The sequence below is a fragment of the Pan paniscus genome, chromosome 16 (assembly GCF_029289425.2).
Source record: "Pan paniscus chromosome 16, NHGRI_mPanPan1-v2.0_pri, whole genome shotgun sequence".
NCBI classification, from domain to species: Eukaryota; Metazoa; Chordata; class Mammalia; order Primates; family Hominidae; genus Pan; species Pan paniscus.
This window is the reverse complement of record NC_073265.2, coordinates 29811838-29919755: the sequence shown is the minus strand read 5'-3', so window position 1 is coordinate 29919755 and position 107918 is coordinate 29811838. Positions and strand designations below refer to the sequence as shown.

General features: G+C 42.2%; 2 protein-coding genes and 2 non-coding genes across 4 annotated transcripts; 2 read left to right on the top strand and 2 right to left on the bottom strand.

Annotated features, from left to right (window-relative positions):
• Window positions 1–10110: 10110 nt before the first annotated feature.
• On the bottom strand, window positions 10111–80525 carry KNL1 (kinetochore scaffold 1). The gene is made up of 26 exons (XM_034938545.3): window positions 80079–80525; window positions 71519–71570; window positions 69335–69374; window positions 68032–68091; window positions 65576–65637; window positions 64183–64235; window positions 62972–63005; window positions 59099–59136; window positions 55489–55541; window positions 48868–53865; window positions 46298–46436; window positions 45826–45893; window positions 45133–45231; window positions 33451–33566; window positions 29404–29494; window positions 28719–28835; window positions 27415–27502; window positions 24094–24171; window positions 23884–23923; window positions 22901–23002; window positions 22368–22468; window positions 19484–19552; window positions 17318–17427; window positions 16995–17113; window positions 14984–15106; window positions 10111–12364 (listed from the first exon to the last, which is right to left on the bottom strand). Exons 2-26 carry the CDS (start codon window positions 71551–71553, stop codon window positions 12250–12252), a joined length of 6948 nt encoding a protein of 2315 aa, XP_034794436.2. The 5' UTR covers window positions 71554–71570; window positions 80079–80525; the 3' UTR covers window positions 10111–12249.
• Window positions 67172–67272, top strand: LOC112437363 (small nucleolar RNA U13). The gene has a single exon (XR_003025984.1). It is a non-coding gene; the product is annotated as a small nucleolar RNA U13 (small nucleolar RNA).
• A 39-nt stretch (window positions 80526–80564) lies between the features above and the next one.
• On the top strand, window positions 80565–80646 carry TRNAS-GCU (transfer RNA serine (anticodon GCU)). The gene has a single exon. It is a non-coding gene; the product is annotated as a tRNA-Ser (tRNA).
• Window positions 80647–99956: 19310 nt separating this feature from the next.
• RPUSD2 (RNA pseudouridine synthase domain containing 2) lies at window positions 99957–104994 on the bottom strand. Its single transcript, XM_003826583.5, has 3 exons — window positions 104349–104994; window positions 102383–102679; window positions 99957–100890 (listed from the first exon to the last, which is right to left on the bottom strand). The coding sequence occupies exons 1-3, from the start codon at window positions 104952–104954 to the stop codon at window positions 100156–100158; spliced, it is 1638 nt and encodes a 545-aa protein (XP_003826631.3). The 5' UTR covers window positions 104955–104994; the 3' UTR covers window positions 99957–100155.
• Window positions 104995–107918: the final 2924 nt, after the last annotated feature.

Genomic DNA, 107918 nt, shown 5'->3' with positions numbered 1-107918 from the left:
GTCTTAAAATATTCAAAAAATTGAAATAATATCAAGCATCTTCTCTGACCACATTGGAATAAAACTAGAACTCAATAACAACAGGAATTTTGGAAAATATACACACACATTGAAATTAAACAATATGCTCCTGACAGTGGGTCAATGCAAAAATTAAGAAGGAAATTGAAAAATTTATTGAAAAGAATGATAATGGAAACACAACATACCAAAACCTATGGGATACAGTAAAAGCAGTACTAAGAGGGAAATGTATAGCTATAAGCGCCTACATCAAAAAATAACAAAAACTTCAAGTAAATAACCTGATGATACATCTTAAAGAACTGGAAAAGTAATGTCCAGGCACGGTGGCCTGTAATCATAGCACTTTGGGAGGCCAAGGCAGGTGGATCACCTGAGGTCAAGGGTCAAGACCAGCCTGGCTAACATCGTGAAACCCCATGTCTACTAAAAATACAAAAATTAGCTGGGCATGGTAGCATATGCCTGTAATCCCAGCTACTTGGGAGGCTGAGGCAGGAGAATCCCTTGAACCCGGGAGGCAGAGGTTGCAGTGAGCCGAGATTGTGCCACTGCACTCCAGCCTGGGCAAAAGAGCAAGACTCTGTCTCAAAAAAAAAAAAAAAAAAAAAAAAGGCACCGGAAAAGTAAGAGCAAACTGAACCCACAATTAGGAAAAGAAAATAAATAATAAGTATCAGAGCAGATATAAATGAATTTGAAATGAAAACAATACAAAAATCAACAAAACAAAAAGTTGTTTTTTTTTTTTTGAAAAGATAAAACTGACAAACCTTTAGCCAGACTAAGAAAAAAAGAGAGAAGGCCGGGCACAGTGGCTCATGTCTGTAATCCTAGCACTTTGGGAAGCCAAGGTGGGCGGATCACGAGGTCAGGAGATTGAGACCATCCTGGCTAACACGGTGAAACCCCGTTTCTACTAAAAATACAAAAAAAAATTAGCCAGGCGTGGTGGGGGGCACCTGTAGTCCCAGCTACTCAGGAGGCTGAGGCAGGAGAATGGCGTGAACCCGGGAGACACAGTTTGCAGTGAGCCGAAATCTCACCACTGCACTCCAGCCTGGGCGACAGAGCGAGACCCCATCTAAAAAAAAAAAAAAGAAAAAGAAAAAAGAAAAAAAGAGAGAAGAACCAGGTAAGTAAAATCAGAGATGAAAAAGGAGACATTACAACTGATACAGAAGAAATTCAAAGGATTGTTAGTGGCTTCTATGAACAACTATATGCCAATACATTGGAAAATCTGGAAGAAACAAATACATTCCTAGACACATACCACTTATCAAGATTGAACCATGAAGAAACTCAAAACCTGAACAAACCAATCACAAGTAATGAGATCAAAGCCATAATAAAAATTCTCCCAGCAAAGAAATGCCTGGGGCCCAATGGCTTCACTGCTGAGTTTTACCAAACATTTAAATAAGAATTAATACTAATCTTACTCAAACTATTCCAAAAAATAAAGCACGAGGGAATACTTCCAAACTCATCCTACTGCCAGGCACAGTGGCTCACGCCTATAATCCCAGCACTTTGGGAGGCTGAGGCAGGTGGATCACCTGAGGTCAAGAGTTCAAGACCAGCCTGGCCAACATGGGGAAACCCCATCTCTACTAAAAATACAAAAATTAGCCAGGTGTGGTGACACATGCCTGTAATCTCAGCTACTCAAGTCATCTACCCACCTCAGCTCCCCAAAGTGCTGGGATTACAAGTGTGAACCACTGTGCCCGGCCTAACACCTGGTGTTTTGATAACACCTTTTCTCTAAGATCTAGAACAAGGCAAGCATGCCCACTTTCAGCACTGTTATTCAACATAGTACTGGAAGTCCTAGCTATAGCAATCAGAAAAAAGAAAGAAATAAAGGGAACCCAAAATTGAAAAGGAAGAAGTCAAATTATTCTGTTTGCAGATGATAGGCTTTTATATTTAGAAAAACCTAAAGACTCCACCAAAAAACTCAAATTCAGTAAAGATAAACAAATTCAGTAAAGTTGCAGGATACAAAATCAACATACAAAAAGCATCAGCATTTCTTTCTCTTTTTTTGAGATGGAATCTCGCTCTGTCACCCAGGCTGGAGGGCAGTGGCGCGATCTCGGCTCACTGCAACCACCGCCTCCTGGGTTCAAGTGATTCTCCAGCCTCAGCCTCCTGAGTAGCTGGGATAACAGGCATGTGCCACCACACCCAAATAATTTTTGTATTTATTTATTTATTTTTGAGATGGAGTCTTGCTCTGTCGCCCGGGCTGGAGTGCAGTCGTGCAATCTCAGCTCACTGCAACCTCTGCCTCCTGGGTTCAAGTGATTCTGCTGCCTCAGCCTCCTGAGTAGCTGGGACTACAGGCGTGTGCCACCATGCCTGGCTAATTCTTTTGTGTTTTTAATAGAGACAGGGTTTCACCATGTTGGTCAGGCTAGTCTCAAACTCCTGACCTCATGATCCGCCCACCTTGGCCTCCCAAAGTTCTGGGATTACAGGCATGAGCCATTGTGCCCAGCCAAGCAGCAACATTTCCATATGCCAACAATGAGCATCTGAAAAATAAATCAAGAAAGTAATCCCATTTACAATAGCTACAAATAAAATAAAATACCTAGGAATAAACTTAACCAAAGAAGTGAAAAATCTCTGCAATGAAAACTATAAAACACTGACATGGCCGGGCGTGGTGGCTCATGCCTGTAATCCCAGCACTTTGGGAGGCCGAGGCAGGTGGATCATGAGGTCAGGAGATCGAGACCATCCTGGCCAACATGGTGAAACCCCGTCTCTACTAAAAACACAAAAATCAGCTGGATGTGGTGGTGTGCACCTGTAGTCCCAGCTACTCAGGAGGCTGAGGCAGAAGAATGGCGTGAACCCGGGAGGCGGAGCTTGCAGTGAATGGAGATCATGCCACTGCACTCCAGCCTGGGTGATGGAGTGAGATTCCGTCTCAAAAAAAAAAAAAAAAAAAAAAAAAAAAAAAAAAAAAAAAAAAAAAAACTGATACAAGAAATTTAAAAGGACACATAAAAAGGAAAGCTATTCCATGTTCATGGATTGGAAGAATAAATATTGTTAAGATGTCCATACCATCCAAAGCAATCTACAGATTCAATGCAATCACTATCAAAATGCCAATGACATTCTTCACAGAAATAGAAAAAACAAACTTAAAATGTATATGGAACCAGAAAAGATCCAGAATAACCAAAGCTATCCTGAATAAAAAGAACAAAACTGGAGGAATCACATTTTCTGACTTCAAATTATATTACAGAGCTATAATATTGAAAACAGCATGGTAGTGGCATAAAAATAGACACATAGACCAATGGAACAGAATAGAGAACTCAGAAATAAATCCATACATTTACAATGAACTCATTTTGACAAAGCTGCCAAGAACATATACTGGAAAAAGGACACTCTCTTCAATAAAAGGGGTGGGGAAAACTGTATATCCATATGTATGACAATGAAACTAGACCCCTATCTCTCACCATATACAAAAATCAAATCAAAATGGATTAAAGATTTAAATCTAAGACCTCAAACTATGAAACTATTAAAACAGGTAACTAAAGCAAAAATGGACAAATGGGATCACATCAAATTAAAAAACTTCTGCACAGCAAAGGAAACAATCAACAAAGTGTCAAGAGACAACCCACGGAATGGGTGAAAATATTTGCAAACTATCCATCTGACAAGGGATTAATAACCAGAATATAGGCTGGGTGTGGTGGCTCATGCCTGTAATGCCAGCGCATGGGGAGGCTGAGGCAGGTGGATCACTTGAGGTCAGGAGTTCAAGACCAGCCTGGCCAACATGATGAAACCCCATTTCTACAAAAAAAAAAAAAAAAAAAAAAAGTAGCTGAGTGTGGTGGTGTGCACCTGTAATCCCAGCTACTTGGGAAGCTGAGGCAGGGAAATTGCTTGAGGCTGGGAGGTGGAGGTTGCAGTGAGCCAAGATCATGCCACTGCACTCCAGTCTGGCCAACAGAGCGAGAATCTGTCTCAAATAATAATAATAATAATAATAATAATAACCAGGCTGGGCACAGTGGCTCATGCCTGTAATCCCAGCACTTTGGGAGGCTGAGGCAGGTGGATCACAAGGTCAGGAGATCAAGACTATCCTGGCTGACACGGTGAAACCCTCTCTACTAAAAATACAAAAAAATAGCTAGGCGTGGTGGCATGCACCTGTAGTCCCAGCTACTTGGGAGGCTGAGGCAGGAGAATCACTTGAACTCAGGAGGTGGAGGTTGCAGTGAGCCGAGATTGCACCACTGCACTCCAGCCTGGGCAACAGAGCAAGACTCCATCTCAATAATAATAATAATAACCAGAATATATTAGGAGCTGAAACAACTCAATAGACAAGACATCTAATAATCCAATTAAAAATGGGCAAAAAATCTGAATAGGCATTTCTCAAAAGACATACAGATGGCAAACAGGCATATGAAAAAGTACTCAACATCATTGACCATCAGAGAAATGCAAATCAAAACTGCAATAAGAATCATATCACCTCAGTTAAAATGGCTTTTATCTAAAAGACAGGCATGAATGCTGGCAAGGATCTGGAGAAAAGGGAACCCTTGTACACTGTTGGTGGGAATGAAAGTTAGTATAACTACTATGTACAACACTTCGGAGGTTCCTTAAAAAACTAAAAATAGGCCGGGTGCAGTGGCTCACGCCTGTAATCCCAGCACTTTGGGAGGTCGAGTCAGGCGGATCACGAGGTCAAGAGATCGAGAACATCCTGGCCAACATGGTGAAACCGCATCTCTACCAAAAATACAAAAATTAGCTGGGCCTGGTGGTGCGCACCCATAGTCCCAGCTGCTTGGGAGGCTGAAGCAGAAGAATCGCTTGAACATGGGAGGTAGAGGTTGCAGTCAGCCGAGATCACGTTACTGCATTCCAGCCTGGTGACAGAGTGAGACTCCATCTCAAAAAAAAAAAAAAAAAAAACCAGAAAACTAAAAATAGAGCTACCATATGATCAAGCAATCCTACAGCTAGGGGTATACCCAATAGAAAGAAAATCAGTGTATCAAAGAGATATCGGCACTTCCATGTTTATTGCAGCACTATTCACAATAGACAATATTTGGAAGGAACCTAAGTGCCCATCAACAGACGAACGGATAAAGAAAATGTGGTACATACACACAATGGAGTACTATTCGGCCAAAAGAAAGAATGAGATCCTGTCATTTGCAACAACATAGATGGAACTGGAGGTCATTACAGTAAATGAAATATGCCAGACACAGAAGGGCAAACTTTACATGTTCTCACTTATTTGTAGGAGCTAAAAATTTAAATAATTGAGGCCCGGAGCGGTAGCTCATGCCTGTAATCCCAGCACTTTAGGAGGCCGAGGCAGGTGGATCACGAGGACAAGAAATCGAGACCATCCTGGCCAACATGGTGAAACCCCATCTCTACTAAAAGTACAAAAAATTAGCTGGGTGTGGTGGCTGGTGCCTATAGTCCTAGCTACTTGGGAGGCTGAGACAGGAGAATTGCTTGCACCTGGGAGGTGGAGGTTGCAGTGAGCCAAGATCACGCCACTGCACTCCAGCCTGGCAACAGAGTGAGACTCCGTCTCAAAAAATTAAAAAATGATTAATTAAATAAAATTTAAATAATTGAACTCATGGAAAAAGACAATAGAATGGTGGTTACCAGTGACTGGGAGGGTAATGGGGATGGAGGCGAGTGTGGATGGTGAAGAAGCACAAAAATACAGTTAGATAGAATGAATAAAATCTAGTATATGATAGCATAAGGTGATTAAAAATTTTTTAAAATAATTATATGTGATACTAAGTTTAGCATAAAAACAGATTTTAGACAGAATCAGTTTATATATCATGAAATCTTTGTACTTAGCCATGGACAACAATATTTTCCATCTTAGTCCATTTTCTGTTGCTTGTAACAGAATACCTAAAACTCAAGTCATTTATAAAGAAACAAAAATGTATTTCTTACAGTTCTGGAGGCTGAGAAGTCCAAGTTTGATGAGACACATCTGATGAGGGCCTTCTTGCTGATAGGGACTCTGATGGGGTGCCTGTTGGCAGAGGGCACCACAGGTCGAGGGGGCTGAGAGTGTTAGCTCAAGTCTCTTTTCCTCTTTTTTTTTTTTCTTTTTTGTGGGGGACAGGGTCTCACTCTCATCTAAGCTGGAGTGCAGCAGCATCATCTTGGCTCACTGCACCCTCTGCCTCCTGGGCTCAAGTGATATCCCCACTTTAGCCTCCCAAGAAGCTGGGACCACAGGTATGCACCACCATGCCCTGCTCATTTTTGTATTTTTTGTGCAGATGGGATTTTGCCATGTTGCCCAGGTTAGTTTCAAACTCCTGAGCTCAAGAGATCCCCCAACCCGTTCCTCGGCCTCCCACAATGGTGGGATTACAGGTGTGAACCACCGTACCTGGCTCTCTCATCCTTTTTTTTTCTTGAAATGGAGTCTTGCTCTTGTCATTCAGGCTGGAGTGCAGTGGTGTGTTCTCAGCTCACTGCAACCTCCACCTCCGGGGTTCAAGCGATTCTTTTCCCTCAGCCTCCTGAGTAGCTGGTACCGCAGGCAGGTGCCACCACATCCAGCTAATATTTGTATTTTTATTAGAGATGGGGTTTCACCATGTTGGTCAGGCTGGTCTCAAACTCCTGACCTCACGTGATCTGCCCACCTCAGCCTCCCAAAGTGCTGGGATTACAGGTGTGAGGCACTGCGCCTGGCCAGCCTCTCTTCCTCTTCTGAAACAGCCACCAGTCCCACTCCCATAGTAACACATTAATCCATTTCATGAGGGTACAGCCCTCATGACTGAATCACCTCTTAAAGGCCCCACATTTCAATATTGGCGGATTGGGGATTAAGTCTCAAGAGTTTTGGAGGGGACAAAACATTCAAATCATAGCAATTGCTTTCTCATAACATTGATTCCTGCAATAATGCTCTTCTGGTAATGTGAATGTCAGTTGTGTTTACAATAAAGTATATGGATAAATGTGTTAAGGTTTCATTAATAACAATTAATAAAATGCTGTGATGGTGTTTATGTTACACTAGATAAGAATTGCTATGTAGAAGTCTCTTGTGTTTGGTTAGTGCCAGTCTGAACACCTTACAGAGCTCCAGTAAAGTTTGACCCAGGAAAATATTTTAGACAGAATCTGCTTATGCATTGTGAAATCTGTGTATTTACCCATAGACAACTGTGGTGGCAAACCTCAGCGATCTCAGTTCACTGCAACCTCTGCCTCCCGAGTTCAATCGATTCTCCTGCCTCAGCCTCCTGAGCAACTGGGACGTAGGCGCGCACCACCACGCCCGGCTAATTTTTGTATTTTTAGTAGAGACGGGGTTTCACCATGTTGGTCAGGCTGGTCTCAAACGCCTGAACTCGTGATCCGCCCGCCTTGGCCTCCCAAAGTGCTGGGATTACAGGCGTGAGCCACTGCGCCCAGCCATTTCCTGGGGATTAAAATATCTTACATCATGATTTTTTCCCTGAATATTTCTGGTGAAATATTTTTAAAGGAGTGAAATGTATATTTTTGCCACTTGGGATTTATTCTGCCATTCAGTCTAAAAACCTTCTTCAGCTGTGAGTGTAATTATTCTCAGCTATAGGTCCTACCAGGCTCAGTCTGATTTGTTATTTACGTTCCTTTTCTTTTTTTTTGGAGACGGAGTCTCACTCTGTCACCCAGGCTGGAGTGCAGTGGCACCATCTCAGCTCACTGCAACCTCCGCCTCCCAGGTTCAAGCAATTCTCCTGCCTCAGCCTCCCAAGTAGCTGGGATTACAGGCATGTGCCAACATGTCCAGCTAATTTTTGTATTTTTAGTAGAGATGGGGTTTCACCATGTTGGCCAGGCTGGTCTTGAACTCCCGACCTCAAGTGATGAAGCACAAAAATACAGTTATATAGAATGAATAAAATCTAGTATATGATAACATAAGGTGATTAAAAATTTTTAAAAATAATTATATGTGATACTAAGTTTAGCATAAAAACAGATTTTAGAATCAGTTTATATATCATGAAATCTTTGTACCTCGGCCTCCCAAAGTGCTGCCTACCTCGGCCTCCCAGAGTGCTGGGATTACAGGCATGAGCCACCGTGCCCAGCCTTACTGTTGCTTTTCACAAACTTTAGAACTGAAGAAAATTTTAGGCCAGGTGTGGTGGCTCACACCTGTAATCCCAGCACTTTAGGAGGCCAGTGTAGGTGGATTACTTGAGCCCAGGAGTTTGAGACCATCTTGGGCAACATGTTGAAATCACATCTCCACAAAAATTAGCTGGGGGTGGTAGTGTGCATCTGTAGTCCCAGCTATTCGAGAGGCTGATATGGTAGGATCGCTTGAGCCCAGGGAGGTCAAGGCTGCAGTAAGCCATGATCGTGATACTGCACTCCAGCCTGAGTGACAGAGAGAGACCCTGTCTAAAAAAAAGAAAGAAAAAATTTTAGAAGCAAACATATTAATGCTGGAATCAATCTCTTGCCCCACAAGTATTTTTTATTTGTGGAGCAATCACCTTCAAACTCTTGTTCTTCAAGTCTGATCTGGATCTTTGGGGCTCAGCTCTGTTATGAAGTCATGTTCTAAGAAACAGTAATAATCTCACTTATTGACCAAAAAAGACATATATTTGAGACTGGGCACAATGACTCAGGCCTGTAATTCCAGCCCTTTGGGAGGCTGAGGCGAGAAGATCATTTGAGCTCAGGAGTTTGAGACCAGCCTGGGCAACATAGTGAGACTTGGCCTCTCAAACAAACAAACAAAAAAAGACATAAATATTTAAAAAAAAAAAAAAACAAAAACAGATTAGGAGAAGAATGAGTGATAAACAACATTACTTAGAAACAAATATATGGGGCCAGGCATGGTGGCTCACGCCTGTAATCCCTGCACTTTGGGATACAGAGGCAGATGGATTACCTCAAAAAAAAAAAAAAAAGAAAAGAAATATATCATAAGTACTTGTTAAAAGAATGAAAATAGGCTGGGCACAGTGGCTCATGCCTGTAATCCCAGCACTCTGGGAGGCCGAGGTGGATGAATCACCTGAGGTCAGGAGTTTGAAACCAGCCTGGCCAACATGGTGAAACCCTGTCTCTACCAAAAATACACAAATTAGCTGGGTGTGGAGGTGCACGCCTGTAATCCTAGCTACTCAGGAGGCTGAGGCAAGAGAATCGCTTCAACCTGGGAGGCGAAGGTTTTGGTGAGCAGAGATAGGCCACTGCACTCCAGCCTGGGTGACACAGCAAGACTTCGTCTCAAAAAAAAAAAGAATGAAAATAAATGAGCTAGGTACCTACCATCACAAGAAGTTAGAAAAAGAATAGCAAACTGGGTGCAGTGACCGACACCTATAATCCCAGCAATTTGGGAAGCTGAGATGGGAGGATCTCTTGAGCCCAGGAGTCCGAGACCAGCCTGGGCAACATAGTGAGACCACATCTCAAAGACAAGAAAATTTTTTATTTTTTAATTTTTAGATGGGGGTTTCGCTCTTGTTGCCCAGGCTGGAGTGCAATGGTGCGATCTCGGCTCCCTGCAACCTCTGTCTCCCGGGTTGAAGCAATTCTCCTGCATCAGCCTCCCAAGTAGCTGGGATTACAGGCATGTGCCACCATGACTGGCTAATTTTGTATTTTTAGTAGAGACACGGTTTCTCCATGTTGGTCAGGTTGGTCTCAAACTTTCGACCTCAGGTGATCTGCCCACTTCAGCCTCCCGAAGGGTTGGCATTACAGGCATGAGCCACCATGCCCAGCCAAGAAAAAAAAATTTTTTAGAGATTAGGGTCTTGCTATGTTGTGTAGGCTGGATTTGAATTCTTGGCCTCAAGCAACCTGCTTGAACTCAGCCTCCCAAACTGCTGGTGTAACAGGTGTGACCCAATGCACTTGGCCTAATCTCAGTTTTGAATAGGTAGGTGTCTCCAGAGGAAGGTTTCTTTGGTATATCTTCAAAGGTCTATTGGATAAATGCTAAAATATTCTTTATAAAGAAACACTACTCACAAAAGATTTCAAGTAATAAACTTATTTTAATAGTGCAAAATGTAATCTGCTTTCCAACCAATGAAAGAAAAACTTTCAAAAAATTTATGAAACTAGTCAATACCTTGAACAAAGAAAAACACAAATAACTAAGTAAATATTACAATTGTGTACTCCAAACCCAAAAAAGCAGAGACCGTCATTACAAGCCAAATCTTTTTTAGAGTTGGTTGTTGCAGGTTACTAAAATGCGTAAAACAAAATCTCTACTTTTCAGACTTACAGAAAAGAAATAACTCCAATAAGAAAGCTAACTTAAGTTTCATGGGAAACAGATCATATTGATGACTTTAAAATGTTTTTCAAGGAGTTTACGGAACAGAACATCTATATCTTGATTTTTATGGCAAATGAGGTTTGTCTTGACTTTTGAAGCTTATGTGTCTTTTGACGTATAGCTCAGAAGTAAAAACCAATAACATTCAGGGGATCCACAGGACTTTAACCTGATCCGAAAACATAGAGCAAAATTTTGAGACAAATTAGCTTAAAAATGCAAATGTATTTTGGTTTATAATTAAATATAAAACAAAAATGATCACAATTAGGATTTGAATGAAGTTTGAGTAAATTTTTTTGTCTACTTCATACATAATATTGGTCATTTAATAATATGTATGACAAGGGTATGGCATCAGAAAACAATACTTACAGCAAGTCTATTATTACTGCTAGAAATTGGTGAAACTAGTGTTTTGGATGTGACATTGTTTGACGTGTCACTATTTAATAAAAGAAAATAGAAAATTTTGCTGTAAAACATTCTTCAGAAAATTGGGAACTGCCTAGACAGATGAGTATCTATATACCTCAATGAATTTCTATATACATCTCCTTACTACATCACAAACACAAAAACAACATTAATATATTTACATATATGTACTAGACAAAAATGAATTAACTTTCCCTAGAAAAACTATACTTATTAAGAAAACATTGCTGGGTGTGGTGGCTCACACCTGTAATCCCAGCACTTTGAGAAGCCGAGGCAGGCGGATCACGAGGTCAGGAGATTGAGACCATCCTGGCTAACATCGTGAAACCCCATTTCTACTAAAAAGACAAAAAATTAGCCCGGCAAGGTGGTGGGCACCTGTAGTCCCAGCTACTCGGGAGGCTGAGGCAGGAGAATGGCGTGAACCCAGGAGGCGGAGCTTGCAGTGAGCTGAGATCATGCCACTGCACTCCAGCCTGGGTGACAGAGCAAGACTCTGTCTCAAAAAAAAAGAAAAAGAAAACATAATAGACACCATAGAATAAAAAGCATGGCCCTCAAAAAAAGATGGCAACCATTTCAATAGCTGAGTGCTATTGCTTTCTTTTTGTTTTTTTGAGACAGGGTCTTGCTCTGTTGCCTAGGCTGGAGTGCAGTGGAATGGTCTCGGCTTACTGCAACCTCTGCCTCCTGGGCTCAAGTGATCCTCCTGCCTTAAGCTCCTAAGTAGCTGGGACCACAGGCGCAAGCCACCAGGACTGGCTAACTTTCGTATTTTTTGTAGAGGTGGGGTTTTGCCATGTTGCCCAGGCTGGTCTTGAATTCCTGGACTCAGGCTATTCACCCACTTTGGCCTCCCGAACTGCTGGTATTACAGGTGTGAGCCACCGCACCCAGCCCTACTTTCTCTTAATAGCATTTTAGTAACGGAGAAAAAGGATAATAGTTTGTAGACAGATACATTTCTACTCCAGAAATATCTGCTAGGCAGAAGCCAGGCAACCTAAAAAATCATAGCTCTATCTAGTTATGGGAAAATGGCTAATATTCTTGTCAGTGATAACACTTCTTATACTTAAGTTAATCCTTAGGGCTTGTACTAAAGCAGAAAGCACTAGTTTAGTTAGGAGACATTTTTCCTAAGTGTCCTATTACTTAAACCTTTGGTACAAAGATGAGTAAGTTGATAGTAGGCTATGAGGCCTACCATCCAGACTTCATCACCATCATTCTGCAGAGATCTAAAAAACATACAGATTAACTATAACATCATCAGAAGGAATTTTACTCAGCTTGTAATGACCTAAAAACAAAGGCTGAAGAGCAATGGGACCCTGAAATAATATCAAGTACATTCTGCTTGGTTGTTCCAATGGTGGTCCAAGGGTCTAGTGGTAGAAATGGCGGTCCTGAAACAGATCTTGGTAAATTTGCTTGACTACATTCTTCAGGTAGTTGTTCTCCAGTGGCACTTTAGATAGAATGGTAGCAATATCATCTTGGCTGGAAAGAACAAAGGTTAATCAATTTTCTTTTTTGCGACGGAGTCTCGCTCTGTCGCCCAGGCTGGAGTGCAGTGGCGCCATCTGCTCACTGCAAGCTCCACCTCCCGGGTTCATGCCATTCTCCTGCCTCAGCCTCCCGAGTAGCTGGGACTACAGGCGCCTGCCACCACGCCCGGCTAATTTTTGTATTTTTAGTAGAGATGGGGTTTCACCGTGTTAGTCAGGATGGTCTCGATCTCCTGGCCTTGTGATCCACCCACCTCGGCCTCCCAAAGTGCTGGGATTACAGGCGTGAGCCACCGCGCCCAGCCAGGTTAATCAATTTTTTAAAAACTCTTACACTTGTCTCTAATTCAGTGGAATTTATGTTCTTGGTCTCTCAGTTTCCTAGGAAGCACAAATGAGCATTTCTGGAAATAACCAGATATCCAGTTTGAAATGGGATTCCAAAACAGGGCCTAAGAACCAATTCTATATGTAATTGTGAAGTATCTTAACCTAGCTACTTTTGTTGGTCATAAAAAATCTTAGTCTTGGTGTTTGCTGACAAATATAAGGTGAGCAAATTTTTCCCCACCCCCAGAGTCTTGCTCTGTTGCCCAGGTTGGAGTGCAGTTAGTGGTACAATCTAAGCTCACGGCAACCTCTTTCTCCTGGGTGCAAGCAATTCTCCTACCTCAGCCTCCCGAGTAGCTGGGATTACAGGCACCTGCCACCACACCTGGCTATTTTTTGTATTTTTAGTAGAGATGGGGTTTCATCATGTTGGCCAGGATGGTCTTGAACTCCTGACCTCATGATCCGCCCACCTCGGCCTCCAAAAGTGCTGGGATTACAGGCATGAGCCACCACCCCCAGTCAAAAACAAAGGGTTTTGTCATGTTGGCCAGGCTGGTGTCAAACTCCTGGCCTCAAGTGATCTGCCCACCTTGGCCTCCCAAAGTGCTGGGATTACAGGCATGAGCCACCATGCCGGCCTAGGTGAGCACATTTTTAACTCTGTTATCTTCCAATCTGTCAGCAGTGCATCTAAAAAGTCACAAAATACGTCACAGTCTAGGAGGAATGAAACATTTTTAGGGCTGGTTCCACAGACTCTGTTTTGTTTTGAGAGAGCCTGGTTCTGTCACCCAGGCTGGAGGCCAGTGGCATGATCCTGGCTCACCACAATCTCCACCTCCCAGGCTCAAGCAATCCTCCCACCTCAGCCTCAAGATTAGCTGGGACTACTCACCACCACACCCAGCTAATTTATGTATGTTTAGTAGAGGTGGGGATTCGCCATGTTGGCCAGGCTGTTCTCATACTCCCGAGCTCAAGTGATCCGCCCACCTCAGCCTCCCAAAGTGCTGGGCTTAAAGGCGTGAGCCATCGTATCCTGCCCTAACTTTTTTTTTTTTTTTTTTTTTTTTTTTTTTTTGAGACGGAGTTTCGCTTTGTCTCCCAGTCTGGAGTGCAGTGGTGCGATCTCGGCTCACTGCAACCTCCACCTCCTGGGTTCAAGCAATTCTCTGCCTCAGCCTCCCCATTAGCTGGGATTACAGGCGCCCACCGCCACGCCTGGCTAATTTTTTGTATTTTTAGTAGAGGCGGGGTTTCACCAACTTGGCCAGGCTGGTCTTGAACTCCTGACCTCGTGATCCACCTGCCTCAGCCTCCCAAAGTGCTGGGATTACAGGTGTGAGCAACTGTGCCCGGCCGACTCTGTTTTTAAGGCCATAAAAGTTGTTTACATATCATCTGTACTAAGCTAATGGTGAGTTTTTTCCTTCTTGATTCATGTTTTAGGTTGGAGTATTCAAAAAGTGAAGCAGGTACAAAAGAATAGACCAGTGGTCTCCAGCATCCACTGGAGATAGCAATGAAGGTCAATGACTTTAAGAAAAAATTCTTCGCCTGTAATCCCCAGCACTTTGGAAGGCTGAGGTGGGCAGATCACGAGGTCAAGAGATAAAGACCACCCAGGCCAACATGGTGAAACCCCATCTCTACTAAAAATGCAAAAATTAGCTAGGTGTGGTGGCGCTTGCCTTTAAGTCCCAGTTACTCGGGAGGCTGACGCTGGAGAATCACTTGAACCCAGGAGGCAGAGGTTGCAGTGAGCCGAGATCGTGCCACTGCACTCCAGCCTGGTGACAGAGTGAGACTCCATCTCAAACACACACACACACACATAAATTCTTCAAAATGAACTCAAGAGAACTGACGTTTAGCTCTCACTATGGTCCACTAATTTGCTGACCACTTTGAGGAATCTTTCAAACAAAATGAACATTAAAAAGTAGTTCTTGCCGGGCGCAGTGGCTCAAGCCTGTAATTCCAGCACTTTGGGAGGCCGAGGTGGGCGGACCACGAGGTCAGGAGATCGAGACCATGGTGAAACCCCGTCTCTACTAAAAATACAAAAAATTAGCTGGGTGTGGTGGCGGGCGCCTGTAGTCCCAGCTACTCGGGAGGCTGAGGCAGGAGAATGGCGTGAACCCGGGAGGCAGAGGTTGCAGTGAGCTGAGATTGCGCCACTACACTCCAGCCTGGGCAACAGAGCCAGACTCCATCTCAAAAAAAAAAAAAAAAAAAAAAGTAGCCCAGAGTCTTACCCTGTTGGCCCTTTACTCACCTAGTGTTCCCAACATGATTCTGAATGGTGGAAGGTAATGGTACAGATGGATAATAGGCTGAGAGAAACAAAGTTATTTCAAACTTTGCAAATGCTGCAGAGCTAGAGAATAAAAGTCTCAATCTGTAAAAGACAAGATCCACAATTAAAAATGCAACACAATAATAGCATGAAACACAATTTCTTTTTTTTTTTTGAGACGGAGTCTTGCTCTGTCGCCCAGGCTGGAGTGCCGTGCACAATTTTGGTTCACTGCAACCTCCACCTCCCAAGTTCTATCGATTCTCCCAAGTAGCTGGGATTACAGGCACCTGCCACCACATCCAGCTAAGTTTTGTATTTTTAGTAGAGACAGGGTTTCGCCAATGTGGCCTCAAACTCCTGACCTTAGGTGATCCGCCTGCCTCACCACCCAAAGTGTTGGGATTACAGGAGTGAGCCACTGTCCCAGCACAATTTCATTTTATTTTTACGCTGGCATGTCCAAGTTAGGCATACATTATTTCTTTTCTTTTTCTTTCTTTTTTTTTTTTGAGATGGAGTCTCGCTCTGTCACCCAGGCTGGAGTGCAGTGGCGTAATCTCGGCTCACTGCAACCTCCACCTTCCAGGTTCAAGCAATTCTCCTGCCTCAGCCTCCTGATTAGCTGGGACTACAGGTGTGTGCCACCACGCCCAGCTAATTTTTGTATTTTCAGTAGAGATGGGGTTTCACCTTGTTGGCCACATTGATCTTGAACTCCTGACCTCAAGTGATCCACCTGCCTCACTTCCCAAAGTGTTGGGATTACAGGCTCATGTGAGCCACCGTCCCAGCCCAATTTCATTTTCTTTTCACACTGGCATGTCCAACTTAGGTATATATTATTTCTTTTCTTTCTTTCTTTTTTTTTTTTTTTGAGACAGAGTCTCTCTTTTTTTTTTTTGAGACAGAGTCTCTTTTTTTTTTTTTTTTTTTGAGATGGAGTCTCACTCTGTCACCCAGGCTGAGTGCAGTGGTGTGATCTCGGCTCACTGCAACCTCCGCCCTCCAAGTTCAAGCGATTCTCCTGCCTCAGCCTCCCAAGCAGCTGGGATTACAGGCACCTGCCACCGCGCCCGGCTAATTTTTTGTATTTTTAGTAGAGACAGGGTTTCACCATCTTGCCCAGGCTGGTCTTGAACTCCTGACCTCGTGATCCACCCGCCTCGGCCTCCCAAAGTGCTGGGATTACAGGTGTGAGGATGTGGAGTCTCTTTGTGCCCAGGCTGGAGGGCAGTGGCAAAATCTCAGCTCACTGCAACCTCCGCCTCCTGGGTTCAAGTGATTCTCCTACCTCAGCCTCCTGAGTAGCTGGGACTACAGGCGCCCACCACCATGCCTGGCTAATTTTTGTATTTTTAGTAGAGACGGGGTTTCACCATCTTGGCCAGGCTGGTCTTTAAGTCCTGACCTTGTGATTCGCCCACCTCGGCCTCCCAAAGTGCTGGGATTACAGGAGTGAGCCACTGCGCCCAAGTTGTTGACCAACCTGACCAAGTACTTACTGTATATATATATTCATTTAATAAACTGCTGACCAAGTACTTACTGTTGGGTTGAACTGTATTTCCCAAAATTCATATGTTGAATTCCAAACCCCCAATACCTCAGAAAGTGACCTTATTTGGAAATCTGGTCACTACACAAGTAATATGTTAAGATGAAGTCCTACTAGAGTAAGGTGGGCCCCTAATCCACTATGACTAGTGTCCTTATAAAAAGGGGAAATGTGGATGCAGACATGCACAATGAAAGACATCATGTGAACATGAAGGGAGAGATCAAGGTTATGCATTTACAAGCCAAGGAATGCCAAAGATTGCCAGCAAACCACCAGATACTGGGAGAAGGCATGGACAGATTCTAACAGCCCTCAGAAAGAACAACACCCGTTTACACCTTAATCTCAGACCTCCAGCCTCCAGAACCTGTTAAGGTACCCAATTTGTAGTACTCTGTCATGGCAGTCCTTGGGAACTAATACACTTACTCATTATTATTAATATCTATGTTCATTAGGTTATAATTTGGTCCCCATCTCTTTAAATACTCAATCTCCTCTCCAAGGAGTCTGCAATGGTGCACTACCAGTGAGAATTCTTCAAGCATCTAGAAAAAGTGGGAAAAAAAAATCCAATGAAATTATGAAAACATTTCAATGCTTAGTGGCTCACTTACAAAGAACTCAAAAAAGTTAAACAATTGAATACATTTATCATTTCAGGATCCACTATTATTTATGTAAAGTTTCAGTTCTGCTTTTTTTGGAAAGATATCACAAATTTTCCTTTAAATACTTCAATCGGGCTTTACCTTGGGTAACTGATGCTGGGTTGTACATGTCTTCTTCCAGGATTCCTTTTCTTCAATGTACTGGAAAATAAGCTTATGAACTAAAAGGGAGGAGGGAGGAGCTTGATCCTCTGGGGAAGGAAAAAAAAAAAGCAAAAGCAGGTTATTACTTATGATTCATATATTTTATATAAGTGAAAAATACTATATTATATAAGCTAGAAATATTCTCAAACTACCAGGTACATAAGTATTCTCTCCATTTTTTCTTTTTCTTTTTTTTCTGGAGTCTCCTGTCTCCCTCTGTCACCCAGGCTGGAATACCATGGCGTGATCTTGGCTCACTGCACCTCTGCCTTCCCAGTTCAAGCAATTCTTCTGCCTCAGCCTCCTGAGTAGCTGGGATTACAGGCGTCTGCCACCATACCCGGCTACTTTTTGTATTTTTAGTAGAGAGGGGGCTTCACCATTTTGGACAGACTGGTCTTGAACTCCTGATGTCAGGTAATCCACCCGCCTTGGCCTCTCAAAGTGCTGGGATTACAGGCATGAGCCACCATGCCCAGATGTATTCTCTCCATTTTTATTTTCAAACATGATTATAACATGTATGGTGAAGATAGGACATTTCTACAAAAACTCAAGACTTTATCACATATAGAAACAGTACTTGAGTAAGAGTGTGGGTTTACATGTAACACAGACCTGAGTTTAAATCCTGGATTTCATTTCTTTTTTTGAGACGGAGTGTCACTCTATTGCCCAGGCTGGAGTGCAGTGGCATGATCTCAGCTCACTGCAACCTCCGCCTCCCGGATTCAGGCAATTCTCCTGCCTCAGCCTCCCGAGTAGCTGGGACTACAGGCACACACCACAATGCCCGGCTAATTTCTTCGTATTTTTAGTAGAGACAGGGTTTCACTATGTTGGCCAGGCTGGTCTTGAACTCCTGACCTCCAGTGATCCGCCCGCCTTGGTCTCCCAAAGTGCTGGGATTACAGGTGTGAGCCACGGCACCCAGCAATCCTGGCTTTCTTTAATACCTAAGTGATCCTAGACACAACACCTAAGTTTTTTGATCTGTAGTTTCCTAATTTGTAAAATGGGGAACAAATTGCATGGACTTCATAGTGTTAATTTAAGTAATACACAAGCCTGATACAGACTAAGTGCTCATAACAGTAATTTTTAAATTATGAAAATAGCTACCATTAATCATTGCTCAAGACCCAGTAATAATTTTTTTTTTTTTTTGAGACAGAGTCTCGTTCTGTCGCCCAGGCTGGAATGCAGTGGCGCGATCTCAGCTCACTGCAAGCTCCGCCTCCCGGGTTTACGCCATTCTCCTGCCTCAGCCTCCCAAGTAGCTGGGACTATAGGCGCCAGCCACCACGCCCGGCTAATTTTTTTGTATTTTTTAGTAGAGACGGGGTTTCACCATGTTAGCCAGGATAGTCTCGATCTCCTGACCTTGTAATCCGTCCGCCTAGGCCTCCCAGAGTGCTGGGATTACATGCGTGAGCCACCATGCCCGGACTGTAATAATTTTTTTTAAATCTTTTTTTTTTTTTTTTGAGATGGAGCCTTGCTCTGTCACCCAGCTTGAAGTGCAGTGGCGCAATCTCGGCTCACTGCAACCTCCGTCTCCCGGGTTCAAGCAATTCTCCTGCCTCAGACTCCTGAGTAGCTGGGATTACAGGCACCCATCACCGCGCCCAACTAATTTTTGTATTTTTAGTAGAGATGCGTTTCATCATGTTGGCCAGGCTGGTCTCGAACCTCTGACCTTGTGATCTGCCTTCCTCGGCCTCCCAAAGTGCTGGGATTACAGGCATGAACCACCGTGCCCAGCCTTATTTTTTATTTTTGAGACAAGGTCTCACTCTGTTGCCAGGCTGGACTGCAGTGGCATAATCTTGGCTCACCACAACCTCCACCTCCCAGGTTCAAGTGATTCTCCTGCCTCAGCCTCCTGAGTAGCTAGGGCTACAGGAGGGCGCCATCACACCCGGCTAGTTTTTGTATTTTTAGCAGAGACGGGGTTTCACCATGTTAGTCAGGCTGGTCTCAAACTCCTGACCCCTGGTGATCCACCCGCCTCAGCCTCCCAAAGTGCTGGGATTAAAGGCATGAGCCATAGTGCCCAGCCCCAACAAATTTTTAGAGGCTTAAATGTTTTCTACTTACCATCTAACAGAGATTGAAAATTGACATCAACAATCTTCCTATAACGCTTGTCCAGGAAAGGGAAACCAACTAGAAAGAACCAGAATAATGATTTTTAAAAAATTTTTTAGACAGAGAGTCTCACTTTGTCTCCCAGGCTGGAGTGCAATGGCGCAGTCTTGGCCCACTGCAAGCTCAGCCTCCCAGGTTCAAGCGATTCTCCTGCCTCAGCCTCCTGAGTAGCTGGGACTACAGGCGCCCGCCACCACACCTGGCTAATTTTTTGTACTTTTAGTAGACACGGGGTTTCACCATGTTAGCCAGGATGGTCTCGATCTCCTGACCTCGTGATCCGCCTACCTCAGCCTCCCAAAGTGCTGGGATTACAGGCATGAGCCACTGTGCCTGGCCTTTTTTTTTTTTTTTTAAACTACCTGATTTGAAGCCACATAAAACTCAGTACTTTAGAATCCTACTCCTGTGTAGCAGAGTTTTTTCCAGAGGAAGTTGAAGGGTTATCCTTGAATCATTATTCTCTGTATCTAGTAAAGGCTCCCCTGAGACTGTTCAACTACATTGATTGGTATGTCTTTGAAGGACATTTAAAAGGTAGTACACAGCTATATTTGTTAAGGCCTCCTCTTTTAACCCCTAACTTCTGTGCAAAGATAATTTTATTTTCAGCAATCATATAAGGAAAATGGCTATCATCTCTCTACAACTCCTATCATTGTATAAATACAGTAAAAATGAGTTATGCTTTTAGCATTGCTATAATACATTTTAGGTAGCTGAGATAGCTGCTCGCTCCTCCAGACTCTAGAGTTATCTCTGTCTCCTGAATTGATTGTTTTCTCTTTATTGAATGCTTTGTTACATATTTTCTATGTGTTAGGCACTGTGGATACCATGAGAAAAACAGCATACTCAACCTGTGCCCTCAAGCTTACAACTCAGGGAGACACACAGATAACTGCACTCATAAACACAGCAAGAACTACAAACTATGATAAGCACTATTAAGGAAAACCACAGAAAGCAAGAACATACAACAGAAGGGTGAGAAACTGATCACTGAGAGCTGAGCTCTTACAATTATTAGTAGGAGTTCATTAGTGAAGTGGGGGAAAACAGCGTTCGGGCATAAGAAACATCAGCATGAAGGTGTTGAGATAGGATGAATATGGCTGAGCAGGAAACACCATGATAATTTAAGGAAATAAAAGAAGTCCACTGTGGCCAACGTGCAGAGGTAGGAAGGTAGTATGAGATAGGAAAAGGAGAAAAATTCAATTCAGGCAATGCTTCATAGGCTAGATCAAATACTTTGATCATTAGCCTAAGAGTAATAGGTGCATAGTCAGATTTTCAGTAATCACTATAGCTTCAGGGAGGAGGAGGAGAAGATCCATAAAGTCCAGTTGGAATGTTACTGTAGTCATCTAGGTTAGAGATGATTATTGACAGAACAGATGAAAAACAGTGGATGAATATTAAGAAATTAAAACCAGTAGGTTGGGCGCTGTGGTTCATGCCTGTAATCCAGCACTTTGGGAGGCCAAGGTGGGCAAATCGCTTGAAGTCAGGAGTTGAGACCAGCCTGGACAACACACATGGTGAAACCCCATCCCCACAAAATATAAAAAAATTAGCCGGGTGTGGTGGCGCATGCCTGTAATCCCAGCTACTTGGAAGGCTGAGGCAGGAGAATCACTTGAACCCAGGAGGCAGATGTTGCAGTGAGCAGAGATTGCACTACTGCACTTCAGCCTGGGTGGCAGAGTGAGACTGTCTCAAAAAAATAAATAAATAAAAATAAAAATAAATAAATAAAAACAAAAAGCATGTCTTACTGATGATTTGAATATGTACAGCGAGGGAGAAAGAGGTATAGAGGGATTCCTAAGTTTTAATTTTGGACCTGGACAGAAGGTAACGCTATTCATTGAGAAAAGAAACTTTCAAGGAGAATCAGGTTTAGAGGCCCAGAGATTGTGAAGATCCTACGTTCCAATACGGCCATGTTTGCCCATGGTTGGCCATGTTGACGCTGACTGGTTAAAGAGAAAATACCTAAAAGACACTGACAATTAGTAAACTCCAACAAAACAGCTGGGCCTCTGTCCAGTTACCATATAGTGATTTCCACCCTATATAGTGATTTTATCCTTTTAGATGATAAACCCACCTATACACACAGAACTTCCAATTAACTTGTTAGGGCCTCATTCTTTTTTTTTTTTTTTTTTGAGACAGATTTTTGCTCTGTTGCCCAGGCTGGAGTGCAGTGGCACGATCTTGGCTCACTGCAACCTCCACCTCCTGGGTTCAAATGATTCTCCTGTCTCAGCCTCCCGAGTAACTAGGATTACAGGTGCATGCCCAGCTCATTTTTTGTAGTTTTAGTAGAGACGGGGTCTCACCATGTTGGCCAGGCCGGTTTCGAACTCCTGACCTCAGATGATCCGCCCACCTCAGCCTCCCAAAGTGCTGGGAGTACAGGCGTGAGCTGCAGGGCCTCACTCTTAAGTAAAAAAAGAAAAAAAAAAAAAAAAAAAGAATCTCCAGCCATTAGGGTAAATTCTCTATTCTCTATAATGAAAGATGGAGATGAAAAGAAAGAAACTCATAGTAAATAGACATGAGTAGCATGTTTATCCATTATTTGCAGAGCAAAATTTTTATTTAATGTAATTCAACAAAGGGCAACGTTCACTAATTCCATTTTTATTTTATTCTTTACAAAATAAAATAAAATTCTATCAATAAAGTGACTGTTCTAAGACTTTCAGCAGTGCTCTCATCATGCCAATAGTTATCAGTATAGTAAAATAAAGATTTGAATCTTTAGTGAGTGTAGCCATTCATTTTTCTGTAAAAGAATTATCTCACTTTGGCTCCTTACCAACTGACTCTTCAAAGGTGATGGTGAGTTGTATCGTGTCATAAACAAAGGTGAATACAGCTTGATCATCACTCCACTCAACGACATCCCACTCAGACAAGCTGTAGAGAGATAAACAAGATTTTTAAAAAGCATTTTTAAAATTAACATAAAAGAGAACTTCTGATACCACCCAAACAATACCAACAGCAGCTGCTAATGTTTTTCCACTGGACTGGGAGAAAATATTTCAATTCATATATTGTGAATGTACAAACTTAAGCTTTTGAAATAACTAAGAACCCAATCTTGAGTTGTATATCGGAGAAACACCAAGTCTATGCAATGAAAAGTATAAAATATGGAAAAATTATAATTCCATAGTTCTTCTACTCTATTTCCAGCTTACTGTTGAGTACACTGACTCTTTTTGAAACAGCACTGTATAGGTTAAAAACAGCAACACATTAAAAATACCTCAATTGCTCCGATCGGTTTAAACAACCACAAGGTACAGAATAAAACACAAACAAATGATGCCTGCATTTCCTTACCTCAACTGATCCAGTAGCTCTTCAGTTCTATTTCTTTGTTTTTGCATAAAGTCTATTTGAGCAAGGGTCTGCTCTTTTTGTACCTCCAGTTCTAAGAGATTTCTGCAAATAAAAGCAGGTATTCAGAGAGATAAGGCTTTTGTTAGAGAATTCAGACTCTATCAATATAAAAGGTTTATGATAAGAAGTCACATGCTACATGACTCCCCATTGAGGTAATAATGTTAGGTGTATGGCATCCATTTCTGCATTCTTAGTTTTTTTTTTTTTTTAATAAGCATTAATCTAGAAGTGGGTCTACCTGGGAAAGGCATAAATCATTGTTTTTCAAATTAGGATCCATGAAGATATCCTTGGGATTCACATGTTAAGATAATTTTTAAATACTACATTTTTATTTTTGATAAAAAGCAAAAATATAAAAATAAAAGCATAATGTAGATCATAAGATATACTTTAAAACTGAGACATGTCACAGTTTTTTTTTTTTTGCCTGTATTTGGTTTTGTTTAGTTGTTAGAGCTAAACAGAACATATCTTTGTTAATCATTTTGCTAGCATCAATTTAATTTCAGCCAAACAGTATCACCTGTCAAATTAATGTTGTCAACTAGAATTTTAGTGGCTTTGTCATTATTTCTATTTACTTTCTTTTACACTTACAGTTGAATAAGATTCATAGGCCTAAAAAATATATACTTCATTTTATACTTGTTTATATTTACATTTATTAAACAAAAAGGATACTGGTAGTATTCAAGCTTGAGAAACACTGTTGTGGATAAATGCCCTGTAAACAATAAGTGCTTCAAAACTACTGTTGACTAAGATGGACTCTAGGTTTCCATTCAAAGTGGAGAAGCCCTGAGTCAGCCTCAATCAAGACTCATGTCCCCAAATCCTGTCAGTCTCTGGAGGCAGGAAGTCATCTAGTCTTCTGTAGTTTAGCATTATATTTTCTAACACTTGGATTGAAGGCTGACCTTTGAAGCTCCTCTTCTTCAGTTTTCAGCTGTTCCAATTCTTTGGAAACAGAAAAAAAAACAAAAAACAGAACAAACATATTAGAATGTTGCCATAAAAATCATCTGTTTCATTGAAAATTCTGACTTAATCTCACCAAAGTATATAAACAAACTCAGAACAGAAGGGCTTCCCCCACACCCATTTATCTCCTTAACTAATTCAATTACCTTTTTCTGCAGCTCTCATTTCAGAATCCCATTCTTCCACAGGATTGTTTTTCTCTTCATCCTCCAAGTTCTTAGTTTCTAAAGTAGACAGTATTTGTTAGAATAATTCAGTGAAAAATAGTAAAAAAAAGAAAACAAAGTAAGGAAAAAAAAGAATAATTCAATCAAAAACAATTTATTAAACAACGACAGATTGTTTCTTTGGTAGTAGGAAGTTCAGAAGTTCTAGTCTGATGGTTTCTATTTTTTTTTTTTCTGTGAAAGAGAAAGTAAGGTAGTCAACAAAGGGGTGAACTTTAGACTATGGAATTCATGTACTCATGGTCAATTCAGTGCAAAAAACATGTACTAGGCACTTACTCTGTATGAAATATAGTCCTAGGGACTCTGAAGGAGATGGAGAAAAAGAGCTGATTCCTGCCTCCACAGAGCTTATAATTTAATCAGGAAGATAAACTATACAAAATAACTATAATACAAGTAGATGTGATGGGTAATATAAGAAGTACTAACAAAAGAGCCATGAGAGCTCAAGGAAAAGAGACTACTTTCTTTGGTGAAAAACAGAAAGAGAACGTAGTATGTAGTAGCAAAGACCAAAGTAGAAATGATCAGGCTAGTGGCATGTGCCTATAGTCCCAACTACTCAGGAGGCTGAGGAAGGAGGATTCCTTGAGCCCAGGAGTTTGAAGCTGCAGTCAGCTATGATCATGCCACTGCACCCCAGCCTGGGCAACAGAGTGAGACTCTGCCTCTCTTTTTTTTTTTTTAAATAAAAGAAAAAGGCAGGCGTAATGGCTGATGCCTGTAATCCTAGCACTTTGGGAGGCTGAGATGGGCAGATCACTTGAGGTCAGGAGTTGAGACCAGCCTGGCCAAGATGGTGAAACACCATCTCTACTAAAAATACAAAAATTAGCTGGGGGTGGTGGTGCATGCCTGTAATCCCAGCTACTTGGGAGGCTGAGGCACAAGGATTGCTTGAATCCAGGAGGCAGAGGTTGCAGTGAGCAGAGATCATGCCACTGCACTCCAGCCTGGGTGACAGAGAGAGATTCTGTCTCAAAAAAGTGGCAGAACTGCATAAAAATAGCAATGTTTGGTTGGAATTTAAGAGGTGTATGGGAGTAGTAACAAATCATGTAAATCTTAAAACAACTGTAGAAGATATGAAATGTCAAGCTCAGAAGTTTGGACTTTTTTTTTTTCTTTAAGCCAACCACAGAGAAAGTTAAGTTTGGGCCAGGTGCGGTGGCTTACACCCATAATCCCAGCACTTTGGGAGGCCGAGGCGGGCGGATCACCTGAGGTCGGGAGTTCGAGATCAGCCTGACCAACATGGAGAAACCCTGTCTCTACTAAAAATACAAAAAAAAAAAAAAAAATTAGCAGGGCCTGGTGGTGCATGCCTGTAATCCCAGCTACTCGGGAAGCTCAGGCAGGAAAATCGCTTGAATCCGGGAGGCGGAGGTTGCAGTGAGCAGAGATTGTGCCATTGACTCCAGCCTGGGTAACGAGAGTGAAATACCATCTCAAAAAAAAAAAAAAAAAAAAGAAAGTTAAGTTTGGACTTTATAATAAATGGAAAGACAGAAGTTTTTCAGAGGAGTAACATTAATGAAAACTGTCTTTCATAATTATTAATCTGGCAGCAATGTGCAGGTTGGAATGGAAGAAGGTGGAATAATGGTAAGAATGTATAAAGATTAGTTAGAAGACTGAAATAGCACATTTCAGAATTAAGGTGTGCCTTAATAGGAAAGGAAAATAAACACATCAGATGCTGAAGCTGCCAATGACAGGACTTGTTAAGAGAGCCTCAAAGACAATGAAAGTATTGAGCTTTTACAATGTATAAGAATTGTGACTGCTATAAATAAAGATGAGAAACATCATAAGAGAGAACAAGTTTCTGGATTTTATTTTTGAGCTCGGAGAATATATTTAAATTTATTTATTTAGTTCGCTCTGTTGCACAGGCTGGAGTGCAGTGGTGTGATCTTGCCTCACTGTAGTCTTGACCTCCTGGGCTCAAGAGATCTTCCTGCCTCAGCCTCCCAAGTAGCTAGGACTACAGGTATGTGCCACCACGCTGAGCTAATCTCTTGTTTTTTGTAGAGATAGTGCCTCACTCTGTTGCCCAGGCTGTATTCACAGTTTAAGGTGTTTTAGGATATTTTTTGCATACAGGTTCAGAAGGAAGCTAGAAATTGAGTCTAGAATTCAAGAAAGAGAGGCTAAAGACGCCCTCACCTGAAATGATTATAAGCTACTTTAGGGCAAAATCTGTGTCTTAAATATTTTTATTTATTTTCTGATACTAAGCACAGTATCTGGTATGCAGTATATGCTCAAAAAATGCTTGAGGAATTTAAATTTGGGAATCAGTCACATAATTATTAAGGCACACGAAAGCACTAGGGGAGAGAATATAGAAAAGAACAGATGATAAAATCTAAATCCCCACAAGGGATCAGTTAGAGAAAGAGAGGCCAACAGAGAAGCTGGATTGAGCAGCCAGGAGAAAACAACTGGGTCAAGATAGTGCATTATCACAGAGATTAAGGGAGATGAACATTTCAGGAAGAAAAGAACGGTCATCAGTGTCAAATGCTGAAAGAGGTCAAAATGGCTAAGGACTGAGAAGAACAAAATTTGATGACTATGCAGAATTATGTGATCTTTGAGAAAGGAGTTTCAGGAGAGTAACTCTAAAAAGTTGGGATTATGAAAGACCAAACTGAAAGGATAGACGGTTTTCAAACTGAGATAAATTCATCTATTAAAAAACACAAAATTACAGTCTGGGTTATCTTGAGCAGCTCTTGATTGTATTATGGATGACTATAGTAAAGGAACTTTAATTTGCTCTAATTTATTTATTTATTTATTTTATTATTATTTTTTTTGAGATGGAGTCTCGCTCTGTCACCCAGGCTGGAGTGCAGTGGCGCAATCTTGGCTCACTACAACCTGCACATCCTGGGTTCAAACTATTCTCCTGCCTCAGCCTCCCGAGTAGCTGGAGTACAGGCGCCTGTCACCACGCCCAGCTAATTTTAAAATTTTTAGTAGAGATGGGGTTTCACCATGTTGGCCAGGCTGGTCTCGAACTCCTGACCTCAGGTGATCTGCCCGGCTCGGCCTCCCAAAGTGCTGGGATTACAGGCGTGAGCCACTGCGCCCGGCCAATTTACTCTAATTTAATATCTCAAGTTGCTAATACAAGTCTTCAATATCGTGGTACCAACATTCTCTACTGTAGGAGAGCATTTAGATAAAATTAAATTTTCTTTTGGAAAAGTATTTAAAATACTTTACCTGTTTCCATCTCAGTGAGGCAGTTATCGATCTTCTTAAGTATTTTATCCATCTCATCTATCTTTATTTGAAGTTTCTCCCTCTCATTCTAAATACAAAAGATTATAGACTGTCAAGTTAAACCTCTAAAGAAAATATATTATAAATGGTTCTAACTGCTCACATAATCGCTCTATCATGATCACAAACAGGCAAATCTTTTTTTTTTTTTTTTTTTTTTTGAGGCGGAGTCTCATTCTGTCACCCAGGCTGGAGTGCAGTGGTGCCATCTGGGCTCATTGCAAGCTCCGCCTCCCAGGTTCATGCCATTCTCCTGCCTCAGCCTCCTGATTAGCTGGGACTACAGGTGCCTGCCACCATGCCTGGCTAATTTTTTGTATTTTTAGTAGAGACAGGGTTTCACCGTGTTAGCCAGGATGGTCTCGATCTCCCGACCTCGTGATCCACCCGCCTCGGCCTCCCAAAGTGCTGGGATTACAGGTGTGAGCCACCGCGCCCAGCCTACAAACAGGCAAATCTTAAAATGAAGGTCAAAGCTTTAGGTTGGAACTTAAAAAATAAAAGTAAATTTTATTAAAATAAGTTTTAGCCAAAAGAACTCTGGAAAATAAAATGTTTATTTTATAAATTTAATAAAATATTTTATTAAAAGAAAATGAAATAATTTAAAAAGCATATTGACATAAAACTAATTCTGGTACTTTATTTTAGCATTTCTATAGGTGTTCCATGGAATACAATATATTAATATTTATTACTTAAAAACATTTCTATGATAAACTAAACATAGGAAACAGTGGTCAAAAAGAATTACAGCATTTATGCTTAGACTTTAAAAAATTATATTTCTCTGAAAGGGCATATTGCTTGCAACATTTCCCATACTTACTTGCCAATGGAAAGTTTTTTTATGCAGAGCCTTTTAAAAAAGCTAATCATTTTGGGAAATGCTACTTTAAACACATGTGCATACATATACAGCTTAGTATGGACTATGAAGAAGATAATACTATGGTATAGTCCTTAGCAATGGGAGACCAGAATCCTATGTATTTTATTTCAGTATGTATGATGGATAATAGCATTTGAGATGAGACATAGGCCCACATTAGTAATTATATTCCAGTATTACTCAAGATGTCAGGATTTGCCACTTTTGACAAATTGAAACTTACCTCTTAATTGTAAGTTTTTGCCCAAGTCTTATTCACATGTCTTCTAAGGAAGATTCTTCATATTCTATAACCACTAGAAAGTAATTTTAATATCTCTCTCTTTCTATGATATTAACTGTCTCAAATTACCTGAGCTGACTGCACCAGCTTGCCATACAGAGCCACTTTTCCTTGGTGAGTGAAGACTTTAGTCATCTTGGTAAAACATGACTTTATTTTGTTAAGATAAATTCCAAAGGCCTTCAGCTGGAAGGGAAAGTTATAGAGAACACTGTACTAAAACAAACGAGTCAGAAGAGGTAAATGGTCTAGGAAGGCTAGGCTTTGCCTATCCTAAGGCAGGATATTTGTCATTTGCAAATTTAATTCCATATAATTGTCTAAGACCAGAAAAAAGATTTCCGTTTTGATTCCTGCCTTTAATTCACTTATTCATATTATGAATTAGAAAATGACAGGCTCTTAGTTAATGAAACTTTTTAATATATTAGGGCGCATATAAAATGGGTTGCTTGCTATTTAATCAATTAAAGTAAATCTTTTCTTCGTCTAAATCTAAGCGAAAGGCAAATAGCAAGGAGGGAACTCTAAATAAACTTCAACTATATTTCATATATTAAATTGATCATCTCAGGTTTGAAAAGATTATATATTAACAATTGTGTATAATTAAATAAGACCTTGGTACCACATTACACTTAAAAAATAAGTTAAATAACTCATCACTATGACCAAGTAACAGTTACTCATTTCACAATAAACATCGTTCAGAATGTCTTCACTGATTCTCATTCAGAAAATGAGACAAAAGTACCTCTTTGTCAGAGCAGTGTCTCATTTTTTCCCACAGGTTCTTATTTATATCAGCCAACAGCTTATCTTGGTTCGATGCAGAAAGCTTTAATCTAAAATACGGAAAAGTTAATTAGCACTGTAGGGAAAAGAAAGAGATCAGACTGTTACTGTGTCTATGTAGAAAGGAAAGACATAAGAGACTCCATTTGGAAAAAGACCTGTACTTTGAACAACTGTTTTGCTGAGATGTTGTTAATTTGTAGCTTTGCCCCAGCCACTTTGCCCCAACCTGAAGCTCACAAAAACATGTGTTGTATGAAATCAAGGTTTAAGGGATCTAGGGCTGTGCAGGACGTACCTTGTTGACAAAATGTTTACAAGCAGTATACTTGGTAAAAGTCATCGCTATTCTCTAGTCTCAATAAACCAGGGGCACAATGCACTGCGGAAGGCCGCAGGGACCTCTGCCCTTGAAAGCAGGGTATTGTCCAAGTTTTCTCCCCATGTGATAGTCTGAAATATGGCCTCGTGGGATGAGAAAGACCTGACTGTCCCCCAGCCCGACACCCGTAAATGGTCTGTGCTGAGGTGGATTAGTAAAAGAGGAAAGCCTCTTGCAGTTGAGATAGAGGAAGGCCACTGTCTCCTGCCTGCCCATGGGAACTGAATGTCTTTGTATAAAACCCGATTGTACATTTGTTCAATTCTGAGATAGGAGAAAAACCGCCCTATGGTGGGAGGCGAGACATGTTTGCAGCAATGCTGCCTTGTTATTCTTTACTCCACTGAGATGTTTGAGTGGAGAGAAACATAAATCTGGCTTACGTGTACATCCAGTCACCATACCTTCTCTTAAACTTAACTATGACGTAGATTCTATTGCTTACATGTTTTTGTCCTTATTATCACCCTGCTCTCCTACTACATTCCTTCTTGCTGAAATAATGAAGATAATAATCAATAAAAACTGAGGGAACTCAGAGACCGGTGCCAGTGCAGGTCCTTGGTATGCTGAGCGCCAGTCCCCTGGGCCCACTGTTGTTTCTCTATACTTTGTCTCTGTGTCTTATTTCTTTTCTCAGTCTCTCGTCCCATCCGACTAGAAATACCCACAAGTGTGGAGGGGCAGGCCACCCCTTCAAGCATAGGGTTCAGAAGCCAGCTTGAATGAACCAGCTCAGATCTACAATCATGCTTAATTTAATTCTTCCTAGTTTTTTTCTACATAATAAGAAGGGAATTCATTCAAGAAAAGCCTGATTATTCACTTGAAGAATAGCAGTTCAAGAATGTCATACATCAAAAAAACTTCTATCACTAACAGAATTCTCAACTCAACGTACCAACTTGTTCCAATGTGAAACATTTCGCTTATAAAGAATCCTAAGGTCTGTCAATGATCGCTGCTATAAAGTTGTAGCTATTATTATTTTATTTTTTTGAGACGGAGTCTCACCCTGTTGCCAGGCTGCCAGGCTGGAGTGCAATGGCGCAATCTTGGCTCACTGCAATCTCCACCTTCTGGGTTCAAGCAATTCTCTTGCCTTAGCCTCCCGAGTAGCTAGGACTACAGGCGCGTGCCACCACGCCCAGCTAATTTTTTTGTGTATTATTTTAATAAAAGTTCCCGGCCAGGCGCGGTGGTTCACGCCTGTAATCCCAGGACTTTGGGAGGCTAGGGCAGGTGGATCACGGGGTCAGGAGATCGAGACCATCCTGGCTAATACGGTGAAACCTCGTCTCTATTAAAAATACAAAAAATTAGCCAGGCATGGTGGCGGGTGCCTGTAGTAGTAGAGGTTGAGGCAGGAGAATGGCGTCAACCCAGGAGGCAGAGTTCTCAGTAAGCCGAGATCGCGCCTGGGTGACAGAGTGAGGCTCTGTCTCAAAAATAAAAATAAAAAATAAAATAAAAGTTTCCAATTCAGTTCAAAGGCTTATTTCACATTTTTAGAATAGCATCTATAAAAGCAGCAAAGTTATGATAGTCTCAATATATATTAGTCTTTTGTTAATAAATGGAGAAAATAAATTTCTAACAGAGATAGAATATCTCTTGTAGAGGATATATGCAGGCACACAGATGCAAAATCAAACAGTAAAGCACAACTAAACCTACCGCTCATTGAGTGTAAGATCCTGTTTCATTCAAAATAAACATTCTCAGCTGGTGTGGTGGTTCACGCCTGTAATCCCAGCACTTTGGGAGGCCGAGGTGGGTAGATCACTTGAGGTCAGGAGTTCAGGACCAGCCTGGCCAACATGGTGAAACCCCATCTCTACTAAAAATACAAAAATTAGCCTGGCATGTTGGTGGGCACCTGTAATCCCAGCTACCCGGGAGGCTGAGGCAAGAGAATCGCCTGAACCCAGGATGCAGCGGTTGCAGTGAGCCGAGATGGCGCTACTGCACTCCAGCCTGGGCAACAGAGCGAGACTCTGTCTCAATTAAAATAAACAAAGAAACAAACAAACAAACATTCTCAGGGAAATCCTGACACAGCCAACTCTTTCCAACAACATGAAGATACAAAATTTGCCAGTTTTGTTCAGCGATGAACCCCAGTGCATAGTATAGTACCTGGCAGATGTAGGTGCTCAATAAATATTTGTTAAATGAACAGAATCAGGAAAATCTGAAATATCTTAAATTTCTGATTTTAAAACTACATAATTCTTTTTTTTTTTTTTGAGACAGAGTCTCGCTCTTTGGCCCAAGCTGCTGGAGTGCAGTGCTGCGATCTCAGCTCACTGCAAGCTCCACCTCCTGGGTTCGGCGCCATTCTCCCGCCTCAGCCTCCCGAGTAGCTGGGACTACAAGTGCCCGCCACCGCGCCCGGCTAATTTTTCGTATTTTTAGTAGCGACGGGGTTTCACTGTGTTAGCCAGGATGGTCTCGATCTCCTGACCTCGTGATCCACCTGCCTCAGCCTCCCAAAGTGCTGGGATTACAGGCGTGAGCCACTGCGCCCAGCCAAAACTACATAATTCTTTTGAAAAATGTTTAATATTCTTTTTCTTCTACTTCTAAAACCCAGATAATTCTTAAAGACTATTTTATTTCTTTTCTGTTAGATTGGTTCAAATTTAGTTGGATAGTCCCAGATAAGCATGACATAAACATTACTTTGAGTTTTAAAGTCTGATTTACCTAAGGGAATCTAGATGTATCTAATTTGTAAATCAGTCTGCAGTATTTACGTATACCATAGCAATGAGCTATCTTCTACGTAAAACCATGTTCTTTTATATATGTAAACAAGCGTAAATGTTGTAAAATTATAAACTCAAAGGTAATCTGATTTCAGGCACTATATATAGATTGAGTATCCCTTATCTGAAATGCTTGGGACCAGAAGTGTTTTGGATTTTGGACTATTTGGATATACGAGATACCTTGCGGGTGAAACCCAAGCCTAAACGTGAAATTCATTTATGTTTCATATATACCTTGTACACATAGTTTGAGGGTAATTTTATACAATATTTTAAACAATTTTGTGCATGAAACAAAGTTTGTGTAAAGTACTTACGTATTTATGTGTGGAATTTTCCACTTGCATCATGTTGGTGGCTAAAACGTTTTGGATTTTGGAGCATTTCAGATTTCCGATTTCCAGATTAAGGTTACTCAACTTGCATAAATCTCTAAAGGATATTTTCTTTTGAAGGTGTTCTCTAGCAATCAACTTATGATATCATAATCTAAAAATTACTGTTTATTCTTATTAAGGACCTACCTTTTCCTAAGAATGGTATGAAAACAATTTATATACGCCATTTCTATTGTTCATATCTATTGGCTGAGTAGGTTTTATTATCCTCACTTTAAGGATTTGGAAATGAAGGTTAAATGACTTACCCAAGGTTACACAGCTAGTGTTGAAGCCAAGACTGAGCTTCAGTCTGACTATGAGGCCAAAGCTCTTTCTCCCACATCACACTGCCAATTCATGCCATCAATTTTACCCCATGCCAGCATTATTCTAATCAAAACCTTACCACACAAACTATTCACTGATCCCTCCCCTCAAAAAAACACACATAAAAATTAAAGCTTTCATACTCTTCAATCTTTTGGCGACGAGTCTCACAATCTTCTCTATAAATCTGTATCTTGGGTCGGTAAACATATTGACTTAACATCAGGTCTTCTGGAGTAGGTGGTGTGTTTACAGTAAACTGGAAAAAAAAATTCAGTCCCTGAGAACTGGTATCTTGCAGACAAAACCATATATAAGAATTAACTCAAATTTCAGAGTGCCTATTTTAAAATGTTCTACAAAGAAAAATTTGAATACTCAAGTTCATAATGCCAGTAAACAAAAAATTGGAATCTGAATTCAAGTCTCTGACTTCTAAGTCCCTTTCCCCATAGATGTTTACTGGAACTGTGGTTGTTCTTACTCACATGGGAATGACAGTAGTTTGAAAATGGCTATGCGTTAAGAAAATAAATATTACCTAAAAATTCAACTTACCAGGAACCCTTTTTAATTTTTTTTTTTTAAGCCAGTTTCCTAGTAACTATTCCCATTCTCTAGCCATAATCCTTACTCTATCCCAGGCTGAACTCAAACTTTTCTGGCACATCCTCCAATTATAAAATAAGGCAGTGAAAATTTGGTTATTTAAAAATGTTTTATAGAACTAATCCAATGGCTTTGATGTCCTTGATGCAGTATTGAAAAAATCAAGTCAGGGCCGGGCACAGTGGATCACACCTGTAATCCCAGCACTTTGGGAGGTGGCAGGCAGATCACTTGAGGTCAGGAGTTTGAGACTAGCCTGGCCAATAGGTGAAACCCTGTCTCTACTAAAAATTCAAAAATTAGCTGGGCATGGTGGCGCACACCTGTAGTCCCAGCTACTCCAGAAGCTGAAGCAGGAGAATTACTTGAGCCCAGGAGGTGTAGGCTGCAGTGAGCCAAGATTGCGCCACTGCACTCCAGCCTGGGCAACAGAGCAGGACTCCGTCTCAAAAAAAAAAAAAGAAAAAAGAAAAAAAAGAAAAAAAAGAAAAGAAAAGAAAAAAATCAAGTCAGCTCCTTATTTACAAAAATCAAACAAAACCCTACAACTGAATCTCCAACTCCCAGGCTCAAGCGATCTTCCTGCCTCATCCTCTCCAGTAGCTAGTACTACAGGTGTGTCACCACGCCTGGCTAATTTTAAAAATTTTGTAGAGATGGGGTCTTGCTATGTTGCCCTGGATAGTTTCGAATTCCTGGCCTCAAGTGATTCTCCTGCCTCAACCTCCCAAAGCACTGGGATTATAGATGTGAGCCACTGTCTCCAGCTATGACTAGCCTTTTTTTTTTTGAGATGGGGTCTAGCTGTCACCTAGGCTGCAGTGTAATGGTGTGATCACCGCTCACTGCAGCCTCAGCCTCCCGGGATCAAGCAGTCCCCCAACCTCAGCCTGCCAATTAGCTGGGACTACAGGTGCATGCGAGCCACCACGCTTGGCTAATTAAAAAAAATTTTTTTTCCTTTTTTTTTTTTTTTGAGATGAAGTTTTGCTCTTGTTGCCCAGGCTGGAGTGAAGTGGCGTGATCTCAGCTCATTGCAACCTCCACCTCGCGGCTTCAAGCGATTCTCCTGCCTCAGCCTCCACAGTAGCTGGGATTACAGGTGTGTGCCACCACGCCCGGCTACTTTTGTATCTTTAGTAGATATGGGGTTTCACCATGTTGGACAGGCTGGTCTCGAACTCCTGGCCTCAGGTGATCTGCCCACCTCGGCTTCCCAAAGTGCTGGGATTACAGACATGAGCCATCGTGCCCGGCCAAAATTTTTTTTTTTAGTTATGGGGTTTTGCTACGTTGCCCAGGCCGGTCTCAAACTCCTAGATCAAGTGATCCTCTTCCTCTGGTCTCCCAAAGTGCTGGGATTATGAGCATGAGCCACTGCACCCAGCCAAAAAAAAAAAAAAAAAAGGATTTTTAAGGCTAGAATTATACATAAAAATCAAAACTATATGTACTGGTTAAAAAAGAAATGGCAGGCCGGGTGCAGTGGCTCATGCCTGTAATCCCAGCACTTTGGGAGGCCAGGGCAGGCGGATCACCTGAGTTTGGGAGTTGGTGACCAGCCTGACCAACAATAGACAAACACTGTCTCTACTAAAAATACAAAATTAGCCGGGTGTGGTGGCGCATGCCTGTAATCCCAGCTACTCGGGAGGCTAAGGCAGGAGAATCACTTGAAATCGGGAGGCGGAGGTTGCAGTGAGCAGAGACAGTGCCATTGCACTCCAGCCTGTGCAACAAGAGCAAAACTGCGTCTCAAAAAAAAAAAAAAGAAAGAAAGAAAAAAAAGAAATGGCAGCCAGCGCGGTGGCTCACGCCTGTAATCCCAACACTTTGGGAGGCCAAGGCAGGCGGATCACCTGAGGTCAGGAGCTGAAGACAAGCCTGGCCCACCTGGCGAAACCCCACCTCTACTAAAAAATACAAAAATTAGCCAGGCGTGGTGGCGGGCACCTGTAATCCCAGCTACTTGGGGGGCTGAGGCGAGAAAATCACTTGAACCCGGGAGGCGGAGGTTGCAGTGAGCCGAGATCGCACCATTGCACTCCAGACTAGGTGACAGAGCAAGACTCCATCTCAAAAAAAAAGAAAGAAAAGAAAAAGAAATGGCAGACCTGGGCACAGTGGCTCATGCTGTAATCCCAGGAGGTTGAGGCAGGAGGATCACTTGAGACCAGCCTGAGAAACAAAGCAAGAGCTTGTCTTTAAAACAGTTTTTAAACTTTAGCTGGGCATGGTGAGGAAGTGAGACCCCATCTCTAAATAATGACAACACTAGAACCCAGATTATGTTATCCTATCCTTCCCTTCCCTTCCTTCCCCCTCCCCCTCCCTTCCCTTCCTTTCCTCCCTCCCTCTCTCTCTCTTTCTTTTGAGATGGAGTCTCACTCTGTCATCCAGGCTGGAGTGCAGTGGCGTGATCTTGGCTCACTGTAACCTCTGCCTCCTGGGTTCAAGGTTCAAGCAATTCTCCTGCCTCAGTCTCCCGAGTAGCTGGGACTACAGGCATATGCTGCCAGGCCCGGCTAATTTTTTTTGTATTTTTAGTAGAGAGAGGGTTTCACCGTGTTGCCCAGGCTGGTCTTGAACTCCTGAGCTCAGGCAATCTGCCTGCCTTGGCTTCCCAAAGTGCTGGGATTACAGGTGTGAGCCACCATGCCCAGCTAAGTATTTTGGATTTTTTTTTTCAGATTTTTGGAATATTTGCATATACATAATGACATATCTTGGGGATGGAACCTGTTTATACATGAAATTAATTTATGTTTCATATATATCTTATACTCATAGCCTGACAGTAATTTCATACAATATTTTAAATAATCTGCATGAAACAAAGCTTATATATATTGAACCATCATAAAGCAAAGGTATCACTACCTCGGCCACCCATGTGGACTATCTGTGGTTGTTCAGCATCACCACCATTCCTGACTCACAGTACATTTTAACAGCAACCCATTACATGAGGTCAGGTGTGAAATTTTCCATTTGTGGTGTCACGTCAGCACTCAAAAATTTTGGGTTTTAGAGCATTTCAGATTTATGATTTTTTGGATTAGGGATGCTCAACCTGGAGTATATCACTTCTTTACAACCTCTAATGAATTAATGGCTGCATACATGTCATCACCAGACATTATGTATTTCCTAATGGAATTACAACGATAAAGTAAACTTGGAAAAAAAAAAAAAAACGCTGTTAATCTAATCAAGCCTATATTAATTTACAAAAAAAAAAAAGGGCAGAGAAATATTTGGGTATGCACAATTAGCAACATCTGGACTGTGGTAAACTCTACAGAAAAAACTGGTTTCTTCATTAAAAGGAAGGAAGGAAAGAAAACAAGTGAAGATTAAAAAAATTTTTTAAATACCAAAAAAAAAAAAAGAAAGAAAAAAGAAAAAGAGAGATGGAAAAGGACCTTATAGATTATAAGACTAGAGAGAGATTTCAACTAATCGGCAATGTTTGAATCTCATTTGGATCCCAAGATAACAAACTGGGAAAAAAAAAAGGCATAAGACGATCAGGGAAATGTAAACATTGACTGAATAATTAACCATTTTATGGTATGATTATATTGGATATGTTTTTAAAATAAGAGTCTTCACCTTTTTTAGGGAATACATATTGAAATACTTATAGATTGATGATGCTTGGAATTTGCTTCACAATAATGGGGGGGAGGGGAAATGGAGGGTTCGGTAGAGAAAAAACAGGAGTTGATAATTTTGAGACAAGCTCTCACTCTGTTGCTCAGGCTGGAGTGCAGTGGCGCGATGTCAGCTCATGCAGCCTCCATCTCCCGGGTTCAAGTGATTCTCCCACTTCAGCCTCGCGAGTAGCTGGGACTACAGGCATGCACCACCACTCTCAGCTAATTTTAGTATTTTTTTGGTAGAGGGGGGTTTCACCATGTTGGCCAGGCTGGTCTCGAACTCCTGACCTCAAGTGATCCTCCTGCCTAGGCCTCCCAAAGTACTGGGATTACAGGTATGAGCCATAGCACCAAGACTAGAGTTGATAATTTTTGAAGTTGGGTGACAGACACACAGGGGGTTAATAAAACTATTCTCTATTTTCTGATATGTTTGAAATTTTCTATAATACTAAAATTGTTTTAAAAAGGTTTCATCATAAACTTTCATAACACATAAAGTGAAGCACAAGACCACATTCCCAGAGATCTGCCAGGAAGAAAAGTGCCAGTGAATATTAGGCTCATGCACAGCAAGCACATATTGAATGCAGTTGCCTATGCTGTATGCAGTGGGTGGATTAATTGCTGCACCTTGAATTCAGCACCACGTGTAAAGCCACCCTCCTCTCCTGGACTTACTATGATTAAGTAGTGTCCAACTTATACATAATCAGCACCTGAGAACTTCAAGCCTAGCAGGAGCACTTGCAATAATTTCTCAACCAGCTGGGTGCGGTGGCTCACGCCTGTAATCCCAGCACTTTGGGAGGCCGAGGCAGGCAGATCACCAGAGGTCAGGAGTTCGAGACCAGCCTGGTCAACATGGCGAAATCCCATGTCTACTAAAAATACAAAAATTAGCCAGGCATGGTGGTGGGTGCCTGTAATCCCCAGCTACTGGGTAGGCTGAGGCAGGGAGAATCACTTGAACCTGGGAAGTGCACTCCAGCCTGGGTGACAGAGCGAGACTCTGTCTCAAAAAAATACAAAAAACAAAAACAGATCCTCACCCTTACTAGGAGATGTGAGTTATAGTACTTTGGCCTGAGTCACTACATGAGCATGCAGGGGGTCATGGGCCTCTACAACAGCACCTTCTGCTAGTGCCGCCAACTGAGTTCCTGCAACTGTACGTATATATGGGAGGTGTGTACATGTCTATGAGGGCTGGCACACATCTCTCCCCCTGCCTCAAGAATACATTCCCCAGGTGGGTGTGGTGGCTCACACCTATAATCCCAGCACTTTGGGAAGCTGAGGCAGGCGGATCATCTGAGGTCAGGAGTTTGAGACCAGCCTGACCAACACGGGGAAACCCTGCCTCTACTAAAAATACAAAATTAGCCAGGCGTGGTGGTGTATGCCTGTAATCCTAGCTACTTGGGAGGCTGAGGCAGGAGAATCGCTTGAACCTGGGAGGTGGAGGTTGCGGTAAGCCGACATCATGCCACCGCACTCCAGCCTGGGCAAGAAGAGTGAAATTCCGTCTCAAAAAACAAATCCTGAAACAGGCCGGGCATGGTGGCTCAAGCCTGTAATCCCAGCACTTTGGGAGGCTGAGGTGGGCAGATCACGAGGTCAGGAGATCGAGACCATCCTGGCTAACACAGTGAAACCCTGTCTCTACTAAAAAAAAATACAAAAAATTAGCCGGGCATGGTGGCAGGTGCCTGTAGTCCCAGCTACTCGGGAGGCTGAGGCAGGAGAATGGCATGAACCCAGGAGGTGGAGGTTGCAGTGAGCCGAGATCGTGCCACTGCACTCCAGCCTGGATGACAAAGCGAAACTCCATCTCAAAAAAAAAAAAAAAATCCTGAAACAGATGCCCACAGCCACAAACCTCATTTTCCATGGTCCACATATAATCCATCTCTTTGGCCTTTTCCTATTTTGGGATTTTCAACTTCTTTCCTGAAGTACCCTGAACTCTCTTTCCATTTTGATAGGTTTGTTCCCAGATATATTTTCCTATCACTACCCCTCCTGACTTTAGCAAGACCTGGGAGGAAAGGGGAAGATTCATAACATCAATTTGTCAAGGATCAATTCCTAAAGCATCCTCTCCCTCCTTCACCCTGCCAACATCCTCCCTGTTCCTATCCTTCCCCTCTGCTCTCCTCTGTTTGGTCTTGGTCTCCTAATACTCTTTCTACCTTCCCTTTATAAGAAAAGTAGAAAGAGTATCAGCCCCTGGATGCACACCTAAGCTCCTTTCTCCTCCCTATCTATAGCTGAGGCAAGAGGATTCTACTGGCAGCTATCATGGTAATGAGGCTGAGGCCCAAAAGAGTTGTGTGCCCATCTTCCCAATTTCTATCCTTGATTTACCTTTCACATTCAAATATATAATTCTCCAGTAATTGATTTGTTTCTAAACAGCTTTATGGAGATATAATCCACATACAATGCAATCCATCCATTTAAGTATACAATTAAATGAATTTTAAAGTATATTCACGCACCAGGCGTGGTGGCTCATGCCTGTAATCCCAGCACTTTGGGAGGCTGAGGTGGGCGGGTCACGAGGTCAAGAGTTCGAGACCAGCCTGGCCAAAAGGGTGAAACCCTGTCTTTACTAAGAATACAAAAATTGGCCAGGTGTGGTGGCATGTGCCTGTAATCCCAGGTACTTGGGAGGCTGAGGCAGAAGAATCGCTTGAACCTGGGAGGCGGAGATTGCAGTGAGCCAAGATCATGCCACTGCACTCCAGCCTGGGCAGTAAGAGAGAAACTCCATCTCAAAACAAACAAACAAACAAACAACAACAACAACAACAACAAAAACCTAAGATACAAACACACACGTTAGCCTAGGCCTACACAGGGTCAAGATCATTAATATCACTGTCTTCCACCTCCACTTCTTGTCCTACTGGAAGGTCTTGAGAAATAATAACACCCATGGAGCTATCATCTCCTATGACAACAATGCCTTCTTTTGGAATAACTCCTGAAGGACTTGCCTGAGACTGTTTTACAGTTAACTTGTTTTATTTATAAGTTGGAGTATACTCTAAAATAACAATAAGGGCTGGGCATGGTGGCTTGCACCTGCAATCCCAGCACTTTGAGAGGCAAAATAGGATTGCTTGAGGCCAGGAATTTGAGACCAAGCCTGGTCAACATACCGAGACCCCATCTCTAAGAAATATTTAAAAATTAGCCAGGTGTGGTGGCTTGTGCATATAATCCTAGCTACTTGGGAGGCTGAGGCAAGAGAATCCCTTGAGCACAGGAGGTTGAAGCTGCAGTGAGCCAAGGTCACTGCACTCTGGCCTGGGTGACAAAGTGAGATTCTGGTTCAAAAAAATAAAATAACAATAAAGAGTATATTATAGTAAATACATAAAACAGCAACCTAATGGTCTGTTATCATTATCAAGTATTATGTTACTGTACATAATTATATGTACTACCCTTTAACAGGAATGGCAGCGCAGGTTTGTTTACATTAGCATCACCACAAACATGTGAGTAATGTGTTGTGCTACATTACAATGTCACTAGGCAATAGGAATTTTCCAGCTCCATTACAATTTTTTTTTTTTTTTTTTTTTTGAGACAGAGTTTCGCTCTGTCGCCCAGGCTGGAGCGCAGTGGCGTGACCTCAGCTCACTGCAGCCTCCGCCTCCTGGGTTCAAGCGATTCAGTAGCTGGGACTCCAGGCACACGCCATCATGCCTGGCTAACTTTTGTAATTTTTGTAGAGATGCGGTTTCACCATGTTGGCCAGGCTGGTCTCAAACTCCTGGCCTCAAATGACCCACCCGCCTTGGCCTCCCAAAGCACTGGAATTATAGGTGTGAGCCACCATGCCTGGCCTCCATAAAAATCTTATGGGACCCCCTGTGTATATGTGGTCCGTTGTTAACCAAAACGTCCTTACGCAGTACATGACTGTTCTTTGGAAAAATATCTTTTCAGATCCTTTGATCATTTTTAAATTGGGTCGTATTTTATTTATTTATTTAAATAGAGACAGAGTCTCACTATGTTTTATTTATTTATTTAAATAGAGATGGGGTCTCACTATGTTGCCCAGGCTGGTCTCAAACTCCTGAGCTCAAGCAATCCTCTAGTCTAGGCCCCTCAAAGTGCTAAGATTACAGGCATGAGCTACCAAGCCAGGCCTAAATTGGATTGTATATTTATTATTGAGTTGTAAGAGTTCTTTATATATTTTGGATAAAGCCTCTTATCAGATGTATGATTTCAACTGTTTTCTCACATTCTGTGGGTTGCCTTTTCACTTTCTTCGTTTTTTTGTGTTTTTTTTTTTTTTGAGACAGGGTCCGGCTCTATCTCCAAGGCTGGAGTGCAGTGGTACAATCTTGGCTCCTTGCAAGTTCTGCCTGCTGGGCTCAAGTCATACTCCCACTTCAGCCTCCCGCGTAACTGGGACTACAGGCACATGCTACCAGGCCTGGCTAATTATTTTATTTTGTACAGGATTTCACCTGTTGCCTGGTCTGGTCTCAAATTTCTAGGGTCAAGCAATCCTCCCGCCTCTGCCTCCCACAGTGTTGGGATTACAGATGTGAGCCATGGCACCCAACAAAAAATTATTTTAGTCTCTTTTAATCTATGAGTACGTTTTCTTTCTTAATCTTCTATATTTTAGCTTTCTCTTTTTTCATTCACTCATTTAATTAAAAGATGTGGGTGGGGGGGGGTCTCGCTATGTTGCCCAGGCTGGTCTTGAACTCTTGGTTTCAAGTGATCTTCCCTCCTCAGCCTCCCACATAGCTAGAATTACAGACACCAGCCACTGTGCACAGCTGCTTGTTTCTTAATTAGACTCTTCAGGAGTTTTCTTATTTTATTGTCTTTTCAAAGTATAGCTTTTGGATTTATTCTTTTTTTTCTTTTTTGAGATAGGGTCTTGTTCTGTTGACCAGGCTGGAGGGCAGTGGTACAATCATAGCTCACTGCAGCCTTGAACCCCTGGGCTCAAGAGATCCTCCCATGACAGCCTCCTGAGTAGTTGGGACCACAGGCACAGGCCACTATACTTGGCTAATTTTAAAATTTTCTGTAGAAACAGGGTCTCCCTATTTTCCCGAGGCTGGTCTCAAACTCCTGAGCTCAAGCATTCCTCTCGCCTTGGTCTCTCAAAGTGCTGAAATTACAGGTATGAGCCACCATGCCTGGCCTGGATTTATCCTTTCCAACAATTTTTGTTTTCTATTTCATTAGCTCTACTTTTTACCTATATTAATTCTATCTTCCTATCTTTTTTGTGGATATTATGAGTATTAATATCTTGGCTGGGCACGGTGGCTCATGCCTGTAATCCTAGCACTTTAGGAGGCCAAGGTGAGTGGACTGCTTAAGCCCAGGAGCTCAAGACCAGCCTGGGCAACACAGCAAGATCTCGTCTCTAAAAATAAAAAATAAATAAATAAAAATTTCTTTAATTTTAGACTCCACGACAACAAAGATATCTAAGGCTTTTAATTCCTGCTAAGTATAGCTTTTGCTGTATGTCCCACAGACTAGCCATTAAATATTCTCCTTTACTAAGAAATATTTTCGACTTCTTTGATCTAGGAGTTATCTAGAAGTGTTTCCTGTTTTTTTTTTACCCAACTATGTTGTCTACAACAGCAGTCCCCAACCTTTTTGGCACCAGGGACCAGTTTCATGGAAGACAATTCCTCCAAGGACCAGGAAGAGGGGATAGTCTCAGGATGATTCAAGCACACTACATTTATTGTGAACTTCCTTGTTTTTATTTTTATTATTTTTATTTTTATTTTTTGAGACAGGGTCCGGCTCTGTTGCCTAGGCTGGAGTGCAGTGGTGCAATCTTGGCTTAATGCAACCTTCACTTCCTGGGCTCAAGCCATCCTCCCACCTCAGCCTCCTGAGTAGTGGGGACTACAGGTGTGTGCCACCATGCCCAGCTAATTTTTGTATTGTTTTAGAGACGGGTTCAGCCATGTTGGCCAGACTGGTCTTGAACTCCTAAGCTCAGGCGATCTGTCTGCCTGGGCCTCCCAAAGTGCTGGGATTACAAGTGTGAGCCACCATGCCCAGTCTGAACTTTATTTCTATTATTACTACATTGTAATATATAATGAAATAATTATACAACTCATCATAATATAGAATCTGTGGGAGCCCTAAGATTATTTTCTTGCAACTAGACGGTCCCATCTGGGGGTGGGGAGACACTGACAGATCATCATGCATTAGATTCTCATAAGGGGTGCACAATCTAGATCCTTCATGTGTGCAGTTCACAATAGGGTTCGTGCTTCTGTGAGAACGTAATGCCACTGCTGATCTGAAAGGAGGCAGAGCTCAGTTGGTAATGCAAGCAATGGGAAGTGGCTGTAAATACAGATGAAGCTTTGCTCACTCCACCACCATTCACCTCCTGCTGTTTGGCCCAGTTCCTAACCCCAGGGGTTGGGGATGCTTCATCTACAAGATACTGTGTTTCTTAATTTCTAAGAATCTCAGAATGTTTTGGTTCTTTTATAAGTTCTAATTGTATTGGATCAAGATTAGATGATGTAGTCTCTATAAAACCTCCATTTTTAAAAATTTAATAATGTTTTCTTTGTGGCCAAGAGTATAACTAACTTTTGGAAATGTCTGATAGACTTAAGAGAAAAAACATTCCTATGTAAGGAATATAAGTTTTTCTATTAATCTTTTCAATTGAGAGCGTTGATTGTATTATTCAAATATTCTATGATCTTAAATTTTTTGAGACAGGATACTAATATGTTGCCCAGGCTGGCCTCAAACTCCTGCGTTGAAGTGATTCTTCCACCTCAGCCTCTTGAGTAGCTGTGATTACAGGCACCTGCCACTGTATCCAGTTTACATATTTTTGATTTTGAAAACTGTTCATTAAAAACCTCTGCTACCCTTAGATTTTTATAATGGAGGAAAAAGCCCATATTAGTTTTGTAATCAGGAAAATGTATCAAAAAAATAGATGGCAAGGAATGAAGGGAAAATTCAAATTTTATCTTATCGAAATCCATGATTAAAAAAATCCATGTGAAAATTTTTGGTTTTTGTTTATGCTAACCACAAATCTCTCTACTATAAGAAAACTCTCGGCCGGGCGCGGTGGCTCACGCTTGTAAACCCAGCACTTTGGGAGGCTGAGGCGAGTGGGTCACGAGGTCAGGAGTTCAAGACCAGCCTGGCCAATATGGTGAAACCCTGTCTCTACAAAAATACAAAAATTAGCCGGGTGTGGTGGCACGCATCTGTAGTCCCGGCTACTCAGGAGGCTGAGGCAAGAGAATCACTTGAACCCAGGAGGCAGAGGTTGCAGTGAGCTGAGATGGCGCCACTGCATTCCAGTCTGGGCAACAGAGCGAGACTCCATCTCAAAAAAAAAAAAAAAAGAAGAAAACTCTCTATAGGAAAATTTGCTCTCTTCCATTCTTTTTGTGCTTTTAAATAAATGTTTGCTTTGATGCAGTTTAGTAAAAAGTGCAATATATTTTAACTGAGATAACCAATTTGCCAAGAAACTGCACTTACATTGCCTGGGAGATTGCTCTGTCGGGGTTTCTGTATCAAGATGTGGACCTGGAGAAGTATAAAGAACTCCCTTATTGTTATTCTCCCATCTTGGAGTTTCTGAGAAAAGAAAAAAAAGTCTGCATGACCATTCAATGTGATTTCACTTTGATATAACCACTTCATTTGTTTCTAAAAGCTTAAGGTATCTTGTATACATTTATGGAAATATTATCCAGATATCTGCAGGCTATACATGAGCAGATTTTATCTAAGATCATTTCTTAAGGTTATTGAATAACAAATAGAGTTTTAAAAATCCCAAAACCCAAAAGATACATCATTTTTTTCTCTTTTTTTGAGACAAGGCCTTGCTCTGTCACCCAGCCTGGGGTACAGTTGTGTGATCATGGCTCACTGCAGCCTTGAACTCCTGGGCTCAAGTGATTCTCTTGCCTCAGGCACCATGTTGCTGAGATAACAGGCATGAACCACCATGCCCGGCCAAAACAAATACCTTTTAATCATGACTTCTACTCCATTTAATTAATTGTTATGTTGGATCTTTAACAAAGAAAAGTAGTCTTCTGTATATTTGAAATATTTCATAATTAAAAAAAAATTTTTAAACCAAGAATATTACGTGTATTAGAAATGAGACGTTTAAACCTCTTTTCTTTATAAATAAAAAAAAGAAAAAGAATTTTAACATACCTCCCTCAAGCTCTCTTCACAAATAGTATCTCTGAGAAACTGTGATTCCATTTGACTACTGCGGTAAGCTAGAAGTAAAGCAAATTCTGGTGATGAACAAGTCAAAACTAAACTGTGAACTTAATTGTGGTTATCATTCAGATTGTTTCTGATCCTGAAGCTACCCATTGGGATCTTTCTGGGAAGACAGTCACGTAGCAGGGCAAAGTATATTATAGTTTTAAGGCTCCAGTGTTTCTCCACTAATTATAAGCCCATGAAGGAAATCACTCTATTTCTCTGTAGTATGTCACTTCTCAGTGCATTACAATAACTAAGAATTAAAAATAAACTAAATATTATTTTACTGATCAACTTTTTATAACCCCAAAAAGGCATATACAACATTCAAATATTTCCTGAACTGAAAACTACTTATTATTAGTTAAGTAAGCAGATGGCTGCTATTATTTAGCCTTCATGAAGCTCTTACTGCTGAAGTCCAGAGAGGTCCCATCAGCCTTGATTGAATCCAGAGAGCTGCTGCAACTAGATGGGGTCCTGCTCAGGTTTTTTATCAACACACTGTTAGCACTTTTATCTATATCCTCTTCAGTATGGTGATCAAAAATCTGAAATTGTCAATTAAGGAATATCATCAGAATAAAATATACACTGTATACTTATGACAAACACTAACAGAAATACTACTTCTAACATACAATTTATCTATAATTCATATGAAATATCTTAGTAAAGAATTAGAATAAGTAACAAACATCTTAAGCCTTTAATTAGAGTTAAAAGTAATTTTATTGAAAATTACTCTATGGATTATACTGTGTATGCAAATTATTTCTCATTATATATCTAAGTTATAATCAGATCCTGTAAGCTACCAAATGTTCACCTATCCAATTATTCAACTACTAGCCACCAACAGCAGGGCAACCACACTGCAGAAAACCAGACTAGAATATTGGCTGTATGTGGTGGCCCTGGCTAGAGTCCAGACAATAAACTTATTTCCAGGCTTTTCTACTTTCCTCCCCAGCTGACCAAGACTTCTTTAGCTGAATAAGTTATGTGGTCCTGCTTTTACTATTTTAACCATTTGACTTCACAGCTTTAAATGCCATCTTCATCTATCTTCTTACATGCTTTTTGATAAGTTTTTTTTTTTTTGAGGCGGAGTCTCACTCTGTCGCCCAGGCTGGAGTGCACTGGCGTGATCTCGGCTCACTGCAAGCTCCACCTCCCGGGTTCACGCCATTCTCCTGCCTCAGTCTCCTGAGTAGCTGGAACTACAGGTGCTCGCCACCATGCCTGGCTAATATTTTGTATTTTTAGTAGAGACAGGGTTTCACCGTGTTAGCCAGGATGGTCTTGATCTCCTGATCTCGTGATCAACCTGCCCTGGCCTCCCAAAGTGCTGGGATTATAGGCGTGAGCTACCACGCCTGGCTGAAAACAATATATTCTTTTATGTAAATGCTATTAAGGGGGCTGGGCACTGTGGCTCACGCCTGTAACCCCAACATTGTGGGAGGCTAAGGAAGGTGGATCACTTGAGATCAGGAGTTTAAGACCAGCCTGGCCAACATTGTGAAACCCTGACTCTACTGAAAATACAAAGATTAGCCGGGTGTGGTGGCACATGCCTGTAATCCCAGCTACTCAAGAGGCCAAGGCAGGAGAATCGCTTGAACCTGGGAGGCGGAGGTTGCAGTGAGCTGAGATCACGCCACTGTGCTCCAGCCTGGGCAACAGAGCAAGACTTAATCTCAAAACAAAACAAAAATAAATAAATAAATAAACGCCATTATGGGCCGTGGTGGCTTATGCCTGTAATCCCAGCACTCTGGGAGGTCGAGGTGGGTGGGTCACTTGAGGCCAGGAGTTTGAGACCAGCCTGGCCAACGTGGTGAAACCTCGTCTCTACTAAAAATACAAAAATTAGCAAGGCATTGTGGTGTGCACCCGTTCTCCCATCTACTTGGGAGGCTGAGACATGACAATCACTTGAACCAGGGAGATGGAGGTTGCAGTGAGCCGAGATCGCGCCACTGCACTCCAGCCTGGGCAACAGAGCGAGGGTCTGTCTCAAAAATAAATAAATGAATAAATGCTATTATGTAAACTCCATGACAGCAGATTTTTCTCTGCATTCCCACCACATAAAACAGTGCCTAAGACATAGCAGATAATCTATATATTTATCGAAAATAGAATGCAGGCTGGACGTGGTGGCTCACTCCTGTAATATCAGGACTTTGGCAGGCCAAGGTGGGTGGATCACCTGAGATCAGGAGTTCGAGACTAGCCTGGCCAACATGGGGAAACCCCATCTCTACTAAAAATACAAAAAAAAAAAAAAAGAAAGAAATTAGCTGGGTGTGGTGCCAGGCACCTGCAATCCTAGCTACTCGGAAGGCTGAGGCAGGAGAATCACTTGAACCCAGAAGGCAGAGGTTGCAGTGAGCTGAGATCACACAACTGCACTCCAGCCTGGGCAACAGAACAAGACTCTGTCTCAAAAATAAAATTAAATAAAAATAAAATTAAATAATAAAGAAAATGGACTCTCAACTTCTACATATCCTTGTCAGCCAAGGAAATTCAGTCAAGCTTTACTTCATGCAGTTGGCAAAATAAAAAGCTTTTTACTCCCCAAATATAACAATACTGAAGATGACTTTTCAAGCTATATATAACCTCCCTAGAGATTCTTACATAAAGCCAAATTGACAAATCACTAGAGGTGACAGTATATACCTTTTGAAATTTTTGAAATTATACAAGTTTAACTTTGGCTACTTTTTGTACAATTTTCCATTTAATTTTTTTGTGACTATTTGTCACTTTAAATTGCTTTGAAGTCTAGCTGTTAGTCAATTAATTTCTGAAGGTTCTACATAAGAATATTTCTCCAGCCCTCTAAGTGGAAATAATTATTTTCTGCCTACCCGAGACTAAGATTAAAATTTGAGAATACCCACAATTTAAAAAAACAAAACAAAATCCAAAATTCAAGAACATTCTTTGGTTCAAGACAGAGCTCACCTCCCGATCTTGTGTCGTATCACTAAACTTAATCTCATTGTTTCTGATTTTTTTCTCCTTATGAATATCTTCTTCTTCTTGTACCCACGTTCTTTTCTGGCTATTGCAAGTTTTTCCCATTTTATTTTCATATGGTGAAATCTCTTTTTGGTATGTCTCAATCAAGGCCTTTTCCTCAGTTTCTATGTTAATAGAGTCTGAAGAATTGATCTCATCAGGATATACAGGAAGATTTTCCTCATTTATATATTGAGAAGGACTTAGGTTCAGTTTACCTGCAACAGATCCAATGCCTGAATCTTTGCTAGAGACTGGCTGAGTTTCTAAGTGATTTATATCAGTTGTGTCTGCTGGAATCTGTTCCAGGTCATCAATACCAGTGACACTACAATTTCTCTTGTTGGGCAATCTAGGCAAAAAGATTCCCAAAGAACATCTCCTTACTTTATCTTTAAAAACTGTCTTTGGCGGTAGAGAGGTGGTTTCAGCTCCATTATGAGACTTTTTATTTTCCTCATCTCTACTATCTTTAGCATTGCTGGAGATTATGTTAATATTATGTATTTCTGTAGCTTGCACTATATGCATATCATTGTGTGCCTTATTTCCTAATTCAAGTAATTGCTCTGGAAGGGGTGGTAGATGAACAGTTTGAAAGGCTAAGAACTCTCCAGTTTTTCCATTCAAATTATTCAGATTTGGTTTGATACTATGAAAACATGGAACATTAGATGTAATTACAGGATCTGGTGCTTCTCCAGCATTGACATGAGTTTGAATGACTTGCTTAGTTACGTCTGAGTTACTGTGGAAATCTAGAGCTGTATTATAGTTAGTTGTTTGAATATTTTCCTTCAGTTCTTTTTTACAGGCTGTAGCAAACCATTCCTCACTATTGAGTATTTTGGGCTTGTTTTCACATATGGGTGCAGAGGAATTTTCTATAATATTTAAACTCTTATTTCCAGCTTTAGACAGTATTACTTCTTCTTTATTGATACTACTCTGTCCTTTTTTAGGTAATGGAGGTTGGTCGGTTGAGAAATGAGGCTGAGGAATAACATAAATGTCATCAACATAGACTTTCATTTGATCCTTTGGAAGCTTAAAAGATACTCGCTTTGAATTAAGTTTAGTCATCTCCCCCAGATCTTGACTATATACTAAAGTTTGATTAGCCAATAGATTTCGTGGATCCTTAATCAGATCTTGATCTTTGTGCAGTGTTATGACACAGTCTAACTGTCCTTTGGTACTGGTTTGAATAACTTCTTCCTTCTCTAACAAAGGACAAGTAGCAGAGAGAGGCTGTCCCTCAGATTCCAAGTAATATTCACTGGCAAAATCATTTGCATAAGCAAGATCATTTTGCACTGGGCAATAATTGGCTTTTTCCTCATCTTTATCACGTAAGAGCATGGCACTACCCTCCAAATTATCAGTACAGGAAATAACATTTGGTAAACAGGAATAATTATCACTGGATCCACAAACAGCAGTTGCATGACTACTTGTAAAGTCCACATTTCTTCTATCTCTATTATTTAACTGACAGCTTTCAACTTGCGCTTTTTCCAATGTACAGGCCTGGTCTACAACTTGCCCTATGACCTTTTCATCCATAGCAGCACTATGAAATTTGATGATTTCATTAGTAGTTCTATTAGTAGCAGCAAAGAGTTGTTGCTTTTGCTCGGTGTGAAGAACAATTTTGTTTCCTACAGCCAGTGCTTGTTTTTCAGCGATTTCTTGAACACAGCTATTATCCTTAGGAAAGGAAACACCCAAGTTTTTTCCTTTTCCTATTCCAAATTTAGGGTTTTCTTCAAGTATTTTCTCTGTGGCTTGACAGTCAATGAAAACAGTATGGGAATCGGTGACTTCCAGATCACTGTAATTATCTGTGAACAATACGGTTTTGTCCATGGGCCTAATAGCTATTTCATTTGGCAGGAGAGTTTTACATTCTAAGGCAGTTGTGTGACTCCTAGTGATCTCCATGTCATCCTGCCCACATGAATACAAAATAGTTTTAGAAACCCCTGCCAAATGGAAGTCCTCTTTATCCTCCAGGGCACTTTCGTTATCTATTTCCACCACACAACTCTGGGTAATATCCATATCATTTTTATGATTCTCTGAAAATACAATGGTCTTGTCATTTTTTAGCTTAAGGCTTTTTCTCTGACTTTTGCCTGATAGAGGTTCATTCAGAAATCCAGGATTTTGTACATCTTTGATGTTTTTGCAAGTGGCTGATTTAGACAATTCCATGTTATCAGCTACCTCTACAGGGCCCCTATTATTAGACCATTCCTCCAGAGGGGTTAGCTGGCTGTCATTTGCTACTAGACGGTCACTTTCACCATTTCCTGGAAAGAAAACACTCTCCTCAGTAGGAGTACGTATCACTGTTGGTGTTCCTAGGCTTTTCCTTTGGGATAGTTCAAAGTTAGGTCTGTCTATTCTTTCCTTTTCTTGGTAGTCAATGAAAACAGTATGGGACTCTGTCATTTCTAGTTCAACAGGATTATCTACAAACACTACAGTTTTGTCCATAGGCCTAGTAGTTATTTCATCTGGTGAGACAGTTTTACATTCTAAGGCAGTTGTGTGACTTCTAGTGATCTCCATGTCATCCTGCCCACATGAATATAAAATAGTTTCAGAAGTTCCTGCCAATGGCACCAAATGACAATCACGTTTCTCTAATAAAGGTCTATGGTTTATTTCTATTGTATAACTCTTAGTGATATCCATATCATTCTTATCGTCTTCTGAAAATACAATAGTCTTATCAATTTTTGGTCCACCAACACTTTTCCTTCCCCAAATTTTGACATTTTGCTTTTCCTTTGGAAATTTAGGTTTCTGTACACTTTCGTCCTCTAACACATCCATAATACAGTTAGATTTAAGTACTCCACTTTTTTCTATGGGACTTTTACCACATTTTTCAACTTTTACAGCTATCTGTCTGTTCATTGTTGTTAGCTGGCCAGTATTGTGTTCTAAATTAGTTTTACCAAGTTCTTGTAGTTCAGAAGGACCAAATCCAATGACAACAGTGTGGCTCTTTGTTAGATCCATATTTTGCTCTTCCTCTGAACATATAATCATCTTGTCATGGCAATAGTCAGGTGTGGGATTGCTTAAACTTTTCCTCAGTGGCTCAGCCAGTTTAGAATTCTGGCCTAGTACAGATTTCACTGTATGACTACCTATAGCAGTATCATGATTTTTCATAGAGAACTGTCCCGATGAAAATAATGGCTTTGTGGTAGAAAACAAAGATTGTTCCCATGATACTGTATTTCTATTAGTTATTTGTTTATCAAGAACTCCACCACAGTAGACTATATTATGGCTTGTTGCTATCTCCTGATTACAATCAGCTGACTGAGGAGAATCTTTATCAAGGTAGGGCAAAATCTTCAAAACCCAATCTTTGTCTTTGTTCCAGGTGTCGGTTAAGCTGTTTTTGGCTATTATGTCTGATCGTTGAAATGGTTCATTACGACGTTTGGTAATTTCTTCACATTCATCTGAAGAGCTTTTGCTCTGAGAGTGAGATTCACTGGTATTCTCCAGTGCTAGATTATAAGCTGCAAGAGGAACCTGACTTCCTAAGTTACTTGTGTGACTTTCAGTCAAATCCGTATTTTCACCTGATAAGAGTTCAGTCTTTCTATCAGTCAATGAAATAGACAAAGGATTTGACAGGCTCTGCTGTATTCTTTCCTTAGATACATGAGGAACTGAGTTACAATTTACATTCATTTTCCCATCTTCTGATGTGGTCATACGATTTTGGAGCATCATTTCTTTTTCAGGTGTTGGTGCAGCTGCTATTTGCACATTTGATTGATCTTGTTTAAAAATCTGATTATCTATTGCAACTGTATGACTCTTGGTAATGTCCATGTTCTCCTCTCCGGAATAAATAGTTTTCTCTGTGAGAGAAGACATAGCATCTGGATTGCAATACATTTTAGAATAATTACTGTCATGCTTTAGCAAATTTTTCTCCTCTCTCATATTTGAGAGACATTTGGTCATTTCCATGGCATCATTACAACTAGAATAGAAAACAGTCTTATAACCTTGAATAGATGGATTAGAACATATAGATTCTGGGGTCATGGCTAATATTCTGGCATCCTGATTACAAGTCTGTGAGACTATGTGAGTTTCTGCCCCCGTAATATGACTTCTGGTAATATGTATTTTGTCTGCAGAGTTTATGGAAAGGTCTTGAAAAGCAGTATTTTGTTTACTCTTAAAAATTGTTTTATTTCCTGAAGCTTTAGTTCCATAACCTGTTGTTACATCCATGGCATTCTGAGTTTGATTTTCTATTTCAGAAAAATTACCTGTTGCAGGTAAAATCTGCAAAGTGTGGTTAAATGTCAAGTCCATAAAGTCATTGCCATAAATTGTAATATCATTACCTTTAGATTCCCGTGAGTTGGTCTCACTGGATGTGGGAATCAATGTCTGAATATTGGCTGTATGACACTGGGTGAAATTCATCCCATCATCTTTTTCTCTAAAGATCCTAGTAATATTACTGTTATTTTCATCTTCATTAAGAGATACATGCATTTGATGTGTAGAAGAGGCACTGTTCGGTTCCTTGGAATAAATAGGTATCTCAAAATTTTCTTTATCAGGCACATCAGGAAAAGCACTACATTTTCCTGTTTTCAATCTTTTTATGAAGTCATTGAAATCTATTTTATTTTCTGAAGAAGTGTTTTGATCCATGGAAAAATTTACTTCTTTTTTCATTCTTGAGTCCTCGGTGTGAAGCTTTAAATTAGCTAGAAATGATGTGGTATCTATCTTGGTGGACTTTTCACTTATGGGATTATCTAAAAGGCCTTTGGTAATCATTACAGTGTGACTTGATGTCAGGTCCATCTGGTTTTCATCTGAAAAAATGACTGTCTGGTCATTTGCATGTTTCCTTTCATGGTTATGTTCTATAATTGAAAACTATAATGAAAGCAAAATATAAGAGATCAGAACAAAAGCAAACTTTTAAAAAGGCATTTTACAACATGTACTATATAAAAAAATCCTCAGTGATGGTTTCATAACACGTTGGTTTGCTTGAATCAATGGTGTAGCATGTTGCATATAATTTGTCATTAAAAATTATTCTTGGGAAGCCGAGGCGGATGGATCACGAGGGCAGAAGATCGAGACCATCCTGGCTAACACGGTGAAACCCCGTCTCTACTAAAAAATACAAAAAAGAAAATAAGCCAGGCATGGTGGCAGGCACCTGTAGTCCCAGCTACTCGGGAGGCTGAGGCAGGAGAATGGTGTGAACCTGGGAGGCGGAGCTTGCAGCGAGCTGAGATTGCACCACTGCATTCCAGTCTGGGCGACAGAGCAAGACTCTGTCTCAAAAAAAAAAAAAAAAAAAAATTATTCTAGGCTAGGCACAGTGGCTCACGCCTGTAATCCAAGCACTTTGGAAGGCTGAGGCAGGGGGATTGCCTGAAGCCAGGAGTAACAAAGTAAGATCCTGTCTCTACAAAAAATTATAAAAATTAGGCACAGTGGTGCATGCCTGTTGTCCTAGCTACTAGGAAGGCTGAGGTGGGAGGACTGCTCGAGTCCAGGAGTTTGAGCTAGGATCACACCATTGCACTCCAACTTCGGCAACAGAGTAATACCCAATCTATTAGGAAAAGAAAAAGAAATCTAAAGTCTGCGAGTAATTTACTTTTTAGTGTTTTGGGACAAATTAAAAATTCAAGGTTAATTATACACCCACTAGAATGACTAAAAAGTTAAAAACACTGACAGCACCAAATGTAAACATGACAAAAATTCTAATTACTATGTTGAATAGGTCATTCTTATCCTAAATTTTAAAAGTCTAGGAAAGACATAAGCCCATGATGGCTAATCTATATTACATTCTAGACTGGGCTTGGTGGCTCACACTTGTAATCCCAGCACTTTGAGAAGCCGAGGCAGAAAGATCCCTTGAGCCCAGGAGTTCAAGACCAGCCTGGGCAACAGAGTGAGACCTTGTCTCTACAAAAAAATGAACAAAATTAGCTAGGCATGGTGGCATGCACCTGCAGTCCCAGCCACTTAGGAGGCTGAGGTGGGAGGATCGCTTCAGCCCAGAAGATTGAGGCTGCAATGAGCCAAGATTGTGCCACTGCACTCCAGCCTGGGCAACAGTGTAAGACTGTGTCTAACAACAACAACAAAAAATCCTTCTTGTAGGAGATAGCCTAAAATATATATATATAACACTGTGTGCTACAACAGTTTTTTCGGTGAGGACACAGATTAACTCTTTGCTACTGAAAGTATGGCCTATGGACTTGTGTACTAGTATCACTAAGGAAATAGAAATAAAGACTCATGTGCTCTTTAAACTTTGAGAGGTACTGGTATACTGTATCTCCCATTATTTAAACTGGCAGTGACTTAACTATCCTTAAGTTAACTGGAAAGGTAGGAAGCCTTTCCAGTTTATGCTGATTCATTTTTTTAAGTCATCCCTAAATTATGCCATTATCATTGAATTGTGTTTTCTGTTTTAACAATCAAATGACATTACAATATGAAGGTATTTGCATGAACTCATACCTCCTTCTGTTGCATCTGGGTATGAATGGGAGCAGAAAGCAATGTGTTCATCCCTATTTAGAAAAAAGAAAAAACTGTAGTCAGAAAATATATCACTGAGCCTGATTTTCCTTTTCTTAGGTTCTTCATCAGTTACAAGTATTTACTAGAATTTACCAGTAACTAAGCCCTTAAGAACTTACGTATTAAATTTTTTAAATTTTTTAAAAATTGATACATCATTGTTGTACATATTTTTGTGTTACATGTGATATTTTGATACTTGTATACATTGTGTAATGATCAAATCAGGGTAATTGGAATATCCACCACCTCAAACATTTATCTTTTGTGTTGGGAACATATAAAATTTCATAAGACTTAATTATCCTATGTTAGTGACAGAGAGACCAATAATTATTGTATCCTCTGTGTGGCTGAAATATTTTTATAATGTGGTGGTGATTTTAAAGATGGAAAGCTTGGACTACTACTTATTATTATTATTCACTTCTCTATTTTTATTTCCTGGATAGTAGAAGTCCCATGGAGAAGAGTATCAAATGATGAGACTGAAAGGTTAGGGTAGGATTCTGAAGGGTCTTTTATTCTATGTTAAGGAATCTAGATATTCCCATGATAAGACACATGTGCTTTATAAAAATAATCCCATTATAAAATATAATGCATTTTAGAAAAATAGTAAAAAGTAATAAGGAGAAGTAGATTCAAGAGAAGATAAACCAATAAGGAAGTTACTACAATAGTTCAGATTAACGCAAGAGGTCATGTTAGGGCAACAGAGCAATGAAAATGGAAATAAAGGATTAGACTCAAGACTTATTTTAGAACTACAAATCAGACTTTGTAAATAAGGAAGGGATTCAAAAGGCTATATTAAAACAGGAAATACATTTAAAAATACTTACATTTAAAGTTTAAAGGCAAATCTTTAGAACACATTAAAGAATGTATGACGAGCTTGAGTACATATAATGAAATAATTATAAGCTTTTTTTTTTTTTTACTAAAAGCCTTATTTATATTTCAGGCTTCCATTCATTTTTTCAACAAATGTTGGTTCAGAACCTATTACATGAAAAAACAAAACAAACAAACAAACGAACACACCTCAAATGTCTACTAAGGTATAAACAAGAACAAGACAAAATTTCTGAATTTCTGGACTCCCAGAGATGGTAGTTCAGGCTATTCTGAGCACACTGCCTATGGGGTAGCTGTGCTCCTCAAGGAGGAGTATCTCCCACCCCCTGCAAAAAAAGTTTGGCCTCTTTAATAAGACAGCCAGAAATACTTAAAGTACAATGTGATAAATTCTAAAATATACTGAAAAATAAAAGAGGTGTTATGGGAGCACAGAACATCTGACTAACTCCTTAGTTTTGCCAGAGAGGGTTCCATTTAAGCCAGTGCTACTTGAAGTATGGTGCCAGACTGTGAACTGCTTGTTACCTATTCATAACGAGATAAGGAGCTGGCGGCAAACATAAATCATATAATAATAATTGCTAGGAAAAAAGTGTAAGCTAAACTAAACAGTGGCTTAATGCCACAGTTAAGGCACATTATGGTACAAATTCCTTTTCTGTCATGGACTGAGCAGTTAGTTTGTGGAATGGACACTTTGGATAGCACTGAAGTTAAACTAAGTGAAGTGAAAAATGAGAAGCCTGATAGGCAAACTGGAGTAGAAAGATCACTTTAGATAGAGAAAATAGCATTTATAAATGCATATAGGGGCTGAGTGCGGAGGCTCACGCCTGTAATCCAAGCACTCTGGAGGCCAAGGCAGGTGGATCATCTGAGGTCAGGAGTTTGAGACCAGCCTGGCCAACATGGTGAAACCCCATCTCAACTAAAAATACAAAAATTAGCTCGGTCTGGTGGCACGTGCCTGTAATCCCAGCTACTCGGGAGGCTGAGGCAGGAAAATCGCTTGAACCTGGGAGGCGGAGGTTGCAGTGAGCCAAGATCGCACCACCTCACTTCAGCCTGGGTGACAGAGTGAGACTCCGTCTCAAAAAAATAAAATGAAATAAAATGAAAAATAAATGCATATAGGCAGAAAAAGAGTTTATATAGTGAACTGCAAATAATTCATCATGGGCTAGAGCATGGGATACCTATATAACGGGTAGGAGATAAGTTTGGAGAAGAAAACAGGCCAAGTGATAAAGGACATTCTAACTCACTGCTAAGGAGTATGGGCTTTATTCTGTAAGCAAAACAGTGTCATTGAACCATTTTAAGCTGGGAGGTAACATAATCAAATTTAGAAATATGGAGAATGGATTGGAAGGATAAGAAATGAAATACAGTAGCCCAAGAAAAAATAATAACGACTTGAATTAAAGCAGTCACAGAAGGAATACAGAATAGGTAACAGATTTTCAAGACATTTAGGAGACAAAACAGAAAGTAGGCCAAATGGCCATTAGACATAAAGGAAGAATTGAAAATGACTTCTTGATTCCTGACTTCAGTGAATAACTGAATGAGTGGGAGTCCAAGACAGAGAAAACAGGAGAAACAGCAGGTTTGAAAGAAGTAACAGTGAGTTGGCTGGGTGCAGTGGCTCATACCTATAATCCCAGCACTTTGGGAGGCCGAGGCGGGTGGATCACCTGAGGTCAAGAGTTTGAGAGCAGCCTGGCCAACATGGAGAAACCCTGTCTCTACTAAAAATACAAAAAAAAATTAGCTGGGTGTAGTGGTGGGCACCTGTAATCCCAGCTACTCAGGAGGCTGAGGCAAGAGAATTGCTTGAACCCGGGAGGTAGAGGCTGCAGTGAGCCCAGATTGCACCACTGCACCCCAGCCTGGACAACAAGAATGAAAATTCATCTCAAAAAAAAAAAAAAGAAGTAATAGTGAGCCTGTGAAATTTTAAATTGAAGACACTGTGTAAAGAACAAAGCCCTGGGCCAGGCGCGGTGGCTCACACCTGTAATCCCAGCACTTTGGGAGGCCAAGGCGGGTAAGATCACGAGGGTCAGCAGTTCGAGACCAGCCTGACCAACATGGTGAAACCCTGTCTCTACTAAAAATACAAAAAAATTAGCTGGGCGTGGTGGCGGACGCCTGTAATCCCAGCAACTTGGGAGGCTGAGGCAGGAGAATTGCTTGAAACCAGAAGGCGGAGGTTGCAGTGAGCTGAGATTGTGCCACTGCACTAGCCTGGGCAATAAGAGCAAAACTCCATCTCAAAAAGAAAAAAAAAAAAAAGAACAAAGCTCTGTTTGGAGCCACTGCTGGAGTGCAGTGGCGCGATCTCAGCTCACTGCAATCTCCGCCTCCTGGGTTCAAGCGATTCCCCTGCCTCAGCCCTGAGTAGCTGGGACTACAGGAGCGTACCACCACGCCCAGCTACTTTTTTGTATTTTAGTAGAGACTGGGTTTCACCATGTTGGCCAGGATGGTCTCGATCTGCCAACCTCGTGATCCGCCTGCCTCAGCCTGCCAAAATGCTGGGATTACAGGCGTGAGCCACCGTGCCTGGCCTCTGTTTGCTTTTTTTTCGTGGTTCATGGTTTCTTGTACATAATAGTGATCAAGGAACCTAGATGAATAGACTATCTTACTATAAGAGAAGTATTCTAGTCATACTCACCAGTAATTTCACAGTAATTATCTTCTAATTTCTTATTCCTAAAAATTAAAAAGTATTTTTATAATCTATACCCCAAACAATTACCAAGAATCTTTCAATAACAGCTGAAAGAGTACAGAAGGTGAAAGACTTTCATAGAATGACTAGCAGAAAATTATAAAGACATCTTTTTAAAAAAGACTCATCTAATGCAGAAAATTATAAAGACATCTTTTTAAAAAAAGACTCATCTAATACTGGCTGAAGGAATTACAAGGCAACTAAAGGATACTTTTCAGATTGGTCTTAATGGTTTGCTAATTTCAAGAATATTATCAGCCAGCCGTGGTGGCTCACATCTGTAATCCCAACACTTTGGGAGCGTGAAGTGGGAGGATCACTTGAGACCTGAAGTCCAGGGCTGCAATGAACTATAATCATGTCACTGCACTCCAGCCTGGGTGACAGAGTGAGACCCCATCTCAAAAAAATAAACTAGAAAAATATGCTTAATATATACTGCTTGCTTATTTTTTCAAAAAATGACCTACAAAGCAATTCCTTTTCTAAAACTTGAGCCTTAAAACAAAAAGTACATGAAAGAAACCACTCAAGTGTCCATCAATAGGGAGTTCACTAAATGTTGGTGCAGCCATACAAGAGATTGTAACAGACTGAGGTAAATCTTTATGTAATAACATAGAAAGTGCTATAAGACATATTACTAGGCAATCCCATTTTTGTCTTGTTTAAAAAAATAAAAGCTAAACATGCACTTGGACATACAAAAAAAATTTCTGCAAGTACACCAAAAATTGTCAACAGTGGTTATCTGTAAGGAGTGAGTCACCTGAAGAAGAGGGAATAGGCTGGGTGTGGTGGCTCACGTCTGTAATCCCATCACTTTGGGAGGCCAAGGCAGGCAGATCACCCGAGGTCAGGAGTTTGAGACTAGCTTGGCCGACATGGTGAAACACCGCTTCTACTAAAAATACAAAATTAGGCCAGGTGCGGTGGCTCATGCCTAAAATCCCAGCACTTTGGGAAGCCAAGGCAGGCAGATAAACTGAGGTCAGGAGTTCGAGACCAGCCTGGCCAACGTGGTGAAACCCCATCTCTACTAAAAATACAAAAATTGGCTGGGCGTGGTGGTGTGCACCTGTAGTCCCAGATACTCGGGAGGCTGAGGCAGGAGAATTGCTTGAACCCATGAGGCGGAGGTTGCAGTGAGCCAAGATTAGGCCACTGCACTCCAGCCTGCACAACAGAGCAAGACTCCGTCTCAAAAAAAAAAAAAGGGGGGGCCAGGCGTGGTGGCTCACGCCTGTAATCCCAGCACTTTGGGAGGCCGAGGCGGGTGGATCACAAGGTCAGGAGACTGAGACCATCCTGGCTAACACGGTGAAACCCCGTCTCTACTAAAAATACAAAAAAATGAGCCAGGCGTGGTGGCAGGCGCCTGTAGTCCCAGCTACTAGGGAGGCTGAGGCAGGAGAATGGCGTGAAACCAGGAGGCGGAGCTTGCAGTGGGCCGAGATGGCGCCACTGCACTCCAGCCTGGGTGACGGAGCGAGACTCTATCTCAAAATAAAATAAAATAAAATAAAATAATAAAAATAAAATAAATTAGCCAGGTGTAGTGGTGCACACCTGTAGTCCTAGCTACTCAGGAGGCTGAGGCAGGAGAACTGCTTGAACTCAGGAGGCTGAGGTTGCAGTGAGCCAAGATCATGCCATTATACTCCAGTCTGGCCAACAAGAGCGAAACCCCGTCTCACAAAAAAGAAAGAAGAGGGAAAGAGGGAATAATTTTTACTTTTCAATGTATATACTTCTGTACCTTTTTATTTAAAAAATTCTTTTCCTTTAAGCTCTGTTGGAGTTGATTCTGTACCTTTTCTAAACCATGACTACTATTACTTCCATTTCTTCGTTTCAACAATTTTAAGAATGTAATAGGTAATACTTTCTATGGTTTTAAATTAATAAACCACAAAACCAACATGTAACCTATAGCAAGGTTCTTTTCTCTGTAGGCAATCTTACTAGTTTCTTCCAGAGATATTATGCATATATATGCATAAGTCACTACATATACATACATTATACATGTACACACACGAGAAGATACACACACACACACACACACACACACGCTTTTCTTCTTCCCTGTTTTACCCAAGTGGTAATACATGATATACTTTGTTTTGCGTCTTGCTTTTTATCTTAAGTAATATAGCTCAGAGATTTCTCTATTTAGCATAAAATTTTTTTTCCGGCTGCATAGTCAATTATATGGAAAATGTACAATTTATTTAACCAGGCCCTTACTGATGGACCTTCAGGACCTTTCACAACGTTTACTATTATAATAAACGCTGCTGTGAATAACCTTATCTATTCATCATTTCAAACACTTACACGTATATTGGTGAGATAATTTCCAGACATAAAACTGAAGTCAAAGGGCATGTGCATTTAAAATTCTGAATGATATTACCAAGTTGCCTTCTACAAATTATACTCCCACTAGCACGGAGTGACTTTTTACCTATTTCCTTAACTGACTGGATAAAAATATCTCTTTTTTAGGCCAGGCACAGTGGCTCACGCCTGTAATCCCAGCACTTTAGGAGGCCAAAGTGGGCGGATCACAAGGTCAAGAGACCAAGACAATTCTGGCCAACATGGTGAAACCCTGTCTCTACTAAAAATACAACAAAATTAGCCAGGCGTGGTGGCAGGCGCCTGTAGTCCCAGCTACTCGGGAGGCTGAAGCAGGAGAATCACTTGAACCCAGGAGGCGGAGGTTGCAGAGAGCCAAGATCGTACCATTGCACTCCAGCCTGGCGACAGAGCAAGATGCCGTCTAAACAACAAACAAACAAACAACAACAGCAAAAAAACCTCTTTTTTGGAGACAGAGTCTCGCTCTGCTGCCCAGGTTGGAGTGCAGGGGCATGATCTCAGCTCACTGCAACCTCCGCCTCCTGGGTTCAAGCGATTCTCGTGCCTCGGCCTCCTGAGTAGCTGGGATTACAGGCACAGTGCCACCATACCTGGCTAATTTTTTGGGGGTTTTTTTGTTTTTTTGAGACGGAGTCTCGCTCTGTCGCCCAGGCTGGAGTGCAGTGGCATGATCTCGGCTCACTGCAACCTCTACCTCCCAGATTCAAGTGATTCTCCTACCTCAACCTCCTGAGTAGCTGGGACTACAGGCGCCCACCACACCTGGCTAATTTTTGTATTCTTAGTAGAGACGGGGTTTCACCACGTTGGCCAGGATGGTCTCGATCTCCTGACCTCGTGATCTCCCCGCCTCAGCCTCCCTAAGTGCTTGGTTTACAGGTGTAAGCCACTGTGCCCGGCCAATTTTTTGTATTTTTTTAGTAGAGATGGGGTTTCATCATGTTGGCCAGGCTGGTCTCGAACTCCTGACCTCAGGTGATCCACCAGCCTCGGCCTCCCAAAGTGCTCGGATTACAGGCATGAGCCACCACGTCCAGCCAAAAATATCTCAATATAATCAAATTTGTACTTCTCTTATGATGAATAAAGATAACCATCTTTTCATTTGTTGAAGAGCTACTGGTATTTGCCTTTCTATGTAATAATATTATAAGAAAGATTAATTTAATAAAAAAACTAAAGACTTGCTATCTATTGTCTTATATTAGTTAATAAATATAAAGGTTTATATATTATATTGTTTCATCGCTATTAAAACTATAAACAGTACAATGGCCATATTAATCAGATATAGCAGTATACTAAATTCTACAAATAACTTGTTTTCTGAATTAATCCTAAGTATTCCACAAAAGGAACACAAAAATAAGAAACAAAAATAATATTAATTTATAACTTTTTAAATATAATTTGAACATTACTTACTGTATCAAAAGAAGATGTTCTCCTGCTTCTGTTTCTAAAAATAAAATTAAAATTAAATTTGTCCAAGGATACACTGATAAAGCATTAGAAAAATTACTTAAGGACAGCTGGGCCCGGTGGCTCATGCCTGTAATCCCAGAACTTTGGGAGGCCGAGATGGGTGGACCACGAGGTCAGGAGTTCGAGACCAACCTGACCAACACGGTGAAACCCTGTCTCTACTAAAAATACAAAAATTAGCCAGGTGTGGTGGTGTGCACATGTAATCCCAGCTACTCAGGAGGCTGAGGTAGGAGAATTGCTTGAACCTGGGAGGCAGAGATTGCAGTGAGCCGAGATCGCACCACTGCACTCTAGCCTGGGCGACAGGGCAAGACTCTGTCTCAAAAAAAAAAAAATACAATAAAATTTTTAAAAAATTACTTAAGGACATTAACAACATTTCAAAAAATTATTAACTGCTGGACGTGGTGGCTCACGCCTGTAATCCTAGAACTTTGAGAGGCCAAGGCAGGCGGATCACTTGAGGCCAGGGGTTCAAGACCAGCCTGGCCAATATGGTGAAACCCTGTCTCTACTAAAAATACAAAAATTAGCTGGGTGTGGTGGTGCATGCCTGTAATCCCAGCTACCTGGGAGGCTGAGGCAGGAGAATCGCTTAAACCCAGGAGGCAGAAGTTGCAGCTGAGATGGCACCATTGCACTGCAGCCTGGGGGACAACAGTGAAAATCCGTCTCAAAATAAATAAATAAATAAATTTACTTACTATCCACTCTACTCTCTACCCCCAAGACTCAAGGTATACTTTTTCTGTTTTTGAGACAGAGTCTTGCTCCGTTGCCCAGGCTGGAGTGCACTGGTGCAATCACTGCAGTCTCAATCTTCTGGACTCAAGTGATCCTCTCACCTCAGCCTCCTGAGTAGCTGGGGCTACAGGAATGCACCCCCACACCTGGCTAATTTTTTATTTTTTGTAGAGACAGAATCTCACTATGCTGTCCAGGTTGGTCTTGAACTCCTGGGCTCAAGCGATCCTCCCACCTCAGACTGCCAAAGTGTTGGGATCACAGGTGTGAACCACTATGCATGGCCCATCATATATTTTTTAAGCAATAAGATAGACAATAAGTTATATTAGTTGTCTGGTTAGACAGCTACAGTAAAATTTTTTAAAAAGCAGATTTAGCAGGAATTATAGTAACATACTTACCTTCCATTTCTGACTTTCTCACTATTTTCATATGAGACTCCGTCTGGAATACCCTAGAAGAGAAAATAAAGATTATTGAAAACCTGCAATTTGTAATCATCTTTTGGTGTTGATTTATAGTCTGTGTTGAGATAGGTCAAGATAATACTTTGATTTTAGCTTCCTCTTTGCTATGCCATATACTCCTAGTATTTCAAATGCCAAAAGTAGTTTACCACAATAAAATCTGCTATAGTTTTGTTTTTATTTTTGTTTTTAAACAGGGTCTCGCTTTGTTGCCCAGTCTAGATTGCAGTGGTGCGATCACAGCTCACTGTAGCCTCAATCTCCCAGGTTAAAGTGATCATCCCACTTCAGCCTCCCGAGTAGCCTCACCAACAAGCCTGACTAATATTTTTTATTTCTAGTAGAGACAATGCTGTTATAGTTTATTTATTTATTTATTTATTTATTTTTAACTAAGATTCTGAGCCATTTGTTACTGCAGAGGTTATAATTTTTAAATGAGCTCTGACTTAGTAATTATTATATCCCTCTCAATCACCTAAAATACTCATTTAATTCAACAAATATTTATTAAACACTCACTATATACCTGGTATCATACTAGGGCCTGGGATACAAACACATGATCCTTGACTCAAGGAGCTTCCACTATAAATAGAGCTAGAACAGTGATTATAAACATTATTTCACTGGCTTTTGTTATTAACAGTTCAGGTATGGTAGCATGGACTCCATAGGAAGGGATCCCTTTTCACTGCGCTGGTTAAGAATAAGCTTCAAGGAGCATTTGACATCTGCCTTGAATCTGACCAGTTCATTCTAATTCTGCTAATATTAGGTATCACTCACTATATAGAAGCTATTCTTTTTTCTTTTTTGAGACAGGGTCTCACTCTGTTGCCCAGGCTGGAGTGCAATGACACTATCATGGCTCACTGCAGCCTGGAACTCCTGAACTGAAGCAATCCTCCAGCCTCAGCCTCCTGAGTATCTGGGACTACAGGTGCAGGGTATCATGCCTAGCTAATTTTTTTTTTTTTTTTTTTTTTTTGTAGAGATGGGATCTCGCTAAGTTGCTTGGGCTAGTCTCGAACTATTGGCCTCAAGCAATCCTCTGGCTTCAACCTCCCAAAGTGCTGGGATTACAGGCGTGAGCCACCACACCCGGCCCCTAGTACAATGTCAAATAACAGTTGGATATCATTGTTTTGTTCCTGACTTTAGAGGGAATGCTTTGTTTCTCTTTTAAACATAATACTGAATAACCCTTTGAAGAATAACTAATGTTTAATCAAAACAGATTATTCAAGTAAGTACCAATACACTTGGTTTGATACACAAAATACCAGTACCTGTAATATTTTAGTTATTTCTGCTTTCAACTTACTTTATAGTATCTGCAAAGCTGACTCGACGAGAGTTTTTCCTATTTCTCAAAGCATTGGATTCCTAAGGGCAGAGAATATATGGTATAATTCTTAATAAAATCACTGTGAATTACATTTCCAGAGTACTATAGACAGAGATCAAGTCCTTTTTTTTTTTTTTTTTTGAGATGGAGTTTCGCTCTTGTTGCCCAGACTGGAGTGCAACGGTGTGATCTTGGCTCACCACAGCCTCTGCCTCCCGGATTCAAGCGATTCTCCTGCCTCAGCCTCCCGAGTAGCTGGGATTACAGGCATACGTCACCACGACCGACTAATTCTGTATTTTTAGTAGGGACGGGGTTTCTCCATGTTGGTCAGGCTGGTCTCGAACTCCCAACCTCAAGTGATCCGCCCACCTCGGCCTCCCAAAGTGCTGCTGGGATTATAGCCATGGGCCCCTGCACCCAGACAAGTCTTTTTTTTTTTTTTTTTTTTCCAAGATGGTTTTGTTCTGTCGCCCAGGCTGGAGTACAGTAACTCGATCTCAGCTCACTGCAACCTCTGCCTCTCAGGTTCAAGTGATTCTCATGTCTCAACCTCTAATTTTTTGTATTTTTAGTAGAGATGGGGTTTCACCATGTTGACTAGGCTGGTCTCAAACTCCTGACCTCAAGTGATCCTCCCGCCTCAGCTTTCCAAAGTGCTAGGATTACAGGCATAAGCCACTGCACCCAGCCAGAGATCAAGTCTTATTCTGAATTACTTCTTTACATTTTGTAGTATGTGTCAGAATTTCCTTCTTTTTTTCAAGGCTGAATGATATTTCACTGCATGTATATATTACCACATTTTGTTTATCCATTCATCCATCAATGGACACTTGAGTTGCTTGCACCTTCTGGCTAGTGTGAATAATGCCGCTATGAACATGGGTGTACAAATATCTCTCTGAAACTCTCCTTTCAATTCTTTTGGATATATATCCAGAAGTGGAATTGTTGGATCATATGGCAATTCTATTTTCAATTTTTTGAGGAATTGCCATACTGTTTTCCATAGCAGCTGTACCATTTTATACCCCCACCAAGAAAGCACAAGTGTTCCAATTTCTCTGCATCCTCATCAACACTTGTTATTGTCTTTTACTTTAACCATTCTAATGGGTGTGAGGTGATATCTCATTTAGGTTTTGATTTACATTTCCCTAATGGTCAATGATGTTGAGCATCTCTTCATTAGAATACACTATTTTTACCTTCCTTCCCCACCTTCTTTAACAAGAGCAAACATTTCTACTCACATAAATACCATACACAAAAACTAAAAGACATTAAGGATGAGCTTGCTGTCAAGTAAAAACATAAAATAATAATAATAATCAAAAGACAGAAACAAAATCCACAGAGAGTTTTACTGGGTTAATTCTGAATACCTGACCATAAGTCTTATTATAATAAAGAATCAGAAATGGTAACCCCTCTGCATCAAAGCAGTGATGTGATTAAGGCCCTAGAAGATGCTACAGGTAGCCTTGAGCTTAATATGACAATACTGACATGGTAAACGCTGGGACTAACAGAGACTAATATATTTCTCACTGAAAAAAAAGAACACTGATCTTTTCGTAGTTCATAAGTGTGATTGGGTTTTCACACGCATGTGTGAGATGTGCTTTCTTCAAACTTTGTTACGATGTTGGCACATTATACATCTGACATGAAAAAAGAAAGGCCCAGCACGATGGCTCATGCCTCTAATACCCACACTTTGGGAGGCCCAGGCAAGAGGATCACTTGAGCCCAGAAGTTCAAAACCAGCCCAGCCAACATAGCAAGACCCTGTCTATACTAAAAACAAACATTTTTTAAGGGCTGGGTACAGTGGCTCACACCTGTAATGCCAGCACTTTGGAAGACCAAGGTGGGTGGATTACTTGAGCCCAGGAGTTCAAGACCAGCGTGGGGCAACATGGCGAAATCCTGTCTCTATAAAAAATAAAAAATTAGCCGGGCATGGTGGCATGTTCCTGTAGGCCTAGTTACTCAGGAGGCTAAGGTGGGAGGATCTCTTGAGCCCAGGAGGAGGAGGTTGCAGTGAGCCATGATCGCACCATTGTACTCCAGTCTGGGCAACAGTCAGACCCTGTTTCTAAATAAATAAATAAATAGCTAAGTATGATGGCATGTGCCGTAGTCCCAGCTACTCAGGAGGCTGAGGCGGGAAGATTGATTGAGCCCAGGAATGCAAGGCTGCAGGGACTTATGATTGTGCCACTACACTCCAACCTGGGTAAGAGAGGGAGATGCCATTCCTAGAAAAAAGAAGAAAAATGAAAAATCAAGAATGCCAGTATATTCAAGTGTTTGGAAACTCATGGGATGCTTACACATTTCCTCTTCAAATAGCTAATAAACTTCTTGACTTAAAAATATAACTGAAAATAGTCATCTATAAAGTATTTGCACAAAAGACTTACCTGAACTGTTTCATTCCCACCTCTGAGGTCCTGAAGAGGACTCCTTGGGGGTTTCAAAATCTAGGGTAACAATTAGAATTATTCAAAAAAAATCTGGCATATCTATTAAGAATCAGTTTATTTCAAGTTATATCATAGGTAGAAAGCTAAAATTTTCATTAAAAACTCTGAAACTCCTCAAATTCATTCTGCTCAATGCTATACCGTGTGGCAGATTTAAATATCTGACATCTATTCCCTTCTACCTGCCCATCCTCTCCAATTACTCTACCCACTCTCATCCCACATGGTCTGAGTGAATGCCACACCAACTCTAGGGCAAAACACATAGCTCTGTCTAGAACAATCTGATATTCTCTTGTCAATGATGATTTGTTCAGGAATGAGGACTTGACCCATATCAGGATAATCGAGCTAACATGATTCAATTCTGAGTCTTTTCTGTTTTCAGGAAAAAGACACTATTCTTCACGTAGGACTTGAGCCTGGAAGTAAAAGAGCCAGATGTACCACAGTAATTATAGGGAAAGAATCTATCTGCTGGAGATTACCCAGAGGAAGCACTAAGAGTAGAAAAAGCAAAAGGAAATCCTAGTACTGGTGTCATGGTTAGAATCTCTGGTCAGTAAGTGTGCCTAAAGCCATCCCTTCGTTGGATTTTTTAGTATCATAACCCAACACATTTTGTGCTTAAAGCAGTTTGGGCTGGGCACAGTGGCTCACGCCTATAATCCCAGCGCTTTGGGAGGCTGAGGCAGGAGGATCACTTGAGGCCAGGAGTTTGAGACCAGCCTGGGCAACATGGCAAAACCTCATCTCTTCTAAAAAATAAAAAAATTAGCCACACGTGGTACATGCTTGTAATTCCAGCTACTCAGGTGGCTGAAACACGAGAATCGCTTGAACCCAGGAGGCGGAGGTTACAGTGAGCCGAGATCACACCACTGTGCTCCAGCCTGGGCGACAGAGCGAGACTCTGTCTCAAAAACACAAAAGCAGTTTGGGTAGGTCTTCTGTCTCTTGCAACAGCTTTGTACCACAGGTTAAACATATCTTTTAAACAGCTTTATTGAAGTATAACTTACATAGCATAAAATTCATAAAATTACTACAAAATTCATAAAGTATGAATTTTGGTATATTTACAGAATTGTATAACCACGTTAAATATTTGAGTCTTTATCTAGAGAGCAATAGGAGGCCAGTAAGGGTAGGATGGTGAAGCCACAGTCAAAACTACTGTGATATATGGTTATCATTAAATAAAAGCTGACAATTATTAATTCAAGAAAGTCATTCTTACTGAAGAATGCCGTCTTCTAACAGGTCTCTCTATATTGTCACTGAAAAAGGAAAACAAAATTATATACACAGTGATTTAAAAAAATGAATTCACAAAAGGCATCATCACAGCACCCCTTACATGCTTTCAAACTGGTCATCACTTTCTCTTAGCACTCTGGCAAGCAAAATTTATATACAAGCTTTAAATTCAGTTAGGAATTCAGTGTTTTAAAATACATATTGTGTACTACGAGACTATCTCTTGAATAATAATCAGTACAACATAATTTACCATATTTATAGAGGTATAATAATAAGATAAATGGGCTATAAGTCAAGAGACGCTAGCTTTGGTTTTACTATTATACGATTTTTAGACCAGGTTTTGAAAATTCAAATGCCTATGAGGCTAAACAGATAATTTTTTAGGAGCAAGAAAAATAGGTAGTGTTGAGATTATAATAATCTAGAGAATTCCTCTCTCACCTAAAGGTCAGTCATTCCTCTGCTGTGGTTAGTTGTTGCCAAACAAGAACAGGAGCCCAGTGTTGCCACGCTTGATTTTTCAAGAGAAGCTGAAAACCCGATTGTATAAAATTTTGAGATTTTGAAATTTTGGCAACTAATTCAAAAACTAAAAAATATGTGTAGGCCAAAGCCAGCCACAGTGGCCCATGTCTATAGTTCCAGCTATTCAGGAGGCTGTGGCAGGAGAATCACTTGAGCCCAGAAGTCCAAATCTAGCCTGGGCAACAAAGCAAGACACAGTCTCTTAAAAAGAAACAATCAAAAAATACTATGCATAAGCCAAAAACTTATGACTGCAGGCTGCAAACAAGCCACCAGGTTGTGATGTCAATTTTAGACAAATCATTTTTCTTCCTGGTTCTCAATTTTCTCATCCTTAAATTGAAGAGATAGGTTCTCAATTTTCCTGGTTCTCAATTTTCTCATCCTTAAATTGAAGAGATAGGAGATAGTATCTAAAGTCCTTCTCAGATTTGACCCTAGATGAGATGATGATGATGATGATGATGATGATGATGATGATGATAATATGTGAGACAGGGTCTTGAGGTAGGAGGCAGAACTTGACTCCACAGGTGGGGCTTGGACACAGGACCAAATTGAGGACTAGCTAAAACAGGTCTGGGGCAAAAGCACCTCCCCACAAGACACTCCCACCAGGTTGCCTTGTCAGTTTACCATTGCTATGGCAAAAACCCAGCAGTTACCTGCCCTTTCCATGGCAATGACCTGACAAGCTGGAAGTTACTACCCTCATTCTAAAAATGTCTGCATAAAACGCCTCTTAATTTGCATATAATTAAAAATGGGTATAAATATGAGTGCAGAACTGCCTCTGAGCTGCTACTCTGGGCATACTGCCTACAGAGTAGCCCTGCTCTGCAAGGAGCTATACCAGTGCTGCTGCTTTACGCTATGCCACTTCAATAAAAGTGCTGTTTAACACCGCTGGCTAGCCCATGAATTCTTTCCTGGGCAAAGCCAAGCATCCTCCCTGGCTGGTAAAGCCAAGAGCCCTCCATTTAAAAAAATTTATTTTTTGTAGAGATGGGGGCGGGGGTGTCTTACTATGTTGCTCAGGCTGGTCTCAAGTTACTGGGCCTAAGCCTCTCAAAGTGCCGGGACTACAGGTGTGAGCCACCATGCCCAGAGTAGATGAGTTTATACAAAGTTATGGCAATGGCAAGGAAAGCTATGAGTCTGTAACATCTACTTCTTTTTGGATGAGTTCATGTACTTTGCAGGGACATGGATGAAGCTGGAAACCATCATTCTCAGCAAACTATCACAAGGACAGAAAATCAAACACCGCATGTTCTCACTCGTAGGTGGAAATTGAACAATGAGATCACTTGGACACAGGGTGGGGAACATCACTCACTGGGGCCTGCCAGGGGGCGGGGGACTGGGAGAGGGATAGCATTAGGAGAAATACCTAATGTAAATGAGTTGATGGGTGCAGCAAACCAACATGGCACATGTATACATATGTAACAAACCTGCACGTTGTGCACATGTACCCTAGAACTTAAAGTATAATTTAAAAAAAAAACTACTACTTTTTCTTGGAACACAACGGAAAAAGATCTCAGAAGTTATGGATAGGTCTTACTAATTAGAAAAATATCTTTCTCTGATAGAATATAATATTTTTAGTTGCATTAAATGAACTTACTTTTCTTCATTAGCCTCTGAAGACACCCCATCCATTTTTGAAGAAAACTTTTCTGTAACAAATATACAATATTAGAAAAGATGAGGAAAAAGGAAGAGCAACTACAGTCTAAGAAGAGATTAAGAGTACAGATGGTGACTTCAGGGTTACTTTCTGAGGGAAGACCAAAGATGGGAAGGAAAGGCCGGGCGCAGTGGCTCATGCCTGTAATCCCAGCACTTTGGGAGGCCGAGGCAGGCAGATCACCTGAGGTCAGAAGTTTGAGACCAGCCTGACCAACATGGAGAAACCCCGTCTCTACTAAAATACAAAATTAGCTGGGCGTGGTGGCGCATGCCTGTAACCCCAGCTATTTGGGAGGCTGAGGTAGGAGACTCGCTTGAATCCAGGACGCCGAGGTTGCGGTGAGCTGAGATCACTCCATTGCACTCCAGCCTGGGCGACAAGAGCAAAACTCTGTCTCCAAAAAAAAAAAAAAAAAGAAGGAAAAAAACTACATTATGAAGATATAAAACATGATGCATTTTGGCCGGGCGCGGTGGCTCATGCCTGTAATCCCAGCACTGTGGGAGGCCGAGGCGGGGGGATCACAAGGTCAGGAGATCGAGACCATCCTGGTTAACACGGTGAAACCCCGTCTCTACTGAAAAAAAAAAAAATACAGCACTTTGGGAGGCCAAGGCGGGCAGATCACGGGGTCAGGAGATCGAGACCATCTTGGCTAACACGGTGAAACCCCGTCTCTACTAAAAATACAAAAAAAAAAAAAAATTAGCTGGGCGCGGTGGCGGGCGCCTGTAATCCCAGCTAATCAGGAGGCTGAGGCAGGAGAATGGCGTGAACCCGGGAGGTGGAGCTTGCAGTGAGCCGAGATAGCGCCACCACAGTCCGGCCTGGGCGAAAGAGCAAGACTCCGTCTCAAAAACAAAAACAAAAACAAAACAAAAAAAACCCCACAAAAATTAGCCAGGCGTGGCGGCGTGCACCTGTAGTCCCAGCTACTAGGGAGGCTGAGGCGGAGCTTGCAGTGAGCCGAAATTGCACCACTGCACTCCAGCCTGGGCGACAGAGCGAGAATCTGTCTCAAAAAAAAAAAAAAAAAAAAAAAGATGCATTTTTAAGGAATTTTTTTTTTTTTTTTTTTGAGACGGAGTCTGGCTCTGTCGCCCAGGCTGGAGTGCAGTGGCGCCATCTCGGCTCACTGCAAGCTCCGCCTCCGGGGTTCATGCCATTCTCCATTCTCCTGCCTCAGCCTCCCGAGCAGCTGGGACTACAGGCGCCCACCACCGCGCCCGGCTAATTTTTTTCGTATTTTTAGTAGAGACGGGGTTTCACCATGGTCTCGATCTCCTGACCTCATGATCCACCCGCCTCGGCCTCCCAAAGTGCTGGGATTACAGGCGTGAGCCACCCTGCCTGGCCCATTTTAAGAAATTTAAACCACTATTATAATTAATATTCCGGGAAAATTATCACACTCAAGATAAAAATCAGTGACTAACTTTGATCAGGATGCTAGGAACTTTACTGGTTCAAATAAAAATTTGGCCTAGCTTATAAGAGTTTGCAGATTATTTAATAATCCACTCCCAAAGTGGACATCAATTAGATAAGTGGTCCCCAACCTTTTCCAAACCAGGGATCAGTTTTATGGAAGACTATTTTTCCACAGACCAGGAGGGTGTGATGGGGGATGGTTTCGGGATGAAACTGTTCCACCTCTGATCATCAGGCATTAGACTCTCATAAGGAGCCCGCAACCTAGATCCCTCGTGTGTGCAGTTCACAACAGGGTTTGTGCTCCCGTGAGAATCAAATGCCACTGCTGATCCGACAGAAGGCGGAGCTCAGGCCGCTAATGCTGGCCTGCTACTGATCTCCCACTGTGCCATCCAGGCAGTGGACCTATACCGTTCCACGGCCCAGGGGGTTGGGGACACCTGAATTAGATATCTAAATATAGTGAATTTGCATCATATGTATATTTATCTGAGGGAAAGTCAACGATAAGTACTCAGCAAAAAAATTTAACACATGAAAATAGCACCTTATTAGCATAGCTGATAATGCTTTAAATTTCACTCAGTGAGTATTTGCCCTGGAAAGAATATGAACTAAGAGGCATAACGTGAAGTTTCCTGAACTGGTCTCAGTTCCTGCCTCCCTATATTTGATTTTCACTTTATGTATTAACTTTAGAATCTCATCCTTGGATAAGAAAAAAATGCCACTGCAGATTTCAAAAAAGAATAGCTAGAGATTTTGACTCAACCATATTAGCATTTCCACCACAACACTAAATTAATACAATACACATAAACAGGATCAATGTTCTTGCTTTTAGCAATAAGTAAACAGGTACCTGAAAGATATTTGATGTGCTTCGATCCACCTGCCTCTGCCTCCCAAAGTGCTGGGATTATAAGCATGAGCCACTGTGCTCAGCTATTTTTCTAGTTTTAGCCATTAAACTGTCTGTCTTCCCACCATGGGAGATAAAAATTTAACTTCCTTTCCTGCAACCACCTCTGAGACACACATACACACACACCAAGGAAAGATTACATGCCATTCTCAAAAGTATAAAAATCCCAAATAGCCGGGCGTGGTGGCCCATGCCTGTAATCCCAACACTTTGGGAGGCCAAGGTGGATGGATCACCTCAGGTCAGGAGTTTGAGACCAGCCTGGCCAACATGGTGAAACCCCGTCTCTACTAAAAATATAAAAACTAGTCGACATGGTGGTGGGTGCCTGTAATCCCAGCTACTAAGGAGGCTGAGGCAGGAGAATTGCTTGAACCCAGGGGACAGAGGTTACAGTGAGCCAACACGGGGCCACTGCACTCCAACCTGGGCAACAAAGTGAGATTCCATTGCAAAAAAAAAAAAAAATCCCAAATAAATATCAGCAAAAAGAATCCAGCAATTTGTAAGAAGGATAATATATCACGGTCATGTTGGTTTTATTGCAGAAATGCAAAATTGGGTGGGCAGATATGGGGCAATGTGCCTGTAGTCCCAGCTACTTGGGAGGCTGAGGCAGGAGGATCTCTGGAGCCCTGGAGTTCCAGGCTGCAGTGTACTATGATTGCAATGGTGAATAGCTACTGTACTCCAGCCTGGGCAACATAGGGAGACCCCGTCTCTTTAAAAAAAAAAAAAAAAGGAATACATAATCGGTTTTATATCAGAAAATCAACCTTGCAATTTACCTTACTAACAGATTAAAAGGTAAAAATCATATAATCATCTCAACAGATGAAGAAAAAAGTTAAGGGCTGGGCGCAGTGGCTCACACCTGTAATCCTAGCACTTTGGGCAGCCGAGGCAGGCTGATCACTTGAGCTCAGGAGTCCAAAGGGGCCTGGACAACACAGCAAAACCCCATCTCTACGAAAAATACAAAACTTAGCCGGGTATGGTGGCTCGCACATGTAGTCCCAGCTACTCTGGAGGCTGAGGTGGGAGGATCGCTTGACCCTGGGAGGCAGAGGCTGCAGTGAGCAGAGATCAAACCACTGCACTCCAGCCTGGGCAATAGAGAAAGACCCTGTCTCGGGGGGTGGGGGAGGATGCTTAATGAATTTTAACATCCTTTCCTGTTTAAAAAAACAAAACAAAACAAAACTTTTTTTTTTTTTTTTTGAGGCAGAATCTTGCTCTGTGACCCAGGCTAGAGTGCAGTGACGCAATTTTGGCTCACTGCAACCTCTGCCTCCCGGGTTCATGCCTCCCAAGTAGCCTCCCTAGTAGCTGGGACTATAGGCACCCGCCACCATGCTCAGCTAATTTTTTGAAAAATACTCTTTTTTTAAAGCTATAGTTGTTTAAAAAAAATTTTTTTTTTCAAATGGGCCAGGCATGGTGGCTCATGCCTGTAATCCCAGCACTCTGGGAAGTCAAGGTGGGAGGACTGCTTGACTCCAGGAGTTTGACAGCAGCCCCGGCAACATAGTGAGATCTTGTCTCTACTAAAAATAAAAATAATTAACCAGGTATGGTAGCACATGCCTGTAGTCCCAGCTACTTGGGAGGGTGAGGCAGGAGGATAGCTTGAGCCTGGAAGGTAGGTGGTGCAGTGAGCCGTGATCACGCCACTAGACTCCAGCCTGGGCAACAGAGCTAGACCCTGTCTCGAAAACAAATTTAAAAAAATCTTTTTTTAATACAGCAAACGAGAAATAGAAGGTAAGTTAACAGTATATATTCAAAAAACTAATAGGAAAGATCAACTTAATAGTTAAACTTTGAAAACTTTCCAAGATCCAAAAAGTATGACAGCCATTTACTTCTATTCAATCCAACATCTAATTCTATTTCCAATATATATCCCCAATATCCCCAACCCACTCATTTCTTTTTTTGTTTTTTGGGGGGGACCGGAGGGGGCAGGGAGACAGGGTCTTGCTCTGTTGTCCAGGATGGAGTGCAGTGGTGTGATCTAGGCTTACTGCAGTCTCAAACTCTTAGGCTCAAGTAATCCTCAAGCGTCTTGAGGAGCTGGGGTTATAGGCACCTGCCACCATTCCTGGCTAATTTTTTTATTTTTATTTTTTGTAGAGCTGGAGTCTACTAGGCTGCCCAGGCTTGTCATGAGCTCCTGGCCTCAAGCAATCCTTCCAGCTCTGCTCCCAAAGTGTTGGGATTACAGGTATAAGCCAGCAGGCCCAGCCTCAATAAACATTTGCTGAATGAGTAATTAAGAAACAATTATTTGACCACCAACTCGCATATTTTTTCTCCTTTGGAAATATTTTCTTTTTTTTTCTTTTCTTTTTTTTTTTTTTTTGAGACGGAGTTTCCCTCTTGTTGCCCAGGCTGGAGAGCAATGGTGCCATCTCAGCTCACCACAACATCCCCATCCCGGGTTCAAGTGATTCTCCTTCCTGCCTCACCCGCCAGAGTAGCTGGGATTCCAGGCGCCTGCCACCACGCCCAGCTAATTTTTGTACTTTTAGTAGAGACGGGTTTTCACCATGTTGGTCAGGCTGGTCTCGAACTCTTCACCCAGTGATCTGCCCGCCTCGGCCTCCCAAAGTGCTGGGATGACAGGCGTGAGCCACCGCGCCCAGGGGAAATATTTTCAAATTCAGTGCACATGTTCAAAATTCACAGATAATAACTACTATCAACTCAAGATCACCTAAATATCTTTGTTGTTTAAAACAGTCATTAAGCATAATTCCTGTCCAATCTGTAGACCAATCAGTTAGCAATTAACTGATAAAATTCAAACTTACTGAAGTCCCCCTTTTAAAATATTCTATAACTGTTAAGTTCCACTTTCAACACAAATAGGAGACTCCAGACTCACAAGTTAAGCCTCATTTATAAAACACTGGTACGGCCAAACTCTTGATTATTGACACATTAAGTTACTGGTTCCAGGGGCCTGGTGCGATAGCTCAAGCCTGTAATCTCAGCATTTTGGGAGGCCGAGGTGGGTGGATCACTTGAGGCCAGGAGTTCAAGACCAGCCTGGACAACACGGTGAAACCTCTGTCTCTACTAAAATTACAAAAAAATTAGCAGGGCAAAAAAATTAGCTAGGCATGGAAGCGTGTTCCTGTAATCCCAGGTACTTGGGAGGCTGAAGCAGGAGAATCCCCTGAACCCAGGAGGTAGAGATTGCAGTGAGCTGAGATGGCACCACTGCATTCTGGCCTGGGCAACAGAGTGAGTGAGACTCTGTCTCGAAAAGAAAAAAAAACAAAAAAGTTACTGATTCCAAACTGTGTACCTGGCACTCAAGGGTGCTGCAGCATACTCACAATGGTGTCCTGGGATATTTAAAAATTTTGAGAGATGCACAGCAGTTCTGAACACCTGTCAGGTACTGTGTGAACTATTAGATCAAAACAGTACATTTGCATTACATTAGTTTTAATAACTTATCACTGTAAAGATAAACTGTTTGCAGTTGCTGTGATAAAAAGCAAGTACCTTTTTTTTTTTTTTTTGAGATGGAGTTTCACTCTTGTTGCCCAGGCTGGAGTACAATGGCGCAATCTTGGCTCACTGCAACCTCCGCCTCCCGGGTTCAAGTGATTCTCCTGCCTCAGCCTCCCAAGTAGCTGGGATTACAGGCATGCGCCACCACGCTTGGCTAATTTTGTATTTTTAGTAGAGACGCAGTTTCTGCATGTTGGTCAGGCTGGTCTCAAACTCCTGATCTCAGGTGATCTGCCTGCCTCGGCCTCCCAAAGTGCTGGGATTACAGGTGTGAGCCACCGCGCCCGGCCCAAAAGCAAGTATTTTTTATTAAAGTACTACAGGAAATGAGGGTGACAGGGTAAAAACTGATTCCAAAGTTTCAGAAGTTGTGCAGTGTCCAACAGGCACAGATATCCAATCAGTAAGTGTGATTATTTAATAATAAAATTTTGGCCAGGCACGGTGGCTCACGCCTGTAATCCCAGGACTTTGGGAGGCCAAGGCAGGCGAATCACGAGGTCAAGAGTTCGAGACCAGCCTGGCCAACGTGGTGAAACCCCGTCTCTACTTAAAAATATAAAAATTGGCTGCGCATGGTGGCGGGTGCCTATAATCCCAGCTACTGCGGAAGCTGAGGCAGGAGAATCATTTGAACCCAGGAGGCGGAGGCTGCAGTGAGCCAAGATAGCACCACTGCACTCCAGCCTGGGTGACAGAGCGAGACTCCGTCTCACAAAAAAGAATAAATAAATAAATGAAATAAAATTTAAAATATCATATTTTCCTTCAATTTCTGTATTTTTTTAAATGACTACTAAGTTTGGGACATATATACTTAATGTTTGGACCCAACCACTGTACTCAATAAATAGACTGTTAGGTATTTCTTTGATCTAAGGGTGCCATGCATCAAGAAAATTTGGGAACCACTACTCTAAATAATCCGTAGGTCTTCAAACAGCGACTGAGCCCAATTAGCCTTTGAGCTAAGAGTGTTTTTTTACACTTTTAATGGATTGTAGAAAACAAGGCAAGCAATAACAACTAAACAAAGAATATGTGACAAAGACCATGTAGCCTGCAAAGCCTGAAATATTTACTATCTGGCTCTTTGCCCACTCCTACATTTATACGACCGATATCTAGAGTTAGTATTTTCCGGGATTGTAGGAGGATAAGAGTGAAATGACAGAGACTCTAGACCTGTGCTGTCCAATACAGTAGTTATTTACATTTAAATTAATTAAAATAAAATAAAATTTAATAATCAGTTCTTTGGTCACAATAATGACATTTCAAGTGCTCCATAGTCCCATGTCGCTAATGAGTACTATGTTGGAGTGCACATATAAAACATTACCATTTTCACAGGAAGCCCTGTTGGACAGCACTGCTTTACTGGCAATATCTAGAGTCAGTATCTTTTACAGTTTATTATTTAACATCGAACACATCATTAATACTACCATTCCAAACATTTTAATTCAATTTACATGTATTTATCATCTTGTAAAGATTTCCAGCCATTCGCAAAGTCAAGAATTATACCGCTTTGACCCTAACCTTTAATTACCAAAATTTTATCACATATTAACTCCCATCTGTAAATCATCTCTCCAACCAACGTCCACCTCAAATGCGGTCTTCTCCACAAATCCATCACCAAAAGCGTCAAATCAGCTCTCCCTTTTCCGTGCTCCCACACCACTTTAGAATGTCCTATAATCTTTTACATTCTGTCTTGTATTCTAGTTATTTGTGTATATTAGTTATTTCCCTTTGTAAACCCCTCTAGGTTTGGGACTCTGAATCATCTGTCCCCGGCCCTATCGCAGGATAACGAACCCAATAAATATCTACAGGATTCGACGGAAGTGAAAACATCAATTTTAATATCTAGACTGGAATATCCACATCCTTTATCTGTTAATGCCTATTAAACCTATCTGTAAAATTCCAATCGGCAATACTTTTTCCTCCCTCAAACTTGAGTATTTAAATAAACGTGAAGAATAAGGGCTTAAATCCTGAGTAATAATGAACAGAAGAGGATTTTTAAAAACTAATTTGCGCAGTACTAATATTGACTTCATTTGTTAAGGTTATTATATCTGCAGGAAACGAAAAATCTGTTACGTGCGGCCAGCACTCCGAGCAGACACCTTAAACCACGAAGAGCTGAGAATTTTAAAATCACTCATTGCTGTCACTTCATTTAGAGCCAAAAAAAGCTTAAGTGAGAAATACAAACAGCCGAGAGGTCCCTAGGGAAGAGCGGCAGGGGTGCAAGAAGAGTCCGCGAGCCCTGACAGAGGACGGCAGGCCGGGGCGGAAGAGGACGCCAAGAGAGCGACGGACAAGGAACCCGAGCCAGGTGGCCCGAGGGGCCGAGGTGCAGGCGGAGAAGTGTTAGGGAAGCGGGAGGCGGCACAACGTACAGGCCGAGGAGGGGAAAAAGGGCACAGTGTGCCCGGCCCGGGGCAGGGGCGTCTACTCGGCCCGGAGCTAACGGAAGCCGCCAGGCTGAGGGAGCGTACCCTACCTCCCACCGCAGGAACTTCAGGGCGCCCAGACAAAATCCGAAGCCTTCCCTGGAGCCCAGAACGAAAGAGTCATTCTCTTTACCTGCCGCGGCAAACCTCCTCGACAAATTTTGCGCAGACTTGTTTGGGGTCCACACGCTCTGAGTTTCCTCAGAGCGGAAACAGACCGCCGCCTCTAGCAGTCCGCTCACAACGCCCGACTCGCCTCAGTGAAGTATTCAAATCTAACCGCCTAGGTGATGCGCACGCGCAAAGCGGCTCTACGCGTCGGCTCCGCCCCTTAGGTTCCAGACCAACCCTATTTCTAAGACTCCTTTAGGGAAACTACTTTCCCAGCCTCCGTGCCAATTTTATTTCCTTCAACTTTATCTCTTTTTCGACCGAATTTCCTCTGCCGCTCCCCAGTGGAGACCTCCCCCACAATCGTGGGAGCGGCCATCTTCTTTCGATTGCTTGCTATGGAAGTGATTTGACTTTGGCTTCCGTACAAAATGGCGGCTTCCATAACATTGCGTCACATCCCCTTGATATTACTCCCTATAGCAATCAGGAAACAGTAACTTAGCGCGACGAGGTGGCCGAGTGGTTAAGGCGATGGACTGCTAATCCATTGTGCTCTGCACGCGTGGGTTCGAATCCCATCCTCGTCGATGTGGTGACTTACTTTTGCTTATAATAAAAGTGAATTTGCAGAGCGGAATAAGTTTTTTAATAACCAAAGTAAATTTGCAGAGCGGAAAAACTTGAATACTCATTATTGATTACTCAATTAATCTGGCACCATCAGTTTCAGGCCTGAAATGTTGAAATACAGTATTTGGAACGTTCTGACATCAGAAATAAAGAAAAGGGAGGGAAAGAGACTTTCCAGGAATCAGAAATCATGCTGGATTTAATTTCTTTTTATATGGAGTTAACAACAGTGAATAGAATTCCACAATTATTACCATCCCATATGTTCCAATGCTGCTCTTTTCCAACTTTAACACAGCTCCTAACTGAGGAGTTTCAATTATTGTAGACTGTTACTCTGGGGTTTTTAACACCTGTCCTGATTATGAGATACCAGGTTTCACTTCAAAAGCTACCATGAGACACTTTATCCGGTATTTATTATCTACAGGCACCACATGTTTTACATGAATTACATGACTATAACCCTTGATCATGACAAATATTTTTATTACTCCATTTTACAGATGAGGAGACTGAAAGATTAGCTTGCCCAAGGTTATACAGCTTCTAAATTGAAGAAAGGAGAGTGTAACCCAAATCTACTAGACGCTGGCTTAATCACCCTTCTAATCTGTGCTGTAGATTAATAATTAGTATTTATCAATCCTACACTGTGCTGTAGATTAATAATCAGTATTTATCAATCTTTTGCAGTCATGGTTTACAGATTGTCTCCTCCACAAGGCTGTCTGCATTGCACCATGCTCCACAACACGGCCTCTGGCAGGTGCTTCAGCAAGGTTTGGGCACTGAGTATGGAAAGCAGTGGCCCCATTCTCTGCTGGCTCCAGTGGCTTCTTTCTGTTACAGATCCAAATCCGTTGGGAATGTTGATACCTCCTTGGGCTCAGGACATTGAGTCACCCTTCCTTAGCCTTGCTCTCCAATGCATTCTCTACCCTGCTGCTAGGAAGGGTTCCTGCTGGGTTCCACGCATTTCCAAGGGGTCCATGGATAGAATTCAGTGGGTTATTTGGTTCAGAAAAAGATTTCATCCTTATTTCCACACTCCCTAATTGAAAGCACATGCTTCAGTAACGGTAAGCAACTAACTACAGTAATATTAACCTTATCCATTATTTTGTCACCAATAGAAATCACAGATATTTTTATATCAGATTACTGTTATTGCTTTACGCTCATTGCTACTTCAAAATTGTGGTAATTTTTAGACCTGCTATTAGGTCTTGTAATGTTATGCATTCATAAAGAAGTGCATGCATTAAGCTGGGCGCGGTGGCTCACACCTGTAATCCCAGCTCTTTGGAAGGCTGAGGTGGGTGGATCATTTGAGGTCAGGAGTTCAAGACCAGCCTGGCCAACATGGTGAAACCCCATCTGTACTAAAAATACAAAAATTACCCAGGCGTGGTGGCACGTGCCTGTAGTCCCAGCTACCGGGGAGGCCGAGGCAGGAGAACTGCTTGAACCCGGGAGGTGAAAGTTGCAGTGAGCCAAAATCGTGCCACTGCACTCCAGCCTGGGCGACAGAGCAAGACTCCATTTCAAAAAAAAAAAAAAAAAGTGCATGCATTATTATATTATTACATCACAAACTTTGAGAATATTTTGGCAACTATTCCAACAAAATTGGTTGCCTTTTTATTCCAACATATTTAATTTTATACATTTAAAAACAACATTCTGGCCAGGCATGGTGGCTCATGCCTGAAATCTCAGGAGCAGCCCTTGAGTCCGGGAGTTCAAAGACAGTCTGGGCAACATAGTGAGACCCCTGTCTCTACAAAAAAATTTAAAAATTTAATCAAAAATTTAAAAAAATTCTGAGATGAGATCCTTAGACTTCCCCAGACTGCCAAAAGGGTCTGTGTCACAAAAAAAAGGTTAAGAGCCGCTGAGAGAGACCTTTCTAAATCTCCCTGGAGACACAGATCTTACCTTTCCTTGAACTAGGATTTTTTCTCTTTCCACAACACGTTTGTAGATACCGTCCCTGCTCCTCTCCCTGCAACATACCCCTGACTCCACCCTCTTCTTTCCTATCATGTCACTGCCTGGGCGGCTCCTGCTTCTCCTTCGGATCTCAGCTTAGAGGTCACCCCCATCAACAAGCCCTGCAACCTGCAGCTCCCTCTTCCATTTCAACTAGCCCGTGCGCTCTCTCTTGCTTCTGGACCTTTGTAACCCTCCTAGACGCTTCTGTGGCCTGCTAGGCTTTTCCCAGCACTTGCCAGGGAAGTGCTGGGAATGCATTTGTAAATACATTTTTATTTACATTGCCCATTAGTGCTGCAACTTCTCTAGAGACGCCAGGGCTGCATCATTTTCCTGAGGTTTGCCAGCTTCTTGCAGTGATGACTATAGGTCTATCAACGTCTGTGCAGAGCATGGGTAGATTTTTTTTTTTTTTTTTTTTTGAGACAGGTTCTCGCTCTGTCGCCCAGGCTGGAGTGCAGTGGCACTATCTCCGCTCACCGCAACCTTCACCTCCCAGGTTCAAGCAGTTCTCCTGCCTCAGCCTTCCCAGTAGCTGGGATTACAGGTGTGTGCCACCACGCCCTGTTAATTTTTGTATTTTTAGGAGAGACTGGGTTTCACTGAAGAAGGAATTCATGAATTTTACAAGTATAATCAAAGACAACCAAAAATTTTTACTTTTTCCTTCAAAAGCTAAGTGTAGTGTAGCCACCTCCCCCCCGCCCCGCCCCCAGCCAAGTTAGAGAAGACCCCCGGCCAAGTTAGAGAAGAATACTAACTGCCTGCTTTTCCTTCTGTGCTCGGCGATCCTTATCTGTACTTGCTAGTTTCACATTCCTTGAGGCTCAGCGAGTTCCTGCTTCACCTCCCTAGGGCAGCTGCAAAGTTACAAGGTTGATACAGAAACATGGTTTCCCAGGGATGTGGAACGTGTAGTATAGATAAATGTAAAAGACTGATCAACTGTCTTTGTTCTCGCTTATGTAAGTACCCTTCCTGCATCACGTTGCTCCCGGCCACTGACTGCGTAAAACGTGGCTACTTTCTTTGTCTGGGGCTCAGACTTTCCTGGAGGCTAGTCCTACTGGGCCAAGTGACCACCTTTTAATAAAGACCTTTCCTGAACTCACTCTGTTCGGTCTCTCCCATCTTTTGATTGTCCCGCAACATCACCATGTTGGCCATGCTGGATGGGACGGCGTGCTGCATGGGCTGGGAAGATTATTTTTTCAAAGGAAAATCTTCAGCTGTAGAAGTTATGAAAATGAAATGTACTGGTAGAATATAGAGGAAAAAAAAGAAAAAAATTGTGAGTTGAAAACTCACTTTTTTAGGCTGAGTACAGTGGCTCACACCTGTAATTCCAGCACTCTGGAAGGCTGAGGTGGGAGGATTGCTTGAGTCCCGGAGTTCGAGACCAGCCCAAGCAACATAGGGAGCATCTGTCTCAAGAAAGAAAGAAAGAGAGAGAGAGAAAAAGAAAGAAAGAAAGAGAAAGAAAAAGAAAATAAGAAAGAAAGAAAGACAAGAAAGAAAAAAGAAAGAAAGAAAGAAAGAGGCTGGTGTGGTCGCTAGCGCCCGTAGTCCTGCGAGGCTGAGGTGGGAGGATCGCTTGAGCCCCGGAGGTTGAGGCTGCGGTGAGGCGTGATCGGTCCACTGCACTCCAGCCTGGGCGACACAGCGAGACTCCGTCTCAAAAAAAAAAAAAAAAAAGTCAAGGGAAAGAAAAAGAAACACTTCAATTAGAAACGGAAAGAGAAGCTTGTAAGAAGCTGACAGGAAAAGAGAGGCGCCATCTACTGGAGCAGCTGCAACTGCAAGACTCGGACAAGATGCTCTTATCTACAGGCATGGATGCTCTCGTCTACTGAGATGGATGCTCTCGTCTACAGAGATCTCCATTAACTCCCCAAATTCTTCAACAAACCACAGCTCAAAGAAACCGTTCTCTACCAACACCAACGTTCTTCCTTGCAAGTACTATCCTCAACTATTGCAGGACACCTCAACCTCTGGAAGACCACAGCAAAGGACTGTTGCATAAATATCTTACCAAGATATTCCAGCTCTTTTACTATTGGAGTGTTAGGCAATGCGTCTTCATTATCTGGGGCCAGCTTTAAGAGGACCAATTCCCTCTTTTGAAAATGAGGTTCTCTGGGAATCAATGGCCAATGTTTATTATGAAATAATAAACTGGTCCACAGCCCAGACAGGCTGTGTGTGTCAGCAGCAGCCCTTATATGACATAGCTCTGAAGGAAGAATTGAAATCAATGCTTTGTTTTTGTTTGTTCGGTTTGGCTTTTTTTTTTTTTTTTTTTTGACACATCTAAAGTTTATTTCTTAACTCTTGCAAGAAAAACCCAGACCTCAGGCTCCAAGACTTGCAAAGACTGGTTTTGAGAGGCAGGCAATGACAGAAGTGAAGTCAATGTGTTCCTTACCATTAGGTTCTCCCACTGGAGAACCATCTCTGGGAACACAGTGATGACAGGGTCTGGAGAGGTTCCACAGTGAATCCATGCATTCTACTCTGAGTCTGCAACACCGACCCAAAACGTTTTTCTTTTCTAAAATCATTCCCTGAGATGTACTCTATCGTGTGAAAATACTACAACAACTTCTAGGAATGTCTAGTGAACTGAAAACTACATAACATTTTCATATTGAAGATCAGTAGAGCAAAACGGAAATCCAGTTTTAGTAACATTGTTTAGGAAAGCCAAGATGAATGAGTAAATGCCAAAGACTCAGGGAAATAGGGAATAACACTTTATGGTATATCCCAAGCTGAGGTAGTGATGGATAGTTAGCTAGTTGTTTATTCTGATCGTTTCCTTTTTTCCTTTTTTTTTTTTTTGTGAGACAGAGTCTCACTCTGTCACTCAGGCTGGAATGCAATAGCGCGACCTTGGCTCACTGCAACCTCCGCCACCCAGGTTCAAGCGATTCTCTCATCTCAGCTTCCCGAGTAGCTGGGATTACAGGTGCGCGCCACACCACACCCAGCTAATTTTTGTATTTTTAGTAGAGATGGAGTTTCATCATGTTGGCCAGGCTAGTCTCAAACTCCTGACCTCAGGTAATCTGCCCCGCTCAGCCTCCCAAAGTGCTGGAATTACAGGTGTGAGCCACCGTGCCTGGTCTAGAATTCTGATTTTTAAATTATTGAATAACACAGAAACTTGACATCTGAAAAAATGTTTTGTTTTTGTTTTGATTTTTTAGCTTTAAAAAACTGAAATAGTTCCTTAATGTCAGTTTCTGGGAACTCACTGAAAGGATCACTTCCAATCAACTCTCCTTTCAATGACTGTCAGTAGTCATTTTTTATATAACCTAGGAAGTATCAGAGGTGGCCTTTATTTCAGCCCAAGATGCAAGGCTTTAAAATTCTTTTTTGAGGCCAGGTGCCATGGCTTATGCCTGTAATCCCAGCATGTTGACAGGCCAAGGCAGAAGTTCTGCTTGAGGCCAAGAGGTCGAGACCAGCCTGGGTAATACAGTGAGACCCTGTCTCTACAAAAAATGAAATTAAAATTAAAAAAATTAGCCAGGCGGCTGGGCACGGTGGTTCACGCCTGTAATCCCAGCACTTTGGGAGGCCAAGGCGGGCGGATCACCTGAGGTCAGGAGTTCGAGACCAGCCTGGCCAATGTGGCAAAAAAACCCATCTCTACTAAAAATACAAAAATTAGCCAGGCATGGTGGCATGCACCTGTAATTCCAGCTACCCAGGAGGCTGAGGCAGGATATCACTTAAACCCAGGAGATGGAGGTTGCAGTGAGCCAAGATTGTGCCACTGCACTCCAGCCTGGGAGACAGAGTGAGACTCTACCTCAAAAAAAAAAAAAAAAAAATTAGCCAGGCATGGGTGTGCACACTTGTGGGCCCAGCTACTCGGGAGGCTGAGGCAGGAGGATCATTTGAACCCAGGAGTTCCAGGTTGCAGTGAGCCTTGATCATGCTACCGTACTCCAGCCTGGGTGACAGGCTGTCTCAGAAAAACCCAAAAAATTTTGCTTAAACAACAAAAATTTATTGTCTCCCAGTTCTGGAGGCTAAAGTCTGAGATCACGGTGTCAACAGGGTTGGTTCCTTAGGAGGGGTGTGAGGGAGAATCTATTTCATATCTCTCATCTAGCTTCTGTAGTTTACTGGCAGTTTCTGGCGTATCTTGGCTTATAAAATGACTAATCCTTGCAATTTTGCTTCAGTTGTGATTCTGGAAGATTTGGCATTTAGATCAGATATAAAGCTTTCCTTTTAAAATTCCTAACCTACTTTAACTTCAACATTTGGAATGTTGGAAAGAAAAAAGAACCAGAATAATTGCATCACTTATTATTTACTTGAATTACTAAAACATTTTCAAGAACCTTTTGTCTAGATGTCTTGGTAATGAAGAGATAGAAGATGCAAGTTCTTGGGCTCTTTGTGTCGGAGAGCATGCGGGGTCTAGAATTCCAAAGCCATGAACTGCTTTTAGATCCCTCAGTTCTTTTATGATGGAGAAGTTGTATTTGAATCTGCTAAGGCAAATTAAAGCAGTTAGTCATTTTTGCAAATTATTATTATTATTATTTTTGAAACGGAGTCTTGCTCTGTCGCCCAGGCTGGAGTGCACTGGCGCGATCTCAGCTCACTGCAAGCTCCACCTCCTGGGTTCACGCCATTCTCCTGCCTCAGCCTCCCTAGTAGGTGGACTACAGGCGCCCGCCACCATGCCTGGCTAATTTTTTTTTTGTATTTTTAGTAGAGACAGGCTTTTACCGTGTTAGCCAGGATGGTCTCGATCTCCTGACCTCATGATCCGCCCACCTCAGCCTCCCAAAGTGCTGGGATTACAGGTGTGAGCCACCGCGCCTGGCCCATTTTTGCAAATTATTAATTATTGCTTACCATTATAGTCTCCAAAATACTAGGTGTATGGTGTTATCTTTCCACCACTGGTGAAAACAACCCATGGTCTAGGCACTTTGGAGTAGCACCCACCAGCTGTGTGAAGGTCAAATGGATCTTAAAGAGTTGTGCACTGGGACTGAAAGAGGAGAGTCACTATTTCAGAGATAACCAAATGTTAAAAAAAAGAGGTGAGATATTTTAATATTTGTTGTTTAAAAGTTTTATCTTGATAGTATTACACAATTATACAATACATACATATATAATGTAATATGCATGTACAGTTTAAAAATAACAATAATAAGGCCAGGTGCAGTGGCTCACACATGTAATCCCAGCACTTTGGGAGGCCAAGGTTGGGGACGATCGCTTGAGGCCAGTAGTTCGAGACCAGCCTAGGTAACACAGTGAGACTCTGTCTCTACAAAATATTAAGAATTAGCCAGGTGTGGTGGTATGCGCCCATATTCTCAGCTACTCAAGAGGCTCAAATGGGTGAATCACTTGAGCCCAAGAGTTCCAGACAGGCCTGGGAAACATGGCAAAACCCTGTCTCTACCAAAAATGCAAAAATTAGCTGGGCGTGCTGGTGTGTGCCTGTGGTCCCAGATACTCAGGAGGCTGAAGTGGGAGGATCACTTGAACCTGGGAGGTCGAGACTACAGTGAGCCATGATCGTGCCACTGCAATCCAGCCTGGGCAACAGAGCAGGACCTTGTCTCCGAAAAAAAAAAGAAAGAAAGAAAGAAAGAAAAAAACAGCAATGCTGTATATACACTACCCAGCTTGAGAAATAGAACATTACCAGCCCCTTTGTTTCTTTTTTAAAAAATTATTTTTAATTATTTTAATTTTTTTTTCCTACCCTCTTGGCAGGTGGCAGATTACTAGCACCTTTGATGCTTCCTGTGTGTCCCTTCCTGGAGGCATCCTCCCACCAAAAAGATAACTACTTTGGCCGGGCACAGTGGCTCACGCCTGTAATCTCAGCACTTTGTGAGGCCGAGGCAGGCAGACCACGAGGTCAGGAGTTTGAGACCAGCCTCACCAATATGGTGAAACCCTGTCTCTACTAAAAAAAAAAAATACAAAAAATTAGCCAGGCGTGGTGGCGGGCGCCTGTAATCCCAGCTACTCGGGAGGCTGAGGCAGGAGAATCGCTTGAACCTGGGAGGCGGAGGTTGCAGTGAGCCAAGATCCCGCCACTGCACTCCAGCCAGGGAGACAGAGTGAGACTCCATTTCCAAAAAAAAAAAAAAGGTAACTACTTTTAGTTTGTTTGTTTGAGACGGAGTCACACTCTGTCGCCCCCGGCTGGAGTGCAGTGGCGCGATCTCGGCTCACTGCCAACTCTGCCTCCCGGGTTCATGCGATTCTCCTGCCTCAGCCTCCCGAGAAGCTGGGATTGCGGTGCATGTCACCACGCCTGGCTAATTTTTTGTATTTTTAGTAGAGACGGGGTTTCACCGTGTTAGCCAAGATGGTCTCGATCTCCTGACCTCGTGATCCACCTGCCTTGGCCTCCCAAAGTGCTGGGATTACAGGCGTGAGCCACCGTGTCTGGCAAAGATAACAACTTTTCTGAATTTCATGTTAATCATTCTCTTTTTTTTCTTACCAAATATACATATTTATACATATTTGTAGTCTTAAATATGTTTTGTCTGTTTTTTAATTTTATATAATGTATTCATTTTATATAACGTATTCATCTGTAACTTCTGTCACTGGACACTGTTTTATCCATATAATTCATTCATTTTCACTGCTGATTAGTTTGCAATTATCTGAACACACAATTAGGTATCCATTCTCTTATTGATGGATATTTTTGTTATCTCCAGTCTTTTGCTGCAAGAACACTGCTGTGACTGTTTTTATATGTCTCTTGGGGCACATGTACAAGTGTTTCTGTAGGTAGATAGCTAGAAGTAGAGTCATTGGTTATGTGTGTGTTCAACTTTAGTAGGCAATTCTTGACTGTTTTCACCTAGTTAATGGTTGACAAAAATGTTGCAGTTTTGAAAACGTGGACAAGCTTCAAATGAAAAGAAGAGGGTGACAGAGGACTTGGAGGGGAAGAAAACAATAATCATAATCATAGACAATATTGTTCACCATGTACAAGACAGTGTTCTAAGCAGAATGAGTGCCTTTGGTGATGATACCTCGTCAGGACCACAGTAAACTTATCCAACTAAAAACTGGTCACATTCCATGGCTGCTCTGCTTCTGTCTTTGGTTTTCAATAATCCTATGTTCTAGAATATGTGAGTCTTGAGGATCAATCATCCAAACCTCGAAAAGGCTTTGAAATCAGTCCATTTTCTCTAAAGTCTTTGGAAGCGAGATTGACTCAAGCAAGTCTAGGTCGTCCATGAAAAGATACAGACATTCAGGGAAACCCATGGTTCCAACCCCTGACTGGAAACAATGCCAACTTTGAAAAATGCAGCTGCTGGACCAGCTGCATTTTCAGTTGCTGCATTCAGCTGCCTCAGCCTCTCACATGACTGGACAGAATGAAAATTGGTATAATCTTTTTGGAGGGCAGTTTCCTATTACCTATTTATATTTAAAGCCATTGACCCCATAATTACACTAAAAAACTGTCCTGTAGAAACTATGCTACAAGTGTGGAAGGGTATAAAAGGATGTTTACTATGGCCTGAGAATAGTGAAAAACTGCAAACACCTAAAATTCCAGCAACAGAAGATAGATTGTAGTACAATGGAACACAATGCAGCTATAAAAAAAAATCGGCTGGGCGCGGTGGCTCACGCTTGTAATCCCAGCACTTTGGGAGGCCGAGGCGGGCGGATCACGAGGTCAGGAGATCGAGACCACGGTGAAACCCCGTCTCTACTAAAAATAATTTTAAAAAATTAGCCGGGGTTGGTGGCGGGCGCCTGTAGTCCCAGCTACTCCGGGAGGCTGAGGCGGGAGAATGGCGTGAACCCGGGAGGCGGAGCTTGCCGTGAGCTGAGCTCGCGCCACTGCACTCCACCCTGGGGCGACAGAGCCAGACTCCGTCTCAAAAAAAAAAAAAAAAAAAAAAAATCAAGGCCGGGCACCGTGGCTCACGCCTGTAATCCCAGCACTTTGGGAGACTGAGGCGGGCAGATCACGAGGTCAGGAATTGGAGACCAGCCTGGCCAATGTGGTGAAACCCCGTCTGCACTAAAAATACAAAAAAAAACATTAGCCGGGCGTGGCGGCGTGTGCCTGTAGTCCCAGCTACTCCGGAGGCTAAGGCAGGAGAATTGCTTGAACCCAGGAGGCGGAAGTAGCAGTGAGCCAAGATTGCGCCACTGCACTCCAGCCTGGGTGACAGAGACTCCGTCGCAAAAAAAAAAAAAAAAAAAAAAAAAAAAATCCAAAAAATCAAGTTGCAGAACAATTTGCACGGCATGATCTCATTTTTATTTTTATTAAAGAAAATACATATAGATTTGTGTATCTATGAATAGAAAACAGGCAGGAGAACCCTTAATTTTTATCATTATTTTCCCCCCTCCCCATTACCGCTAGAGGGTCTTCACTGCAAGTTGTCCAGGTTCTTGGCGTTTTGAACAAAGAATTGGACAAAATGCACAGCAACGCAAGGAAAGAATGAAGCAACGAAAGGAACGAAATGAAGGCAGGGATTTATTGAAAATGAAAGTACACTCCACAGTGTGGCAGTGGGCCAAGCAGTGGCTCAAGGGCCCCCAATACAGAATCTTCTCGGGTCCAAATAGCCCCTAGAGGTTTCCCGTTGGCCACTCGCTGTTCACCTCATGGTTGCAAAGGCAACCAATCAGAGGCTAAAGTGAAGTTACAAAGTTGCACTTCTATGCAAAGGAAGACTTGGCCAGCAATCAGTTTGATTGGTTGCAGACAGCAACCAATCAGAGGCTGAAGTGATGTTACAAAGGTCACACTCCCATGGAAACATCTGATCGATTGCAAAAAGCAACCAATCAGAGGTACTTTCAATTTCCCATCTGCGGGGCAGAAAAGTTGGGGGTGTGCAAAGGGAGTAACCTCTGGTCCTTTTGTTATTAGGAGTGGAAAGTTAGGGCTTTCCTATCAATTTAGTTCTAGGAAGTCAGTGTGAAATGGCCTTAGGTTTCCTGCCTCCAGACCCTGTTCTGCCTCGCCCCCACCCCTTTGGGACCCCTTAGTTATTAATAGTGGTTACCTCCAGAGCAGGGGTGAGGCAAGGGGGCTATAATAAAAGTTTTAAAAGGATACTTTTTTTTTTTTTTTTTTTTTTTGTAGAGCCAGAGTCTTGCTCTCTCGCCCAGGCTGGAGTGCAGTGGCGCGATCTCGGCTCACTGCAACCTCTGCCTCCCGGATTCAAGCAATTCTCCTGCCTGGGACAACAGGCGCACGCTGCCACGCCCAGCTAATTTATTTTGCATTTTAGTAGATACAGGGTTTCACCGTGTTGCCCAAGCTAGTCTGGAACTCCTGAGCTCAGGCGATCTGCCCGCCTTGGCCTCCCAAAGTGCTAGGATTATAGGCATGAGCCACTGCACCCAGCCAAAAGGATACCATTTTATAAGGATAAAAAACACATTCAAGAACAGCCAACTGTTCAGCATAGCAAAGGACAACTAGATTCAACCTGGGCTCCTTATAGGTATTACCTTTGTCACAGGTTTTGTATTAACATCCTAGTGAGAGGTGAAGTCAGCAGGACTTCCTGGGTCAGTGGGGACTTGGAGAACTTTTCTGTCTAGCTAGAAGATTGTAAACACACCAATCAGCACTCTGTAAAAATGCACCAATCAGCGCTCTGTGTCTAGCTAAAGGATTGTGAATGCACCAATCAGCACTCTGTAAAAATGCACCAATCAGCCCTCTGTGTCTAGCTCAAGGATTGTAAATGCACCAATCAGCACTCTGTAAAATGGACCAATCAGCACTCTGTAAAATGGACCAATCGGCAAGACATGGGCAGGGACAAATAAGGGAATAAAAGCTGGCCACTCCCCACCCCCTCCAAAAGCCAGCAGCGGCAATCCACTGGGGTCCCCTTCCAAGCTGTGGAAGCTGTATTCTTTTGCTCTTCACAATAAGTCTTGCTGCTGCTCACTCTTTGGGTCCGTGCCACCTTTGAGAGCTGTAACACTCACCCGAAGGTCTGTGGCTTCATTCTTGAAGTCAGGGAGACCAAGAACCCACCCGAAGGAACGGACACACTAGCACCTAGCACAGCATTTAATTAACACAGAGAGACCAATTGCTTGATTAGTATGTGCAAGATAGAAGAACACACACGCACACACACACACACACACACTCTGCTTTTTAGGCATCTGCAGACTAGTGGAGTAATTGTAGTTAGGAACTCTTGTTTTGCGTAGAGATCCTTTGAAGCAATGGCACCCAATAGAACTTTGCTAGGTGATGGAACTATTCTATATCTGTGCTGTCCAATATGGTGGTCACTAGACCAAGTGGATTTGAACACTGGGAATGGGGCAAATACAGCAGAAAAACTGCATTTTGTTTCATTTTTATTTTTATTTATTTTGAGACAGAGTCTCACTCTGTCCCCAGGCTGGAGTGCAGTGGCACGATCTTGGCTCACTGCAACCTCTGTCTCCCGGATTCAAACAATTCTCTGCCACAACCTCCCTAGTAGCTGGGATTACAGGCACCTGCCACCACGCCCGGCTAATTTTTGTATTTTTAGTAGAGACCAGATTTCATCCTCTTGCCCAGGCTGGTCTTGAACTCCTGACCTTGTGATCCACCCGCCTCGGCCTCCCAAAGTGCTGGGATTACAGGCGTGAGGCTCCGCACCTGGCTTATTTCTATTTTTGTTTTTTTTTTTGAGACAGAGTCTTGCTCTGTAGCCCAGGCTGGAGTGCAGTGGCACGATCTCAGCTTATGGCAACCTCTGCCTCCCGGGTTCCAGAGATTTGCCTGCCTCAGCCTCCCAAGTAGTTGGGATTACAGGCACCTGCCACCATGCCCGGTGAATTTTTTGTATTTTTAGTAGAGACAGGGTTTCACCATGTTGCCTATGCTGGTTTCGAACTCCTGAGCTGAGGCATTCCACCTGCCTCAGTCTCCCAAAGTGCTGCGATTACAGGCATGTGCCACCATGCCCGGCCTGCATTTTATCTTATTTTATGAGACAGAGTCTCACTCTGTTGCCCAGACTGGAGTGCAGTGGCATGATCTCAGCTCACTGCAACCTCCACCTCCTGGCTTCAAGCAATTCTCCTGCCTCAGCCTCCTGAGTAGCTGGGATTACAAGCACATGCAACCATGGCTGGCTAATTTTTGTATTTTTCGTAGAGACGGGGTTTTACCATATTGGCCAGGCTGGTCTCGAACTCCGAGACTCAAGTGATCCACCCGCCTTGGCTTCCCATGCATTTTAAATTTTATTTAATTTTAATTAAATAGCCATATGTTGCTAGCATTGGACAATGCAGCTTTAAAAGATCTGTTGAGAAATTAATATATAGACTCTCAGAAAAGTATACACATATACCAAATTTTACATAAAATTTCAAGAGATCCAGGGATCCTCTCAAGCCCATCCATGTGTCTCTAGCTCAAGAACCTCTGAAATAATGAGAATAGGATAAACAGCACTAGAGAGGGTAAAATTCAGAACGGAAGAGGTGAGATGGAAAATGGGCAAATGCTAATGCTCCCATTCAGAACCCTGGGATCCTGGAAGGAATCACACTAGGTGTGCCTCCCTCCTTCTCCTGTCACACAGAACATTTACCACATTGTTTACTGTTTACTTTCCCACATTGTGCTGGACATTCAGACTGTATACTTCATAAGAGTGGAGACCTTATCTGTCTTACTCACCATTATATACCCAGAGCCTAGTGTGAATCCAGCACATAGTTGGCTCTCAAATATCTGCCATATGAATTCATTTTATTGGATATCTCATTCTTCCCAGTCCTAGGACCCCACAGCTCCTGAGTTATGGAGGGTCTCAGTGATAAGGAGAGTTGGCTGGCTCATGGAATGGAGATAGGGTTTTCTTGAAGCTGAGCAAATACTCAGATTCATGAGAATCCCCTATCACTGGTGTGATATACAAGCCACTGAAAGGCTTCAATAGGCCAGGTGCGGTGGCCCGCGCCTGTAATCCCAACACTTTGGGAGGCCGAGGTGGTCGGATCACCTGAGGTCGGGAGTTTGAGACCAGCCTGACCAACATGGTGAAACCCTGTCTCTACTAAAAATACAAAAATTAGCTGGGCGTGGTGTGCGCCTGTAGTCCCAGCTACTCGGGAGACTGAGGCAGGAGAATTGCTTGAACTCGGGAGGCGGAGGTTGCGGTGAGCTGAGATTGCGCCACTGCACTCCAGCCTGGTAACAGAGCAAGACTCCGTCTCAAATTAAAAAAAAAAAAAAAAAGGCTTCAATAGTAAGTGATAGGGAGACATATACTAGAGCCCCAGGGTTAAACGCTCCCCTTGGGTGTCTCCGCCTCTGTCTTTTCGAGTTCTAGAATATGACCACCTTCTCTCAAATTGTCCCTCTATCTGGAATCCTCTTATATCTCTAGTAGGCAAATTCTAACTCACTGTTAAATGCCTCTTTCTCTGGGAAATCTATGCTAATACTTCCAGACAGAATTATATCATATTTCCACTGGTTCCCTTTGTACTTGCACATTTCATCATGTGTGTTCTAACAGGGCAGGGGCCAGCCATTTATCTCTGTATCCCAGCAATAAATAATGTTTGGCATATAGTAGGTGGTTAACGACCAATATGAACCACTAAAAGAATATAAACACAATTGCTTTCCCCGCCTACACTACTTCTGCTCCATATGTTCTGGTCAAAGGCAATGGATTCGGTATGAATAAGCCTTTGTTATTCACCGTGAAGTTACCTGAAAACAAAAATCCATGGTTCTCTTTATGAGTACTCCAACAAAATAGGAAATACATGACAGGTGTACAACAGAAGGAACAGGAAAGAAAAGGTTTCTGCCTGAGCAGAAGTCAAAGGGCTGTCCAGGAAGAAATGCAGGGCAAGAAACAAGCAGAAACGCAGGGCAAGGGCCAGGCGCGGTGGCTCAGGCTTGTAATCCCAGCAATTTGGGAAGCCAAGGTGGGTGGATCAGCTGAGGTCAGGAGTTCAAGACCAGCCTGGCCAACATTGGGAAACCCCGTCTCTACTAAAAAACACAAAAATTAGCCGGATGTGGTGGTGGGCGCCTGTAATCCCAGCTACTCAGGAGGCTGAGGCAGGAGAATTGCTTGAATCCAGGAGACGGAGGTTGTAGTGAGCCGACACAGTGCCACTGCACTCCAGGCTTTGCGACAGAGCGAGACTCTGTCTCAAAAAGAGAAAAAAGGCCGGGCGCAGTGGCTCACGCCTGTAATCCCAGCACTTTGGAGGCCAAGGCAGGCGGATCACGAGGTCAGGAGATCGAGACCATCCTGGCTAACACGGTGAAACCCTGTCTCTACTAAAAATACAAAAAATTAGCTGGGCGCAGTGGCAGGCACCTGTAGTCCCAGCTACTCGGGAGGCTGAGGCAGGAGAATGGCATGAACCCAGGAGGCGGAGCTTGCAGTGAGCCAAGATCACGCCACTGCACTCTGGCCTGGGTGAAAGAGTGAGACTCTATCTCAAAAAAAAAGAAAAAGAAAAAGAAAAAAAAAATGCAGGGCAAGAACGTCCTCAGTATGGTAAAGGGCATTTATGAAAAGCCCAGAGGTAACATCACACACAATGGTGAAAGACTGAAAACTATCCGCCTAAGATAAGGAGCAAGAAAGGAGACCCACTTTCCCTATGCTATTTCTATTCAACATTGTACTGGAAGTTCTATCCATAGCAATTAGACAAGAAAAAGAAACAAAAGGTATCCAAATGGGGAAGGAAGAAGTAACATTATCTCTATTTGCAGATGACATGGATTATATATATATATATATAAATATAATATATAGTATAATTTATGTATTAGATAATATATATCCCTAAAGAATCCACAAAAAAAGCTAATAAATTCAGCAAAATTGCAGAGTACAAAATCAACATACATAAGTCAGTCATATTTTTTTTTTTTTTTTTTTTTGAGACGGTGTCTCACTCTGTCACCCAGGCTGGAGTGCAGTGGCACCATCTTGGCTCACTGCAACCTCCGCCTCCTGGGTTCAAATGATACTCCTGCCTCAGCCTCCCAAGTAGCTGGGACTACAGGCGCATGCCACCACACCTGGCTAATTTTTGTAGTTTTAGTAAAGGTGAAGTTTCACCATGTTGGCCAGGCTGGTCTCAAACTCCTGACCTCAGGTGATCCATCCCCCCACTGGCCTCCCAGAGTGCTGGGATTACAGGCATGAGCCACTGCCCCCAGCCAAAAATCGGTCATATTTCTATAGACTACCAATGAATAAATAATTAAACATGAAATTAAGAAAACAATTCTGGCCGGGCATGGTGGCTCACGCCTGTAATCCCAGCACTTTGGGCGGCCAAGGTGGGTGGATCACTTGAGGTCCGGAGATCAAGACCAGCCTGGCCAATGTGGTGAAACCCCATCTCTATTAAAAATACAAAAATTAGCCAGGCGTGGTGGCGTGTGCCTGTAGTCCCAGCTACTTGGGAGGCTGAGGAAGGAGAAATGCTTGAGCCCGGGAGGTGGAGGTTGCAGTGAGCCAAGATTGTGCCACTGCATTCCAGCCTGGGCGACAGAATGAGATTCTGTCTCAAAAAAATAAAATAAAATAAAATAAAATAAAATAAAATAAAATAAAATAAAATAAATAAAAACAAAAAACAGGCAAATGGGACTGTATTAAACTTTAAAACTTCTGTGCATCAAAGAACAAATCAAGAAAGTGAAAAGGCAACCTATGGAATAAGAGAAAATATGTGCTAAGCATATATCTGATGAGTTAATACCTAGAATACATAAAGGGCTCCTGCAGCTCAACAACAAAAAAATCAAATATGGTTGGCCCTCCATGTCCATAGATTCTGACTCTGTGGATTCAACAAATCCTAGATTGAAAACATTTGGAAAAAAAATTGGATGGTTGCATCTGTACTGAACATGTACAGACTTTTTTTCCTTATTATTCCCTAAACAGCACAGTATAACAGCTATTTATGTAGCATTTACTATGTATAGTAAGTAAACTAGAGATGATTTAAAGTGTACAAGAGGACGTTTATATGCAAATAATATGTCATTTTATATGAGACTTAAGCATCTGTGAATTTTGGTATCTTGGGATGAAGGTGGAGGTATCCTAGAACCAATCATGCATGGATACTGAAAGACAATTGTAAATCAAAAAATGAGCAAAGAACTTGGATAGACATTTCTCCAAAGATGATATAAAAATTGCCAACAAGCATATGAAAAGATGTTCTCAGTAATCATCAGAGAAATGTACATTAAAACCACAATGAGATATAATCTCACATCCATTAGGATGGACACTATCAAAAAATGAAAAAAATGACAAGTGTTAGTGAGGATGTGAAGAAATCGGACCCTTGTGCACTGTTTGTAGGATTGTAAAATGCTGCAACCACTATGAAAAACAGTATGGAGGCCTTCCAAAAATATAAATTAGTATTACCATATACCCAACTATTCCTCTTCTGGAATTTCCTCCCATCCTGTAGGCTGTCTTTTCACTTTTTTGATAGTGTCTTTTGATTTGCAAAAGTTCTAATTTTGATAAAGTGCAATTTATTTATTTTGTATTTCATTGATTATTATTTTGGTGTTGTATCTAAGAACCCATTGCCAAATTTAAGGTCTTGAAGATTTACCCCAATATTTTCTTCTAAGACTTTTCCTGGGCTTAACTAATCCTTTTGCCTCAGCCTTCCGAGTACCTAGGGCTACAGGTGTACACCATCGCACGCAGCTGATTTATTTATTTATTGTAGAGATAAGGTCTTGCTATGTTGCCCAGGGTGTTCTCAAACTTCTGGCCTCAAGGGATCCTCCTGCCTCGGCCTCCCAAAGTGTTGGGATTGTAGGTGTAAGCCACTGTCCTTGGCCTATTTTCAGTTGACTTTTGTATATGAGGTGGGGGTCTAACTTTTTTCTTTTTTATGTGAATACCCAGTTTTCCCAGCACGAACTGTTTAAGAAAAAAGACATTTGTTTAAGACTATTCTCTCCCCACTGAACAGTCTTAGCACTTTTGTCAAAAACCAATTGACCTTAGATGGATGGGTTTATTTATTGACTCTTGATTTTATTCCATCACTCTATGTCTATTCTTATACTAATGCCACAGTTTTGATTTGCATTCCCTGATAAATAATAATGTTCAGCTTTTTTTTTTCATATGTTAGCTGGTCATTTGTATATCTTCTTTGGAAAAATGTCTATTCAAATCCTTTGCCCATTTTTAAGTTGGGCTGTTAGTCTTTTTGCTAAGACTCTCACATCCAGAATATATAAAGAACACTTACACTCCACAACAAAAAGACTAACAACCCAGAATGAGATGCCACTTCACTCCTACTAGGATGACTATAATCAAAACAAAACAAATGTTGGTGAAGATGTAGAGAAATTGAAACCCTATGCTTGCTGGTGGCAATATAAAATGGTTCAGCTGCTGTGGAAAAGTTTGGTGGATTCTCAAAAATTTAAACAAAGAATTACCATATGACCCAGCAATTCCACTGTGAGGTATATACCCAAAAGAACTGAAAACATATTTAATGTTCACAGCAGCACTATTCACAATAATGAAAAGGTGGAAACAACCCAAATGTCCATCAACTGATGAACAGATAGACAAATCGTGGTATATCCATACAACAGCTTATTCTGCCATAAAAAAAGAATGAAGTACCGATACATGCTACAAGTTGAATAAACCTTGAAAACATTATGCCAAGGGAAACAGAGACATAGGTCACATGTTTTATCATTCCATTTATATAAAATGTCCAGAATAAACAGGCAAATCCAAACAGACAGAAAGTAGATTAGTGGTTGCCAGAGGCTGGTGGAAGGGGAGTGGAAAGTGACCACTTACTTAATGGGTACAGGTTTCCTTTTGGGGTGATGAAAATGTTTTGGAAATATATGAGGTTATGGTTGTACAACACTGTGAATGTACTAAATGTGACTACGCTGTACATCTTAAATTGGTTAATTTTTTTTTTTTTTTTTTAAGAGACAGGGTCTCACTCTGTCCCCTAGGCTCTGGAGTACAGCAGCACAATCACAGTTCACTTTAACCTTGAACTCTTGGCCTCCAGTGATCCTTTCACTTCTACCTCCCAAAGTACTAGGATTATAGCCATGAGCCACTGTGCCTGGCTAGTTAAAGTGGTTAATTTTGTTATGTGAATTTTACATCAGTAATAAAAAAGAAGCCAGAAGAAAACCAGACACAAAAGATGTTAGAAAAAGGGATATATTTACAAACCAAAAAGTCTCCAAATTCCCACTGGAAGGAGGTAGCAAGTATGAGCAGGTCTCTTTAGAAGCCCATCCTCATTCCTATACAAACCCCAAGTACTAGCCCATGGGGTCAGCCCTTGCCCTATAGCCCATCCTTGTCACAACCCAAGAAGCAATCCCTCCATTGGCCACACCCTCAGTCCTTTTGCCAGTCATCCTGTGCCCAGGCAGGCATTGGTGAAAAGTACTCAAAGCCTGGCCCTTTATAGCGTAGGGCATGTAGGAACATCACAAGGTCTTGGGGCAAGGGATCCTGTCGCACCAGCCGGCACTCTGCACAGAGTGGGTCTGTCTCTTGATTCATGACATCTGTTTCAACTGCCTTCTCTGCTGCCAAGGCTATTGTGTCCAACTCCTGAGGGGCTGCCTCAGCTACTTCCTCCATCTTCTGGGCAGCTGCAGCCAACTCTTCCAGGTCATCCTTGCCCAACTCTGAGGAGGGGGCCGTAGAGTCTGTGAGTCCTGGGGACAGGTCACCCTCACAGAGATCTAGCACATCCAGGCTCTGTTTGGCCTGGTGCTCTGCTACCAGGTCCCGTAGCAACTCCTCGTTTGTCTTGGGAATGTAGCCGCCCCGGCCTCGAGAAGGACCCCAGGCAACTGAGTTGTAGATGGGGTCGTTGAGAATGGGATGGCCCAAGAACTGAAGGTGGACTCGAATCTGGTGTGTGCGGCCTGTGAGTGGCCGGCACCGTACCACACTGGACTGGCCATTGTAGCTTAGCCTCTGGAACACTGTCTCACAGGGCTTGCCCCGGGGATCTACACGGCACACCCCTACTTTGTAAGACACCACTAAGATGGGTTCTTTACAGGTCACTTCCTCAGTGGGGAACTCCCCTTCCACCCGGCACACGTACTCCTTCTCCAGCTACATAGGAGGGAAGAGGGAGAAAGTCAGTACAAAGCCTAAATTCATGGAGTCCAAACTCTTTGTGGAGTGATAAGGACCAGTGTCAGAAAATTCAAACTCCAGCTCTACCATTTGCCAGTTTTGCGATCTTGGGTACATTACTTAACCTCTAAATCCTACTAACTCATCTAGAAAATGTGAAATTAGAAAAGCATTTACCAGTTGGGTGAGGTGGCTCACGCCTGTAATCCCAGCACTTTGGAAAGCTGAGGTGGGTGGATCACCTGAGGTCGAAAGTTCGAGACCAGCCTGACCAACATGAAGAAACCCCGTCTCTACTAAAAAATACAAGATTAGCCAGGCGTGGTGGCGCATGCCAGTCATCCCAGCTACCTGGGAGGCTGAGGCAGGATAATTGCTTGAACCCAGGAGGCGGAGGTTGCAGTGAGCCAGGATCACACCATTGCACTCCAGACTGGGCAACAAGAGCGAAACTCCATCTCAAAAAAAAAAAAAAAAAAAAAAAGAAAAGAAAAGAAAACCATTTACCTCATTGGGCTGTGATAAGCATTCAGTAAGTTAGGCTCTAATGTGCTTGATACTAAGCCTGGTATACAGCATGCACTCAATAAATGTATTATGATTCAGATCCAGAATTACAAGTCTCAGGACAACAATCATTACCATTAAACTCCTCTACCCAAGACTCTTCCAACTACATCTAGAATTTTTTCACCAAGCAGGCTCTCCCCATAATCTTAAAAGCCTTGCTCAGCCTGTCAGCACTTTATTTTCTTATGTTAATTTATTTCTTTGAGACAGAGTCTTGCTCTATAGCTCAGGCTGGAACGCAGTGACATTCTCATGGCTCACTGCAGCCTCAACCTCCCATGGCCAAGTGATCCTCCTACCTCAGCCTCCCAAGTAGCTGGGACCACAGGCATGTGCCACCATGCCAGGGTAAGTTTTTTTTTTTTTTTTGAGAAGGAGTCTCACTCTGTCACCCAGGCTGGAGTGCGGTGGCGCGATTCGGCTCACTGCAAGCTCCACCTCTTGGGTTCACACCATTCTCCTGCCTCAGCCTCCCGAGTAGCTGGGACTATAGGTGCCCGCCACCACGCCCAGCTAATTTTTTGTATTTTTTTTTAGTAGAGACGGCATTTCACCGTGTTAGCCAGGATGACCTCTATCTCCTGACCTCATGATCTGCCCGCCTCGGCCTCCCAAAGTGCTGGGATTACAGGTGTGAGCCTGGCCTTGTCAGCATTTTAAAGCTTCAAAATAGCAAACTACTAAGAGAGGCAGTGTATGCCATCTCTAAAGATTTTTTTGGAAACATATGAGATATCCTGCATTTGGCACTTTAGGTGTTGACCTGCCGTAAGGTAGGAAGGTAGGAAGGATGGCCAGATAAATATGAAGGACCACTTCGGAACTCCATGATGCCCTTTTGACACAGAGCATTCGTGAGCCCAAGAAGTGGCCTGTAGGAGACAAAAGCCTGACTCACCTGCCGGTCCCGAACCTGCTCATGAATTCTCTCAGAGACTGCAGCTGTCTTGGCAAACATAAGCACCCCTGAGGTAAGGCGGTCAAGCCGATGCAAGGGGTGTAGCTCCTTGAGTTGGTGCTCCTTGCCTAGGATGAAGATAACTGTGTTGTGTCGGAAGCGGCCACAGGGGTGAACGGGAATGGAGGAAGGCTTGTCTACAACCACCACATCTTCGTTCTCAGCTAGCAGGCGAATGGGCTCTGCTGTGACTGGTGGCTCATGCCTATGCACTGTGTTCCGCAAGAAATCATTGTCCTGTCAAAGACATAGGTAATAAGTCAGCCTAGGGACCGCAGCCTGTAATCAGTCAACTTCATATCCAGCTTCCCCTGTTCCTCACTGACATGGAAAAATGGTGAAAGCACATCTTGGGCTGAAAAAGCAGTGTGCAGAGTGTGATCTCATTTTGTAAAAATACAGACAGACACAGGCAGATAGCTGGCACTGAAAAAGTACTGGAAGGACATATGCAAAAATGTTAACTGTGTTATCTCTGGGTGGTTAGATTATGAATGTTTTTTGGTTTTGCTAATTGTATTTTCTCTACAATAAAGGTATTTCAAAGGTAAAATTTTTTAGCTGGGAGCAGTGGCTCACGCCTGTAATCCCAGCACTTTGGGAGGCTGAGGTGGGTGGATCGCGAGGTCAAGAGATCAAGACCATCCTGGCTAACACGGTCAAACCCTGTCTCTACTAAAAATACAAAAATTAGCCAGGCCTGGTGGCACGTGCCTGTAATCCCAGCTACTTGGGAGACTAAGGCAGGAGAATCGCTTGAACCTGGGAGGCGGAGGTTGCAGTGAGCCGAGATCGCACCACTACACGCCAGCCTGGGCGACAGAGCAAGACTCTGTCTCAAAAAAATAAATAAATAAATAATCAAGGTAAAATTTTTTTAATGGAGGAAAAAACCTCCATAAATCATCACTTATTACGATCTTGAACAAACAAAACTAAGGCTTAAGTCCAGGGATATGGGCTCTAGACCAGGATTTGCCACAGGCTCGCTACATGCTCTTGGGCAAGTCATTTATCTTTTCTGGGTCTCTGTTTCCTGTGGAATGTGAGGGTTAGACCAGATCTGTGCTTTAGAAATTGGGATAGGAGAGGGAATTCGTCAATGTATGATATATTGACGCAAATCGATTGATCAATGGAACAAGTTACTCCAAAACCATCCATTCCCCAAATGCTGTAATCGCCTTTTCTCCACTCACAACCATGGTAAACTAGTGTTACTGAGAGGTAAACAGTGTTACTTCTGACAGGGGTGTCTGGTACCTCATAGATGTGATGGAATTTTAAAGGAGTCAAAGCACTGGGCTAAACAATTCTAGTCTGTATCCCTGACATCTCACAACTCTATGTTAAATACTTTAAGTAGTAGTTATAGGAACATAGGCTTTGGTAGTGGCACTGTTTATAGCCTTACCCCTGTGAGTTTCCTTAGTTTCCTCAGAGGTAAAATGGAGTGGCAATACCTACTTCACAAGGCTGTCATTAGAATTAGTGGACATACAATGTTTAACTTTGTGCCCAGCACACAGTAAAGAGACATAAATGATAGCCCCTATTATTACTATTTGCACAGAGATCTACAACGCAGGGTAAAGTGATCAGTGCCCTTGCCACAAGACGGTGTTTAAAGGAATTATGAAAATTCCAACTTCTGTCCCTTGGAAACAAGGAAGCTGCCTTGAGGAAGAGGATAAACAGGCTGAGTCCTGAAGCACAGACACCCTGGCCACTTGCGGAGGTGGGAAACGGGCTAAAATAGTGTTCCAAATGAAGCGAGAACGCTTTAGAATTGCCATGATTTTAATCCAGTACCTATGCTTTACTAAGCCTAAAAAACAAAACAAAACAAAACAAAACCCGGCCCCTTTTCCTCGCCCGCTTCTGGCCAGCCCCATCAGGACTCCACCTTGAGCACGATGTTGAGGTCCTGCACCGGCTTCTCGTTGAGTTGCAGGCGGCCCGCCCGGACCGCGGCCTCATAGTAGGCCAGGGGCTGAGCTCGGAACTCGGTACTGAAGACGTGCAGCAAGCTGTGGCCCACCCAGCGACCTTTGCAGTAGGTCCGGAAGTCAAAGTAATAGGGCCGCACCTTACGCAGGCCGCCCTCGAAGTAATAACTGGTTTCTGCAAAGTGCTCATCTCCGAAGCTCACCCCGGTCCGCCGCTTCTTCGGGGGCGGCACGACACGCTCCCTGGTTGCGCCCCGCCGCTTCTTATGCTTGCCCGGGCCTGGGGCTGCAGCCGAGGGATGCTCCCCGCCTACTGGGGCCGGCTCCACTTCCCGGCCAGCCGGCTTCGGGGGCCCGGGGGACGGCTCAACCCTCGCGTCGCCACCAGCGTCACCGTTTTGCTGATGCGAAGCCCTCAGCCCGCCCTCTGTCCCAACCTGGGTAGACACTGTTTCTGCCATTGGGCCCTTATAGCCACTCCAAGTCCTGGTAAAGCTAGGGCGCCTAAGGTCGTAGCGCCAATGTCCGAGAACCCTGAGCCATCCGCGGCCGTCCAGCCACATAACCACGCTGCCCCCACCCCACTCCCAGGGTCGCGATCTGAGGACGTCACTCGGCCCCAGCGAATCAGGGAGGCCCAGTCCCGAGGCGGGGTCTGCGATGAGTGAGCGAATGAGTGAGCTGCTCGAATTAAATTAGGTGAATTGAGTGAGCGTAGAGATGAGAGACTGTAAATGTCTCACCAAAAGTGACCTTACTCAGACGTCTTCCTATTAGGGAGATACGACGTTATTTATAAAGGAAACCCTTGGAATTGCTCCGTGTAAAGGCCATGACAGGAGTAGGTCGTGTAAATTCCGAGTAGTCCCTTGGGTCTGAAGAAACGCTTGAAAGGAGCTTTATTTAAGACAAAACAAAAACTAACAACCAGAATAAAGATTGCTAAACTCTGCGAATATACTAAAACCCACTGTATTCTATATTTTAAAAGGGTCAATATTATAATATGTGACTTGTATCTCAGTAAGATTGTTATATATGTATTTAAAACACACACAAGCACCCCAGAAGCAATGTGTTCACACCTTTGTTTCCCCCTAACAGCATGAGAAGGATTAGTGATCCCCATTCGCCTCCCACATGCTTCCATCCTGAGATTAAAACTGCAAATAGATCAGAGGATATATTGCGAGGGTTCTTAAGTGCAAAATAAACCAACTCTGGCTAATTTCATCAGAGATAGAATTATGGAAAGAATATTAGTGCCTCATAGAATTCACAAGACAACTGGAGACTAGGCTCAGAAAAAGGGCCAAATCAAGGGAAACCAAGCCTTTTGAGAGCCTGGCTTCAGGCATGTCAGGGAAGAAACCCAGTTGGGATGCAGTAGACACAAGACACTATGTTGTGCCAAAGGACTCTTTTTCCTGCAGCCCTGCCACCCCTTGGAGACCCCTAAATCTCCCTGTGTCTCTGTGTCCCTCTTCCAAGGTTGAGAGTCCTGCAGGGGAGGACTTCCATCAGCCAAACCTCATTGCTCTGAGCCCTCACTTCCAGGGTGCCTGGAGATGGAAGAATTTAACCCTCTTTTTTTTTTTTTTTTTTTTTTTTTTTTGAGACGGAGTCTTGCTCTGTCGCCCAGGCTGGAGTGCAGTGGAGCGATTTCACCTCACTGCAACCTCCGCCTCCTGAGTTCAAGCCATTCTTCTGCCTCAGCCTCCTGAGTGGCTGGGACTACAGGCACGCACCACCACGCCTGGCTAATTTTTATATTATGAGTGCTGGGATTACAGGCGTAAGCCACCGCGCCCGGCCAAGAATCTAACCCTCTTTGGTATCCAGAGTGGGATTCTTCCAAATAAGGAGGCATTTCAATGTTAGTTTGCCAAAAAAAAAAAAAAAAGACAGTCTAATTCTTATCCTAGGCATTTGTATTCTGGAGAGGAGAAAGGGAAATCTTTTTTAGCTAAATTCCTTCTTCAAGTCATTAGTCTCACCAAACTAACTGAGGGACTGCAGCTGAGGTATCCACAGCTGCAGAACTCCATATGCTGAAAAGTCTGATTCCTGACTACCTCCAGAAATAAGAGGTAGAATTCTCCATTGATTGTAGGGTATGTTAGAACCAAACTACTTCACAGGAGGGACATCATCTCTCAAGTGCATCATTTCATTCAGATATTTACAGTGAGAGCAGAACCTTATCCAAAAGAAAAGTATGTATTCTTGGCTAGCCTCTTTGCTCCACAGGATTGGGGTGGGAGAATTAAATTAGTTAATTCAAGTAAAATACTTGGACTAGTGCCTGGCAAAACTGTGGAGACAGAAAACATAGCAGAATCTTGTTCCTCCTCCCCTTCTGACCTACTAAATGAGAATCTGCACTTTAACATGATCCTCAGGTGATTTTTCTGCATATTAAAGCTTGAGAAGCACTGGCATAGACCATGTAGAGTAGACATTTGTCATATTCTGTAAACATCCAGCATCTTCCGAACACCCTTCTTTTGGGTGGGGAATTTCTCACATTTCATTACTGCCCCCAAGAGGTAGAAGCCAGAGCCTTCCCACACTCTCTTGCAGCTTGGACATAGGCATTTGACCTGGGCTCTATCTCTTAGACAGAGGCTTTGGTTCAGAGGCACACAGCCGCGGAAGCAGGCTCAGTGTGAAATCCATGTCTAACAAGGTAGCATTGGAGGCATCTAATCTGGGAGGTCAACAGTCGGGGAGGTTCTTGTGTCAAGTACCCAATCGACGAATAATGCCAGCTATAGATGTTCAGTGGCTGTGGGGTGTTCCCTGAGCAGTCTCTCAGTGAGATTCAGATACTGTTCCTGGCTGTATAGACCTAAAGCCTGACTCTCCGCTCACCTTGAGGTTCTGTGAACTATGTAATATTCTCCAATCCTGTGCTATACAATAGGATCACCATTAGCCATGTGCTGTACAATAGCCACATGTGGCTAATTATATTTAAATTAATTAAAATTTTAACAAGTTTTGAGACAAGATCTCACTCCCATCACCCAGGCTGGAGTGCAGTGGCACGATTTTGGCTCACTGCAGCCTTGACTTCCCAAACTGAAGTGATCCTCCCACCTCAGCCTCCCTAGTAGCTGAGACGACAGACATGTGCCACCATGACTGGCTAATTTTTTGTATTTTTAGTAGAGACGAGGTTTTGCCACATTGCCTAGGGTGGTCTCAAACTGGGCTCAAACAATCCATCCACCTTGGCCTCCCAAAGTGTTAGGATTACAGGCCGGATGTGGTGGCGCAACCTCCGCCTCCTGGGTTCAAGTAGTTCTCCTGCCTCAGCCTCCTAAGTAGCTGGGATTACAGGCATGCGCCTCCACGCCCAGTTAATTTTTGTATTTTTAGTAGAAACAGGGTTTCACCATGTTGGCCAGGCTGGTCTCGAACTGCTGACCTCAGGTGATCCACACCCCCCTCAGCATCCCAAAATTCTGGGATTACAGGCATGAGCCACCAAGCCCGGCCAGGAACTGAATTTTAAATTGTAT

Excerpts from the sequence above, each read along its gene's own strand:
- KNL1 (XM_034938545.3), bottom strand. The coding sequence starts at position 71,553 with ATGGATGGGGTGTCTTCAGAGGCTAATGAAGAAAA. Across the intron at positions 53,866-55,488 it reads CCCAGATGCAACAGAAGGAG|TTTTCAATTATAGAACATAA; the intron begins GTATGAGTTCAT and ends CTTTCATTATAG. Across the intron at positions 28,836-29,403 it reads GACACTGCTCTGACAAAGAG|CTGAAGGCCTTTGGAATTTA; the intron begins GTACTTTTGTCT and ends TTTCCCTTCCAG.
- RPUSD2 (XM_003826583.5), bottom strand. The coding sequence starts at position 104,954 with ATGTGGCTGGACGGCCGCGGATGGCTCAGGGTTCTCGGACATTGGCGC. Across the intron at positions 102,680-104,348 it reads ACCTCAACATCGTGCTCAAG|GACAATGATTTCTTGCGGAA; the intron begins GTGGAGTCCTGA and ends TGTCTTTGACAG. Across the intron at positions 100,891-102,382 it reads AGCAGGTTCGGGACCGGCAG|CTGGAGAAGGAGTACGTGTG; the intron begins GTGAGTCAGGCT and ends CCTCCTATGTAG.